This window comes from Macrotis lagotis, chromosome 3 (genome assembly GCF_037893015.1).
Source record: "Macrotis lagotis isolate mMagLag1 chromosome 3, bilby.v1.9.chrom.fasta, whole genome shotgun sequence".
Lineage (NCBI taxonomy): Eukaryota > Metazoa > Chordata > Mammalia > Peramelemorphia > Peramelidae > Macrotis > Macrotis lagotis.
In genome coordinates, this window is record NC_133660.1 from 145,951,683 (window position 1) to 146,095,861 (window position 144,179).

General features: G+C 35.6%; 1 protein-coding gene and 2 pseudogenes across 1 annotated transcript; 1 reads left to right on the forward strand and 2 right to left on the reverse strand.

The window, feature by feature from the left end:
* The first annotated feature begins 8,738 nt into the window (after positions 1–8,738).
* On the forward strand, positions 8,739–74,973 carry TMPRSS11E (transmembrane serine protease 11E). The gene is made up of 10 exons (XM_074229321.1): positions 8,739–8,826; positions 40,191–40,315; positions 50,108–50,229; positions 57,712–57,779; positions 59,537–59,700; positions 63,839–63,877; positions 65,241–65,421; positions 67,193–67,452; positions 72,137–72,279; positions 73,460–74,973. The coding sequence occupies exons 1-10, from the start codon at positions 8,819–8,821 to the stop codon at positions 73,619–73,621; spliced, it is 1,272 nt and encodes a 423-aa protein (XP_074085422.1). The 5' UTR covers positions 8,739–8,818; the 3' UTR covers positions 73,622–74,973.
* On the reverse strand, positions 14,266–15,019 carry LOC141517147 (swi5-dependent recombination DNA repair protein 1 homolog pseudogene; annotated as a pseudogene).
* Positions 74,974–84,304: 9,331 nt separating the features above from the next.
* Positions 84,305–95,666, reverse strand: LOC141519223 (deoxyuridine 5'-triphosphate nucleotidohydrolase pseudogene; annotated as a pseudogene).
* Between the last annotated feature and the right edge of the window lie 48,513 nt (positions 95,667–144,179).

Sequence of the window (144,179 nt, forward strand, 5' to 3'; positions counted from 1 at the left end):
TTTCATATTACTGTGTCTCACAACAGTAACTTTGTAGTCAGACCTGCTTATTTGGTGACATGGCAATACACAACATTCCAGTGATTACTTCTGTAACGTTGTAAAGGCTATCATCTTCTCCTAGGTACAGAATGCTTTCCTTGCTCTCTTTTTTTTCAAGGCAATGGGGTTAAGTAACTTGTCCAAGGTCACACAGCTAGGTAATTATTAATTGTCTGAGGTCACATTGGAACCCAGGTCCTCCTAACTCCAGGGTCAATGCTCTATTCACTGTGTCACCTAGCTGCCCCTCCTTGTTCACTTCTGCCTCCTAAGATGCCTGGATTCTTTCAAGGGTGTGGAGTCCTTTTCTTACTCCTCCCCCACTCCAGTCATTTTTAGTGAAAGCCCCCTCCCCACCCCAAATTTGATTGATGTTTACTTTGTATGTCTATATGTCTGTTTCTATATTTCTCTTTCTCCCACCACACACTTTCTCACTCTCTCTCACTCAACTTCTACCCATTACTCCTAGCCAAGCAGAACATGCTCCTCTATAGTATGCTCTTCACATATTTGAAGACAAGTTATCATGTCTCTTTCAAGACTTCTCTTTTCCAGATTTAATATTCTCTCTGGGCTAAATATGCATTACACAAAAACTGGGTCTTATAGTTGAAGGTGAGGTCTTACAGTGCACAAATCATAGTCCTAGGCATTGTGAAAGATTCAGAAATGAGTAAGACAGTCTTACTCTGTTTGACGTCCCTGACTCAAGGTTCCCATTCTGTTCCAATTTCACTCAGCTATCACTGATCTTCCTTAAAGCACACATCCAATCATGTCACTTCCTTATTCAATAAACTTTATTGATTACTATTTCCTCAAGGATCAAATAACAAGTCTCTGATTGCATTTAAAATCCTTCATAAACTAGCTCCTTATTACTTTCTACAAGAAATCTTTCCCAGTTCTCCTTAAAGCTATTGCACTCCTTTTATCTTCTATATCAAATTTTTGCATAAATTGGTGCATATTGCAAACTTTAAAGGCAAGTATTGCTTTTACCTTACTCTGCATCCCCAGTGTTTAAGCATGGTGTTTAGTATATGAAGTTGTTCAATGAATGCTCACTGAATTGACAAAGAATGTGACATTTGATTTTTCCCTTATACCTAACATAAATCACCTTACAGCCTAATAAAAGATTTATAGTTCTGCATAGTCATGGTAAAGAAGACAAATCTGTTTGGAAAATCTTGGTCCTGGAAGGATTTTCATGATCTGATGCTGAGCAAGAAGAACAGAACAAGAAGAACAATGTATACCTTAACATCAACATGGGGCTGATGATCAACCTTAATTGAACTTGCTCATTCCATCAGTGCAACAATCAGGCACAATTTTGAGGTATCTACGATGGAGAATACTATCTGTATCCAGAGAAAGAATTGTAGAGTTTGAACAAAGACCCAAGACTGTTACCTTTAATTTAAAAAAAAGTGTTATCTTATGTAATTTTTGCTTTGTCTTATACTTTATTTTTTTCCCCAAGGATATGATCTCTTTCTCATCACATTCAATTTAGATCAATGTATACCATGGAAACAATGTAAAGAGTAACAGTCAATCTTCTGTGGGGGATGGCGGGAGAGAAGTGAGATTAGGAGAAAAATTGTAAAATTCAAAATAAACTTTTAGAAAAAGAAAATCTTGGTCCAACTTGGTTTGGAATCTTAAAGATATGAGTTCATGTCTGACCTCAGATACTGATGATGATGATGTTTGTCCTTTGTTCTGGAAGAAGACCATGACATCTGGGAAGTGATACTATGACATGTGTGTGACTTAAATTTGAGTGAGGGATGCTGTGGTAAGTCATCAGCCTCACTCTCTCCTCTGGAACCATCTGGCCAGATATGAATCAGGACAAATGGAGATGGCCCTGGATACAAGGCAATCAAGGTTAAGTGACTTGCTAGTACATAGTGAGTGTCAAGTGCCCGAGGCCAGATTGAGGACCTCAGATACAATCAAGGTAACCATGGATAAATCATTTAAGCTTTGTCTTCAGTTTTTTCAGCTGAAAAATGGAGATCTAATAGCATATATCTCAAAGGTTTGTTGAGAAGTTAAAATGAGATGATATCTGTCAAGTGCTTAACAGAGTCTCTGAAATAAATAGGCACTTAAAATTTTGCTCCTCTTTCTTCCCCCTCCTTCAAAATTCTCATTTATTTGAAAATATATTTCTAAATTTTCTACTTTATTATTAAAGAATTTAGAAACCTTTGACACTGTGGGGGGGGACCCTTCCAACCAGTTAAATAAATATTCAGTTAAGATAACTATTATGAAGGATCATATTCATGTTTCGTTTCATGACTAGATTCTTTAGGTAGTGTTTTTATATTCAGAATGTCTCTTGGTGTTCTCCTTTCTCCTGCTCTGAACACAATGAAATGAAGATGATGAACCTTTAGCTCTTGGTGTGTTTGGAACTCCAGTCTGACAGCAATAAACAAATTTATAAATACCTTGAAGGTAGAGATGATATTTAATATTTCTCATGTGTCCCCTGTATTGACTAGTCAGAGGGAGGGCCCATAGTAGCTGTAAAAGAAATACTTTTAGATTAGTTAAATGATTTATTTAATGAGTCATAAGAATTGATGGAAACTAACAATTTCCCTCCTGGATCACTGCATTGTTGTGGTGGAGGGGCTTGTGTAACTCAACTATGAGCTATACCTTGCAGTATTACACAGGATGGACAGGTCATAGTATAGACTTCTGACAAAAGGTGATCCACTAGAGAAGGGAATGGAAAATCACTTCATTATTCTTGCTGAGAAAACCCATGGAACATAGTCATGAAGACATGGACATAACTGAACCACTGAACAATAAGCAGTGCAAAACTCAGATTATGTTCTCTAGAAATTGATACACACAAACCTCCACCCCCACCCGAATACCATGGCTACTTTTAGGCTTGATGATTCACATTTAAGCTTTCATCAATTTTTTTCTGACTGGGGGAAGGTTCATCCTTAATACTCCTGTCTCTCAACTCCTGGTGGGGTTACTATATGGGTGCTGGGTTTAGTGCAGTCAAAAGATAGATGAGTTGTACTGCAGCCCAGAGATGCCATTTTTGAGCTATCCACCAACCTCAGCTTCCTAGATCACAGTAACTATTAGTTTCCCTTCTTTCTGCCCCATTGTCCCCTCATCTGACCATGATTATATCTCAACACAAATGATAAAATGATTAGAAACATGTTGACCTCAAACTTCAAAAAAATATTTTAGGAATCAATATGCCAGTGGATACAATGAGGACTGTATTTTGGGAAAGTTTTGCTTAAAAGTATGAACCATGATGCCAAAGAAGGTAAAATTGTTCATAGTTAGAAAAAATTATTTTTCTTATTTTTTAAGGGGTGAATATGGCTACTACATTTCTGAGAATGATTTCCAGTGCTGTTAGAATGACATCTTGCATGTTTATGCAAAATAAATTTTCTAATTTTTTGATCATATAGTACTGTAGTACATTAAAGATTATGAAGCTGAGCCAAACATCAGGTGTTCCAGAATTTCAAGTAGAGGCATGTGTTGAAGGTATCACATTGGAGTCTGGACAGTCTCATAATAAATGTAGAAGAGAAATGGCAATAAGTTCTTCAATAGCCCTTTTGTATAGCAATCTCTTCTTACCAAGGAGAATGGCAACTGATGACTGGTTGTTTTCTGTTTTTTAACCTTAAAAAAATCAAGCTGACAAGGTAATTGCATGCTTTTTTGATTATGACTATAGATAAAAGTGTTTACCAATGATTTTTTATTTGCTAAATATGATGACCTCATCATCATCCTTCTTGATTTAACTGAAATATTTAATACTGTTAACCATTCTCTCCCTCTGGATACTCTACTCTGGGGTTTTTCCCCCTCTTCTCTCTCTTATTTTTCCTTCCAGTTTGAATACTCCTTTTGATGTCTTGAGAGTTCATTCTTTTTTAGGTTTTTTGCAAGGCAAATGGGGTTAAGTGGCTTGCCCAAGGTCACACAGCTAGGTAATTATTAAGTGTCTGAGATCCGATTTGAACCCAGGTACTCCTGACTCCAGGGCTGGTGTGTTATCCACTGCACCACCTAGCCACCCCAAGAGTTCATTTTCTATAGTCAACCTCCTTAACTGAGGTTTATCTTGAGCCATCCTCTTCACATTTATTTGGCAATCTAATCAGCTCCAATGGATTTATTTATCATCTCTCTGCAAAAAAGTTTTTGTATATATGCATATGTCTGTATGAGTGTGTTTATATGCACACTTATTTATCTATATCTATATCTATCTATATTTTTATCTATATGAATGTCCATCAATTAAGGAATGGCTGAATTAGAATACATAGATGCTATGGAATACTATTGTGCTGTAAGAAATCATGAAGGGGATTGATTTCAGGAAAATCTCTGTTACAAAATGAAGTAGAAACAGGAGCACAACTTATATAGTAATAGCAAAATTGTATATAAAATTAACTTTGAAAGACTTAGTAACTGTAACAAGAATCACCAACCATAATTCTAAATGATTTATGATGAAAAATGGTAACCACCTCCAGTTAGAGAATCAACAGACTCAAAATGTAGATTGAAGCATATTTTTGTCTCTTTTTCTTGCTTTTTTTTTTAAAGGGGAGAATATGGCCATTACAGAAATTTGTTTTTATGACTATGCATATTTAAGTCAGTCACTTAACATTTATTAAGATCCTACTATGTAGCAGGCAATAGACTGAGTGCTAGAGAGAAAGAGGCAAAAAACAGTACCTACCCTCAAGAAGTTCATTAACTGATAATAGTAAAGGGTTTTGTTTTTCTTGACTTCTCAATGGATGGGGGAGGGTAGGAGGGAAGGAGAGAATTTGGAACTAAGAGTGAAATAAAATTGAATTCGAAAAGAAAATATATGCATATGTGTATATATTTACATGTACAATATATATAAAACATGTGCATATACATATACATATGTTTGTATAAACACATAGTTCTAGTCTCTCTTCTATTCCATTCACATACCTCCAACTACATATTATAGATATCTCAAAACCAAGCCCATCTTTCCCCCAAATCTTATTCCTCTTCTAAACTACTCTATTTTTGTCAAGGATTCCACCATTCATCTACCCAGTTCTACAACATTAATATTTTCTTTGATTTTTCACTCTCACTCACCTCACATTTCAGTCAATCCTTGGCAAATCTTGCTCTTTCTCCTTTTATAGCATCAGTCATGTACACTCCTTTCTCTCTACCTACCACTCTGTGTTGACTCTTTATCTCTCACCTAAACCACTGCAGTAGCCTTCTAATTGGTCTCCCTCTATGAAGTCTCTTTTCGCTCCAGTCTGTCTGGCACGAAACTATTCAAATGAGTTTCCTAAAATACAGATCTGATTATGGTACTTTCCTAATTAAATTCCGACTTAAATTAACATGTTAAGGGGTGGTTGGTTCAAATATTAATTGACCAATGAATCCATCAACAATTTTGAGTATCTACTAACTGCCAGACATTGTGCTAGGGGTAAGCATGTAAGTAGGAATAAGACAAAATGAGACAGTCCTTTTACTGAAGAAGCTTATGTCCTGTTGGGGGAGTATATATGTTATTTTACTTGCTCTACCAAAGAAGCTGATGGAAGACTAAGGAATTAGTTTAGTCTTTAAGTTCATGATTCAGTTCATGTACCATCTTCTCCAGGAAGTTTTCCTGGCACTATTTTTCTCCCCAGTTGTTAGTTGACTTTTCTACCTCCAATTGTTTTATGTTTACTTATCTGGGTCTATGTTGTTCCCAGAAGAATATAAAATGTCTACTGTGTCCCCAGTAAAATGTAAAAATCTTTGAGGGTAGGATTTTTTTTTTTCATTTCCATCTTTCAATTCAAAGAGCCTAGCCATTTCCTAATAAATTTAATTCTTTTTTTTTTAGGTTTTTTTTTTGCAAGGCAAATAGGGTTAAAGTGGCTTGCCCAAGGCCACACAGCTAGGTAATTATTAAGTGTCTGAGACCGGATTTGAACCCGGGTACTCCTGACTTCAGTGCCAGTGCTTTATCCACTACACCACCTAGCTATCCCTTAAATTTAATTCTTTAAAAATACCTGTTGACTTGGGTTGGATTAAGTTAAATACTCAGTTTTACTCACCTCTTTTAAAACAAGATCTCAGACTAGATCAAGAAAAAAATTTGAACAATCCAAATCGACATGCAAACAACCTCTCTCCCCAGGATCAGGTGCACTGGTACGAGTGTATTTCCTAAGGTCATTCATGGTCATAGCAACTGAGTGTATCATTGCTCTGACCTTGTGTGGGAAGGACTTTGGGAATATGCTCAGGCTAATAAAAATATTTGTGGTCTATATGAATTTTTTCTAGTTGTTTGGATGACTGACACACCACATCCCTCAAAGCTCTAAGCCTACAGTGGATATTCATGGAGCCACCTTGATCCAATCGGTCTGAGGATTAGAGAATCAAATTTGTCATAGAAGTGAGGCAAAAGCTTCAAGGTATTTTTTTCAGATAGCAACAAGTTTTAAAGATCTTCAAAGATTATCAAAGCTTTTTCATAGCACAACCCCCCAAACAAGTGGATATATGTGCTTGCACACACACACACACACACACACACACACACACACACACACACACACACACCAAGTGACAGATTTAATACTCTAAGTCACCATCTCTACCTTTTTCTTCTCCCTTCACCTGAATTTCTTCTTTTCCCACAAAGACGTCATGAAGAAATATAAAATATTGGGTGCAAAAAACTTGGAGCTATTAAAAAAAGAAACATACAATCTCATTGTCACTATTGAGCATTTCAATATCTGGTTAACTACAATGCTTTCATCTAGATCACACATTCCCTCAGTCCTTATTCACCTTTGCTTGCTCTATAGTTTCCCTACAATCCACCTGATTTTTTTCAGGCTTTCTTTCATTCAGGAAAATCACAAAATGCCAATTTTTCCTCTGCATCTACATCTTTAGAGTTGTGTATCTCTAAAAACATTAATATTTTGTCACATAGCCCTAAGAACATGCCCAAATTTGTAGATTGAGTATTGGAAGAAAGAAAGAAGTTACAGGTCATAAGGAAACCCATCTACTAAGTCTAAACAAAGAGACCATCTGTCATCAGAATGACAGATTTATAAACCAAAATGAGTAAAAATAAGGCTTGGGTTTATCTATCTATCTATTTGTTTATTTATTTATTTGTTTGTGTGTTTATTTATTTATTTATTCATTCATTCATTCATTTATTTAGGAGCAAAACCCTTCTTGGTACAACCAGATATTAACAAATAAGAAAACCACAGTCAATACATATTTGGAGCTTGGGGGACCTATAAGAAAATCAAGAAGAAACAGTGCTGATAATTCAATATCATTTATCTCTTTGATTGAGTATATTAGGGCCACTGGACTTTTAAGAAGCACAAATGTAAGAGGAGTAAAAATCCCTAACCCTGAGACCTATACCTACATTTTTATATATGGAACTTGCTGCATACATACATGCATATATAAACAGAAGGCATTACATTCTAAGGGTAAGTACCACTAGGTAGATGGTGCTATTCATTCTGGGCATCTACAACTTCATTGGCAGGGTGTAGATCTCATGCCTTGCTACTGGAGACTAGTTCTAGTTATAGGTGGCCCCCAATCCAGTCAAATTTATCAATAGCCCTATGTCTGTACATATTTTTAATTTCTTACAGTCAATTTTACCATTAGATTGTTAATTAAGAAGCATTGAACATAATTTTAAAAAGTGGTTTTTCAGGAGTATTACACTCATGCATATATATATATATATATATATATATATATATATAATAAATATATAATATTTATACATTCCCTCCCAGAAATAGGTCATAAAGTTATATTAAAGGGGATGGATATCCTATGTTGAGGCTTAGAATTTCTTTCTTTTTTTTATAAGGCAAATGGGGTTAAGTGGCTTGCCCAAGGCCACACACAGCTAGGTAATTATTAAGTGTCTGAGACCAGATTTGAAACCAGGTACTCCTGACTCCAGGGCCGGTGCTTTATCCACTGTGCCACCTAGCTGCCCCTGAGGCTTAGAATTTTTGAAACATTTTGAGCTCTTAGGAGGAAATAGATAAAAGTACTCATATTTTTCTTGCCCTTCCTCCCAATACATTTTTAAAGGATAATATAAAATAAGAAATATCCTTGCAGGTGGGTTAGTTCTGAATCCACATCAGTTGAAGAAGCATCATTAGCCTTGTGACTTTGAACAAGTCACTTCTCTGGGCCATAGTTTCTATATTGTCAAAATGGTAATTGGGTTATGTGAAATTTTAGTAATTTTCCCCAAACTTGTAGGCTTTCCCATTAATTATTTTTTTTAAATTCAGGGAGTTTTTTACTTTAATCACTCACTTCTAGAGAGTTCTTATAAAATTATATATATATATATGTATATACATATACATATATATGTATATGTATATACATATATATATACATATATATATATATATATATATATATGTACTCTTTCATTCCTTAATCTGTCTCATTAGTCAGTCACTCAACCAATCACAACCACCTTAGCCAAGACCAGTCAGACTAGTTCCATTTAAATTGCTAGTGATTTCTTTCCTTAACTTCATTTAGTTCACAAAGCTGCTGGTATAGCCTGGGATGCCAAGGCTTGGCTGTAGTTCTTGGGCACTCCTCAGGGCCTCTGCATTGCTGATCAAAGATGTACCAGTAAGTAAGATGACTCTTAACTTCTCAAATTTAAGGTGATTTCTAGTTTAAAATAGGACAAATAATGTTATAGATATGCCTGACATACTAGTCTGTGTAAGTATTAGAGAAAATATTTTCTGAAATTTCCCTTGAAATCATCTCAAGAAAGAGATTTCTGTGGTTTGTTTTTATTTTCAGATGATCAGATTGTTTTTTCCAGAGATCATTATTATGTAAAATTTGGAAACGTATTTGAATGGTTACAAGTAATAGTTATGTCATGAAAAGAATGGCTATTGTTTATTTCACAGTAGAAAATGATTTTATTTTGTGGCTTTAAAAAAAGTGTTTTTTATTTTCTAGTGTATGTGTGAGAAATTAGATAAAATAAGCCTTATTAGTGGTTATTTTTATTCATAATGTTTATACTATTGTAGCATAATGTACCATTTTAGAAATTTTAAAAGAAAATATAGCAGATTGTAAACTCCTTGATGCCAGAGACAGTCTCACTTTTCTATTTGTATTTCTAGTGTCTAGTACAGATCCTGGTACATAGTAGATACATGTTGATTGATTGGAGATTAGGCTAATTCATCATGATGACTAGAATTATAAAAGATCCACTACTAAATCTGAGTGAATTCACTAGAAATGATTCATAGATTCAGTTTAACGAACTGTTGTGGTTTAGGCCCTTTCTGACTTCAAAAATCTTAGAAAATTGATGAATCAGTGATTTGTTTTCTTCCTTCTACATCCATCCAAATTAAAAATCATAATAAGGCTTGAGTGTGATATTTTTCACTTTGAAAGTATCTTCAGATTAAACATTTGCTTGCCCTGAGTTATATTTATTGAGAGTTGACCAGTTGCTTTTTAATAGGAAGTTCACTATTCCATAAGACTCAAAATAGTTTTAGCACTGAAAGCACTGTCAGAGGTCATTTAGTCCAACCTCTTTATTTTGCAGGTGAGAAAAACTTAAGTCCTGGGGAAGTGAAATAACATTCTTAAGGTCACACAGGTAGTGTCAGAGGTAGGATTTGAACCATGTACTCCCATTGTACTAAGCCTTTTTCTAAAGGGGAAAATAAGCGAAAAATTAAAATGAGAAAAATAAGCATATACCTTCATTCCTCCTATCACTCCTTCATCTTCCATTTCTTAATAATAAAATGTATATAAATATAATTTAGATATCTATTTAATTATTTAGAAAATTCTCATAGAATTTGGTGTTTTCCCAGTTCATAGCACAAAAATCAAAGATTTTGAGCTGGAAGGGACTTAAAAAGGCACAATCCTCTTGATGCTTCCAAGCTGATTAAAATTTCATCAGATTTTTCAAGGCTCCCTATCCATTGTTGTCCTAGCAAACTGGGTTGTTACTTTTCAACCTATGACTCTCCTGCTCCTCCCTCATTCTCCTTATCTTCGAAGATCTTAAGAGGTTCATGAAGCCTCTCTCTCAGTTTCAAAACTAATATCATATCTTGCTCACACCTGATCTGAAGAATGAAATGTTTGACTTAGAATGGAAGGCTGGCAAGGCAGAGGTGGGGTGGTGGGTGGAGGATGGTGAGTATTGGAAAAAATAGAAACCCTAATTTGCTTCTTCTCAGAAGTAGCATCCACATTCCCAGTACAATATTTTAGAATAAAATAAATGTACCTTTAGCAAAATGAAACAATAAATATGGATTTGAAATGCCATAAAGCATAGAAATTTGTATGAATTCACAAGTTAGTGTGATAGATATTAGGGAGGGAATAAGTGAGAAGGAATTGAATGCAATTTTCAAGATTCATGTAGTATTTCTGCCAAGAGGAAATTATAAGAGAAAAAACTTAAAGGTTTCAGTGGCAAGATAGAAGACAATAGGTAGATAAAGTGCTGAGGGGTTGAGGGTGGAGTTAAAGTAGGTGTTGAGACCAATTGAATTTTACCAATTTTGGCATTTCCCTTAAACTTTTATTTTAATCCATTTCCCCTCCCCCCCCCAGCATGGGGGAAAATAAATTCATTATTAAATCATAAAAGCAGAGAAAGTTTGCATGTAGATTGGTGATGAGTAGGTAAAGGAATACTTTATAGGGAGATAGCATAAAGGAGTAGAAAAGTGCTGGATATAGTCAGAGTATTTGGGTTCAAGTCCTGATTGCCATTTGTTTCCTGGGGAATCTTGAACATATCCCTTCTTGGGGTTCCTCATTTAGAACTTCTAAGTTCTCTTTTAGTTCTAAATTTATGTTCTTATGAACAGTAGCAAGGGTGGGTTTGGGAAGGGTAGAAGGCTATTCTAAGAAGGCCTAATTCATAATTCACAAGCTAAGGATGAATGAAAGAAAAGGCTAAATTAAATTTGAATAAAAAAATTAAATGTAGATAGAGTTACGTGGAAGATCTCAAGGCATTACAAAATGGACACAACTTTTTGAAAAGGAAATCAAGGTGGATGGAGGGTGGTGATTTTATAATCTATTAAATTGAAATAGGTCAGTTTTTTAAAGAGGCCATTCTTTGTCTTATTTAAATCAACATAATCAAATCTTAATAGGCACTGCCTCTGCTCTCATCCTTCTCCTCTTAATATCTGAGTGAGAGCACTGTATTCACAGAGACAACAGCATTTATAGTAATGCTAATTATAAAAGAAAGGATGCTTTTAAAAGGGATGAGAAGCTAAAGGGAGGCTACTAAGAACAATTTAGGGAGTTTGAGTGAAACAGGGAGGAGTAATCTCATGTACCTGCTGGAAGAAAGTCATTTGTTTGACAGGAAAACTTGAATGAAAGACATAAAGCTAAAGATGACATTCTCAGGAGAGTCTACTTGTCTAAAGGACACTGATCACTAGGGTCCTAGTCTTGTGCAATTAGTTATAGTTTGGAAACCAACACATTTTAGAGTTGTAGTGGGCTAAAAAAATTGGAGGTAAGACTTGAAAAATTTAACTTGTAATTGAGGAGATAGAAAAACACACACATATGTAGAAGAGGTGTAAATGTAGTCACAAAGAAATTTATAGTTAAGTACAAATTAATGAAATGTAATGATATTTAATGGAGAGAGCTACCTAGGGTCACTGACCTTAAGAGGAACTGTTAAAACCTGTCAAAGCCATAGGGAGAATATGAATATGACTATTTATAAACCAGCTCTTTTAGTGGTGGCAAAGATTTGGAAACTGAGGGGGCTATCCATCAATTGAGGAATGGTTGAACAAGTTGTGATATATGGTTGTGATGGAATACTGTTGTACTATAAGAAATGAAAAGCAGGATCCTCTCAGAAAAACCTGAAAAGATTTCCATGAACTGAAGCAAAATGCAATGAGCAGAACCAGGAGAACATTATACAGTAGTAACAGTATTGTACAATAATCAACTATGAATGACTTAATTTTTCTTGGCAATACAACAACCTAAGACAATTTAGGAGGACTAATAATAATAATAATAATAATAATAATAATAATAATAATAATGTTATCCTCCAGAGAAAGAACTGATGGGGTTTGAATGCAAATCAAAGTATACTTTTTTTAAACATTATTTTTATTTTTATGTTTGGTCTAGGTTTTCTTTCACATGACTATCATGGAAATATGTTTTGCAAGACTGAACATGCATAATTCAGCTCAAATTGCTTGCCTTCTCAATGGGGGGGGAAGAGAAGAAAGAGGAAGAGAATTTTGAACTCAAAATTTTAAAAAATGCTAAAATAGTTTTTGGACATAATTGGGGAAAATATTTGTAAAAAATAGGGAGGAGCAATAACACCTCACATTGATGCTCTGCACAATGTCCCAACAGTCCTGTATTTAGTTAGCCTTTGATGGGCAACAAATTTCATGCAACTTTAGATTCTTTTTGTTCTCATTTAATCTTGCCTTAAATTAAGACTTTTTTCTCTTCCTTTGCCCTCCTTCCTTTCCATATTTAATCAAAGAAATCAAAGGAAATCAAATCAAAATCAAGGAAAATCAAAACCTTTCTAGCAAACATACATTTATTTTGTTTCCTTATCACTTATTCTTCAATTTGTTTATAATTAATTTTTGTGTGTGTAAATGAAGATCATTTTAGTTTAATGACTGGATGAACTTTCTAGATAAAGTCACAAACAATGACTTTGGAAGTATGTAATTCAATGGTCTCATAAAATCTTCTAAAAATTTGTTCTAATATATAAATATCAACGTCTACTATTAATCATTTTCATCTACTATTTTATATCTAATTAAAACATTGATTTTTATCATTTTCTTATCTCAACATTCCTCTGACATTTGTTACAGTTGCATAATTCTAAGCATTTAGGAGACAGTGGTCAGAACATGTTAGAGTTTGAATCAGGAAAATCTGTATTCAAATCCTGCTTTAGCTCTTTCTTGATGAACTCATGAAAGTAATGACACAGCATTGCTCTTAGAATGGCAAAAAGAATCCCTAGGGTTACAAGAAACCTGGATATAATTTAGTGTAAGCAGAAATATTTATCTCATTAGTCTTTCTAGCTATTTCTCTTTTGGTCTTAGTTTTCTCATCTATAAAATAAGGATAATAACATTGCCTACCTTACCAGGTTGTTGTACCAAGCAAAAGAAATAATATATGTAAAATACTTTACAAATTTTAAAGTACTACATGAATTTAAACTACTATTATTTTTTTATTTTTATTTTTTTAGGTTTTTGCAAGGCAAATGGGGTTAAGTGGCTTGACCAAGGCCACACAGCTAGGTAATTATTAAGTGTCTGAGACCAGATTTGAACTCAGGTACCTGACTCCAGGGCTGGTGCTTTATCTACTGCGCCACCTAGCCGCCCCTAAACTACTACTATTTCTTTTTTTTTTTTTTAACAGTATTGGAATGAGTAAGATTTTAATATCACCAAAAACAGGACAAAATACAATTCACATTTAAGGGAATGAGAGAGTTGAAGTGTCAGGAATCTAGAATTCCAAATGTATTGAAGATTTTTATTCAGTGGATAAGAAGTATCAGAGAGTGACATATTCACAGCTGTACTTTAGAAATAATTTAGAAATATATACTTATAATAACAGTCCAGGTTAGAAATATGAGAGCTTAAAGTAGAATAGTTAGTGACAGTGGCATGTAAAAGGGAAGTGGTTTTCAAGAAGCAAACTCTGGAGACAGAATGGATATAGAAGCTAAGGGAATTAGAATACTCGAAAGTCCAAATGTGTTTAATGAATAAAACAGAATATTAACAAAAGGAGGTATTTGGAGATAAGTCTGACATTAAAATAATTTTTAAAACAATCTGTTATACAGAAACAAAGCAGCATACTTTCAATTTCATTTTTTCCTTTAACTCAGATTTTCCTAGAATTTACTATATATATGGTCAAAATTTTATTTTGTCATTGTCAATTAATTTAAACCATAATAATTTTAACATTCAGAAATATATTTGAATTGAGCTATCCTCCCTTCTCAAAAGTAGATTTCTGAAAATAATCTGAATTAAAAATCTGTAAAAATTCTTCTTCAATTCTGTTGTAATGGAGTAACTGATCTTCTAATCCATAGTTGTCTATCAACTGAGTAAGGCTTAGTAGCTTGTTCTCCACAGACAATGTTGATTGCAGTTCAAAAAGCAACAGTTGGCTACTACTTCACTTCTTTATCAAAGATTGTAAATGTGAAAGGTCATTCTTTGACCTATACATTTTGGTCAATTTTAGTCTTCGAAGAATTTCTTCCTTCTCTTGAGCTTGCTTCAACAATTTCATCTTTCCTTCAAGCAATTCTTGCTTGCCAACATTATATCCTTCTGAAACCATCTGGGGAAGATTATCTTGCAGAGTCCTTATGACAAGGGGTTTGCTTCTATAAACACCAACATCCTTTAAGCAGTCTTTCAAAGACAGATTTTCTTCAGATGCTTTTTCTATATTTTTACAATTTTCTGGAGACCCGGTGGAAGAAGTTGCTTCCTTTGAAGTGGTAGAGTTATTTTCAGTATCTATTTTAGGACATTTTGCCACAGTATAATAGGAATTAAATGAGTTTCTTGTTTTCTTTAAGCGTTCTCTAAGTGTTGCACTCATCAACTGTTTCCCTGAACTATTATTGTGGTGAAGCGCCAGGGTCGCACAGGCCTTGGGAGGCGCAGGTGAGGACGGACTTGTAGCAGACGGACTCTCCATCTTCAAAGTGGGGTGTGGGCTCTGAGGCGACGTCCGGCAGGGGAGCGGCACCCCCGGGAGGCCGGCGCCGGCCCCGTTCCGCCCGCGGCCCGACAACTACTACTATTTCAATAGAAAAAAGAACCAATAGAAATTGAGGAAAGAAATAATAGTCTTAAGTATACAGAGGAAGGCAAAACAACCAAACCTAAAGGAATGAATCACACATCATTATTTAAGTTCTATTGACTAAACAATCTAGAAAAAATTCTTTTATTTATCCTTATATTGTTTTACATTTTATTTCTTTAAATAGTTATAAAAGGAGACCCACCAAATTCTTTAAAAAATATTTTTCTGTACCTATGAAGTCTAGCTAACATAATGTTTTTCTCATTCCCCATATTAAAGATATCTACTTTTAGAATCTGATTTTAGATTCTAAATCTATATTTTAATATTATCTTTTGAAAGAAATTTTTAATCATTTAAGATTATTCCTTAAAGAAGATATTGGTGAACTCATAGACATAATGGCACTCAATTGCCAGCTGGAAGAGGGATCCCTAAAATGTTGGAAGAAATATGTATATAATTTAGTGTAAAATACAATCATATTAATGTATTTTAATGATGTGCCATAGATTACCATACCATTTCAATGAGCCAGGTGTGAAATTTATAATATTTAAATAACCCCTTTTGTCTAAATATTGAAGAATAACAAAAAGATTAAATCAACCAAAGCATCTACATTTAGAGAAGAGAGATTGGCACTCTAACAAGGACTCCTCATCCCCATAATCATGTTTTTATGCTTCAACAGTGGCACTAATTAAAGATGGCTCTAACCTCCTGGATCACATGAGATAATATTTGTAAAGTGCATAGTATAGTACCTGGTGTGGAATTAATAAATGCTTGCTTATTTTTCTTCTCTCCTTCCTCAGGAGGATCTGTTGCCCAGTCCAATGGTAGCAAGGAATTTGATTGAATTAAAGTTTTAGTTGTGCTACTTAGCTTTGACTTAGTTGAAGATAAAATTTTGGGGAGGTTTCTCGGGTTATGCTCCCCATATTGCTTCTTAGATTATTCTATACTGAGGAGATACATGCTCATAGAATCATAGAATTAGAGTGGTCAGGGACCTTAGAGACCATTTTTAATCCATCTTGCAAATATGGCTACTGAGACTTTTGAGTTGAGATGTTTTGTATAAGGTCTCAAAGATAACAGTCTGAGCCATGATTTGGATCTAAGTCCTCTCATTGTTTGATCTGTCTCTCTTTCCCCTCTACGATAGTATGTAAGTATTTATATACACACTTATCTGTACTTACCCTCATTCTCAACAAGTCTAATTGTTTAGAAGTATAAAACTATTTTGATAAGCTCAGGTGTGACTTTTTTCATCTTTGACATGGGCTGATTAGAAAGCAATGATACACTCACTATATGCTGAGAATGAGGAATAAAGCTGTTGTAATACTGCAGTATGTCAGACCCTATTTGTTAAAAATTCTCTGGGGATATGGCAACAAAGAAATTGTGTGTGTGTGTGTGTGTGTGTGTGTGTGTGTGTGTGTGTGTGTGTGTGTTTTCACTGAGAATAAGTGAATCCAGAAACATGCTTCTTCTTCAGAAATTGGAAATATGTTGCCCTAGAGTCCACTCCTTTGATCAGTTCCCAGGCCATCATATTACTTTGGTACCCATTTCACCAACTGCTTTCTTCTTCTTTTTATCACCCAGCTACTAGGGAGTCAAGAGTCATCTGATGTGGGGCATTTGCTTGTAATGGGTGTCTAATTGCTACATTTATAGGGTAACTGGACCAGGAGCATTTTGGTAAATATTTAACAATGTGCTCTATGAGAAAAAAAATGTGTCAAAATGGTTAATTATATGACCATTTTCTTTATTCCTTTCTTAATAAATAAAATTAATTAATAAATACATCAAGCTCTGTCTTAAAGTATTTGCCAGTTTGTGAGGAGTAAATATTCAACTGAAAAATTAAAAACCAGTTCTGGTGAGTTGGTATGAACTGACTCCATAATACCCCATATTGCACCTTACCTCCAGAATTTGTCCACAACTCGATTTGTCTAGGCTTCAGAAACCTATTACATTTCTGTATAGCATACACAGAGAATGAATACATTCTCTGTGTCAGTATAGTACCTCTGAGATTTTTAGAATCATAAATAATAATTAGTTTATACAGTATCACTCTTTGAGTAGTTCAAAGGAGTATAAGACTTCATTACACATCACATTCTGTCTCAAGCAGGCAGATATTGTTATTTCTTTTTTGGAAATGTAGAAACCAAAGTATGGCAATATTAAGTATCATCTAAAGATAAACATTTAGTAGCTGTGTTTCATGACTCCCAGGCAAGTAGTCTGACCACATGTCTCTTCTAATTGACTGATTAAGATGTCTCATTTCACTAATTACTATTTTTTCTTGATTTCGTCAGTAAATATGGCATTTATACTCCTAAAGGGTCTAATTATGATTAGAAGATAATCTTGACAATAGCCATCTGAAGAAGGCAAATAGCAGGAATTGTCTCCATTTTATAGACTAAGAGACCGATGCACTAAAGATAGTTATTTGCATTCAGGCAAGTGATTGAGTAAACAAATCAAGTGGTAGAAATCAGTGATAGAGATGAGTATATAGAACAACTTACAGTAATACAGAATATTAGAGTTGAAAGAAACTCTGAAAATTAAGTGACTAGTCTATGGCCATGCATCTACTGAGAGCCAGAGATACCACTGAAACCTAGATTTTAACTTTGAGTTCTGGTTCCTTAATTTTGCTTCTGTTTCTGAGGAATCCTGTCCTATTGGATCCCAACTTCATGAAGTCATGCTAACCTTGAGTATTTAAAAGTGAAAAATGACCCAAGTGGTTATAATCTACTGGGCTAATACAGTATAGACACAGATAATTACAATACATGTGGGCAAAGAAGAAAATCTGGACAAAATGCTGCAGGACAGGGGATTTTTAACTTGGAGTTCATATACTTAAATTGTTTTAAATTTTATTATTTATTTACATTTAGCATTCTTTTTTTTTAAAAAAAATTTCCTCTATACCACCTAGCTTCCCCCTTTTAAAAAATATTTTTGAATGTCAAATTCTCTCCCTTCTTCCTCCCTCCCTCACTTTCTGAGGAGTCAAATAATATGATATCAATTATAGGTGTGAAATCATGCAAACATTTTCTTATTCCAAAAGAGCAAGGAAAATAAAGTGAGAAAATTGTCTTTTATCATTGTATTGTCTTTTACAGATGATTATCATTATAATCTTCCTATGTAATTTTTGATGACTGTATTTCAATGTAATTAGTTTCATTTGTAGTTCTCTATATTTTATTCTATACATTTAAAACACTATTCTGAGAAGAGATCCATAGCTTTCACCAGATTGCCAATGGGGTCCATGGCACAGAAAAAACTAAGAACTCTTGCTCATAGAAAATTTGAGGAGGAAGAGAAAATTTTGAATATCAGGAAAAGTCTTAGTACAAAACCTGGAAAACAGAGAAAAAATTTAGTAGGTAGAGATAAAGTAGGAATGTAGGTCCAGACTTGAATTATTATTATGTGGTTGCATGAATGTGGGAGACAGAAGCCAAACTTTGGGACATACAATATATGAAGGGGAATAATGAGAAAGAAATTTTGGAAAAATCACTTGACAGATCATGGAGGACCCTGGCTCCTTATCCTTGTCCTTTTCTTTAACTCTTCTTTATATCTTTTAAAATGTTTCCTTCTTTTTTTAATGCTAAATTCCTTGAAAATTACACTATGCCTTATTTCCTCTTCATTTCATTTCTTCCTAATCTCTTGTCCTTGAACTTTATTTTTTCCACCCATCACACCACTAAAAGCTGTTTCCTTATGTGACTCCAATGACTAGTTGCCAAAATCAATGCTTTTTTCCCCACGGGGTTTGGTCTTTTCAGTATCTCTGACCATGATTTCGTTTCTTGACTTCTGTGATATTAAGCTATTCTGATTCTACTATTACAGATAGTGTGACAGAGTTGAAAATCTGTTAAACTTGAATGTAAAAAGCATTTGTTAAGTGCATACTATCTGTCAATCACTGAACTAAATACTGGGAATATAAACAGAAAAATCAAGACAATCTCTTTCTCAAGGTCCTCCTACTCTATTTGGTAGAGACACTCTATACAATAAAATTCAACTGTAGAATAACTAGAGAGTCCTAGAAATTCTAAGAATGTAGCAAAAGAAAAGATGGAAAGGTTTAGGTGTCCTGCCTTGGTAAGTTATATGACAGTACCAGGGATCTGTAGAGCATAGATAAATCTCAGAAAACTTTGGGATGCAATAGCGGGGGGGGATGATACAAATCATTGGGTCTCTTGAGCTCTCAAGGTTACTCACTGCTAAGCCTGAACACATCTATCTCAAGATTGATGTTTGACCACATGGTCCAATCAGATAATGAGAAGTACCTGGAGTCATGAAGATCTGTGTTCATTTTCTCCCTCTGACACCTACTACTTATATGTATTGCTTAACCTCTCCATCTCAAACCAATGAACTCATGCCAGATGAGAAAATAAAATATATTCTCATATAGAGACTATCAAATATCCCTGATCAACATTTTTTGGCAAGGCAGTGGGGTTAAGTGACTTGCCCAAGGTCTCATAGCTAGGTAATTATTAAATATCTGAGTTGGAATTGAACTCGGGTCCTCCTGACTCCAGGGCCAGTGCTCTATCTACTGTGCCACCTAGCCTACCCCCCCACCTCCCCCATCAACTTTCTACATGTAAATGTGTATAATAATACTAGTACTACCAACCTCACTGGGTTGCTGTGAGGGAGGCATTTTGCATATGCTATAGAAATATGAGTTATTATTTCTTCTTTGTCTCCACAGACTCTTCTTTATTCCATTTTCTAAGTCGCTGTCTACAACTTTCTCTTTTCTCTCTACATTGAGTAATCTTATCCAGTCCCTCAATTTCCACTGTCATATCTCAAACTTTATTTTTCCTACATAGTCCTAATTTCCTTTTCAAATTCTAGTCTACATTTCCAACAAATTGTTAAACAATTCCATTTGAGCATCCCACAAATACCACAAACCCAGCACATCCCCAAACATAGCTTATCTTCCACAGTGTCACTTATATTTGTTTTCTCCTTCACCTTCCTACAGTCATCATCTATCATTCTACCATACCATTTACTAGTTGCATGACATTATTCAAGTCATTTAACCTCTTTGAGTTTCAATTTCCTCATCTGTAAAACAGAGCAATTTTATTTATTTAGTTTTATTTTTTATTTTTTGCAAGGCAATGGGGTTAAGTGGCTTGCCTAAGGCCACATAGCTAGGTAATTAAGAAGTATCTAAGGCCGGATTTGAACTCAGGTACTCCTGACTTCAGGGCCAGTGCTCTATCCACTGCGCCACCTAGCCACCCCAAATGAAACAGTAATTTATTATTTATACTACTGCTGCTGCAACAACAACAACTCTACTACTAATTGGCAGTGAGATATAGTGCATAGAAGGTTGTCCTTGGAGGCAGAAAGAGTTGGGTTGAAGTTCTTTTTCTGATACCCATGGTTGTATGATTCTGGGCAGCACCTTTAATTCCTCAGTATCCTGAAATCATTCTCTCAAGTTCTAAAGTTGACAATTTTCCACAGTGGAGAATGTTTCATCACTGAGAACTTCCCACACTGATGAAATTACAGGTCTGGACCAATTATTATTGTTATTTGAACTACTGAAATTTCTTACTAATGTGTTTCCCTGCCTTTATTATCTCCCTTTGCAAATCTAACCTATGTATAAATAGCAAAGTAGTTTGGAGCATGTTGTTCCCCTGACTCAAAACAACTTTAATACTGACATTTGTTTACTAAATAGAGTCCAAATTCTAAATGTTAAATTCATTAGTGTAGCTTTTTAGGTTCTCTACAACATGATTCCACCTTATCTATCTGTACTCAATTTCTCCTTACTTCCTTTGTAAAGATCTTGATTTTGTGAAAAGAATTGTGGATTTGAATTCAGAAAACTCGGGTTCAAATCCTGGCTCACTTAACTATATGATTTTGGTTAGTAATTTAATTACTCTGGGTCTTAATTTCCTCATTAGTAAAATGAAGGAGCTAGACTCAATGATCTTTAAGATCTCTTCCAGTTTTAAATCTGTGATCCTCTGATCATTTAGTCTAGTCAAACTATGCCATTAATTGTTTTCTGAACATGCCCCTGTGCTTTTTCTTTCCTTTGTGTCTCTTTATTCATGCTTTTTTTTCTTTTTTTGGAATAAGCTTCTCTAACTCCACTTGTCAAAAATATTATCATCCTTCTAAATCCCAATCAAATATTACTTCCTTCAACAATTCTTTCTGTATATATTTTCCAATGTCCCTGAATTTTCTACTATTTCTCCTCACTTTTGGACCTTGGGCTGAATTTATTGTGGATTTATCTTTCTCTTTCCTTTATGTTTTTTCCCCCTCAACATAGACATATGATTGAAAGTTTCTTGAATATTGTGTCTTTTTATCTTTGCTTCTCATTTTTTGCTTAATACAGAATCTTGTACATAGTAGTATTTTATAAATATTTGTTTCAATTGACTTGTTGGTTCACTGAGCTAGTATTTATCAAGTTGTAGATTTCAATTATCCAGGACACTGACTAATAATGAATATTGTAATGATAGTAATTATAAACTTGTGTAAAAGTAGATGATCATTTTTATTAGTTGCTATTGCATACCAAAAATCCATGAGGTAGATCAGCAGAACTATTAAAAGAGCCAAAGAGGTCAAGTATACTGGAAAAAGCATATAGACCAGGGAATACTTTCTGGTTAATGTAGTAAGTTCATGTCACTTAAAGTAAGTCACAACCTCCCAGTGTCTCAGTTTTCCTACTTGTAAAATGGAAAAGATTAATTATCTATTATATAACTTACAGCGTTATAGTCAAGACTAATGGATACATGTAAGTAAAGAATTTTGAGCATGTCATAAAAATTAAAAAGTATACTCAAGCAATTATTAAGTAATTTGACCCACATTCCAAAGTGGTGGTAAAGCCAGAGTCTGAGATCTCAGATATTAATATTTTAGCTAGAATGACTGATTAGTTATCATGACTGATAACTAATCTTAGACAGAAGTATCATCAGAAATATTGGTGCAGAGTAGAGTTGATTGGGTATTACTTGCTGAGATCATCTTCATAGGCAGAAATCACAAGAAATACAGCAAATATAATTCCTCCCTTCTCAAGCCTTCTTTTCTCAGAGGAAATTATTAAATGAAAGCATTCTACGTTAATGACAGCTGATTTCCCCCAATTATTTTCCCTATTCGTTCCATCTTTTGCTCTTGGAAGCTTGGGTCTCCCAGTGAACATTGTTTTCCTGCCCACTCTTCCCAGTGTAGAGTGCTTCTGCTCTTTTATTTCCCATGAGATGGCTACTCTTCTTTTTTCATAAATTTGTTCTTAAAATATTTTAATAACTGTATTTCCATGTAATTGACTTTCTCTGTAATCTTATATATTTTATTTTATAAGTAAAAAAGTATTCTGAAAAGTCTATAGGCTCTACTAGATTATCAACGGGGTCCATGACACAAAAATTGATTAAGAACTGATCTGGGGCGGCTAGGTGGCATAGTGGATAAAGCACCAGCCCTGGAGTCAGGAGTACCTGGGTTCAAATCCGATCTCAGACACTTAATAATTACCTAGCTTGTGTGGTCTTGGGCAAGCCACTTAACCCCATTTGCCTTGCAAAAACCTAAAAAAAGAAAAAGAAAAAGAATTGATCTAATTCAATATCTGCCCTTATTCTTGGGAATACATCAAAATCTCAAAATCTGTGTTGAGGTACTCTCAAGCATCCTAGACTCATTGTTTATTAATCTTCTAAACTTTCATGACCTATATTTTTTGTTAGTACTGTCTCTTTACTTTCTGCTTACTCTTACTCTCTTCAATTTCTATTTAGATATCCATTATGACCCTTCAGGAAAATATGTTTCCTAATGGAAGAGGGTCTTTTGTTTTGTCTTTGCAACTCAAGCACCTAAACAGTGCTCAATACCTTAAAGTTTTTGCTTCAGAGTGATTGCATTAATATGGAGAACTCAAGGTGAGAAAACTCCCTTCCTCATTCAGATTTATAATTTGAACTATAACTTGTACTCTTAGTGAATAGCCTGGAGTACAAAGATTAAATAACTTGATCCTATTTGCAAGGCTAGTGTGTTCCAGAAGAAAGACTTAAATTGAGTCTTGCTGACTTCGAAGTTTGCCTACTTGGAGCTAGACCAAATTATACGGCAAGTAATCACTTCTGTGTTTTTTAAATATATCAATGGAAACAGTGAAATAATTAAGAAATTTGCACAAAATAAGCCCTCAAGAAATGATTATTAAACTGATTTTATTGCAAAATTGAATTAGTAAAAGGAAAAAACTTTACAAGTATACTCAAACATCTCCAATTTGGATTCATTGAAATTAGCTCTTTGCCTTTTTCTCAATTCTTATTCTTTTTGACCTCTCTGCAGTCTTTGACACTGTCAAACACCTTTTCTCATAGTCTGTTCTTGCTAGATTTTCAAGACCTCTGATATTCTTCTGATATTCCTCCAACCTGCTAGTCACTATTCCATCTCCTTTGCTAGATCTTCATCCATGTCATAACTACTAACTGTGATGGGACCCCAGACTTTGTCCTGTATTGTCCTTTCTGTTCCTTCCATACAATTTTATTTGGTGATCTCATCAATTCTTTGTAAACTTTGTCACTTGGTTGACTAGTGCATGTGAGAGAGAGGCAAGATTGTGGATGGTCTTGACAAATTAAATTTGGGTAACTGGTAGAATAGTGATGCCCTTAATAGAGAAAATATAAATTTTGGAGGAAAAGTGGTCATGGAAACCAGAGAATGAATTTAATTTTTGAAATGTTGAGTAATTAGGTCAGAAGCCAGATTACAAGAGATTGAAAAGTTAATGAGAAGTAAGAATATGGAGGGTAATGAGTAGAGGAGGCTTCTTTTAGGAGTTTGACTATGAAAGGGAGGAGAGCAACAGTAAATGACAATATCCTTTTTGCCATTTCTCCTTTGTAGTTCTTCATTGGTAGTGTTTTACAAGCTACTTATGTCTTTACACTCTCTGTTGACCTTTGAGTGACCTGCAATTTTAATTCTTTGGAAATTATAATTTATTATTACTCACTGCAATAAAGCATCACCAGAAGAATATTGACAGGTCTTTATTTTTAGGGAGGAGTTTAGGATCATTAAGAGTATTGCACAATTTCACAAATATAATCAAGAATAGCTTGACCTCTTATTCATTTTTGGCCCAGTTTATTGTTCATATGTAATGTCTGTATATGTGCAGTGATGTATAAACTTTATGAATCAATCTACCATAGTCTGGACAAGAGGTCATTCTTAGCTTTTGGGACTTACAAAAACAGATAATGGGCTTAATTTAGTTCATGGAATATGGTTTGTCAATCTCTGGTCTGGAGAATAGACTTGAAATAAGAAAGATCTGGGTTCAAATTCTGTCTCAGACATTTGCTAGTTGTATGAATCAGGTTAAGTCACTCAACCTCTCTGCCTCAATAAAATCACCATGGTAAAATCACTTACCTACTCCTTGCTTTTGGTAACTCTCCAGAACTAAATATTGCAAAGAAGGTGCTACCCTACATTGTAAGACAGTTTTCTTATTTGGAAATTCCCTATACCAAAAAAATCATAGGTCTGGTCCAGTGGTGGAATTCAAATAAATTAATAACCAGTTCTTTGCCCTAATGGCAATTTTAAGCATACAAAAATATTCAAATGGTAATTTGATATTTCATGCATTTAATACTCAAATAAGAATAATAAAAGAGGCACACAAAACTAGATTATGTTATATTACCCACAGTAGGCCAATATATCCTTATTTAGTGAAAGCAGCCATGTGACCACAGCAGCCAATGTTGGAACATATACAGAACCAAAACTCATTTTACCTATTCTAACTCTTTTTTCCTTCTATTCCATGACTTCTGAAATGGACAATAAGATAACCCTTGGAATCTTTATTTCTATTGGTTCATTATGTCCTAGCTTCCTATTGATTTCACTGTTCAGGGAACACTAGGGCACGACACAAAGGGAAAAACAATGACAACTTATATGTTTGTTTACTGAAGTAACAAAAATGAGGAAATTAAAATGTCATATTTCATCATTACAAGCTTGGTTCCATCAATTTTTTTCACCTATGAACGGAATGAACATTATTATGAGTGCTTAGAAAATGCTGTTGCATAGGTGAACATTAAAAAAGAAAAAGTAAGGAATGTAAATTTGTGTTTTTTTCACATTGGGCAAGTGCTATTTTTAACAACTAGTTCACTGAACTCAACATAAAATTAGGTATCAGTTCTGCCAAATCTGTGTGAACTGACTGAATCCCACCACCGGTCTGGTTCTGTCTCTTAGAAACATCACTTGGAAGGCTTTGCAGTGTTTTAGGCTTTGATGCAATTAGCACAATGTCATTTGCAAACAAGAACTTAACTGAAGGAAAGTTTAATTTTTAGAGCATAAATGAATACTATATTGCTTCATAAACTCCTTTTTTTTCCTTTCCTCCACAATCTTCTTTCTTGGAATTTTAAAGTCCTTTTTAGAAAGCAGAGGTTACTTATATCCAACACACTTCTCTGATTTATGGATAGGAACTTAATGAAGAGCTTTGGTGATCATATACTCCAGATCACAGACATTCCTTTACTACTATTGTGCTTTTAATATTTTTGCAACATATTTCTCTTTGAATTCAAAGAGGTGGTGAACTGCCATCTTCAGAATGTCTCTTTAAATATAAGTGGAATAAGAAATTAATGCCTACAGTTTTTTTAGATGACAAAATAAAGGCATGGGGAAGCTAGGCAGCACAGTGGATAGAGTACTGAGTCTGCAATTAGGAAGACTTATCTTCCTGAGTTCAATTCTTGTGTCAGAAACTTTCTAGCTGTGTGACTCTGGGCAAGTCATTTAATCTTTTTTGCTTCAGTTCAACATATATAAAAATTATCTGGCAAAGGAAATGGCAAACCATTCCATGACCCTAAATGGGGTCATGAAAAGTCAGAGACAACTGAAAAATGATTAAACAAAAACAGCAAACATACTTTTGTATGGAGGGATTATGGAGAATAATAGCTAACCAGTGGGACAACAGTCTAACATTATAATTCTGATGGAGCTATATTTCCATTGATACAGAACTTCATAAAGGGAAGTGTCAATCAGTGCTACATTAGCCCTGGATTGGCAACAGAAGAACTGGATTTGAATCCTGGTTCTGCTGTTTACTACTCCTATAATCTTAAGCAAATCATAAGATCCCTGGATCTTATTTTTCTCATCTGTTTCATAAAGAAATTGGACTAGATGATTTCTAAACCCTCCTTTCTAGGACATCATCAAAAGCAAACATAAAAAAATCCCATTGAACAGTATTAATAAAAGTTATGTAAAGTCTATTAAATCAATATTTACTCAGCAAATATTAAATATCTAGTATGTATAATGTTATGTGGTGAGGAAAAAACAATATTTCGATAACACATTTTTCCCCTCTTGGAGCTTATTCTCTGGAGATAATTAATCACAATATTAATTGGTTATCTATAATGCTACCAATTTGATATTCTTAAAGAACAGTTCTGACCATGTCACCTCCCAGTTTAAGAAACTCCAGAGTCTTCCTCTCCTTGTCTCTAGCACAATATTTAAACAACTCTGTTGTTTTTTAAAAGTCCTTCCCAATCTCACTCCCTACTTGCTTTTCCAGGCTTATTTATGCTATTCTTCTTTATGTATATTTAGCAACAGTTCTCCATGACTAAAGGAGATTCCATCTTTGCATACACAGTCTCTAAAATATCTAGAATGCACTTTCTTATTAACCTCTAAATGTTAAACTCTGTAGAGTCCTTGAAAGCATAGCTTGTACCATGTCCTATTAGAAGTTTATTCTGATGTACCCAGATGATATGCCTCTGCATTACTTTGGATATGTCTTCTTTTTGATCTTATGTATGAACTCCTCTTTGTAAAAGCATGCAGAAACATCGCTTGACTCCAAAGAAAGATAATCCTAACAAGTTTTACACACATACATCTCTTTTTCTAGGAACATATAAGCAAAAAGACAGAGAGACAGAAAGATAGATATAGAGAGACAGAGACAGTCACTCACAGGGAGGGAGGGAAGGGGAGGAAGGAGGAAGGGAGAGAGAGAGAGAGAGAGAGAGAGAGAGAGAGAGAGAGAGAGAGAGAGAGAGAATTTAATAATGGCTCAGAATTAAACCTAGACATATTGATCCAAGAATTTCCCTTTGTTCTTCCCCATATTGAGGTTCACTTGTTTACATGTGTAACTAAGTTATTTTACAAGTGTAACAAACACTCAAAATGAAATAAAATAGTTTTCTTTATCTGTAGCAAAACACATTTCAAAAATAAAGACATGGAATAGCTAGGTGACAGAGTGGACAGAGCACCAGCCCTGGAGTCAAGAGGACCTGAGTACAAATTTGACCTCAGATACTTTATAATTACCTATCTGGGTAAATTTGGGCAAGTCACTTAATCCCATTACCTTGAAAAAAACCAACAAAAATAAAAAAAATAAAGACATGATAAAATGAAGACATAACAAATAAAGACATAATAAACATGATTTAGAGAGTATGAAACTCCTGAGATACCAATTCACCAGGCAACAGTATGTGGGTGGGTGGGGGAGCAGAAAAGAGCTGACCTCACCAGGTCCTATAATGACAACAAATTTTGTACAGGTAAGAACTTCTTATTCTCTTCCTTTATATTATATATAAAATACTATGTATTTTAACCTAGACAGAGATAGTTTTGTTCCTAGAAAAATAGATATGTGTGTGTGTGTGTGTGTGTGTGTGTGTGTGTGTGTGTATGTATGTAAAACTTGTTAGGATTATCTTTCTCTGGAGTCAAACAATTATAAAGCTTTTCTTGATTGACAAGAGAAAGCAAGAAGAATATCAAGTACGATTGTACTGAACACAAATATTTTTTTAGTGGCCAAAGCTTGAAAGGCAGTTGGTGGTTCAGTGGATAGAGTCCAGTCTTCCTTACTCAACTTCCTCTATTAAAATTTTTTTTTTGGTTTTCTTTGAATTATAAAGATTTTATTTTTTTGAGTTTTACAATTTTTCCCCTAATCTTCTTTCCCTCCCCCCCACCCCCACACAGAAGGCAATTAGCCAGTCTTACATTGTTTCCATGGTATACATTGATCCAAATTGAATGTGATGAGAGAGAAATCATATCTTTAAGGAAGAAACATAAAGTATGAGAGATAGCAAGATCAGACAATAAGATATCAGTTTTTTCCCCCCTAAATTAAAGGTAATAGTCCTTGGTCTTTGTTCAAACTCCACAGTTCTTTCTCTGGATACAGATGGTATTCTCCATTGCAGACAGCCCCAAATTGTCCCTGGTTGTCACACTGATGGAATGAGTGAGTTCATCAAGGTTGATCATCACCCCCATGTTGCTGTTAGGGTGTATAATGTTTTTGTGGTTCTGCTCATCTTGCTCAGCATCAGTACATGCAAATCCCTTCAGGCTTCCCTGAATTCCTATCCCTCCTGGTTTTTAATAAAACAATAGTGTTCCATGACATACATATACCAAAGTTTACTAAGCCATTCCCCAATTGAAAGATATTACTTTATTTCCAATTCTTTGCCACCACAAACAGGGCTATTATTAAAATATGGTTTTAAACACTTAATAAGTCAATTTCCTCATTGATAAAATGAGCTGGAGAAGGAAATGGCAAACCACTAATATCTTTGCCAAGAAAATCCAGATATGATTGAAAATGACTGAACAGTAATAACAACAACAAAGCGTCATTACCCTAAAAAGTATGTACTGTCTTATTTTTTTGGTTTTCATTTCCTCTTCTTAGTTATATAAAAAACCCATTTAGGCAGAGACAGTGTCTAATGATATCAAACAAGAATTTATTAAATACAGTAGAACCTTGATTTAAAAAATTAAATTCATTCCCAGATTCTGTTCATCATGTGATTTATTCATAATGCAAAGCTAATTTTCCCATAGAAAATAATGTAAAATTGGATGATCCATACTATGTCCCCAGATATATTCATATAAAATGATTATTTATAATTTTAAGCAATTGCTTTGTCCCTAATGTACCTGAAGTACAGCAGCAGTGATTAGTACACAAAATCTCCTTCCACGAGAACATCAGGGGTTTCAATATTAGGAATTTTCTCTTTTATGCTACTTTCACTAAAAGTAACTACTGCCTTCACTTATTTTTCATTTGTAGGAATCACTTTCATATTTTGACTCACTGATTTTTTTCCCTTTTCCTTAGTTTCTGAGTGAGTTAGAAATAAGAGGTACTTGAAACAGGTAGACCAATTAGGAGGCTGTGTAAATGTCCAGGTTAGAGGTAATGAGGGCATGAGCAAATGGGATGATTGTGAATAGCCAGAAGGGGCTGTCCATGGAGAAAGTATTGAGTAGAAATGGACAATGTGTGTTGAGTGAGGTTCTTTTGTCGGACATATGAAAGTTAAAAAAAAATAACCATTGCCCTTAGTTGAATGTCATCCTTTTGCAAGCTGTTCAAGTTCAAACATGAGGTTCATATTGTGAATTATTGTTCATCCAGCAAGACAAATTTTGAGAAAAAGTTTTCCTTGTGCAGCAAAGTATACTTTAAACCAGGTTACTAGTAAACTGAAACTAGTAAAACTAGTAAAACTGTACTTACTATTTGCTAGGCATTAGGGAATCAAATATGAAAGTAAAATAACCTTGCCCTCAAGAAGTTTACATTCTCCTGGGGAAGACTAACTTGAACACAGATTCAATAAATACTGTACATACACAAAAAAATGTATGCTAGCAATTCAAGGCCCTAACAACTAAGACAATTAGTAAAGATATTTTGAAGGAAGTGGCACTTGAGCTAAGCTTTGAAGAAAATTAAGCATTATAAGAGGTAGAGAAGAAGAGAGAGAGAACTTTCCAAGTATAGGGGACAGAATGTGAAAACTGATAGAAGTCAGGTAAAGAAAAAAACAGATAGGTCTTTTTGCCTGGACCATAGAGTGAATGTAGGGGAGCAATTATACTTGACTTGGAAAGGTAGACTGGATATGAATTATAATGCTAAGTAGAAGTTTATACTTTATTCTAAAGGTTATGGGGTCTACTTAAGTTTCATAAGCAGAGGAATGTTATGCTTGGACCTGTAAGATAGGATTATCAATTTATTGCCTGTGTGGAGAATGGATTGGAGAAAGTAGAGACTAAATACAAGAAAAGCACTTAGGAGATTATTGTGGCATTCAGAAAAGAGGGCATGAGGGCCTGGACCAGGGTTGTTGTGTTATGAAGAGAGAGAAGGGGATGGATGTGAGAGATAGTGGATTGCTACAGATTTGTTTGGTTTTGGTTTTGGTTTTTGCAAGGCAATGGGGTTAAATGACTCAGCCAAGGTCACACAGCTAGGTTAAGTTACTGAGGCTGGATCTGAACTCAGGTCCTCCTGACTCTAGGGTGGGTACTCTATCCACTGTGCATCTCTTTCACTCATAATGCCTCCCCTTTGAGATTATCTTTCGTTTACACTGTATATATATATCTTATTTATATATGTAGTTGTTTGCATGTTGACTAGATTCCCAGATTTTAGCACAGTGTGGGTAAGGCTGGAAATGCAAACAATGATAATAATTTACATTTATATGGCAATATAACATTTATAAAATATTTTACCTACATTTGATCTCTATGACAACATTGTGATGGAAGAACTCCAAGTATTATTATCCCCATTTTATAAGGAGAAGGTGGTGGGGGGGAACACCTACTATGTGACAGACAGTTTACAATTATTATCTTGTTTGATCCTCACAACAACCCTGGGAGGTAAGTATTCCCATTTTACAGTTGAGGATACTGAGGATAGATGAAAATGGTTTACTCAACCAGTAAGTGTTTGGTATTAGTTTTTAACTCTTGTCTTCCTGACTCTAAGTCAATAGTACAATACACTACCCACCACCTAGCTATCCATTTTACAGATGAAGATGCTATGAGGGCTCTGTGCCAGATAATGAGTATACAAATAGAAAAATGATACAACACTTGCCCATTCCTGGGACTGCCTGTTAAGGTGAACTGAGGCAGCCTAGGAGGGCTTAAATTGGCCTAGGACATGGTGGCTTTTTGATGCTCAGTTTGAAACCATTTGAAGCTAAAGAGTGAAGAAAAATAACAATATCTGGAAGCAATTAGAGACTTGGGTGGATCAGTCCAAAAAACAATGTTAAGCAGACATGAAACAAAGCACTAAAGTTAAAAACAACAAAGAGTTCAGGGAGCAGTCATCATCACCATTATCGTTAATGATAATAAAAATAATGATGATGATAATCATAACACATGGTATTTACCCAGTAATTCAGTCCTTCCATCCCTTCTTCTATCCTCATATCAAAGTGCACATTTGTTGTTATACTTATCCTTCTCCAAAACCAGTCTGATTGGGAGGATTCTGGGCTCATCAACAAGCATTTAATGACTTAGTGCCTACTAAGTGCTAAATGCTGTGCTAAGTAAAGAAAGGCAAAGGCAGTCCCTGTCTTCAATAGTAACTTTTAGTATTTTTCTATCACTTTACACAGGTCATTTCACTGATCCTTTAATATAGGTATCATTATTATCCTTTATTTTACAGAGAGAAGTTGTCTCCTGCCTAGAAATGTAAATGGTTGAAGGAAGATTTGAATTCAGGTCTTTTTGATTCAAGTCCAATCTTTCAGGTTAAGGAGGTCATATTGTACTGGAGGAACTTCCAATGTATAATGGGGATAATAAGGAGATAGTGATTAAGTGAAAAAAGAAATGAATTAGAATAAAAGATTAGAAGAGACAGCAATCTCCTGCTTTCTCAATTATGTCAAATTTCAACTCCTCCCTACTGGCTCTTTCCCCCCTCTATAATACTCCATTCTCCTTCATCAGACACAATCAATAGTAAAATCAGCCACTGGCACTGAACCTGATCAACCTTTAGTCTTCTCAGGTACATGCTTTACATCTAACATCACCTTTCCATCAGGTTCATCTGGAAACTTAAAAAGAATGTTTATTCATTACAGTAGTCTTTTATCTTGAAATAACTATTTCATGATATTCTCAGGAAAGACTTCCACTTACTCTTAGAGAGGTTGACATCTATATATTTACAGTACTGATTAAAGAGTGGAGCCCAGGATATGAGCAATGGAATCTTATCTTCAGGGTACAAAACAATTCTGTCTCTCTTAGAGAAATAAGGATGAAATAAAATGATTCTCACAAAACTGGATAACCCTGTAAAGGGTACATTATCTTCCACTTATTTTCCCAATCTGTTCAGGGACCTAAGTGTAACTTCCAATTATTTTTTTTTTGGGGGGGAAGAGAGAACACAGAGAGAGGGAGAGCGAGAGAGAGACTGAGACAGAGACTTCAGTATAGGGGAGAGGAAGAGTCAATTTCTTTGGCTAGGGTCCAAAGGGAGAGGCATCAGGACAAGGCTGAGGTCAGGAAAACAAACAGGAGCTTAGAGCTTCCCACCCCATTCCACTGATCACAGAAGAGGCTGAACCGGGAAATGGTGAAGTCCATCCCTCAAGTACCCAATTTGATGTAGTCATTTCCTGACTCCACTTTTCCTAACTTGAGTCAGCAATCAGTCCTCCTACCTGTTCTGTCACTGCTTGAATTGTCCTCAGATGGTGCTCTTTGAACAGGAAGAATTTGCCAAGACGAAAAGCACCTTTTGCAATTCAGAAGCGTAAGAACAATAGAACTTATTCACCTCCTGTATTCCTGTATTAGGTACCGAACTGATGTCCACATTCAAACTGGTTGTATGGCCTATTCATGGAGGACTAGTATTTCCCATGTGAGGTCTTGCTCAGCCATTTTCAGGACTGCTCATCTACCTTTGGTGGCCACCTGTTGCTCAATTCTTACCTGTGGCTTTAAAAAGCAAGCACAATGGCCACACCCAGTAAACCTTGGCAGATGGGTTAAATCAGTTTGAGGGTAACCAAAGCTTTAAACTCCCTTGGGGAGTTAGGGGAATGCCTTCCCCACAAGCATATGAAGACTTCTCCCTGAGGAATGGGTGGATGAGAACAATTTGTTCCAACTGTCATGAAGGTGTCTGAAGCAAGAACTATGGAGTGCTTAGAGCTTAGTAAAATATGGAAGGCACTGCATCCCTGGCTGTGGCTAATCACTCTGATTTTTGACTTACCATTGGACTTTCAAGGAAGAGAGAGTGGTGCTGACTGATGTGTGCAAGACTACCTTACTTAAATCTAATTCACTCGTACTTTAAGATGTCACTCCCAATATTACTGGACTTTTTGAAAATGAAGATTGAACAGCAACAACTTTCCAACCAAGTAGCACTATAAATCACTTCTTCCTTTCCTCCAAGAAGTTGTTTGGAATGAGGAAAATGATAAACTAAAGAGCTGAGAACTAGAGACATCTAGTCCAATCTTCATTTTATAGTTGAGGAAACTGAAATCCAGGGAGATAAAATGATTGTATAAGGTCATATAGTCAATAAATAGTAGAAATGAGATTTGAACCTAGGACCTCTAATTCCAATTCTAGTTTTTCCTCATTTATTGTTTTGTTTGAGAGTATTAGGAGGGATGTAGCAAGCTTTATGCAAGACCCAAAGGGAAATTTGAACAGCTAGCAAATATCATTAGCAAGATTTGAAGTCAAGATGTTCCTGGCTCCAAGGACTGCAATCTATCCATTATTCTGTGAGAATAAAAACATTAACTATAAAACCTGGTCTAATTACTCCTTCTTACTGCTTCTTTGATTTGAAAAGTGATTGGAAGGGGAGTGGTCATATTAAAAAGAAGTTTTGGTTGGTTCAAGTTGTTGGTTTGTTGTTGAATAAAAATTTACTTGACAAGCATGGATGTGAAGATGTGAATAGCATCAGATTGTCTTCCCTTAAGGGACTTACAAACTAATAAGAATCATATATTAGATTATAAACTCTTGTAGAGCAGGTGTTATGGGGGAAATATTGCCTAAGTTTTTGTAGTGGGTAACTGCTGCTGAAATATATATATTTCTTAATTTTATTTAATTTTATTTTTTTAATTCTCATTTTGTACAAATTTTTTTTTTACATTAATAAAATATTCTTGTTTAAGAGTAAACAAAATAAACCTCCCCCCCCATGAATATAGACTTGCTTGGGCGATAAAGTAAAGGGGAGAGAAAAAAATTAAAATAAAAAAATAGTAATAATTGTAGGTATGGCCAGGTGGTGCAATGGATGAAGCACCAGCCCTGGAGCCATGAGCACCCGAGCCCACATCCAGCCCCATAGACCCAACAATCACCCAGCCGTGTGATATGCAAGCCATCCGATCCCCACTGCCCTGCAAAAACCAAAAAGGAGGGGAAAAAAAGAACCAAAATAAAATAAAATAGTAATCATAGTAAGGGTGGGTGGGTGACAGACAGAGCATTGGCCCCTGAGCCAGGAGCACCTGGGTCCAAATCTGGCCTCAGACACCCAAAGATCACCCTGCTATGTGGCCCCAGGCAGGCCACCCAGCCCCATTTGCCCTGCGCCCTCCCCCAAATAATAATAGTAAAAAATGTGCTTCAGTCTTTGTTCCAACACCAACAACTCTGTTATGGGTGGATCGCATTATTTATGGTAAGTCCATCGCAAAAGTTGCTTCCATATTTTTCCAACATTGCCATTGCTGATCGCAACTCCCTCCTTTCTTATTTCTCCACTACCATGTACTATATTTTCTCTCTCCTTTCATTCTGACTCTGCTGTAGGGTCCCTGAGTGGCGCAGCAGACAGATCCCTGGTCCTGGGGCCAAGAAGCCCTGAGCCCCCATACCACCCCTTAGGCCCAGAATCCACCTGGCCCTGTGGTCCTGGACAGGCCATGCAACCCCAGCCCCTTGCAAGAAGTAAAAAAGAAAATGTGTTATATCTGATCACTCTACCCCCGTGGTCCATCCTGTCCTCCTTTGTTCACAACCCCACCCCTTCCCCCTGCTCCCCCCACCTTCTTACTTCAGATGCCTATATCCCATTGAGTATATATGCTGTTTCCTCTCCTAGCCATCTCTGATGAGAGCAAAGGTTCCCTCATTCCCCCTTGCCTCCCCCCTTCCATATCATTGCAATAGCTCATTGTAATAAAAAAATCTTATTATATGAAATATCTTGGCCTATTCCTCCTCTCCTTTTTCTTTCTCCCATTACATTTCCCTTTTTTTCTATTGACTCCATTTTTACACCATATTTTATCTTTGAATTCAGTTTACTCCTGTGCTTCAACTATAAAAGCTCCCTCTACCTGCTCTATTAACTGAGAAGGTTCATATGAGTTTTATCAGTGTCATTTTTCTATGCAGGAATACATACAGTTCTTCATCATTAAGTCCCTCATATTTTCCCCCTTTCCTCCAATCTCCATGCTTCACCTGAGTCCTGTATCTGAAGATCAAATCTTCTGTTCAGCTCTGGCCATTCCAAAAGGAACCTTTGAAATTTCGCTGGTTCATTGAAAGTCCATCTTTTTCCCTGGAAGAGGACATTCAGCCTTGCTGGGTAGTTCATTCTTGGCTGCATTCTAAGCTCTTTTGCCTTCTGGTATATTGTATTCCAAGCCCTATGAGCTTCCAGTGTAGCTGCTGCTAATCCTGTGTGATCCTGACTGCAGCTCCATTATATTTGAACTGTGTCCTTCTGGCTGCTTGTAATATTTTCTCTTTGACTTGGGAGTTCTGGAACTTGGCTATAATATTCCTAGTGGTTGATTTTTTGGGATCTCTTTCTCGGGGGGAATCGGTGGATTCTCTCCATTTCTATTTTGCCCTCTGCTTCTAGAATATCAGGGCAATTTTCCTATAGTAATTCTTTGAAAATGATGTCAAGGCTCTTTTCCTGATCATGACTTTCAGGTATTCCAATAATTTTTAAATTATCTTTCCTAAGTCTGTTTTCCATATCAGCTTTTTCAATGAGATATTTCACATTTTCTTCTAATTTTTCACTTTTTTGGTTTTGAAGTATTGATTCCTGATTTCTGGTAAATTCATCAATCTCCCTGAATTCTGTTCTTTGTCTGAAGGATTTGTTCTCCTCAGAGAGTTTTCTTATCTCTTTTTCCATCTGGCCAATTTTGCTTTTTAAGGCATTCTTCTCCTCAATAACTTTTTGAACTGTTTTATTTGACCTAAGCTGGTTTTTAACATGCTATTTTCTTCAGCATTTTTTTGGATTTCCTTGACTAAGCTGCTGACTTCATTTTCATGTTTTTCCTGCATCTCTCTCCTTTCTTTTCCCAGTTTTTCTTCCAACTCTCTCATTTGATTTTCAAAGCCTTTTTTGAGCTCTGTCATAGCCTGAGCCCAATTTCTGTTTTTCTTGGAGTCTTTAGATGTAGGAGCTTGTGCTTCCTCATCTTCAGACTGAGTATTTTGATCCTTCTTGGGCTCATTTGCAAAATATTTCTCAACGGTCTTCCTCTTATTTCTTTGCTTGCTCATTTTCCCAGCCTGGGCCTGGTTTGGGGGTGCTTCCTGAGCTTTTGGGACACTCCCACAAGAGTCTCAGAGTGTAAGGCACTGTCTTCCCTCCTGGTCTGTGAATGACCATAAGCACCCCCCTCTGCCACAGGGCTGAGGTGGGGGCCCTGCTGTTCTATGTGGGGGGCCTAGACTGGGATCAGGATCTGAATGTGGTCAGAGCTCCAGAGTCCTGTTCCAGGGGCAGAGGACAGAGCTCAGCAGTCTCTCTCTCTCTTCATCTCCCTCATCTCAGTGGGCTCATGCCCTGGGGGATCCAGCTTAAAGGCTCTGCCTGCTTCTGTTCCTGGTCTGGGCTGCTGAAAGTCCATGTTGCTTTCTGTGTGCCCTGAGGGCTGGGCTCCAGGTGCTTGCTTTGGCAGAGGTTCCCCGCTGTTCCCCCACTTTGTGCCCGGTGCTCCCCGGGGTACAGCTTAGGACACTCCCCCGCTGCTGTGAGCCATGGCTCCCAGTGCCCTGGGGTTGCCTCTGGGAGGCTGAAGTTCTTTCTTTCTAGCGGGCCACCCCTCTGGCAGGCTGCCCCTCCAACCCCGGGGAGCAGAGCCTTTCTGCTCTTTTCCAGGTTACCTTGAGTGGGAGAACTGCCTCAATGAGTCCCTTTGTGGGTTCTGTCTCTTGAAAGTTTAGTTAGAGTCCTTAGTTTCAAGGTTTATCACAGAGCGCCTAAGACTGGATCACTTCTTGTCGCCATCTTGGCTCCACCCCCTATATATTTCTTATAATGCAAAAGTTATGGAGGTAAAGACCTCAGTTTCATTATTATACTCAAGCATAGATTAAGGCCTCAGAGAAAATCTGAATGATCATGAGGATTCTAAAAAAGGTTTCTTATAGGCAAATTTATATCAGAGAGATATAACAGAGAAATAATAGTTCATTTACATATTACAATCTTGGACATTCCTCTTAGGCCATAAAAATGAAAAAGAAGCTAGACCTATAATCCTATATTTCCTTCAATGTCATAAACGTTGAACAAATTTAAGACAAGGTGATAATCTCATACACTCCTTAAGTAATCAAACTTTTTTTATCAAATAAACTCTATAAGTGAGCAAAATTAGGTTAGAGTTGAAACTATACTTAGAGGATTCACAAGGCCATTACAGCTAGGTAATTATTAAGTGTCTGAGGTTGGATTTGAACTCAGGTACTCTGACTCCAGGGCCGGTGCTCTATCCACTGCACCACCTAGCCACCCCAACTTTACCCTTTTTAACCTCATTGTCCTTATCTGTAAAATGAGCTGAAGAAGAAAATGGTAAACTACTCTAGCATCTTTGCCAAGAAAACCTCAAATGGGGTTACAGAGTCAGACATGACTGAAATTCCTGAATAACAACAATAATGGCAAACTAAAAGGCTAGAAAAGGACAGATATTATAATCTTCCAAAAAAAGAAAAGGATAGAATTTATGAATTCTAAGTCACTGAATGTGATTTTGATTCTTGGCAAAATTATAGAATATACATTTCAAAGTGCAGGGAATGAACTCTAGTGGGTCTTAAAAAAGCAGTGATCACAAAGAATCAATAAGGCTTCATCAAGAATGTTTACTTAGATATTAGCAAGGCATTTGACAAACCCCACATTATTCTTGTAGAAAAAATGGAGAAATATAGACTAGATGAGAATTCAATTAGATTGATTTGGATCTGTGAGATATTTATGATTTGATGTTAACTTGGGAGGAAGTCTCTAGCGGAGTTCTGTCAAGATCTGATCTTGATCCTCTTATTTTTATCAAAGACTTGAACAAAGCAACAAATCACATGCTTTATATTCATAGTTAATTCAGGTATGAATGGTAGGTATGACTGGTTCACAAGAGTTAGAATTTTTAAAAAATCTAAAACATTAAGTTAAATTAGAAGGTGAAATTTTTTAAGGACCAATCAGTTAGACAGTCAAACAACCAGCAATCATTTAGCACTCTCCTCATGCTGAATACTGAGATAAATGTTGAGATTACAAGGTAAAGCTTAAAACGATCCCTGCTACTGAGTTTACAGTGTAATGGAGGAGTCAATATGCAGACATTTATATACAAACTAGATATATATATACAGAATAAATCAGAGGAAAGGCACAGCCTCACTGTGATTTAAAATATCAGTTTTACTAAAGCTGGGTGATAGAGGCTAGGCTACATAGAAAATCATCTGAAAAAGAGGGATTATAGTAAACTATAGCAAAATATGGCAGCCAAAAAATAAAGTTCAGTCTTAGGGTACATTAACAGAAGTGTTGTGCCTAGGACCAGAGAGGTAGTAGTTTACCATTCTTTGCTTTCAGCAAGCTATAATAAGGGTGTTATTATCAGTTATGAATGTCATATTTTTGATTTTTTAAAATTGTTTTTGTGGGGACAATGGGGTTAAGTGACTTACTCAAAGTCATACAACTAGTAAGTATCAAGTGTCTAAGGCCATATTGTACCTCAGATCCTCCTGACTTCAGGGCTGGTGCTGTATTCATTATGCCACCTGGCTGCCTTGAATGTCATATTTTTGAGATGATATTGATAAACTGGAGAGCACATAGAGGAGAGCAATCAGGATGGTGAAGAGTCTAGAATATACTGAATGAGAATCAGTGACTATGGATGACTTGTTTATAGAAGATTTAGGGGAACATGATAACTGTCTTCAAATATCTTCAAATAAGACAGTTTCTTCTGGAACTAATCTTTATCTAGAATCTAGACTTCATATAGGTTTAGTATTGATATTGCTTCATTTTCTAGAGTACTTTTTTTTATCAAAATGGAGTTACTTGGTCTATTTCTTTTAATTTAATCTATTTTAGCCATAACTTTGTTTGAGATCATAATTGCTACTCTGCCTTTTTTTTAATCCATTGAAAATAAAACTCTAACCTTCCATTTTAACTCTGTATCTGTCTTAAATGTCTTTCCAACATATTGTTGGATTCTGATTTTTAATTCATTCTGCTATTTCCTTTTCATGAATTTATCCCATTCCCATTCAAAAGTTATAATTATTATAATTCAGGTTGACCCCAAACCACTGAAGTCAGAGCAATTTATGGAAATTACAAAGAAGCAAATTTAAGCTTGATGAAAGGAAATACTTTCTAACAACTAGAGCTTTCGAGAAGTGGAATGGGATGCCTTGGGGAGTAGAAATATGTAAGGAAAGCCTGGTTGGCTTCTTATAAGGTATGCTGAAGAGGAGATTCATATTTAGGGATGGGTTAGACTATATGGCCTCTAAAATTCCTTCCAACTCTAAAATCTTGTTCTTCTGTGAATATACATCTAATGAATGAATAAATCTCCTACAGGAAAACATTTTATTCTATTGAAATATCTGATTCACTTAAGTTGAAGATTTATCACACATAGTAATGTAATACATTTCCTTCTCTTTTTCAGACCTGTTCGTGTGCCTGTTAGAAAAAGAAGCTGTTTAGAGCCATGGGTTATTGGCTTAATCACCTTTATATCCCTGATTGTTCTAGCAGTGTGTATTGGACTCATCGTTCATTATGTGAGATATAGTAAGTATCAGTTAGATTTTTTTCCCAGTTATCTAGAGAGAGTTCTCATTTTTGTTTTAGATTTACTCTTTTAGCTTCATAATTCAAGCTCTTATGAATAAGCCTTCCTTGAATTTTCATCACTTCATGTATTGTTTATAGATCAGTACTTCCTTCTGGGAAGGCTACCAAAGACCACAGTGCCTCATGCCTTCCAGTTTTTTGCCTTAGATTTAGAAAGGTCTGGCACGCACTGGTTGTATGATCCTACATGAGACACTTGTAAATTATGTGACTGCATATGACTTCATAAAACTTTCTGAACAGTTAATGATCTGCCTTGATAGAGGGAGTTCCCCAACTGAGGATCACAGGTTTGTATCCCTATTCCCCAAAAGCAAGGTTCAGATTGGAAGAATGAAACAGAATCTGAGGTCTTAATACCCTGAACCTCCTAAAGGTTTAGGAAAACCCAATATATTTAAAATTTTGATATTAAAGAATTTAATGTCACTTCAGACATTTCAGAGTTGTAGACAGAAAGGCAATGAGCATCTATGAACATAATGTTATTTAAAAATTTTTTATTATAAAATGGTTTTATAAAGATTTTTTCACCAACCTTTTTTTGCAAAGGGTTTTTTTTTTATATTTTTCTACTTCCCTCCCTTCTCTTCAGCCTTCCCCTGACATAAAGTAATCTAATTTAGACTCTACATGTATACATAGTATTATACAATGGGGATTAAAAATAAGCAAAAAGATTGTCCTTACCCTTGGGAGTTTACATTCTAATGGATAAGCCTATATACAAAAGGGAACTGAAAAGGGAGCGGGGAAGATACTTATGAGTCTTGAATGTCTTCTTAATTAGAAGCAGCAGAGTTAAGAGGGAAATGAAAGATGAACACAATTTAGGATCTTCTTCCAAATAGAGACTCTAGGAGGTACTCATCCATGTGAAAAGGGGGCAGTATTACAGGATGAGAAGTCCCCAGGAGTTGAGAAAAATTTTAGGACAGGCTCTATTCTGTAGTGAAATATTTATATTGACCCATTTCTTAATCATTTTTCCATCTCTATTTGTTATAAACTCTATCTTATCCTATACAAAATCCTAAGAGATTAATTAGGATAAATGTATTATAAAGGGTATTTCTGAAGAAACTGACTATATTGTGGGCACTTCATAGAAAAAAAGAATAAAAAATTCCCATGATGTTGGATGGCCCTGAGTGGCCCTTCAGACATGTTCTTTTAAGATGGAATAATTTCTGAAATCAATGGATATATGGAATGTTAGGACCGAACAAGACCATACATCTTATCTAATGAGTCACTTTCCCCTCCCATCTCCCTTACTTTATTTCATAGATGAGGAAGACAAGGCTCTCTTTTTTATTTCAACTAGTCAGGAGAATCTGAGTTCCAATCTGGCCTTAGGCATTTGATACTTACTAGTTGTATGACTTTGAGTAAGTCATTTAACCCCATTGTCCCCACAAAAACAATTTAAAAAAATCAAAAATATGACAACATTCATAATTGATAATAACACCCTTGTTATGGTGTGATGAAGGAAGAGAATGGTAAACTGATATTATGAAAATAAGAAATGAGATCAAAATTTCATTTTTCTTAATGTTCTCATTCTTACTACATAAATGTGATTTTTAAAAATTATGTATGTGTGGTAAACAAAGGAATACAAGTGAACTAGCTACATAATGGGTGCTTGTTTCTTTGTACACATATTTGGTTGTATTGAGTATCGAGAAGTCATTCACATTATTTGCTTATCTTTATAGTTGCATTGTACAGGAGATTTTTTTCATCCAAAATGATTGTTACTTTGTGAAGCATAGCTCACTATTAGCACATTTTTGCTGCCTTTATTCATGACAAGAATTGTCCATATGAGAAATGTATATCTCTTATGCAGCCAACTTAATAAAAAAAAGTTGAAAAAGAAAAAAAACCACAACACTTCTGTTAATGCACCCTAAGACTGAATTTTATTTTTTGGCTGCCATATTTTGCTATAGTATACTATAATCCCTCTTTTTCAGATGATTTTCTCTGTAGCCTAGCCTCTATCATCCAGCTTTAGTATAACTGATATTTTAAATCACAGTGTGATTGTGCCTTTCCTTTGATTATCTCTGATTTATTCTGTATATATATCTAGTTTGTATATAAATGTCTGCATATTGGCTCCTCCATTACACTGTAAACTCAATAACAGGGATTGTTTTAAGCTTTACCTTGTAATCCCAACACTTATCTCAGTATTCAGCATGAGGAAAGTGCTAAATGATTTCTGGTTGTTGACTGTCTAACTGATTGGTCCTTAATAAATTTCACCTTCTAATTTAACTTAATATTCTAGTTTTTTTTTTAAATTCTAACTCTTGTGAACCAGTCGTACCTACCAATTCTGAATTAACTATGAATATAAAGCATGTGATTTGTTGCTTTGTTCAAGTCTTTGATAAAATAAGAGGATCAAGACCAGATCTTGACAGAACTCCGCTAGAGACTTCCTCCCAAGTTAACATCAAATCATAAATATCTCACAGATCCAAATCAATCTAATTGAATTCTCATCTAGTCTATATTTCTCCATTTTTTCTACAAGAATAGTGTGGGGTTTATCAAATGCCTTGCTAATATCTTAGATATTGGTTAGATTGGTTAGATTTTAATGCGTTTAATGCATTTTCTTAGTTTAGATTTAATATTGGAATGAATAAGGAACTCACAAGTCATTGAAAAGTTAAACAAAAGGAGGCTTACTTTGTCCTAACAACAAAAATCTTCAAGAAAGATACTGTGATCCCTTAGTTTCTTTGTATATGGTCCTGTTTGTCTCCATCTGGAAATGAATCTGATCAGCAGGGTATAGTGACTTTTATAGCCTTCAGAAATGGATCAGTTTGAAAGAACCTTTACCCCACCTGGGTGGGACTTGGACAGCTAGATGAGGCAATGGATAGAGCACTGGCCTTGGAGACAGGAGGATGGGAGTTAGAATTTAGCCTCAGATATTTATGCAACTTACCAGCTGTGTGACCTTGGGCAAATCACTTAACCCTGATTGCCTGGCACGCAGGGCCATCTCCAGTCACTGGACCAGATGACTCTGGAGGAGAAAGTGAGGCTGGTGACTTAGCACAGCCACCCCACCCCCCCAATTCAATAATTGTGCTTGTTATGGCATTACCTCCCTCTCATTATGGTCTTCTTCAAAAATGAAGGACAATCATTATTATGCCCTTGGATGATCAAGAAGCAGGCCAAATATTTCTAAAGCGTAGCTTTGTCTCTTTTTAGAGGAAATGAATGCCCACTTCTAGGAAGTAAGGAGGAAGTATGGGACAACATGTGGGGAAAACACTGATAGATCTTAGACTTACTATGGTTGATTATGTGGAGAAGTTGTTTTCCTCTCAACGAAAGAAAAATCCTTGCAACCTGTTATTTTCTGCCAAAGCAATGACTAAGGTAGCTAAGTGGCTCAATATGGACCTGGAATCAGGAAGAACTGAGTTTAGATCCAGCCTTGGACACTTATTAGCTGTGTGACCATGGGCAAATCACTTAACCCTTCAGTTTCCTCATCTAAAAAAAAGAGTTGGAGAAGGAAATGGTAAACCACTCCCATATCTTTACTAAGAAAATGCAAAATGGGTCATGAAGAGTCTGATATAACTGAACAACAGCAAAAACAGGGGCTGAAATGTTTCTCAAGCAGTGATTTGCTTCAAGTTATACAATTCTGTCATTCTGAATGATTATGGTTTCCATTCCTACTTTCTAATGAGAGGTTTAGTGTTTAAACCATTTTCTGGGTAAATTGAGCAAGATCGTAAGTGATTTGGATCATTGTTATTATTATTATTATTTTTTTGATGACAACAAGGTGGTGCAGAGCTACTGATCTGGAATCAGCAAAAAAGGCAAGCCATTTAAAACTCTGTTTATCTTAGTTTCTTATTTATAAAATGGGAATAATGAAAACACCTAACTTTTTGGTTGGTGTGGTGATCAAATGACATCATATGTGTAAGGCACTTAAAGTTAAGTTCTACATAAATGTTAAGTATTGCTACTATTGTATCTATGATGGCCTCAAAATTTTTTGTTTTGACCTTTTGATGACTGAGACTTGGGTTGAACAGTGAACAAATTCGCTTTATTTTTTATAATACATTTTTATTGATATGTTTGGTTTTTAAATGACCTATACTTGTCAATACATTGAACTAGATGATATTTGAGATTTCTTCCAGCTCTAGATCTAGGCATGGCACCTTTGAGATTCAAGTTGAGAACATACTTTGGAACATTCGCAATTGTCTAAATACTTTAGTAGTGGAGATAGAACTATCAGTTATCTCTTCCAAAATTCAAGCTAGAGACTATTTTGCCTCCCAACTAAATTAAAATTTCTAAATCTATTTCAAAGCTATCCAAGAAATCACTAATCCATTTTTTGGTTTCCAAAATAGAGTAGTAGTATTTTACATCTCAGTTCATTTAGATACGAGAGGGAACTTCCACTGAAGTATTTCCCTGAACAAAGGTGACCAACATCCTACTGTGCACCTGAATAAACAATTGTTGTTATGATTTTGATGACTGTCATACTTTTGTGTTTCAGGAAATAAACATTGGACAGACTTGGGCTCAGCCCTTTAGCAGCTGACATTTAGTAAACCAGGATATAAACAGAGAAACAAAATATCCTATGGAAACAGAGGAGTCCCTAAACCCCCTTTGTTTGTCTGAGGAATATCCACTTTCCTCTCAAAAGAATAAGGGACAAGGCAAGCTACTGCTCTCAATTATGGCTGGAGCTTATCTATTTCTGATAGTTGGGGCATGTTTGGTGATATATCTAGTGCTAGAAGTAGAGAGAAGCACGCAGGCATGTAATGTGACATTTTTTCTTTCATACTCTGGCCTTGTCTGTGAAATTCTTGCATAATGTGTATGTCTGGTTTCTTAGTGTGGCTGTTTCTGTCATCTCTGAGTCAAATGTCTCATAGCAACATGAACATCATCAACAGAGAAATCAATACACTTCACAGTTTGGGGATGATGATGTTTGTCCTTCATTCTTTTTATTTTTTGCAAGGCAAATGGGGTTAAGTGGCTTGCCCAAGGCCACAGCTAGGTAATTATTAAGTGTCTAAGGCTGGATATGAACTCAGGTACTCCTGACTCCAAGGCCGGTGCTCTATCCACTGTGACACCTAACCACCCTTGTCCTTCATTCTTAAAGACAATCATATCATCAGGAGGTGATGCCATATCATGCATATGAATTGGATTTGAATGAGGAGGTGCTGTGCTAAGTCACCAGCCTCACTTTCTCCTCCAGAGCTATCTAGGTCTAGTTGTCAGATATGAATCAGGACAATTGGATTTGGCTCTTGATGTGGGGCAAACAGGGTTGAGTGACTTGCCCAAAGTCACATAGCTAGTAAGTATCTGAGATATGATTTTAATTCATGTCCTTCTGCCTTCAGGACTCAAGCTTTATCCATTGTGACATCTAGTAGCTAGAACAAGTGAATAGAACAAGATACCTGGAACCAGGAAGACCTGAGTTTAAATCTAGTCTCAGACACTTATTATCTGTGTAATTCTGGGCAAATCACTTAATCTCTGTTTGTTTTAATACACCAGAGAAAGTAATGGCAAACCACTCTCTAAAAGTTTGGTAGAATAGTTGTCAATGACTTTTCTCCAACTCTTTCATTTAAGCGACTGAGCCAAGAAAAGTGGGGAAAGAAGGCATAATATATATATATAGATAGATATAGATATAGATATAGATATATAGATATATATAGATATCATAAAAATTACATCTTCCTGTTTTCTCTGGAGAACAATGGATGATTAAGCATGGGATAATGAAATGTGTTATTTATATAAATGTCTAAGGAAACAATTTTTACAAATCATATGCTTCTTAGCCCTTGTGAAGAAATACTACTTACGTGATGATTTAACAGTTAGCAATCCACTTCTATTAATATTTTAAGTTACTTAATTTGAAGTACTGAAATTCAAGTCCAGATAATCCTGACTGGATCCAATTTGGTTCCATTCTTTTGTTTACTCATTTCCCTTGTCCCTTTCCAAGTCAAGTCAGAGATCAGTGGGTCTAGTTTGTAATTCTCTTTCAGAGTGTTAAAAGACTGAAATGCCAATGAATTCATTTTTCTTTCAGCTGTGAAAAGGGAAAATGCAACTTAAATAAAAAAGAGAGAGCAAAGATTATATATATATATATATGTATATATATATATATATATATATATATATATAATAGAGAACAAAGGGCAAAAATTTAACCAATGCCGAGAGGAAAACCATAAAAGTTCTTATAAGATATTTTTATCAAAAAACAATGATTGGGGCAGCTAGGTGGCACAGTGGACAGAGCACTGACCTTAGAAGCAGGAGGATCTGCATTCAAATGTGACCTCGGACACTTAATAATTGCCTAGCTGTGTGACCTTGGGCAAGTCACTTAACCCCATTTCCTTTAATAAATAAACAAATTAAAAAAACCAAGGATTACAGTTTTAAAGCTAGAATGTGATGTATAGATATTATAATTTTGATTTAGAAATAAATTTATTTTTTCCTCTAGGTTTATCTGCTCTTTTTAAAAGTAACAAATTAACATTTACAGCTAGGTCCTAATACAAATAAATCTCATAAACTGGATGAATTATTTATATTTACACTGCTTAATGCGTATTTCCACTAGATAAGAACAATTACCAATTTATATAATTGTAAATTCAAATATCAGGGTTCAGGAAGAAAACTTGAGACTTTAAAATATAATTGTATTTTACATATTATTTAAATAATTATAATTTTAAAATATAGTTATGATGTTCAATTTTTCTTAGATGGAAGATTCAGAAAGTTGCTGATATGGCTGCTGTGGAGGAGGAAGCATCTGACCCTCTAATATTCTTTCTGCTTCTCTCTTTTTTCCCCTTTTTTACAAGAGGGTAGAGAGAGGGGCTTATAACATAGATCAACTTGTAACAAGAACAACAAAAAACAGCACCCAGTCTAGATCTAGGAAGGCTCTGACCTATTCCATGTTATGCCTGGAAGGAAGGAAAGAGGCAGCATAGCATTAATAGAGTGAATGCTGGAATTGGAATCACTATGACTTAGATCGAAATTCTTCCTTAAATCCTTCAAAAATCTAGAATATTGGTTCGTTTGTTGTTGCTTTTTAGAATCAAAGTATCATTTATTTTGAGATATAGAGTTAGGAAACCAGATGACTTGGTTTTGAAATAGTCTAAAGAAACAGTCACAATTTTCCATTTTAAATTTTTTCTAGTTGAATAAATGGGGAAGACTAGCCCACATGTGTACTGGCCTTAGAATCAGGAGATCAAGGGCTTGAATCCAGCCTCTGACACTTACTAGTTGCGTGACCTTGGGCTAGTCACTTAACTCTGATTGCTCCACATCCAGAGTCATCTATCATTCTAATTTATATCTGGCCATTGGACCCAGATAGCTCTGGAGGAGAAAGTGAGACTGATAACAGCACAGCGCCCCCTCACTCAAATCCAATACATGAGTTTGTCATGGCATCAACCTCCCTGATGTTGTAGTCTTCTTAGAAAATGAAGAACAAACATTGCCTAGAATGCTCCCCCTCCTCTTCTCTGACTATTTACCTCTCTGATTCCCTTTAAATACCAAATTAATACCACCTTTTATAGGAAACATTTTTCAACCCTTTTTAATTTCAGTACCTTCTCTCTGTTAATTATTTTCTATTAAATTTTATATAGCTTGCTTCCTGTATATTTCTTTGCTTGTTGTTTTCCCCAAAATATTGTAAGATCCTTGAGGGCAGTGATTACCTTTTGACTCTTTTTGTTTCCCTAACACTTAGCACAGTGCCCAGAAGATAGTAAGCACTTAATGTCTCTTTATTTTTAATTGATTGATTTAAATGAATGCCATCATTTTGCATTTGACACTCAACAGAAACAAAACTTTCTTCTTTAAACAGCTGAGGCATTAGAAGAGGCAATATTGTTCAGTGGGGAGAGCTGGCATCTTAGACTTCAGTAAACTCCCAACTCTGCCATATGTTGACTTGGGTGATCCTGGGCAAGTAAATTAATCTTTCAGTGCCTCAGGTAGTTCTTTAAGACTGTAATTTACAGAGAATGTGCTGATATAGTATGTTAGAGGGAGTTCTGTCATCAGGATTTACCTTTACCAGTGAAATCACCAATGAAATCTGAAGTGAAATATTTCCTTAGTTCAAGATATTCAAAACAATATCACTCAGACTTTGAAGGCACTTATACAAGGGAAATTCAACAAATACTCTGGGCAATGATGGCATCTTTAGAATAATTATACCCTTAGTTTTATGAGTATCTTGAAGATGATAACAGAATAAAATCTATACCATCAGCAAACTTTGGTAGAATGATTCATTCTGAATAACTGAGTTTTCCAGGTAAAGGAAGGTTTATTTCTTTGAACAGAAAGCTATAATAATAAATAAAACAATTTTACATAGAAACATTTTAAAATATGTCATATGTTATTCTGTCTTAAAATATTTGTCAGGGCATATTCTTTGATAACTAAGATTCATTTTATCATTACTAATTGTACTATAATACCCTATTGAGATGATTATGAATACTTGGGGCTATATTAAATGTTTGAGGTGATTGTGACTTTTGAGTTCTTGGGCTTTTAAAAAAATACTTCTGTACTTTTATCTTGCTGTCATGTGCTTGCTGTATGCAACCTCTTCATTGCCCTTCTGTGTTTGGGTTTAGAAATCACCTTATTAGAATTTTGGGGGAGTAACTTGAACTCTGGAAACTCTGAAATTCTGGAAAATTCCTGGATTGTAGTGAATAGATTTTATGATGCCTATTTTGAGTGCTCAGAGTTTTCTTGTAAACTCCACTTTCTTTACTAACTTTTGCTACATCAGGTTTATGGATAATTATGACAGTTATCAAAAGATTAGTCATATGATTTGATATTTAAACCTTATATGATAGAGATACTGTTGGAATGGCTGTTGAAGAAATAATTTGCTGATATGACTGATGTGGATGAGAAAGCATTTGATCCTCTAATAATCTTCCTACTTCTCTCCTTTTTTACCTTTTTTTTTTGCAAGGAGAAAGAGAGAAGGGCTTATAACATGCATCAGCTTGTAACATGAACAACAAAAACAGCACCCAGTCTAGATCTAGGAAGGATAGTCTCTGACCTATTCCATCTCTTGCTTGAAAGGAAGGGAAGAGGAAACATAGCATAATAGATTGAATGCTGGAAGTGGAGTCACTATGGACATGGATTGAAATTCCTCTTTAAGCACTTACTATCTGTAAGTTTCTTTGGATAAGTCATTTAATCTGAGTATCAGAGGGAAATGAACTCAGTAACATCTAGGTATCTTTCAGCTCTAAATTTTGATGTAATAAGATTGGCAGGCAAGCAGGAAGGGGGAGTTAGAAATGATAAAATTGGATTATGCAAATACTTTATGGAATGAGCAAAAAATAGTTCTTCACTGGTATATTGGGGCAATCAATCCATGGAACATAGAGGTGTAGTCACCATTGGGAAGCCATTGCCTGCAGTCTCAGCATGACTCTGATGTGGCCTCTTCAGGAATGAACTGAGTAACTTGTCAACAGGTATATCACTGTGTTTATAGATTAACCAAAGGAATCCAGTGGTATTTTACAAAAATCTCTTTCCCCTTTGCAGATACGCGGAAACCCTATAATTATTATAGCACCTTGTCATTTACCAGTGATAAATACTACTATGAGTTTGATAAAGAAGCTACCACAAACTTCACAGAAATGAGTCAGAGGATAGAATCAATGGTAAGTCAGAATCTTCTTCCCTTTGTCTCACTTTGATTCACTTTGATTTACAGTAATTCAATTAATACTGATAAGCCACCTGAACTGAGCTGTCTCTGGCAAGGCTGAAATGATTGACCATTCCACTTGCCCTTTCCTTCTCATCTTTCCTTTTTACTGATTGGGGAAGATGCCCAATTAGGCTTCATAGCTAAGGGATGCTAACATATGATTATTATAGTGAAATATTTCTTTATTCCAAACATTCTCAATGTCTTCTATATTGGGGTAGAACTCTCAAGTTTCAAAATATCTAGGCAAGCAGCTGATTAAACATAAAAATTTAAGTATATATGTGAAGTCAGAAAAACTGAGTTTGAATCCTGCTCCAATGTTTACTATCTATGTAATCCTGGTCATGCCATTTAAAATCATTGGACCTGTTTCTTTATCTGTAAAATGAAGGTGTTAGACTAGATGACCTACTCTGGTTTCTTCTAGTTCTAAGTCAATGATTCTAGGATTCTTCAGAATCAACCAATTAATTAGCATTTATCAAACTTCTATGTGCTAGGTACTGCATGGTAAGCAATGGTGATATTATGACAAAATGAAATAGAAAGAAACTTTAAAGAAACTTAGATTCTATTGTGGGAAGGGGAGGAGGACACAGCACACACACACACACACACAAAACACATAAGATAAATTTTTTGAGGGTGGGGTTATTGAGACAATCTATAGGGTGAGATGGGGTGGGAAGTTTTGAAGGGAATAAGGAATTCCAAGAGGCAGTAGCAGAAAAAGAGATCTTTGAATGGTGGATCTAAATGATTAAAATCAGATGCTTACTAGCTGTGTGACCCAAAGTAAGTCACTTAACTGCTATCTGTCTCCATTCCTTCATTTGTAAAGTAGAATCATAATAGCACCTACTTCCTAGACTTAGTGTGAGGCTAAATCAGATAATATTTGGAAAACACTTTGCAAACTTTAGAACATCAGCATGACTGAATCCTTTGATGTTTCTTCATTTCCATTTTGCTTTCAGAGAGACTTATTTTCTTTTTTTTTTTGAATGGGAGGTTGCTTTTTTATTAGGAAGTTAGGATAGAATGGCTACAACTCCATCAAACATGAAAATTAGAGGGTTGTAACCCAACTCTACCAGATCCTCACTGAATTCTGGGTATAAGGAAGAGAAACAAATTCCTTTCTTCCCTCCACATGCTAGGTCTTTGAAGAATCTCCCCACATGCCTTAGATTTTAGTGATTGGAGACTGAGTCAGGTATGCAAAAAAGACAAGATCAGAGGGAATCAGAAGTTCTTTTTGGTGGAGCCAAAGTCAAAGAAGTCCATTAACAGCTGCCATCTCATCCTCCTCTCCAAATAGATCCTCCTTTGACCTTCTTCTGTTTCCCCTTCTTGTAAGCTTTAATCCTCTTTTCCTTCTCCCTGAGCTCTTTCATCCTCTCTATAAAGTCATAGTTCTTTTGTTTTTCTTCCATCTTTTTCTTGTTCACTTCAAAGTGTTTCTTCACTCAAACATCTCACATTTCCTTTGATCCAAGGTAGAATACTCCATATGCATGGATATGCCTAGATTCTGTTGTTTCTTGTCATTGATGGAGTTGATGGAGTCTTTTACTACACAGTAAAAGACATTCCACTGCAGTAATACCCTCACCTTTCAGACTGTGGGGTGGACTTGGTGATAACAGTGATCTTTCCTAGCTTGAACTTTAAGTCAACCTTATAGTCTGGATCAAAGGAGCTTCAGCTTGACAGGCTACACTAGTTTTTCATCTTTTCTTTTCTTTTCCTCCCCTCCCCTCCCTTTTTTTCTTTTCTTTTCTTTTTAAATTTTATTTATTTAAGATTGTGGGGTTAAGTGATTTGCCAAAGTTCACACAGCTAGGCAATTATTAAGCATCTGAGTCCAGATTTAAACTCAGGTCCTCTTGGCTCCAGGGCTGGCACTCTATCCACTGCACCACCTAGTGTCCCCTCCTGCACCCCTAGCTGCCCCCTCCATATTTTTCCCCTCTCTTTCTTCATTAAATTGTTTCTCTGAAAGTTTCTCATATTTGTCTTTGTCCTACTTTCAGAAGAAACCCAAGTTTTTAGTCCCACTGCTAGATACCAACTTCAACTCAGGGTGACTTTCATAGGATCAAGGATTTAGAGTTGAAAGGGGCCTTTGCAACAAGGTAATTTAACCTTCTCATTGTACTAGATGACAAGTGGGGGCTGCAAGTGCTTAAGTGACTTGCCCAAGGATGAACAGTAAGTAGGAAAGTTAAGGTTCAAATGTCATCTATTCCAAATCCTCATTCTTTCTATGATGCTCTGTCATCTTTGTTTTTTCTTTCTTTCTGACCATGGAATGGTCAGGGGCAGGTTATCATGACAGCATGGTGTAGCAAGTCTTGTGCTTGTATTGTGCAACTAGCACACTCATTGCCTATGGGCCCCAGAGCAAGTCACTCAAACTCTATGAGCTTCACCTTCTTAATCTGAAGCATGGGAGGAGAATGCTTAAATTGTCAATCTCCTAAGGTTGGGAGGAACTTACTTTGTCAGCTGCCTGAAAAATATGAACATTATTTGGTAAACTTGACAGGAAGATAGTTAGCAATGGTATGCCAGAACATGGATGCAAAGTTACTAAGGTGGATGCTTCTTGGTAATAACATTGACCTCAGAATATTCTAAAATAGCAATGATTTGACTAATCCTAATTTTATGGGAGTACCTCCAATGACTGTATAGAGGTATGAATGTAAATATATTATGAGTAATTCTAATAGTGCATGATTTATTATTCAGCATATTGTAAGATAGGGAAGCTAGAGGTTCAGTGAGCTTGAAATCAGCAAGACTTAACTTCATGAGTTCAAATCCAGCTGCAGACACTAGCTTTGTGACCCTGAATAAATTACTTAATGCTATTTGACTCAGGTTTTCATCTGCAAAATGAGCTGGAGAAGGAAATAGTAAACCACTCCAGTATCTTTCCCAAGAAAATCAAAATGGATAATGAAGAGTCAGACATGATTTAAATGATTCAGCAGCAATGGAATATTGCTAAGTTCTTAGGTTCTGGAATAGTTCCTGATGGAACTTTTTAATATATAAAAATTCCTATTAGTAGAAACACAGTGAAAGTTGACTGCCATCTGGTTCCTTCTGATGTTTAATCTGGAAGATGACATAGATGCTCATCCTTAAAAAGGGACAAAAAGGGACAAAAAAAAGAAAAAGGGACAAAAGGGACAAAACTCACTTAAACAAGTAGTAATCATAACAGTACAGAGTTGAACCTCAGAGTTTGATGACTTCTAGTCATCATACTACTAACTTTGCCCTTGACTGATAGTCTGTAAGATAACTAGATTTTTTCCTGGGGTAGGAAAGAATAAGAATTCACTTCAAAACACTTAACTTCAAGTGTTGGAAGGATTTGGTTCTGGCAGTAAAGTACTCATGATGACTTTTATGTACTCATTGTAACACCAGAGGGAGCACCAGGTAAATACCAAGCTCTTTATTGCAGATTGCTTGTAGCCTCTATCCACCAAACTGCTTCTTTTGACAGTATATGACACATAGAAGGTTTTATCAAATGCTTGTTGATTGAATTTAAGGCTGGTAGCCATCCTCATTTAGTCTGAAAGAGTGTGTGTGTGTGTGTGTGTGTGTGTGTGTGTGTGTGTGTGTGTGTTTTCAGATTTTGGAATTAACTCTCACCCACTAAGAGAAGATTTTTTTCACTGTTGCTGCTACATTACTTAACTATATACAGTTCTTTTCCCATGCCATATAGGGAAAAAAATTAAAAGAACTTCTACATAAGTTAAATATCTGTAGCTTCTGTAGACAGAAGACTGATCTTTTTAATCCATAATCAAACTCAGAAGTTCAAGCCCAGTCAGTTATTTTGAATTCTAAGATTAAAATCTCTGCTATGATGCAAAGAAAGAATATTAGTCAATCACATCTATTCTTAGTTATCTGTATATTCTAGGTTCTTGTTGGCTTCCACTTACTCAGATAATAAACATTTATTAAGTGTCTACTATAAACCACTCACTGTGTTAAGTACTGGGAATACAAACGGAGGCAAAAGATAATAGTTCCTGCCTTCAAACAACTCACAATATAATGGATGAGAGGGAGAGACTACAAGCAAACAAATATGTACAAATAAGATATACGTACATATACATGCATGATATATAGAAAATTAGTTTACCCTTTGGCCACACATATTCTTTATATGTGTCTTAGTATAGTTATGTTCTAAGTTTAAGCCCACACTATCTCTTTAAATTTGTAGGAACTTCTGGGATAGTCTACCCCAGACTTGTACCTACTATTTTTGCTATACTTTCTCAATAAATAGCTTTTCTAAGAGTCAAAAACAAAAACAAAAATAAAAATCAAGGAAACAAAGTTAAAAAAAATAGGCAGGGATGAGAATGGAAAGCATATCTTGTTCTTAGAATAGCCAGGAGGCCAGTGTTACTGGATGAAAGAATACATTTTGAATAGTAAGGTGTAATAAGACTGAAAAGAGAGGATGGGGCTAAGTTATGAAGAGTTTTGAATGCCTAACAGAAGGTTTTATATCTGATCCTGGAGGCAATAGGGAGTCACTATAGTTTATTGAGTAGGAGAGTGATGTGATCAGTCCTGGGCTTTAGAAAAATCATTTTAGTGACTGAATAGAGGATGGACTGCATTGGGGAGAAATGAGCAGACCAATAGGCTATTACAATCATCCATGATGAGAGAAGGGGACATATTTGAGAGATGTTACAAAGATGAAAGTGAGAAGCTTTAGCAACATATTGGATATGGGAGTAAGAGATTATGAGGAGTCAAGAATTAGACCTAGATTGAACCTGAAGGACCAAGCACTGGGGTTACAAAGGAAGTGAAAAAACAATTCTGTGCACTCCTGGTGCTCACAGTTTAATGGTACTAAAAATGTACATGGTAAAGAAATGAATCCTTAAGCCTTTTGCTTTCTATGTCAGTCATGTTCTTGATAGCCTGTTCTATCCACTGCGTCACCTAGCTGCCCCTCATAGGCTCTTCTTAAAGGATGTACTGTGTTTAATTGCTTTCCCCCCATAATTGTAGAACCCAAATTTCAACTACAATTAAGTTCAACAAATACGGAGTCTTGAAACCAATATGAAATGATAGAAAGTAGTAAAAGGCAAATTGTTTCCTTTATCCATTAGTAGCATGAAATTAGAATTAAAGAACAAGACAAATATAAATTCATTCATTCATTTCATTTAAAAAAACATTTACTCACTTTCTGAAAAGGACTGGATGAGGTGCTGGGGATACAAAAGTTAAAAAAAAGACACAGTTTCTACCCTCAATTAATGGGGGATATAAATAATTGAACAATTAAATATTTTATTGTGGCTTAATAGAGACATAAAAATGTATACAATCAAGAAGATATAAGGTAGAATATTATGGGTCAAAGAAGAGAAACAGATAGAGTTGATTTAAAAAATTTGGAGAGAATAAATTAATGAATAAATATTATATAGGTTAATACTAGGGATGAAATACTAAAGCAAGACAGTACCAGCCTCAAAGAAATTTAGATTTTAGTGAAGGAGATAAAAGGAAACGATGAACTAGAGAGGAGAGTTATGGCAGGGGAAGTTACAAATCTGGCAAATGGAACAGTGGAGCATTCCATTAACATACCCTTTCCAGAGGTGATTTGATTACATTTTTTTAGGTTTTTGCAAGGCAAATGGGGTTAAGTAGCTTGCCCAAGGCCACACAGCTAGGTAATTATTAAGTGTCTGAGACCCAATTTGAACCCAGGTACTCCTGATTCCAAGGCCTGTGCTTTATCCACTATGCCACCTAGCCACTCCTGATTACATTTCTTAGAGGAAAGAGATGGATGTGGTACTTTAGATGGAATGATATTACTTGTGTCAGCCTAAAAATAACCTGTATGAAGATAAGGATGCTTAGTTTCTAAGATGAGAGAGTTCACATCCATCAAGAAGAGAATCAGGAAAGCTTCATAGTGGCACTCAAGATAAACCTTGAAAAAAAGAAGAGGATTTTTGTAGGTAGAAATGTGAAAGATGTGGATTCTAGGTATGGAGGATGGCTTTAAACAGATGTACAGAGCTTAGAGAGCACAGGATATGGTCAGAACAATGCAGTTAGACCAAAATATAGAATGTATGAAGGAAAATAATTGGAAAGACACTTAAATAGCCTAAATATTTAAATAACTTAAATATCAGGGTAAGGATTTTGTACTTCATTTTGTAGGTAACCACAAAATCATAAAATCTCAGAGTTGGAAGACAACACAGAGATCTCTGATTTTGACCTATCGCTAAATGAGAATTCTTTTTTTACAATATACAACAGAAGGGGTCATTCAGCCTTTGAAGATCTCTAGTGAGGGAGAGCTCTAAATAAAAAACAAATATTCAAAGGAACTTAAATATTTTTTTTTAAATGGGGCTGTGGAAAATGATCCTGAGATAATTAATTCTCAAGGCTATGATTGTTGCTTATCAAGAGGCACCTGGAACTATAGCTGGCAATGTTTCTACCATCTGAAGCTACTAAAACTTCCATCATCTTTGAATGTGATTTTTCTTTCTCTCTAGCTATGGTGGTATGAATCCATTCCTTTCTTTTTCTTCCTTGTTTTAGAGCAGAAGTTTTTAACCTGGAGTCTGTGAACTGTCTAACTAAAATATTTTTCAATGTAATTGGTTTCATCTGTAATTCCATACCTTTTGAAACATTATTCTGAGAAGGCATTCGTTGGTTTTAACAGACTAACAAAGAGGTATATAAAACACAGATTAGTGATTCCTGCTCTAGCATTATTCCATGTCCAATTATAACCAAGACAGGCTCAGTGAAAGGTGCAAACCTTGTTTAGAGTGACCCATTGAATTCTCTTTGATGTAGTATGTATACTAGTGTCCTCTTTTTTATGCTAATCTTTAAGAAATTTATTTATTAGGTTTTTTATTAAAGATTTTATTTGAGTTCTTGAGTTTTACAATTTTCCCCCCAATCTTACTTCCCTCCACCCCACCCCCCAGGGAAAGCAATCTGTCAGTCTTTACTTTGTTTCCATGTTGTACATTGATCCAAATTGAGTGTGATGAAAGAGAAATCATATCCTTAAGGAAGAAACAAAAAGTCTTAGAGATAACAAGATCAGACAATAAGATATCTGTTTTTTTTCTAAATTAAAGGGAATAGTCCTTGAACTTTGTTCACCATGGCCCTTTCTCTGGATGCAGATGGTATTCTCCATTGGAGACCCCAAAATTGTCCCTGACTGTTGCACTGATGGAATGAGCAAGTCCATCAAGGTTGAACATCACCCCCATGTTGCTGTTATGGTGAACAGTATTTTTCTGGTTCTGCTCATCTCTAGAGTGTCCTCTCATTAACATTTTGAATGTTTCTGAAACAGGTTAAAAATGCATTTGCTCAATCCAGCTTAAGGAGACAATTCATCAAGTCTCAGGTTATTAAGTACAGGTATGTGAATATAAAGAATTTTCCTTTGTATATGTAGAGAGATGTTGACATAGACATTAATGTGTGTTTGTTTTGAAATATTTTCATAATAGAGTTATTGTGTTCTTATATGTCATTCATACTCTCTAATGCCAATACCGTGAATTGATTTTATGGGTGGCTATAGTCAGGAATACATTTTATGGTTATAGTAATTTTTTTAATGGGTGAAGCTAAGTATGAGAGTTTTTTGAGTGTGACAGAATGCTTTCCCTTTTCATCTCTACCTCCTGACTTTCTTGGCTTCATTCAATTCCTAGCTAAATCCTAACTCCTTTAGAAAGCCTTTCCTTATCCATCTTATTTCTATTTGTTGTTGTTTAGTTATTTCAGTCATGTTCAGCTCTTTGTGACTCTATTTGGGTTTTTCTACTGGAGCAGTTTGTCATTTCCTTCTCCAACTCATTTTACAGATGAGGAAACTGAGGTAAACCACCTAGCTACTCACTTAATTTTATTGAATTCCTTATTTTGATTATTTCTAATATTTCCTATGTCTACATCTTTTAATACAGAATTTGTACAGAATTGCTTGCATGTTTTCTTTTCCATTAGACTGTGAACTCCTTGAGAGCAGGAACTCTTACCATTCTTTCAATCCCCAGTATTTGGTATAGTGCCTGCTACCTAGTAGGTGCTGAATAAATTTGTTTTTATAGTGTTTTTTTTTTTGCAAGGCAATGGGGTTAAGTGGTTTTCCCAAGGCCACATAGCTAGGTAAGTATTAAGTGTCTGAGACCGGATTTGAACTCAGGTACTCTTGACTTCAAGGCCAGTGCTCTATCCACTGTGCCACCTAGCCACCCCTTGAATAAATTTTTATTGGCTAATGGATTGACTGAAAGACAACTGGGATTGGAGTCAGAGAACCTGACTTCTAATCTCAGTTCTATGACTTGTTACATTGGAAGGGGGCAGCTTGGTGACTCAGTGGATACCATGTCAAGTCCAGAGGCAGGAAGGCTAATCTTTCTGAATTAAAAATCTGACCTCATATACTTACTAGCAGTGTAACACTTGCTAGCAGTATAAGCAAGTCACTTAACCCTGTTTGCCTCTGTTTCCTCATCAATAACAACAACTCCTCCTGTTGGAGGAGCTAGGTTCAAATCCTGCTTCTTGATATTCACTATATGTGTGACTTTGGGACAAGTTATTTCACTTTGTTGGACCTAAATATCTCCTCTATAAAATAAAGGTGTTAGTTAGTTGACCTCTAAGATCTCTTTCAGCATTAAATCTTTGATTGTATAAACTGGCTTAATATAGATACAGAGAATAACCCAAAACTTATTTCATTGGTCAAATGACTATGAAAACAAAAGAAAGCAAAAAGAAAAACAAAAAAAAGAAAACAAAAGAAGGCAACAAAAACAATATCATTTTATAGTGGAAAGAGCAGTGGACTTCAAAGCATAAGATTTGGCTTTCAATTCTAACATCCAAATTTACTAGCTGTATAGCTGGTTAGATTTCTGTCTGTTCCTCCATATACTTCAGCTTCTTGTCTTAAAATTACATTGGACTAAGTTCTTAAAATTACATTGGACTAAGTATTTCATAGTATTGATGTGAGGGCTAAATGAAATAATATATGCTATAATATAATATACAATATAAACTATAATATATACTATAAAGGTTAGCTGTTAGTATTATTACAGTATTTATTTGCTTTCTGAATTTTTTGTCTTGTTTTTGTTTTATGCATCACATAGTCCCCAGGAATCTGGAGTGGTGGCCCACATGCTGATGATTTTTAGATTTCCCTCTACACAGAGTCCTGAATCTATAAAAAAAACAATTGAACATGTGCTACATGAGAAACTCCAACATGCAACTGGACCCCCTAAAGTAGACCCTTCATCAGTTGTGATCACAAGCAAGTTTTATAATTTTCTGCAATTTGCCTTTCTTGCACAAAACAGTATTAATGTTTATATTGGGTGTTTTCCTTTCCTTTTCTTTCTTCTCCTCCTCTCCTTTCCTTTCCTTTTCTCTTTTCCTTCTTTCTTTCTCCTCTTCTCTTCTCTGTTCTTCTTTCCTTCTGGTATAGTCTTGTATAGTCTTACCAGCTCCTAAAATGAGACTACACAGTGTCCAAATTTCTCAAAAAGAGTAGGGCTCAGTGCTGTTTTCAGTATCCAAAGATGAAGGCATCTGTTAGAGTATCCTTCTAATGTCATCAGGGAATGTTATCTTGCCCATCACCAAAGAAGATGACTAGAAATAGGACAGGGGAATCTTGCCATTTTATGATTATTCTCTCCTCATGTGAGTTCTTATGAGGTTATAGTATGTTAAATATACTTCATCCTATCCACTTCCCTTCTTAAATGCAGCATATAAATACACATACATATATAGAAAGGGAATAGGGAACAGTCCCATGATTTCATTGTTATAGAAAACTCCCAGTTAAGTAAGTTTCCTCTACCAAAGCAGGTCTGTATCCTTTCTAAAATTCTTTACCATAAAAGTTACCTAGATCACTGAGAACTTAAGTGACCTACCCAGGACTACCCAGCCAGTATGTGTCAGAGATAAAACTTAAATGCATGTCTTCTTGGCTTCTAAGCTAGTTCTTTTCTCCCCTCCCCTCCCCTCCCCTCCCCTCCCCTCCCCTCCCCTCCCCTCCCCTCCCCTCCCCTCCCCTCCCCTCCTCTCTCCTCCTCTTTCTTTTCTCCATCTCTGTCTCTTTTCTCTCTTTTTCTCTCTCTCTGTTTCTCCTTTCTCTCTCTACCCCGCTCCTCTTTGATTTTCTCTTCCTCTTCATCTGTGTGCATGTATATACATATGAAATGTAATTTTAATAGCCAAGTTCCCTTAATCTTAGTTCAGCAGTTACTTTATAAGCATCTATTACTATTCCAGGTACTCTGGTAATCACCAGGATTACAAATACAAACATAAAGTCTCTTCCCTGAAGGAACTACAATGTTTCAATCTATTTGAAATTCATTTAATTGTGATGGATCTTAAATTAATTTCCATTAAGGAAGGATCAAATTGAGGAAGTCACTATTTCCTTAATCACCTCGTAGAAACAGAACTTTAAGGAAGACAGAAAATATGGGTTCTAGTCCTAGATTTGACATTCATTAGCTGTGTGACTTGGGAAAGTCACTTCAACTTCTCAGGGACTCAGGTTTTTCATCTTATATGGGTAAGTTTGGACCAAATATTCTAAAACTTCTTTTAGTTCTATAATTTATGTTTAATTAGTGTGAAGTTTGGGGGAATAATTTATTTCTTTGTGTGAAACCATGAGTAATCAGATGGCTTGGGAGATGAGCACCATTAAAGAGTTCTGATAGAAAATTCTTTCTGTCATAGAGAACTCAAATTTCCTAAACAAATATGAGCTTCTTTATATTAGAGAATGTCATGGTATTTATACCTGAAAAGAACCTTATAGGTTTATAGATAATTTAATCCCTCCCCACCCTTACCCTTTTATAGGAAAGGAAACTGAGGTTGAGAGGGACATTGACTTATCCAATGTCATATAGATGAGAATTATTTTTTAGTCTGGAATTGAAATATAGGTTCTTTGGTTCTAAATGAAGAGTTTTTTCCATGGTACCATGTTATGTATGACATGTACAATAACAGTTCATACTGAGAGATTATCTTAGAGTTTACAAAGTATTTTATCCATATTATTTTATTTGACCTTCACTAGAATTCTGTGAAGTACATGTTAGTCTCCACAAGTAGGTAATTTAAATAGCAATTTGATAAGGACCAAGTAATTATTTTTACCTCTGATCAGAAGGAACCTGTATTTGTGGGTACTTTTCTTAAGAATTCTTATAAGCTATTATGTCAGACATATTTATATTGACTGCAGGTTGTAATTTTGTAGGACAGGTTCAATTTCAAGAAAATAAAATATGCTTTTTAATCAAATTTCAAAAAGGAGTATTATTTACCAGAGTCTAAATTCTTGTTCAGAAAATGGCACTATCCACATATGAGCATGAGGAAAGGACTTAAGTTTGCAGGTCCTCATATTTGTGATGTTACTGGTGACTGGGGACCCATAAAAAGCAGATTCCCTAAATCCCAGGGATCTAGAGAAATCTGGGCTAGTGCTTTCATTCTAGATCTCCAAAGTCCCAAAACAGATCAGGGGACCCCATGTTAAAGTCACAGAGACCAAGAGGTAATTGATTTCAAAAGGTTTGTAAGATTTTCTTTCACAGATTTTTTTAACCTCCATTCTCCAAATCAGTAGTTATTTCTTCCTCCCATGGAAACCCTGAGCCAACACATCTTAGGGATGTTGAAAATCCACTGGGATGAAGAATAAGGGAGCAATTAAAATGCCTATTTACTTTTCCTTCCCCTGAAATGATATCTAAGAACCTATGGTTAGGTCTTTCCAGACACAGGATAGGTAGAGTTACTTACAGGAAGAAGTTATGTTCCTGAATTGAACTGCCAAATTGTAGCCTTTGACTAGTACACATAATTCCTGCTACATCTAGCTGATGTTTCTTAAAAATATAAATTAATCCATCTGTCATATATGTCTACTGTCAATTTTATTCTTAACTTATATGATAATTCCAGGCAGACTTTGCCATTTAATTTCTGTCTGAACTTCATTAGATAATGGCTGTTAGCAATTTAGCTTAAAGTTTTTCCTTTTCTGTAGCTTCTCTGTCAAGAAACTAGCAGTTATTTAAAAAACTATGCTATGAAATAATTATGAAATCTCATTTGAAGGCATTTGGAGAAGCTCTTTTTAAAAGACCCCTGTAGAGAATGATATTATAAGATTATATTACAATATACTGTAGCTGCTGGCTACTTGAGTTTGGTTCTGCCTATGAGGAATCATTATTCAGACTTGGGAAAGCAAGGGTGGAAAGAAAATAAAAATTTATTAAAAGAAGTTACAACACATAAGAAAGTTGTAGGTAAAGAGAGAGACAGAGATAAAAGAATAGTCAAGCAGAGCTGACTGGACCAGAAAGTCAGAGGCAACTCAGGCCCAAGCAGAGGTTCCACCCAGATTTTTATAGGCTTGTCCTTATCCTGAGGACAAAAGGTGGATTCCCTTCCCCTTTACTGGACCTGGAATTAAGTAGAGGGTGAAGCCTAAGGAGATCAGGATACAAATTTTACATTAAACAATGAATCAATGATCGTCTACATCTCAAGAATGGGGATCTCCACCCAATTTGACAATATTTAGCAGTCTTTAAGATTACAAATTTTGTTTCTGTTACATTCATAATTCTCTACTTCTAGTCAATTTACATCTCAAGATTGACTCCACCCAATTTAATAAGATTCAAGTCTTCAAGATTACAAATTTTGTTACATTCATAATTCTCTACATCTTTTCCCTGCATCAATACTACCTTCATATCATTTCTTGCATCCAAACCCTTCTTTCTATTCATACAACTGACAGCTTAGTACAGGCTCTCATCATCTCTCACTGCAATAGCCTTCTGATTGGTCTCTCAGCCTCAAGGTTCTTCCCATTCCAGTTTACCCTTCACACTGTGCCAAAATAATCTTCCTTAAACCTGCATCTGATGAAATGACTCTCTTACTCAACAAATTCCTATTGCCTCCAGGATAAAATATAAACTCCCTTATTTAGTTTTTAAAACTCCATGCAACTTGACTGCAACCTAGCTTTCTTGGACATTACTCCCACTTTCATATTTGGGAAACCAACCAAACTGGCCTTTTCTGTTCCTCACAAAAGGTACCCTCCATCTCCTGGCTCATTGTCTTCACGTTGGCTATTTTAATTGTCTGGAATGAATTCCCTCCTTACCTCTGCCTCAGAATCCTCTTATTTTAAAATGTAGCTCATTCTACATAACAAATTTGAGACAGTTTTAATAACTTGATGTTATTGACTTGCAATGGGAGACCCATTAGGTAGGTATTCAATATTTCTGAGTAAAATCAGAGTGAACAAATGTGTTACAATAAAAATTTGATGTATGCTGAGGTCATCTTGCTCTGTTTTTTTTTTTTTTGTATTTCAGATATCAACAAGACAGAAACAGACAACTTTCTGAAAAACTGTGAGTTCAAGTTTTTAAAATCAGTCAATAGAGTTGTCTTAACATAAAACAAAATTTAATGTGTTTCTGTCTTTGAATAAGATGTAGTTTTGGGTTATTATCATGATTACAGAATAGGTAGTTGCTGTAGCTTGTACTTTTTTGTGAATAATCAAAAACAATTTGATTTAGGAGCATAGTCTCACTAGAAAGAACTATGTTCATGTGGGAGGGCATCAAAGCACTGTGTTGACATCACAGAGAGACTTCAACTAGGAAATGCTGTTAATGATTACAGACTATGATTACAACTGGCTGATCTGACTTCTATTTCAGTTAATTATCCTCTCCATAATTATTGTGAGTCCATAGAACTTGGGATGAATGTTGGATTTGATATCTTCCCTTAACTGGATAGATTGTTTGTTTTTGCTCCTAAAGAGTTATTTTTAAATATATCTTTGGAGAGAAATAGCATCAGTTTTCATCCTTGATTGGAATAGGGATTGGACCTATGATTTATTGGTATAGTGGAGGGAGATCCATTTTTCAGCTCTGTGGAAGATACAGGTTAATTTTTCTCTGCAATTTATAGTCCCATAGAGTTGTTAAGAGCACTGAAAAGTTAAACAACTTGATCCAAATCATGTAGGTACCAAGGTGGAACATAAACCCAGTTTTTTCTAGTTCTGAGGGTGACTTTCTAGCCACTCTGCCTTTTTTCCCAATCAGAAGTTTAGCCCCTATATCACAGACCCGAGTTCTATATTCCATAGGCCTTACTATTCCTGGGAGGGTGAGTTCTATTGTATAAATTTTCTCTAAAAATGATTTAACAATGGGGTTATGAATTAATGGACTCATTCTATTTTTGGTCCACCTTTGACTCTACAAATTCATAGTCCCCAAACTAATCCCATACTCCCTTGACTGGCCATTCAAAAAGTGTTTTCATTTGAGTACCTGAAGGACTTGAAGAAATCCTTGTATTTCTTCTAAAATTCTAGCCCCATACTTTAGTTCAGCGATTCAGAAACTGTGTCTGAAAGGTGAAGAATTATTGTCCATTAATACTGTCTGCCTAAAGCTGTCCTTCCTTTGTCATCGCAGGTATTGGAATCGGGCAGATTGGGAGTGTGGGCAAACTCTTCATATGGTAGTAGCCATCAGGCATATTCGCTGCTTTATAACATTACCAGAATATGTCCAAAGGAGTGTTTGTATTTGGGAAGCAAACAAATTCCAGCAACCTTCGCTACCCCCGCTAATACAAAACAACAAAAGAACAAAACTGAACAAATTCCTAGACAGTAGTACATGAAAGAGTAAAGTTAACCTATTCAAAAATGAAGAAAAACTAACAAGCCCTTTCTCTTTGTGACAGGCTGTGGGACAAGGATTGGTACAAGCTCTGGCACAAGTGAAAGGATAATTGGGGGACAAGCAGTAGAGCAAGAAGGTGAATGGCCCTGGCAGGCCAGTTTGCAGTGGGATGGAGCTCATCGTTGCGGGGCAACCTTGATAAATGCAACATGGCTTGTCACTGCTGCTCACTGCTTCAGAAAGTAAGTCCAGAGACCCCCCCCCCCCCCCCCCCCCCGCCCTGGAATTGAGTGAATGAGTGAGAAAGGAGTGGAATTTCACTCTGAGAAGGAGGTTGAGAATTTTGAAGCTTGGATGAAATAAAGTTTGATGCATTATTTAAAAGGACTTCTTTTTCTGAAGAGGGAATACAGAATAGAAAGAAAAATACATTTGATACAAATTCATAGAAGATGAATTGTCAGTGGCTTGGTAATTAAAACTAGGATGTTTTGGGGGTGTTCTTCACCCGCTGATGTTAATAGAAGAGGTAAACCTAAACTTTTGTATGTCAGTGCTATCAGAAGAGACTAAAAGAAGTATGGATTCAAAGCTGGTTAACTGGGATAAAGCAAACGGCTTTGGTTTAGTATTCTGGCATGGGGTGGGGGAAGGGCATGAGTCCTTCAATTCTGTGCTTCACTTTCCATACTCTGGAATTTTAGGGTTCAACAATCCTAGAAACACTCTCTGGAGAATGGTTTATCTTTGCTTAGCATGATTGACTGTGCCTACACTGTGACTGTCCTCTGTTATTTTTTTTTTAGATTTTTTTTCAAGGCAATGGGTTTAAGTGGCTTGCCCAAGGCCACACGGCTAGGTAATTATTAAGTGTCTGAGGTCGGATTTGAACCTAGGTACTCCTGACTCCAAGGCCAGTGCTCTATTCACTGTGCCACCTAGCCACCGACTGTCATCTGTTATTGAGCTCTCTTCTTTCTATCAGATTTTTCTGACTCCTAGGATGAACAAGAGTCAAGGTCTGAGTTTAAATTTAACCTTAAGGCACTTATTGGCTGTTTGACTCTGATCAAGTCCCTTTTGTCCGTCCGTCCCTCCCTCCCTCCTTCCTTCCTTCCTCCTTCCTTCCTTCCTTCCTTCCTTCCTTCCTTCCTTCCTTCCTGCTTTCTCCCTTTCTTTCCTTCTTCCCTTCCTTCTTTATATCCCTCCCTCCACACACAATTTCAGCTAGTTTATTCTGTGTTTGTCTCTGTTTTTATGACAATTCTTATGATCTTAGAGGGCATGGGGCTAGAGGTAGACTGTTGGTTAAGAGCCAATCTTACTAGCTAAGTATAGAAAAGTTCATCATCTGATGTGGCCACAACACACAGTAAGACCATTTCCTGATGAAGGAATGACAATTCAGTACAAAATTTTAGAAGCCCCAAGTTAAGTAAGTGCAGTTTGATTGTTGTGTTGTAGTGAATAAAATGGTTATCCAACTCATTTTTTAAAAAATATATAATTTTTCAGGACCAAGATTCCTGGATAATCAGATTATCTACACTTATGAAAGCATGAATGAAAAAATTATTAAATGCTCCTTAGGTGCTAGGAATGATGGAGAGACACATGGCAAGATTATCTTTGCCTGAAAAAAGCTTATATTAGAAAGAAAAAAGATCAGCATCATAGGGTTAAGGTCAGGAAGAAACTATTTCTCCCTTTTTGCAAATACAATGTGAGCTCTGCCCATATGATTTGAGACCATATAGTATTATATGGAGATAAAAGGAGCCTGGTAGTTCAGTGAATAGAGAATGAAATTCTGGGAAGTATATTGACTCTATAATCATCTCCTTTTCCTCTATTCTCTCCCTAACCAATGAAGGCTGAGGGAAGTGTTTGCTTTTGTGGGTTTAAATTTAGATCTTCAATAAAAGAACAAGTTATTTGAACACTTATGAAGGGAAGTATGCTTTTATGAAGTAGTGGTAACTCATGGAAGATGATTTTCATTCCATTTTTCAGTTATAAGGATCCATCCAGATGGACTGCTTCTTTTGGTGTGACAGTAAATCCCCCCAAAGAGAGACGACGCTTCAAGAGGATTATTGTTCATGAAAACTATGAGTATCCATCCCACGAATATGACATTGCTGTTGTGGAACTTTCTAGACCTGTAACTTACACAAATGTTGTACGTCGAGTGTGTCTTCCCGATGCCTCTTATAAAATTGCGCCAGGTTCTCAGGCATATGTCACAGGATTTGGAGCACTGAAAAATGATGGTGAGTACTTGGACAGAATCTCAATGAGTGGCAGTAGACCCTAATACTTTAAGTCATTAATAGAAGAGAATATACTGGAGCAAATAAAAGGTCTTTGTTTGACCTTTATAGCCCTTTACCAGCTGGCCCCTTCCTGCCATTGCAGGTTTTTGTTTTTACTCTTAATTCCCCTCCATGTATTTGATATCCAGTGACAATAATCTTCTTTCTATTTTTTACACACATTTCCTAATTCAGTGTTTTTCATTGATCTTTTATCTATGGTTATGTGCTCTCCATCTTCTGGTTTCTCTGACTTCCTTCCAACACACAGCTAAAATCTTACCTTCTTAAGAAGACTTTTCCTAATGTCCCTTAATGCTAGTGCCTTTCTGAGATTACTTTCCATTTATTCTATATATCTTATAATGTGTGTATATATATGTATACATAAAAATATAAAGTTGTTTCCATGTTGTCTTCCCCATTAGAATTTAAGCTCCTTGACTCAATTAGAATGTAAACTCATATATATATATTATATACATGAAGTTATTTGCATGTTGTCTCCTTGACTCTATTAGAATGTAAGCTTCTCATATATATGTATATATATATGTATCTACATTCTTACTTAAGCATAGTACTTAGGCATTTTACCATATTAAGCACTTAATAAGTGTGTGTTGAGTCCACTTGATGTCACAGTTTGCTGATCAGTCAGTTGATTAGGTTAAAATCAGACTTGGTAGTATGTCAGGTAATTAGAAATGAATATCTTTAACTTTTCCATCACTATGATACCATGTTGTTGCTGTCATAGACATTCATTCAGAGAACATTTAGTAACCCATTATCCTCTATGAGTGATTTCTATCAGCAAAATGGTAAGAGTAACGGAATGAGTGCTAGCTGTGTAATCCTGATCAAGAAATTTCACTTTTGTGTGCTTCAGAAAGTTTCTTGGGCCTTCTCTACTGTTATAGATACCCTGTAATCTTCACTGGAAGATGGAGTTCCCATAGTGGGAATTACTCATGATACTGAAATCTCCCATTCATCCTATACTTGAGTACCTGTATCTAACTGCAGAGTGTTGGAAGATAAATAGACAAATACAACCTGCAAACTCTTAAAAAGAAACTGATGTACACAATTAAGGCAGAAATAAGTGGTGGTTTAATGTATAAAGTGCCTGGCCTGGATTCAGGTAGACTGATCTTGAGTTCAAATCTATCCTCAGACATGTACTAGCTGTGTGACACTAGGTAAGTCACTTACTGTTTGCCTTGGTTTCCTCATCTGGAAAATGAGCTGGAGAAGGAAATGGCAAACCATTCCAGTATCTTTGCCAGGAAAACTCCAAATAGGGTCACAAAGAATTGGATAGGGATGAAATGACTCAACAACCACAAGAATACAAATGAACAAGAGGAATTTTAAGTCTTATGAGATCAGATAAGGGAGAAATAATTGACATTTGCAGAAGCTGGATAGTCCTTCATTTAAGAAGTAGCATCTAAGGGAGGTTTATCATCAGGGAGAACAGGATAGAGGGCATTCCATTTGAAGAAAGTCATATCAGCAAAATCACAGAGGCAGTAAATAATAGGATGTACTCAGACTCAAGCAAATGATCTTGATTATTTGAAGCAAAGAATAAATAGGAGAAAAGATTATGACACAAAGAGGAAAGATAAATGGTAGGTAGATTTTGGAGATACTTTAAAAGTCAGGAAGGAGAATTTTTCCATAGTTTTTTTTTTTGCAAGGCAAATGGAGTTAAGTAGCTTGCCCAAGGCCACACAGCTAGGTAATTATTAAGTGTCTGAGACCGGATTTGAACCCGGGTACTCCTGACTCCAGGGCTGGTGCTTTATCCACTGTGCCACCTAGCTGCCCCTCCATAGATTTTTGACCAGTAGACTGAATTGATCATACCTATGTTTCAGGATGTTCAATCTGGCCATGTTGTATGAACTGGATTGAAAGAAGAAGAAGAGATTAAGGGAAGGTTGGCTGTTGGAAATGATGTGATATTTAAGCAAAAGGCAAGGAGGGTCTGAACTAGAAATGAGATGGTGAAAATTATGAGAGGTAGGAAGAGAATAAGGAAACTGAGTTCTTTAGACTGGTGACTTTGACATGGACAAAAACTATTAGAACAGATTATTCCAGGTATGATTTGTGAGAACTTAGAGAGAAACAGTGGATATTCTTGTCTGGTTATAAGAAGTCACACAATACATATCTCATCTATTTTGACAAGGTTATTGGACTAGTAAAACAACAGAATGTGAGCAATATAGATAGGATTATAGTAAGAAATCATGGAGAGGTAGACAAAATTGGATGATGACAGGTTTAGGTAGATCAGGTACCACTTGACTAGAATGACTAAACCTAATTTATTAAAAAAATATTTTGATGTTTAATAAAATATCATGGTTACTTCCTAGTGATCCTTTCTCTTATACCCCACCTCTATAAAAAAAGAGAGGCATAATTGTACCAAATAATCAACATATTTACTAATCAGACCTAAAGAATTTTGATTAATGGATGGTTCTTAATCTGTAGGAAACTCTTATTTTTTTATTTGGATTTTTGCAAAGTAATAGAGTTGGCTTGCCCAAGGTCACACAACTAAATACATATTAAATGAGATTGGTTTTGAACTCAGGTCCTCCTGACTCCAGGGTTGGTACTGCACCACCTAGGCGCCACTGTAAGAATACATTCTGGGGCGGTAAGGTGGCGAAGTGGATAAAGCACCGGCCCTGGAGTCAGGAGTACCTGGGCTGTGTGGCCTTGGGCAAGCCACTTAACCCCATTTGCCTTGCAAAAAAAACCTTAAAGAAAAGAATACATTCTTAAATAGAGTGTATTCCTCTCTTTTTCACCCTATTTTAGTTACCAATTTTGTTAAAAACTTGAGATAAAGGCACAGATGATATCAATTAGAAAAACTGTAAGTAACAAGAAGCTGGATCATTATTTGATTAAAAAATGTTGATTCTTATTATTGTTACTCAGTCTTTTCAGTCATGTTCAACTCTTTGTGACCCCATTTGAGGTCTTTTTTGGCAAAGATACTAGAGTTTCCTTTTTCAGTTATTTTATAGATGAGGAACTGAGGCAAACAGGTGAAGTGACTTGCCCAGGGCCACAAGCTAGTATATGCCTGATATAAGATTTGAACTCAGGTTTTCCTAACACCAGGTCCAGAGCTCAATCCACTGTGCCATCTAACTGCCTATATGTTGATTTAAAAGATCCAAATAGATAGTTCTCATTGTGTCATCTCCTTACTCAGAAAGCTTCAGGGGCTCTCCATTGCCTATAAACATATAAAATATAGTCTCCTCAGTGTGATTTTTAAGCCTTGTACAATCAGACTTTAGGTAATGCTTCCAGTCTTATTTTTCTTTATATGCATTCATGTTCTACAATGCAGAGAATGTATCTTATGGACTGACCTTAATATTTTTACCTTTTGAAATTCTCTTTTTTTTCTTGGTTGAAAAACTGAGCATTTTATCCTAGAAAAGACTTAGGAACACTTGGCAACTATATTTAGGTACTCAGAGGATTGTGAAGTAAGAGAGGTTTGTATATTCTGCTAGGACTCAGAGGGCAGAGCTAGGAGATATGGGTAGATGCTATAGAAAGTGAAGTTTAGGAACAACTTCCCAACAATTAAAGCTATTGGAAGATCAGGTTTCCCCTCACTAAAAGTCTTCAGGCAAACACTGACTGACCACTTGTCAGATATGGCATCTAAGGAATTCTTGCTAAGATCAAGACTGAACTAAATGACTTCATTGAAATTTTGTGGCTAGAACACCATCTCTTCTTAAAGCCTTCCCTAATGCTCATCAATGAAAGTGATACCTCCCACCCCATATTTCTTTTTTTTTTAATTTTTTTTAGGGTTTTTTTGCAAGGCAAATGGGGTTAAGTGGCTTGCCCAAGGCCATACAGGTAGAGAATTATTAAGTGTTTGAAGCCAGATTTGAACTCAGGTATGCCTGACTCCAGGGCTGGTACTCTATCTACTACACCACCTAGCCGCTCCCACCTCATATTTCTTATGACACTTTGCCTAAATGCTTCCTTCATACCTAACCCATTTTACCAACAGCATGCTTATTTTTGTACATGTTTTATTCCTACTATTAAAGTGTAAATTTGGTTAAAAGAAGAGCAACTTCTTAATGTTAGATAGAACAAAAGTAGGAATGGATGGTGGAAGACACAGAAATACATTTTTGGAAAGAGGAAAAGGACAATATCTTATATAGAAAATTATTTATGAGATACATACAAAATAATGTCTAATCTAATGGCATAAAACCATTAAATTTTTACCAATGACTAAGTTTTGAATGGGAGAAAATAGTATTATAATTGTTTTTCATTATTATAGCTATATGCTAACATAACATGACCAACACATATCCTACTATAATTGCATTGTCCTGATGGGCTTAATTAAAATGAGAGTTTTCCAGTTTTATTTAGTTAGATTGGAAATATATGACTCTCTCTCTCTTCTATTACACACTGTCCTACTCTGGAAAATTTGTTTGGAAACTAAGAATCACCTTTCTGATCAGTGGTCATACAGGGTAAGCATCTAAATATATATATTTGAAATGTACCTCTAAATACCAACATCATTCTACTCTTCCTTTGACTTTAGGTACTAGTGTAAATCGTCTTCAGCAAGTTGAAGTGAGGATCATAGACTCTAAAACATGCAACGAGCCACAAGTTTACAACAATGCTATTTCCCCTGGAATGCTATGTGCTGGTTATTTGCAAGGAGGAAAAGATGCTTGCCAGGTAAACTGAAGTGCTTTTACAAGCTACCATTAGGAATGGAGATATTTTGTAATTAGCAGTGGTAGATATCTAGTGCATGCCTGCGTCTACATAATTATTTGAAAATCCCTCATTAATCTCTTGCATTCCAATGTCAATGCAAAAAGTAGTATAAAAAACACAGGTGTAGTGGGGGGGGGAAGAGTCTGCTTTTATATGTAAATGGAAGCAGGCTCACCTAGTCTCCTTGTATTGAATTGGAATCAGGAAAGATATATATTCCCTTAAAACTCCCTGCAAAGGAAGCTCTAAACACTCCCTAAAGTTTGTACCATAGACCATTAAACCAGAATATGCTACTTTTTGAAAATTTAAAATCCAATGTTGCCCTCCTCTGACCACAACTTTTTAAAATCCACTATCTCTCAAATTCTACCACTTTTTCTGGCACTCTTCTGACTTTACTAAACTCCATTCAGTCCTCTGACCTCAGGATCAATCCCCTCTATTATTGTAAAACTCTATCTATCTTGAGACTGATAAGCTCACAGTGCAAAGGCCCAGTGGTGGACCACTCCCATTACATTGCTATTTTCTCTCCTCCTATTCCTTGAGATTGAAAGCTATTAGAGTAGAAAATACTGTACTGACTTAACTTACAAAAAATTCATTTCTACTTGCACTGCAAAACTCTTTCCTCATGCAAGCTGTTTCCAAAATTATTTTCTGCTTTCAATCCTCTTCTCCCCATGTTAGTTTTTAGCAGATCAATTCTCCTCTGTTTTTACTGAAGAGATTTATACCATATTATAAAAGCCTTTTCATGTATACTCATCTTCACTTTGCCATCTTTCTACATTTGTATTCTCTTGCTTGTCAGAAATCTTAGAGAAAGACAACTACTTCCTTTATCATGCAATGACATTCCTTTTAAAAAATTCATTGCTATATTTAAAACAAATCACCAACATTTCCCCTTTCATTCTCCTCATTATAATAATTAACTTTATAAAAGAAGAAAAATAAATTCCCCTTCCCACTCTCCATCCAGTGTCACCCTCCATCATTGTCAATTTGGGTATCTCATGCTGAGATGAGTCACACAAAAGGCTGTTAAAATTGAAGTATGAAGGAAACATCCTGATAAAATTCCTTATTGTAAACTAAATTAGTAACTACTTTTCTTCCACTTTTTCCCTAGGGTGACTCTGGTGGACCTTTGGTCAGTTCAAATTCTAGAGACATCTGGTATCTTTTTGGTATAGTGAGCTGGGGTGATGAATGTGCAGAACCAAATAAGCCAGGGGTCTATACCCGAGTGACTGCTTTTCGTGATTGGATTGAAGCCAAAACCGGTGTCTAAGAGAGAAGTGATTTGTAAAGTGAAAAACAGAGTTATATGTGGGCCATACTCATCCCAAGCAACCCTTATGTATGATTATGCTTTCTTTAAAAAGTTTCTGTCTTTGAAATTTTGACTTAAGGCCATCGAATCTCAAGTGTATTGTCAATATTGTGAAGAAATTCTTTCCATCCTTTTGCACAGATTGTTGCATTTACTGATTTTGTAAAGGTAGTAAACAATCAAAAATGCAAAATAAACTTTTTTTTTGCTTTAAGAAATAAATTTATACACAGAGGTATATGCTATGGACTTTTTTCTCTCATCTGAAAGTCAGTGCAAAAGGTACCATATGAAATACTATTGTGTCATAATAAATGATGAAAGGGATAGTTGTAGAGAAACCCAAGAAGATTGTATGAACTGATGCAGAGAGAAATGAGCAGAATCAGGAGAACAATTTATATGATAGCAACCAAACTGTAAAAACAATTAATTTTCTAAGACTTAAGAATGTTTATCAACACAATGACCAACTATAATCTAGAAGATTGATGATGAAGAGTGGACAGAGATGTAATGAACTGAATATTCAGAATGAGACACATTTTTGGACAAGACCAATGTGGGAATTTGTTTTGCCTGACTATGTATATATATTTGTTATGAGGATTATCTTTTTCTTTTTTTCTTCTCAGCGAGGGAAGGGAAGTGGGAGGTAATGGAAATAAATGTTTGTTAATTGAAAATAAATTAATTTTTAAAAAGTTCCAGAAAAGCATGGATTTAGTGGAAAAAAATAGGAGATAATAAAAGTAATATGTAGATAAGCTTAAGTATTTATATTTCAATAGATTCGTCATTTCATCAAAGTACCCTATCTTTCCAATGGTAGAGATTACAATTCATCCTATGAGATTCTATCTTTCTACCCCCACCCTAGGCCTCCATAGCACATCAAATCATTTTCTTGGAGACCTGCTTGTAGGTCTTTTAACATTCTGTGGTACTCAATAAAGCAACCAGACTCGCTTATGTTATTTCTTGCTTTTCTCCTCCAGTCATACATATATTGGATTATAAGTTCTTGTGCAAGAGGAGCATGATATAAAGGATTCAGAATTAACCTCATAGTCAGGAAGACTAAGGTTCTAGTTCTCCCTCTAACCCACACTAATTGTGAGACTGTGAGAAACCCTTGTGACCTCTCAGTATTCCAGCCAGTTCTTTAAAACTATAGATTTCAGAAAGGTGCTAATCTGCCTTGGTAGAGGAATGACCAGGATTTGCTCATAATAATGAAATCACAGGTTTAATCATTTACTTGTGCACATATATAAAAATAAACATATATTAAACATACATATATAATATACATATGTATATATTTATAATTCAACATTTTAAATATACATTTATACATGAAAAGATGAAGTAAACTGTATATTTATACATATGTTGAAATAGAAATGTATACAATGTCCTAGTATGATTTTAAGTTTAACAACTTCAAAAACTTAAAAACTAGAAACTTACCAAAAAATTTGAAAAATTATTTGAATTTTTATTAAATTTCAATGTAACTACATCATGTGCTATATAGTACTCTAGTTAATTTCCCAACCTTGTAAAAACATTCATTAACAGCTGCTCAATGACTGAAAAGACAGAATTTGTAATCCTAGTCTTGAGAATATTCAGAGAATGTGATTGTGATGCATCCTTGACAGTTTGATGTAATTCCCTTAAGGAAAAGAATAATGTTGTAGTCTTGAGTTCAACTTACCAGAGAATATATCAGTCTTTTCTTCAGTGTTTGTCCTCATCCATCAGAGAAATTGAAGAAAAATAAAATAAAATTTTAATTATTAAAAATTCAAAAAACTAAATGTGTGAGAATTTATTTTCTTATTTTTTATTTTTTCAATTATATTTAAAGATAATTTTCAACATTCAATTTTGAAAAGTTTTCTCCCTACCCCACTCTATAATAGCAAGTAATCTGATATAGATTTTACATGTACACATATTTCCATATTTCCATGGTCACACTATGAAGAAAAACCATAGAAAGGAAAAGGAAAAAAAATTTTAAAAGGTGAAAATAGCATGCTTTGATTTGCAGTCAGATTTCATAGCTTTTTCTCTGAATGTGACTAGCATTGCAAGTCTTTTAGAATTGTCTTTGATCACTGAACTGCTGAGAGGAGCTAAGTCTATCAGTTGATCATCATACAATGTTGCTTTTAAAGTATACAGTGTTCTCCTGGTTCTGCTCACTTTGCTCAGCATCAGTTTATGTAAGTCTTCCCAGGCTTTTCTGAAATACATGGTTTCTAACAGAACAATGGTACTCCATCGATTTATATTCTACAATTTGTTCAGTCATTCCCCAATTGTTGAACATCTTCTCAGTTTCTAATTCTTTGCTACTAAAATGCTGATATAAATATTTTTGTACATATGGATCTTTTCCCCTTTTTTATTATCTATTTAGTATGCAGAACTAGTAGTGGTATTGCTAGATCAATGTGTGCAGTTTCATTGCCCTTTGAGCATAGTTCAAAATTGCTCTCCAGAATGGTTGGATCAGTTCCCAATTCCACCAACAATGCATCAGTATCCCAGTTTTCCCACATCCCCTCTAAGATTGATAATTTTTCTTTTTTTTTCATTTTAGCCTATCTGATAGGTATGAGGTAGTACCTCAGATTTATTTTAATTTGCATTTTCTAACCAATACTTATTTAGAACATTTTTAATATGACAAAAGATAGCTTTAATTTCTTCTGAAAATTGCCAGCAATTGGGGAATGACTTGCATTCTCATAAATTTGAATCAGTCCTCTATGTATTTGAAAATTAAGGCCTTTATCAGAAACACTGACTGTTAAAATTGTTTCCCAGCTTTCTGCTTTCCTTCTAATCTTAGTTGCTTTCATTTTGCTTCTGCAAAAACAATTTAATGTAATCAAAATGATCCATTTTTCATTTTATAATGTTCTTTATCTTTTGTTTGGTTCTAAATTCTTCTCTTCATAGATTTGATAGGTAAACAGTCCTTTGTTCTTCTAATTGGTTTATGGTATCACCCTTTATGTATAAGTCATGTACCCATTTTAACTTTATCTTGGTAGAGTGTGTGTGAGATGTTGGGCTATACTTAGTTTCTGCTGCACTATTTTCCAGTTTTCCCAACAATTTTTGTCAAGTAATGAGTTCTTTTTCCAGAAACTGGAGTCTTTAGGTTTATCAAAGAATAGATTATTATAACTATTTACTATTTTGGCTTGTGAAACTTTAGCTATTCTAGAGATCCACAACTCTATTTCTTAGTCAACTTCAAATTGTTTTGATAACTCACTTTATAAATATAATTTTTAGAGCTGGTATAGCGAGGCCACCCTCATTTGGATTTTTAAAATTAATTACCTTGATATTCTTTCTTTCATTCTTTGAGATAAATCTTTTCTAGTACTATAAAATATTTTTTGGTAGTTTGATTATTATGCCACTGACTAATTTAGGTAGAAGTCATTTTCATTACATTAGCTCAGTCTATCTACAAGCAATTGATATTTTTCTAATTGCTTAGATCTGGCTTTGTTTGTGTGAAAAGTGTTTTTCAATTGTATTCATCTAGTTCCTGGTTTTGTCTTGGCAGGTAGACTTCCAAATATTTTAAACTGTTTCCATTTATTGAGAATGGAATTTCTCTATCTCTTGCTGCTTGAATTTGTTGATAATAGATAAAAATGCTGATGGTTTGTGTGGGTTTATCTCATATCCTGAAACTTGCTAAAATTGATAATTGTTTCAAGTACTTTTTTAGTTGATTCTCTAAGCATACCATCATATCAATTGCAAAGAGCAATAGTTTTGTTTCCTCACTGACTTTTCTGGTTCCATTGCTAAAGTTAACATTTTAGTATGATATTGAATAATAGTGGTTATAATAGGAATATTTGTTTTGTCCCTGATCTTATTGGGATTGATTCCAACTTATTCTCATTGCATACAATGCTTGCTGATGGTTTTAGTAAGATACAGCTTATAAGTTTAAGGAAAATGCCATTTCTTATATTCTCTAGTGTTTTTTTTTAGGGTTTTTTTTTTGCAAGGCAAATGGGCTTAAGTGGCTTGCCCAAGGCCACACAGCTAGGTAATTATTAAGTGTCTGAGACCAGATTTGAACCCAGGTATTCCTGACTCCAGGGCCGGTGCTTTATCCACTGCGCCACCTAGCCGCCCTTCTCTAGTGTTTTTAAGAGAAACAGGAGCTATATTTTGACAAAAAGTTTTTCCAACATCTATTAAGATGATCATATTATTTCTATTAGTTTTGTTATTGATATGATCAATTATACCAATTGTTTTCTTAATAATGAACCATCTCTGCATTCCTGGTTTAACTCCTACCTGATCATGGTGAATTATGCGATAAATTGCTATAATCTTTCTGCTAATATTTTATTTAACAATTTTGCATCAATATTCATTAAGGGAATTGGTACATAATTTTCTTCTTAGGTTTTGACTCTTCCTGGTTTAGGTATCAGCACCATATTGATGTGATAAAAAGAATTTGGCAGAATTCATTCTTTACCCATTTTTTTCAAATAGTTTATTATATAGAATTGGAATTAATTGTTTAAATGTATGGTAGAATTCACTTGTAAATCCATCTGGTCTTAGAGATTTTTTTCTTAGGGAGCTCATTGATGGCTTGTTCAATTTCTTTTTTTCTGAAATAGGGCTATTTAGATATTTTATCTCCTCTTCTATTAATCGGAGCAGTTTATATTTTTGTAAATATTTATCCATCTCACTTAGATTGTCAGATTTATCAGCACACAGTAGGGCAAAATATCTCCAAATTATTACCTTAATTTTCTCCTCTTTGGTGGTGAATTCATCCTTTTATTTTTTGACAATGTTAATTTGGTTTTCTTCCTTTTTAAAAAGAATCTTTCCAAAGATTTCCATATTTTCTTCTTGTTTTTTGGTAGAACCAACTCAGTTTTATTTATTAGTTTGGTGGTTTACTTATTTTCAATTTTATTAATTTCTCCTTTGATTTTTCAGAATTTCTAATTTGGTATTTAATTAGGGATTTTTAATTTGCTTTTTTTTCCTAGTTTTTTTAATTGCATGTATAATTTATTAATCTCCTTTCCCCTCTCTTTTTTATTATGTAAGCATTTAGAATTATAAAATTTTCATAATAATTGCTTTGGCAGCATCCCTCAAGTTTTGATAGGATATTTCATTATTGTCATGGTCTTGGATGAAATTATTATTTATATGATTTGTTGTTTGATCCACTCTTTAAAATTAAGTTACTTAATTTCTAATTAATTTTTAGTCTATTTTATGACCCTTTATTATGCATAAAATTTATTATATCTTGATCTGAAAAGGATACATTTAATATTTCTGACTTTCTGAAGTTTTTGTGCAGGTACCATATTCTGCTGAGAAAAAGTATATTTCTTTCTCTTCCCATTCAGTTTTTTCCAGAAGTCTATCATATCTAACTTTTCTAAAATTCTATTCATCTCCTTATCTTCCTTCTTGTTTATTTTTTAATTAGAAATATTCAATTTTGTGAGAAGGTGGTTAAGGTCTAGCACTAGCATGATTGTACTGCTTATATCTTCCTGTAACTCATTTAGCTTTTCCTTTAAGAATGTGAATGCTGGGGCAGCTAAGTAGCATAGTACATAGAATACTAGCCCTGGAGTCAGGAGGACTTGAGTTCAAATCCAGCCTCAGACACTTAATATTTACATAACTGTGCGTTCTTGAATTCACTTAATTCTATTGCCTTGTAAAAACCTAAAAAACCCCCTAAGAATTTGAATGCTATACCACTTGGTGCACATATGTTTAGTATTGTTATTACTTCATTGCCTATAAGACCTTCTAGGAAGATACAGTTTCCTCCCTTATTCCTTTTAATTAGATCTGGTTTTTGCTTTTGCTTTCTCTGAGATCAGTATTACTACCCCTTTTTTAAAAATTTCAACTGAAGCATAGCATATTTTGCTCCAGCCTTTTACCTTTACTCTGTATCTCTCTGCTTCTTGTAAAAAGCATGTTACGAATTTCTGTTTTTTAATCCATTCTGCTCTTTTTGTTGATCTTATAGGAGAGCTCATTTCATTCATATGCACTATTATGATTATTCTGTATTGCCCTCCATCCTATCTTCCCCATATTTGTACTTTTCTCTCTCTTTTTGCCTTTTTGATCCTTGCCATTGTTTTTCTTCTGACTAACATCTCTCTTAATGTGCCCTCCCTTAATTCATCTCCTTCCCTTTTCTGCCCCCTTCCCCCTCCTGCTTTCACCCTCCTTTTTATCCTCTGATATGCCAACTCCATCTTCCTCCTTTTCCCCACTGTTCCCTTCTACTTTATGTAAGGTTGGACAAATTTTTAAATCCAGTTGGGAATGTATATTATTCCCTCATTGAACCAAATCTGTTGCAAGATTCACTCAGTGCTCACAACTTCCTTTCTTCTTCCCTACTATAATAAGTCCTTTTTAGCTTCTTCATATGACATTACTTACCTTCTTCTGCCTTATTTTTCTCCCAGTATATTCCTTTTTTCCTGTCTTAAGTGTTTTACTTGTCTTATACCTACATCCTCTGACTAAGCAAGCTCCTTTCAACTCTACTAATAGAAATACAATTCTCAGGAGTTATAAATAAGATTTTCCCTTGGAGGGATATAAATAGTTTAATCTTATTGATTAAATTTTTTTCCTTTCCATTTACCTTTTTATGCATCTCTTGAATCTTATATTTGAAGATCAAATTTTTGGTTTAGTTCTAGCCTTTTTATCAGATAAGTCTGAAAATTCTCTATTTTGCTGACTGTCTATATCTTCCCCTTGAAAGAATATGCTGAATTTTGCTAGGTAGTTGATATTTGGTTGTAATCCAAGCTACTTTGCCTTCCAGAATATTATATTCTAGGCCCTCTGATTTTTAATGTTGAAGTTACTAGGTCCTGTGTAGGCCTGACTGTTGCTGCTTGCTATTTGAATTGTTTCTTTTTGACTGTTTGCAGTATTTTCTCCTTTGGTTGATAATTCTGAAATGTGACTATAATATTCTTTGGGGTTTTTATTTGGGGATCTTTTTTGAAGTTGACTGGTTAATTCTTTAAAGACTAGTTTTTGTTTATGTTTGATGGGCTCTTTATATCTCATGGAGTCATTAGTTTCCACTTGGCCAATTCTAATTACTAAGATTTTATTATTTTATTATTTATTAGTTTTTGTTAGTCCTTTTCCAGCTGGTTAATTCTACTTTAAAGATATTGTTTTCTTCAGTCAATTTTTGTGTTTCCTTTTCCAGTTTTTCGTCATTCTCTTGCATGACTATCATTTGTTTTTTTCAATTTTGTCTTCTTTTATTTGGTTTATAAAATCTCTTTTGAATTCTTCCAGATAGACAGTTTTTGGATTTGAGACCAATTCATAATCCCCTTTGAGGCTTCACAAGTAGATGTTTTGTAACTTCTTTCCTTTTCTGAAATTTCATTTTGATATTCCCTATCACCATAATAGTTTTCTATGTTTAATACTATTTTTATTTCTTTTGCTCTTTTTGTTTTTGTTTTTGCTCCATTTTCTGCCTCCTTTTATGATTCTTTTTTTGCCCCATTTTTTTGCTCCATTTTTGCCCCATTTTTGCTCATTTTGAAAGTTTCTGCTCCTGGAGTACTTTGAGTACAATCCAAAGCTTTTTATTCTGGGGGACTGGGTGGGTTTGGCTTCTCATTTTCCATTCTGGGGTCTTAAGTACTTGTGACTTGTTCCCTGTTTTAGGGAAACCCAAGCCAATTCTACCTGTTGCACTAGAATTCTGGAGCTCTCAGTATACTTTCCTGATGGGACTAGGCACTGACCAACTGAACTAGGGTCCAGTTACCTTGTTTTCTGAATTGTGCTGTGACTAAGAGCCTTCTGCAAGGTCCCCAGTTCTTTCACTTATGCTGGACTGCATTCCCCTTTTATTTACATGAGTCAGACATTTCCTGAAGTCCCTCCAGGATATCTCAAGCTAAAAAGTTGCTTCATTCTGTCTTTTTGTGGGTATTGTCACTTTAGAGTCTGTTTAGGGCTTCATTTGAAGCTATTTCAGAAGGATACTGAGAAGAACTCCAGATGCTTCCTAGTTTCTCTTTACTGTCTCAAATCCACTTAAGAATCAAATATTCATTCACCATTCTCATTGTGACCTGGAAAGCACAAAGTTAGTGTCTCCAGTTAAAAAAAAAAAGATTCAGGGATGGCTAGGTGGCACAATGGATAGAGCACCTGGCCCTGGAGTCAGGAGGACCTGAGTTCAAATCCGACCTCAGACACTTAATAATTACCTAGCTGTGTGCCCTTGGGAACGTCACTTAATCCCATTGCCTTGCAAAAAAAGGGTCAGTATTTAAAAGCAATCACAGTTTCCTCTTCTAGTTATGGTATTAATGGCATCATTAATACAATAAATGAGGAAGAATCTGAGATCCATGCTATAAGCATGTCATGAGGGTATAATTGCTAATTTAAATACTTAACAGATACCAAAATATCTCTCATTCTTTAAATCTTTGAAATTTGTATTCCAAGCAGGTCCAGAATTTTAGAATTTTATAATGGAAAATGATAATTTGGTGAATGATTTTTTTTGGTAGGGCTTTACCCCTCCTTTAGCATCTAGATAATTCATTGGATAGACTGCTGAATATGGAGTCAAAAGGACTTGAGATTGAATCAGGCCTGAGATATTTGCTAGCTATGTCTCTGATCAAGTCATTTAACCTCTGTCTACTTTGGTTTCTCATTTGCCAAATCAGAATAATAACAGCAACTATTAAATAGTATTAGGGAATCAGATGGGATAATATATATATATATATATATATATATATATATATATATATATATATATATATATATATATATATAAAGCGCTTTGAAAACTTTAAAGCATTATTTAAATTCTGGCTATTTTGTTATACATATCTGTATTACTTGTTAAATTTAGGAATTGTGATGAATTCATTATTTTCAAAAAAGCAGGATGACAGAAATTAGATTCTTTCAATAATCAGTGTAAATCTCTTAGATAAGTTTCTACTTTACTTATTAAAAACATCTCAAAAAATAACTCAAGTTTGAAAAGATCTACATCAAAAAAAACCCACCATAAGTATCCTATTAAATGAATCATTCCTACATTTCATTGAAATCAAGTCCTCAGTGTTATAGTAAGTACTGTGTATGGTACATTTATTTCATTCTTAAGTCAGTAAGAATAGTGAGTCAATAAATATTTATTAAGCCCCTTAGCTCTGCTAAGCACTGGAGTAAAACTCTAAATGGTACTTTTAACCTTCTAAGGCCCTAATCCAAAGTTCACATCTATATATCTGGGTGATGGTACTCCTATTGCTGTAGTGCAATAGTTATATTGTGATCATGACAATAGTTATATTGTGATCATGACAAGTCAAAAGAAAGGAATTTCTTTTAATAAGCATGATCTTTTGACAATGAAGCATATGTTTTACTATTAATATCATCACACTCAACATCATCATTATTACTTCTATGTCTTGTTAGCATATTACTCAGGAAGGTTATATTCCAAACTGGAAGAATATTTTTGACATATGTGAACTGGAGTGACTAAATTGTAGTGACTTTTTGTAGTGACTAAAAAAGATGTATTATTGTTCAGGAGGAATTTCAGTGATAGTTTTCATCGTCTACAATTAGTATAAATATTTTCCTTCATGCAAATTATATTTTCTGCCTTTTATCATTATATTATTTGTTATGAAAAGAGCTTTAATAAAGCAGTGTATCAGGGCAGCTAGGTAGCACAGTGGATAGAGCACCGGCCCTGGAGTCAGGAGTACCTGGGTTCAAATCCAGTCTCAGACACTTAATAGTTACCTAGCTGTGTGGCCTTGGGCAAGCCACTTAACCCTGTTTGCCTTGCAAAAACCTAAAAAAAAACATGGGCAAATGTTCTGGCCTTGAGACTGCTATCTTTTTCAAATCTACATTATATTTTCAGATACTTGATTTTATGTAATCATAAAGGTTGTTTACCTACTAATGAAACTTAGAAGAGATTGATTTATAAATCTGGGTACCAATTTATATAATACATGCCCATTCCAGTATGCTTAGTGTGTTTCCTGGTGCATTGCTTCACAGAGAAAACCAAATTATAGATCACTGAAGTTACACAGTGAATTTAGAATCAGATTCATGGGAGCCAGATAATGTCAAGGGATTTTTTTTTTATCAAGTTATAGATACTTGATAAATTGTCTACTCCATAAATCCTTCTTCATTGATTCTAGCTCACTCCTTCATTCAGATTCATATAAAACTCATGATCTAGACTTATGTTAGAATTTTAATGTGGGATTTGGGGGTTGTGAATTTTTTGAGGATCTATTCCATTTTTTATGGTGTCCTAATAAAAGGCTAACAGACTCAAGTAGATGCTAAATAATATGATATCTAATCTAATCCAACATTATAATATAACATTTTAAGTAATGGTAAGTTGATGAAATCTTTTTGGTTTAGAAGGGTTGTAATTTTTTTAAAGTGAAAATTCATTTTATTAACTGTATTAAAGGGGAAAGTTGCTTCATTTACTTTTATTATATAATTTTAGTTCTGATCAGTAGAACCAAAACCTCCTGATCCACATTCAGTGTTAGCTAAGCCTTGAACTTCCTCAAATTCTGGATAAAAAAATTCCCTCACAAATCAGCTGTGCAATCAGGCCACCGTTTTTCACTTTCTTTGCCAAAGTTAAATAGGACAATATGAATATTTCATCTGTAATCTTCATCTATGATACCAGCTCCTACATCTATAAAATATGGCCAATACAGACATGGAGCAACTCCATCATAACACCCAGAAGGGAGAGAAATCTGAATATTTCCCCAAGAGTTTCCTCAATGGCTGGTATTGTATAATCATAGGCACTGTACAGGTCATAGCCCGCAGGCCACACTGATCCCTTGGAGGGGCCTGTGGCATGCTCCGAGATGCTGGTGAAGCCGAGGTTCATGGGTCTCTGCAATCTGGGCTGTGAGGGCTGAACTCACTTGTGAGGAATATGGTGATGGGGGTCACTTCTGAGCAGTTGAGAAGAAAGAACAAGGGATGAGATGCTCAGTGTGGCAAATCCATCACTCAACGGTTGTAATTTTAAAGGATATAATAGTTGACATCACTGAACAATCAAGTAAACCTTTTTAAAATAACTAAGAAAATACAATAACCATTGCTGTCCTACTCTAATTCCTTATCATAGTACAGAAATGACCTTCAATTGCCCAATGTCAAATAGTAGAAGTGAACTCTGGTAAATTTAATGAGCTTGGAAAGGCTTCAAATATGGACCCCCTAAACAAAATTTTGAGTTTTCTATCCAAGAATCAGCCTAGAACAGGGTTGGGGAAACTTTTTTCTGCCAAGGGCCATTTGGATATTTATAACATCAATCAGGGGCTATATTTGGTCAAATATTTAATTAATTCATCCCTAAAACATGCTAGATTTATTGAATTTTGAGTCCTCCTCAAGGTCACCTTGGCAATACCAGACCAATATGATCCATTCTCTGGAGATTCCCCATCCCTGGGATGATGGGAAAGGCTCACCTTGAGATGATGAGGTCTTTTGGAAACATCAACATATAAAGACTAAGTATTAAAGTACAGAGGAATTATAATCTGTGTTGGTAGAGTGAAATTGGGAACACGAGACCATATTTGAGAAGGCTCTTGATTCCTCTGTTGGGAAAACGTTGTTGGAAAACATAAAATAATTTAATTCTAATACAAGTATAGAAATGTTTTTCTTTGTTCAATTTTTTAAATTTAAATTTTTGAGGTTTTATTTTATAGCATCTTTATTTCTTAATGTATTCCTCTTTCATCTTCTTTCTTCTACCTACAAAGTTATCCATCATAACAAAGAATAATAAAAGAATAGGGTAAAAATTCTGTTTAAATTCAAATGTTATTCAGAAACCACTAGCATTTTGGGGATTTTTTAAAAAAAAACTTCCAGATATCTCCAAAATAATTTTTGGTTAAACCACCTCCTAGTTTATAATCACCCTAGTTATGCCTAAAAGAGATATTTTTACCTTTAAGAAGATTATAGGACTTCTGGCCAAGATGGTGGAGAGAAGACAGAGTTCTAAAATCTCCTGATCTTTTCCCATCTATGATATGAAACAAACCTCTTAACAGAAATCTGATCAACAAAACCCAGAAAGAAAAGCCAGGAGAAAGAACATCTACCTCAGGATTTGTCTTCTGTAGTGGTGGATGAGTCCGGGGACAGAGGATGGATTCTGCCTGGAGCACTGAACTGAGAAGAGCCTGGGAGCCTGGATCAGCTGCAGATCAACCTGATTAGTGGTGGGGCTGGAGCCTAGGAGCCTGAGGGCCAGAGAACTGGACCTCCTTGATCAGCAGTGAGGCTAGAGTCTGGTTGACCACAGGGGCTTGGGAGCAGAGGCTCCTCTGGTCTGGAGGAACTCCAAGTCCAAGCCTCCATTTCAGCTTAAGCCTCTTCTCAGAACAAACACAATTACAGACCTTCTGCCTCAGGCTAAGGCTAAGCAGCAGAACCAGCTCAGCTGACAATAGGGAGAGTGATTGATGACCTCACCCCAGGGTATAGCCCACCATTGACTGAAGACAAAAATATTTAATAGTTTCAATCATTCCTTCCAGGCCAAGGAAAAGGGCCTCAATTAAGGTCACAAAAACTCCAGAGAAAGCAACCATCACCCCCTACTGGCCAGCTGGAGAAATTGCACTCAGTGACCAAAACTTCTAACACCCCTACTAGTCAGCTGGAGATATTTCACTCGGAGAGTAATGCCTCTAGGGATCCCAACACCAAACCTCTGTGAACCAGCCCCGCCTCAACTCAAGGTCTTAGCAAAATAAAGAAAGGCCACAAGAAATGAGGAGCCATAGAAAAATTCTTGGAAAGAAAAGATACTAACTCAGAGAGACCTAGAACCTCTGAGGAGAATATGATCTGGTCTCCATCACGGAAAGACTTCCTTGAAGAAATAAGGAAGGAGGGGCAGCTAGGTGGCGCAGTGGATAAAGCACCGGCCCTGGAGTCAGGAGTACCTGGGTTCAAATCCAGTCTCAGACACTTAATAATTACCTAGCTGTGTGGCCTTGAGCAAGCCACTTAACCCCGTTTTCCTTGCAAAAAAAAAAGAAATAAGGAAGGAGTTTAAAAATTAATTGGAAAATTTCGGAAAAGAAACCCAAGAGAAGATTAACACTTTACAACAAGAAAACAAATCATTGGAAAATACAATTGGACAAATACAAAATGAGAATAATTCAGATCCTCAACTGGGCAAATGCAAAAATAAAATAATTCTTTCAAAACCTCATTTGGTCAAATGGAAAACATCTTTCTTAGATCACAATGCAATAAAAATCATATGCAATATTGGAGCAGTGAGATATAGACTCAGAACTAATTGGAACTGAATAACCTCATTTTAAAGAATGAGTGGATCAAACAACAAATTATAGAAGGGATTAATTATTTTATCCTAGATAATGACAATAATGAATCAACATACCAAAACCTATGGGATTCACTCAAAGTGACTGTCAGGGGATATATTATATCTTTAAATGCTTATATGAATAAATTAGAGAAAGAGGAAATTGATGAGCTAAATATGCAACTAAAAAATTAGAGGAAAGAACAAATTAAAACCCCCCAATTAATTTAGAAATTCAAAAATTAAAGGAGAAATTAATAAAATCAAAAACAAAAAAGCCATTGAATTAATAAATAAAACCAAGAGTTGGTTTTATGAAAAAACCAATACAATTGATAAACCTCTGGTCAATTTGATTAAAAAAAACAAAGAAGAAAACCAAATTGCAAGTATCATAAATGAAAAAGGTGAACTCACCACCAATGAGGATGAAATTAAAGTAATAATTCAGAATTATTTTATCCAACTCTATGCCAATAAATTTGACAATCTAAGTGGCAATCTAAGTGAAATGGATGAATATTTACAAAAAATATAAGTTGCCCAGGTTAAATGAAGAGGAGATTAAATATCTAAGCAACTATCTCAAAAAAAAATTCAAAAAGCCATCATTGAACTTCCTAAGAAAAAATCTCCAAGGCCTGATGGATTCACAAATGAATTCTACCAAACATTTAAGGAATAATTGGTTCCAATTCTATATAAACTCTTTGGAAAAATAGGGGAAGACAGAACTCTGCCTTACTCTTTATATGACACCAATATGGTGCTGATACCTAAACCAGGAAGAGTAAAAACAGAGAAAGAAAATTATAGACTTATCTCCCTGATCAATATAGATGCAAAAATCTTAAATAAAATCTTAGCAAAATGATTACAACAAGTTATCACCAAGATAATACATTTTGACCAAGTAGGATTTATCCCAGGAATGTAGGGTTGGTTCAATATCAGAAAAACTGTTAGTATAATTAATTATATCAACAACAAACCTATCAGAAATTATATGATTACATCAATAGATGCTGAAAAGGTTTTTGACAAAACACAGCATCCATTCCTACTAAAAACACTAGAGAGTGTAAGAATAAATGGACTGTTCCTTAGAATAATAAGCAGTACCTATGAAACCATCAACAAGCATTATGTTCAATGGGGAGAGACTAAAGGCATTCCCAATAATATCAGGGGTGAAAGAAGGATCTATCACCACTACTATTCAATATCATATTAAAAATGTTAACTTCAGCAATTAGAGAAGAAAAAGAAATTGAAGGAATTAGAATTGGGAAGGAAGAGACAAAACTCTCACGCTTTGCAGATGACATGTTGGTATACCTAAAGAATCCCAAGAAAACATCCAAAAAAAACTACTGGAAGGGGCAGCTAGGAGGCACAGTGGATAGAGCACTGACCCTGGAGTCAGAAGTACCTGAGTTCAAATCCAGCCTCAGACACTTAATAATTACCTAGCTGTGTGGCCTTGGGCAAGCCACTTAACCCCATTGCCTTGCAAAAAAAAACCTACTGGAAACAATTAGCAATTTTAGCAAAGTTGCAGGATATAAAATAAACCCTTATAAATCCTCAACTTTTCTATATATGACTAGCAAGATACAGCAGGAAGAACTAGAAAGAGAAATCCCATTCAAAGTAACTTCAGACAATGTAAAATACCTGGTAGTCTATTTGTCAAAGCAGACTCAGAAAATTTTTGAAAACAGTTACAAAGCACTCCTCACACAGATTAAATCAGATTTAAATAATTGGACAAACATCAACAGCTCATGCATAGGTAGAGCTAATATAATAAAAATGACAATTCTACCAAAACTAGACTACCTGTTTAGTGCCTACCAAACAAAATTCCAAAAAATTACTTTAATGACTTAGAAAAAGTTGTTAGTAAATTCATATGGAGAAATAAAAAGTCAATCATTTCCAAGGATTTAATGGAAAAAAGTGCAAAAGAAGGGGGCTTAGCCCTACCTGATTTAAAATTATATTATAAAGCATCAGTCATAAAAACTGTCTGGTATCGGCTAAGAAATGAGTGGTGCAATAGACTAGGTGCAATAGCAGGAAACTATTATAATAATCTGCTGTTTGATAAACCCAAAGAGTCCAGCTATTGGGATAAAAACTCTCTTTGATACAAACTGCTGGGAAAATTGAAGTTAGTATGGAAGAAACTTAGATTAGACCAACACCTCACACCCTATACCAAGATAAGACCCAAATGAATAGAGGACATAAAAAAAAATACTATAAGCAAATTAGAAGATCAAGGACTAGCTTACCTGTCAGATCTATGGAAAGTGAAGCAGTTTATGACTAAGGAAGAGATGTAGAACATCACTAAAAACAAACTAGATGATTTCGATTACATTAAATTAAAAAGCTTTTGCACAGATGAAACCACTGTAACCAAGATCAAAAGAAATGTAGTAAACTGGGAAATAATCTTTACAACTAATGTTTCTGACAAAGAACTCATTTCTAAAATATACAGAGAACTCAGTCATGTTTTTTTTTAAAAAAAGCCATTCCTCAATTGACAAATGATCAAAGGATATGTAAAGATGATTTACAGATAAGGAGATCAAAGCAATCCATAGTCATATGAAAAATTACTTTAAATCATTACTTATTAGAGAAATGCAAATTAAATCTTCTGTGAGGTACCACCTCACACCTCTCAGACTGGCCAATATGACCAGAAAGGATAATGATCATTGTTGGAAGGGTTGTGGGAAATCTGGTTCACTATTACATTGTTGGTGGAGCTGTGAACTCATTCAACCTTTCTGGAGAGCAATTTGGAACTTTACCCAAAGGGCAACAAAAATGTGCATATCCTTTGATCCAACAATACTACTACTGTATTTATACCCTGAAGAGATGATGAAAAGGGTAAAAACATCACTTGTACAAAAATATTCATGTTTGTGGTGGCAAAGAATTGGAAATAAAGTAAATGTCCTTCAATTGGGGAATGGCTTAGCAAACTGTGGCATATGTATGGAACACTCTTGTTCTATTAGAAACCAGGAGGGATGGGATTTCAGGGAAGCCTGGAGGGATTTGCATGAACTGATGCTGAGTGAGATGAGCAGAACCAGAAAAACACTGTACACCCTAACAGCAACATGGGGGCAATGATCAACCTTGATGGACTCATTCATTCCATCAGTGCAACAATCAGGGATAGTTTGGGGCTGTCTGAAATGGAGAATACCATCTGTATCCAGAGAAAGAACTGTGGAGTTTGAACAAAGACCAAGGATTATTACCTTAAATTTAGAAAAAATTGATATCTTATTGTCTGATCTTGCTATCTCTTATATATTATGTTTCTTCCTTAAGGATATGATTTCTCTCTCATCACACTCAATTTAGATCAATGTATATACCATGGAAACAATGTAAAGACTGACAAATTGCCTTCTGTGGGGTGATGGGGGGAGGGAAGTAAGATTGGGAAAAAATTGTAAAACTCAAAATAAAGAAAATCTTTTAGGAAAAAATAAATGAAATGAAAATAATAAAAAAGATAATGAGTTTAATGACATGCTTTCAGTATTTGTTAGTGTGTTAATGTGTTAATAAATCTTTTGTGTTTTAAGTATTTTCTAAGATGGAAAAATGAGAACATGGACTACTTTTCTATTCATGATATACAAATTATAAACAGTAGAGAATTCATTTACCTACTTTTGGCAGATTTATTAGATTTGCTTTGTTGTAAAGATTTTGAGAGAACTCAGCCTCTTACTTAATGTCAGGAGGAATCTGTTCTAGGAAGAACTCAATTTATGAGAGCTGAAAGCCAGAATGCTTTTTGGGAGAAGGTGCCCATTGAGATGAGTCATACATATTACTATTGACTTCCCAGTTAGGGAGCTGCTTTAATATCATCTGTAGAATATCATGTGTAAAATGTCTGTAGATGAAATTGTAGGATGAATTAATTCACAATAAATTTCCAATATACACCTAATTCCTCTTCTCTCTCTCTAGATTTATGTATATTAATATATATACACATGCATGTAAAATACATATATGTATTTATGTGTGTATATATTCATACACATATACACATATACTATATATATATAAAAAATTTTGGAGCAGTGCACTTTGCTAGGCACAGTGATTGGGTCATTTATATTTGTTAGAAAAATTCCAATTTGAAATATAACTCATTAGCTATGTGATATTAAGCAAGTTGCTTTTCCTCTCTAGGTCTTAACTATCATCATATATAAAACCAAAGGTTAAACACGGTGGTTTTTAATGTTCTTATTAGTTCTAAATCTATGATACCATTATCACTTTGAATTAATTATCTCTTGTCCTTAGCCATTGGGGTCCAACTTGCTTTTTTTTTTTTTTTTTTTAGGTTTTTGCAAGGCAAATGGGGTTAAGTGGCTTGCCGAGGGCCACACAACTAGGTAATTATTGTGTCTGAGGCTGGATTTGAGCTCAGGTTCTCCTGATTCCAGAGCCAGTGCTCTATCCACTGTACCACCTAGCCACCCCCCCAACTTGTTTTTGATTCTATAACATGGATCTATTTTACACAAACAAAAATTAAATTTACCTGAAACAATCCTTTTTTTAATGAGGAGGATATTAATTTTAGTTTTAAAAAGACTATATTCAGGTAGGCTAGTAAAAATTTTTCTAACTTATTTGCTTATAGTTAAGAAGAAATCACACACTGTGGTGGAATTGTTAAAAAACTGGGTCATAATTATGATTCATTGATCCACAATGATACATTTTAGGTGCATTTCTGTGGTAAAGAATCCAAGTTGGGGCTATTTTTTTCCTAAATAACCAAGGACATTTTTCATAGAAAAAGTGCAGTCATTAACATTTGCTAGACATGTATTTTCAGCATGTCCATAAAACCTATTACTGGAGGTAGTATATAGGCCTGCAAAATGCTCATCAGGACAAAGTCTGCAGAGAAGATCTCTTTATCTCAGTCATCACTATCATCATTGCCATCAACACATGATGTATTAGTAAATAGAAATGTGCTTGTTGATATTAGAATGATAACTTTCAAGCAGAAAATGTGATTGGGGGAGTGGTTTATTCTGAATTTATCATTTTGGTGATTAGGTATCTATATTGTAAATTTTATGAAAACCAGAAGTATTTCAGAAAAAAAATTAGAAGTAAGCATAATCTAACATACTGGGAAAGGAAGAACATTAAAATTTGACTTACTTTGAAGAGGAAAGGAGTGACATGGATGAAACTTTTTCCTTTAGAACTATGAGAAATATGGACAATTGATATCTAGTATTTAGGGTTGATCTTTATCTATAAAGTGAGGGGATTTTTCTAGATGGAGTTTGAGGTCCTTTTTAAGCCTAATCTATGATGTTACTAATGAATATTGAAATCCTTTCATTACTTTTATATGTCTTTGGAAAATATAAAAAAAGAATGAACTAGAAATAAAAATAATCTCACTTGATTATTAGAGTGCTATTTGACTACACTCTAAACTGGGTTCTACTTGACCAGTAGGATCAGCAGGATAAGTAGGACAGTATATTCTTTCTTCCTCTCAATCTTTCATTCTCTCTCTCTCTCTCTCTCTCTCTCTTCTCTCTCTTTCTCTTTCTTTCCTTCCTTCCTTCTTTCCTTTCTTCTTTCTTTTTTGTTCTTTCTTTTTAATATTTAAATATTCTCATTTTGTGCAAATGTTTTTTATACATTAATAAAATATTCTTGTTTAAGAGTAAGCAAAATACCCCCTCCCCCCAAAAAATATAGACTCACTTGAACGATAAAGTAAAGGGGAGAGAAAAATTAAAATAAAAAAAATAGTAATAATTGTAGGTATGGCCAGGTGGTGCAGTGGATGGAGCACCAGCTCTGGAGCCATGAGCACCCAAGCCCACATCTAGCCCTGTACACCCACCCGAACCCCACTGCCCTGCAAAAACCAAAAAGAAAGCAAAAAAAAAGACCCAAAATAAAATTAAAATATAATAGTAATAATAGTAGGGGTGACTGGGTGGTGGACAGAGCATTGACCCTTGAGCCAGGAACACCTGGGTCCAAATCCAGCTTCAGACACCCAATGATCACCCTGCTATGTGGCCTCAGGTGGGCCACCCAGTCCCATTTGCCCTGCACCCCCCCAAAATAATAATAATGAAAAATGTGCTTCAGTCTTTGTTTCAACACCAACAACTCTGTCATGGGTGGATCACATTCTTTATGATAAGTCCATGGCAAAAGTTACTTTCATATTTTTCCACCATTGCCATTGCTGATCCCAACTCCCTCCTTTTGTATTTCTCCACTACCATGTACTATATTTTCTCTCTCCTTTCACTCTGACTCTGCTGTAGGGTTGCTGAGTGGCGCAGAAGACAGATCCCCAGCACTGGGACCAAAAGGCCCTGAGCCCCCTTACCACCCCTTAGGCCCAGCATCCACCCGGCCCTATGGTCCTGGAAAGGCCATCCAATCCCAGCCCCTTGCAAGAAGTAAAAAAGAAAATGTGTTATATCTGACCACTTTCCCCGCCATGGTCCATCCTCTCCTCCATCACTCACATCCCCCCACTTCCTCCTGTCCCCCCATTTTCTTCTTACTCCAGATGCCTTATACCCCATTGAGTATATATGCTGTTTCCTCTCCTAGGCACCTCTGATGAGAGTGAACATTCCCTTATTCCCCCTTGCCTTCGCCCCTTCCATATCATTGCAGTAGCTCATTGTAATAAAGAAAAACCTTATTATATGAAAATATCTTGGCCTATTCCCTTTTTTCTATTGACTCCATTTTTACTCCATATTATATCTTCAAATTCAGCTTTCTCCTGTGCTTTAACTATAAAAGCTCCCTCTACCTGCTCTATTAACTGAGAAGGTTCATATGAGTATTATCAGTGTCATTTTTCTATACAGGAATACATGCAGTTCATCATCATTAAGTCCCTCATATTTTCCCCTTCTCCTCCAATCTCTATGCTTCACCCAAGTCTTGTATCTGAAGATCAAACCTTCTGTTCAGCTCTGGCCATTCCAAAAGGAACATTTGAAATTCCCCTGGTTCATTGAAAGTCCATCTCTTGCCCTTGAAGAGGTCATTCATTTTTCCTGGGTAGTTGATTCTTGGCTGCATTCTAAGCTCTTTTGCCTTCTGGTATATTATATTCCAAGCCCTATGAGCTTCTAATATAGTTGCTGCTAAGTCCTGTGTGATCCTGACTGCAGGTCTACGATATTTGAACTGTGTCCTTCTGGCTGCTTGTAATATTTTCTCTTTGACTTGGGAGCTCTGGAATTTGGCTATCATATTCCTAGGGGTTGATCTTTTGGGATCTCTTTCTTGGGGGGATCGGTGGATTCTCTCCATTTCTATTTTGCCCTCTGCTTCTAGAATCTCAGGGCAATTTTCCTGTAGTAATTCTTTGAAAATGATGTTAAGGCTCTTTTCCTGATCATGACTTCCAGGTATTCCAATAATTTTTAAATTATCTTTCCTAAGTCTGTTTTCCATATCAGTTGTTTTTTCAGTGAGATATTTCACATTTTCTTCTAATTTTTCCTTTTTTTAGGTTTTGAAGTATTGAGTCCTGATTTCTCATAAATTCATCAATCTCCCTGAGTTCTGTTCTTTGTCTGAAGGATTTATTTTCCTCAGAGAGTTTTCTTATCTCTTTTTCCATCTGCCCAATTTTGCTTTTTTAAAACATTCTTCTCCTCAATAATTTTTTGAACTGTTTTATCCATTTGACCTAAGCTGGTTTTTAGCATGCTATTTTCTTCAGCATTTTTTTGGATTTCCTTGACTAGGCTTCTGATTTCATTTTCATGTTTTCCCTGCATCTCTCTCTTTTCCCAGTTTTTCTTCTAACTCCCTCATTTGATTTTCAAAGTCTTTTTTGATCTCTGTCATAGCCTGAGCCCAATTTCTGTTTTTCTTGGAGTCTTTAGATGCAGGAGCTTGTGCTTCCTCATTTTCAGACTGAGTATTTTGATCCTCATTGGGCTCATATGCAAAATATTTCTCAATGTTGTTCCTCTTTTTTTCTCTGCTTGCTCATTTTCCTATCCTAATCCTGTTTTGGGGGTGCTTTCTGAGCTTTTGGGACACCCCCCACAAGAGTCTCAGTGTGTGAGGGTCTGTCCTCCCTCCTGGTCTGTGAATGACCATATGTGCCCCCCTCTGCCACGGAGCTGATGTGGGGGGACCCTTGCTGTTCTGTGGGGGTGCCTAGACTTCGATCAGGATCTGAATGTGTTCAGAGCCCCAGAGTCCTGTTCCAAGGGCAGAGCTCTGCAGTCTCTCTTCACTCCCCTCCCTAGGTTCAAAGGGCTCATGCCCTGGGGGCTCCTGCTTACAAGCTCCGTCAGCTTCTGTTCCTGGATCTGGACTGTGGTGTCCACACTGCAGCTTGCTGCTTGCTGTGTGCCCTGAGGGCATGCTACTCGCTCTGGCATAGGTCCCCCTGCTGTTCCCCCAATTTGTGAGGTGCTCTCCTGGGCTCCCCGGGGTGCAGCTCAGGAAATTCCCCTGCTGCTGTGAGCTGCGGCTCCCAGCACCCTGGGGCTGCCTCCAGGAGGCTGAAGTTCTTTCGCTCTGGTGGGCCTCCCCTCTGGCTGGCCGCCCCTCCAACCCCAGGGAGCAGAGCCTTTCTGCTCTTTTCCAGATTACCTTGAGTAGGAGAACTGCCTCACTAGGTCCCTATGTGGTTCCTGTCTCTCGAAAATTTAGAATCCTTACCTTATGAGTTTTATGAGAGAGGGCCTAAGACAGGATCCTTTCTTGTCGCCATCTTGGCTCCACCCCCCTCTTTCTTCTTTCTCTCCCTCTTCTCTCTCCTTTTGAAAAGAGACAGGTGATAGTTATATTGTATTCAGTATTGCTCAGAACAAATTGGTTGTCTGATGTTCTTGATCATTTAATCTTTCATTCATTCATTCATTCATTTATCTAGTTATTTCTTGGAAAGACACTTAATAAGCTAAAGATCATGCATTGAAGTGGGATCCAGGGATCATATTAAATGAGGAACACTTAAGGGACTTGAGAAATTTCAGTCTAGAGAAGTTTCGGGGTAGTACTTTGAGAACTATCTTTAGTTTTTTGAAGAGCTATAATGTAGGCATGGCCTACTTGGTCTGCCCCGCTTGACAGAGAACAATGGGATGAAATGAGTAGAAATTTTAGAGAAGCAGCTTTAGACTTGGTATAAAGAAATACTTTCCAGTAATTAGAGGATCCCAAAGTAGAATGGAAGTAGTGTTTTATTTTTCACTTAAAAACTCTAAGTGGGGTGGGGGGGGGCGGAGCCAAGATGGCAACATGAAGTCTTAGGAGCTCTCTGATAAAAACTCATAAACTATGGACCCTAACTAAACTTTTGAGAGACAGAACCCACAAAGGGACCCAGTGAGGCAGTTCTCCTACTCAAGGTAACCTGGAAAAGAGCAGAAAGGCTCTGCTTCCCGGGATCAGAGAGGCGACCTGCCAGAGGGGTGGCCCGCCAGAGCCAAAGAACTTCAGCCTCCTGGAGGCAGCCCCAGGGCACTGGGAGCCAGTGGCTCACAGCAGCGGGGGAGTCTCCTGAGCTGCACCCCAGGGAGCACTGGCACAAAGTGGGGTAACAGAGCGGGACCTCTGCCCAAGCAGCAAGTGGAGCCCAGCCCTCAAGGCACACAGCAAGCAGCTTGGTCTTTCAGCAGCCTAGACCAGGAAACAGAAGCAGGCGGAGCCGGTAAGCAGGAGCCCCCAGGGCATGAGCCCATTGAGCTGAGGGAGGGGAGTGAAGAGAGAGAGACTGCCTAGCTCTGTCCTCTGCCTCTGGAACAGGACTCTGGGGCTCTGAACACATTTAGATCCTGATTCCAGTCTAGGCCCCCCCATAGAACAACAGGGCCCCCCCACCTCGGCCCCGTGGCAGAGGGGGGGTGCTTATGGTCAGTCACAGACCAGGAGGGAGGACAGAACCTCACACACTGAGACCCTTGTGGGAGTGTCCCAAAAGCTCAGGAAGCACCCCCAAAACAGGCTTAGGCTGGGAAAATGAACAAGCAAAGAAACAAGAGGAAGACCATTGAGAAATATTTTGCAAATGAGCCCAAGAAGGATCAAAATACTCAGTCTGAAGATGAGGAAGCACAAGCTCCTGCATCTAAAGACTCCAAGAAAAACAGAAATTGGATTCAGGCTATGATAGAACTCAAAAAAGACTTTGAAAATCAAATGAGGGAGTTGGAAGAAAAACTGGGAAAAGAAAGGAGAGAGATGCAGGAAAAACATGAAAATGAAGTCAGCAGCTTAGTCAAGGAAATCCAAAAAAATGCTGAAGAAAATAGCATGCCAAAAACCAGCTTAGGTCAAATGGATAAAACAGTTCAAAAAGTTATTGAGGAGAATGCTTTAAAAAGAAAATTGGCCAGATGGAAAGAGATAAGAAAACTCTCTGAGGAGAACAAATCCTTCAGACAAAGAATAGAACTCAGGGAGATTGATGAATTTACCAGAAATCAGGAATCAATACTTCAAAACCAAAAAAATGAAAAATTAGAAGAAAATGTGATCCATATCAGTTGAGATGTTTCACATTTTCTTCTAATTTTTCATTTTTTTGGTTTTGAAGTATTGATTCCTGATTTCTGGTAAATTCATCAATCTCCCTGAGTTCTATTCTTTTTCTGAAGGATTTGTTCTCCTCAGAGAGTTTTCTTATCTCTTTTTCCATCTGGCCAATTTTCTTTTTAAAGCATTCTTCTCCTCAATAACTTTTTGAACTGTTTTATCCATTTGACCTAAGCTGGTTTTTGGCATGCTATTTTCTTCAGCATTTTTTTGGACTTCCTTGACTAAGCTGCTGACTTCATTTTCATGTTTTTCCTGCATCTCTCTCCTTTCTTTTCCCAGTTTTTCTTCCAACTCCCTCATTTGATTTTCAAAGCCTTTTTTGAGCTCTATCATAGCCTGAATCCAATTTCTGTTTTTCTTGGAGTCTTTAGATGCAGGAGCTTGTGCTTCCTCATCTTCAGACTGAGTATTTTGATCCTTCTTGGGCTCATTTGCAAACTATTTCTCAATGGTCTTCCTCTTGTTTCTTTGCTTGTTCATTTTCCCAGCCTAAGCCTGTTTTGGGGGTGCTTCCTGAGCTTTTGGGACACTCCCACAAGGGTCTCAGTGTGTGAGGCTCTGTCCTCCCTCCTGGTCTGTGAATGACTATAAGTACCCCCTCTGCCACGGGGCCAAGGTGGGGGGGCCCTGTTGTTCAATGGAGGGGCTTAGACTGGGATCAGGATCTGAATGTGGTCAGAGCCCCAGAGTCCTGTTGCAGAGGTAGAGGACAAAGTTCTGCAGTCTCTCTTCACTCCCCTCCCTCAGCTCAATGGGCTCATGCCCTGTGGTGCTCCTGCTTACCGGCTCCGCCTGCTTCTGTTTCCTGGTCTGGGCTGCAGAAAGACCAAGGTGCTTGCTGTGTCCCCTGAGGGCTGGGCTCCATGTACTTGCTCTGGCAGAGGTCCCCCTTTGTTACCCCACTTTGTGCCAGTGTTCCCCAGGGTGCAGCTCTGGAGACTCCCCCACTGCTGTGTGTCTTGGCTCCCAGCACCCTGGGGCTGCCTCCGGGAGGCTGAAGTTCTTTGGCTCTGGCGGGCCACCCCTCTGGCAGGTCGCCTCTCCGATCCCAGGGAGCAGAGCCTTTCTGCTCTTTTCCAGGTTACCTTGAGTAGGAGAACTGCCTCACTGGGTCCCTTTGTGGTTCCTGTCTCTTGAAAGTTTAGTTAGAGTCCTTAGTTTATGAGTTTTTATCAGAGAGTTCCTAAGACTCAATCCCTTCATGTCACCATCTTGGCTCAGTCCCCTAAGAGGGCGTTTTTGATCAAGTTCAGGTTGGACTAGATGTTCTTTAGGATTCCTTCTAACTTATCAGATGTTGTGATTCTGCAACATCCTATAAAACAGAGTTCATAATAAAGTAATGATAATTGACCACATTGGAGCAATGATGAAATCATCAAGGTAGACCACAGAGAATATGAATTCTTAAACTTTTTGTATCATGGACCTTTTTGACAGTCTGGTGACACTTTTGGACTTCTAAGAATAATGTTTTTTGAAGCATAAATAAAACACAAAAAATTCTAAAGAAATCAATTTTATTAGAATAGTTTTTATATTTATAATTATCTAGCTTTAACTATCATTTTCTTTCTTTTTATCCATCCATTCATCTATCTATCTATCTATCTATCTATCTATCTATCTATCTATCTATCTATTTATCTATCTGTCTGTCTGTCTATCCAACTATCTATCTATCTATCTATCTATCTATATCTATCTTAAATCTAAATTATCTTTTTATACTGTCTATACATAAAGAGTTCCTGGAACCCAGGATGTAGTGGGAGAAAAGAATCCAGAACAATCTTGTGCAATACAGAGAATATGAAATGGGATTGTGTTTTGGATGTTGATCTAACATGAGAAGAGAAAAATGTCCAGATAGGTTAGAAGAGAACCAAAAGAGAGCACCCAAAAATCTCTGGGAAGAAAATATATACAAGGAGAATGGATGGATCATAATATCACCTGCTACAGAGAGTCAAAAATCAAAAGATCTGAGAAAAAGTCATAGTCACTGATTATCTTGGGCAGAGAAATATCAATGCCTCCTGGAAATTAGCTTCATTCAAAACTCAACTCAAATGCTGCCTTCTCCAAAAAGCCTCTTTTGGTTCCCTTAGTTGTTAGGGTTACCTCACCCCCGTATTTATCTTGCATTTACTTATTTAGGTATGTCTTATGTACTAATAAATACTTGGTGATTGAATGTTAGACCTTATTGAAATGAGTTTAACTGCTGAAGTAACAAAAAGACAGCTTGATCCAAAAGAGCATTTCAGGCATGGAATCTGAGGATATCTTAGTGAGCCTCTGCATAAAGAAGCATGGAATGAAGAAAGGGGAAAAGAGGGTGGGGATAGCAGTTAGGAGATGGTAAGTGAGAATTATTATTATCAATATTCTATCATTTCTATTTTATTAAGCACACTATGACTAATGTGACAATAATAAAATCCTTATTCTTGAAATCTCTTAGATTCTGAAATATAATTAATTATAATTTACTTAAGCTCTAACTTATTTTAAATAGAAGACAATTATTAACAAGTCACTTTTAAAAAAATTACTGTTCCTATTGAAGTGATTGATTTTTGTCCATAAATCTTTGCTGAATTAAATTCAACTTAATTCTGAAATATTAATTTATATCATTTGAAATATCTGACCCCAAGTTAACCAATGAATGAAGGAATGGAATCTATTCTGGAGGTGATGCTATTGGTCTTACTGTATGAATATTACCATTATTATTCTTGGTATACCATAATTTAACAACATATTAGTACTTAAAAGGTGATTCAGAACATAGCACCAACACATTTACTCCTCTTTCAAAGGCAACATCAATCTATAGAGTCAAGGGTCTTTAGTTACTACAAAAGGATTAATTAGGGCATTTTAAAAAAGTGTGAAAACTATGTGGAGATGTTCTTTTAAAATATGCTTGATTATTATTTATAATTATTAATTAATATTATTAATTATTAAGCCATGGCAATTAACATGATGTATCTTTAGGAAGCGGAATCCTCTAGATTAGAGGTGAGAAAACTTTTCTCTGCCAAAGGCTTTTTGGATATCTATAATATCATTTAAGGGTAAAATTATCAACTTAAAAATTAGCCTGCTATATTTGATTAACCATTTAATTAATTCATCTTTAAAAACCTCATAGATTCATTGAATTTTGAGTCCTGCCTGCAGTTGCCATGGCAGCATTCCATGACCTGCTCTAGATTGTTTCTGATAGGGAGAAAGGAATGGAAATTCCACCTGGTAATTATTGGTTTGGAGTGGTTTTCAGAGGATAACTGTGGTGTAAGTTGTCAGGTTCCATGGAATGATAGTTATGGTGATCTGCCACAGAAATAATTCATTTGAACCAATAACCAATATTTGAACCATTTTTTATTCATCCATTAGCATGTGTAATCAAGATCAATCTCAATTGACTCCTGAAGGTTATCTGAGTTTCCATGAATGAAAAAGTTATGTCTTATAGGAGAGGAAGGGGAATGGTAAGAAATAAAGAAAAGGAATGACATTGTGCAGCCCCTAAATTCCTATATTAACTGCCTGGTGCTTTCTTGATGGAAGATAGTTATACTTCCACAACACACTAAAAGTAACCAGGACATACAGGAGAAGAAAAATTTCCCTAGAAAACCCCATGGACGATATGGATGTACTGTGGTCCATGGAGGCATGAAGATTTGAATACAACTAATCAATAACCAGTACATAAAGATTTCTAGGGATTAATTACTTGGAAAATAAGGAACTAATTTGAACTGTCACCCACACAGTATACTGTCTCCAAGGGACAGTACTTAAACATGTAATAGGGTCATTAATCTTTATTCCATAAATTGACTATAATTTTTAGTGAAGCCATTATCTTATCTATATGGGTATGTATTCCAATTCCCCTCCAGTGCAATTACCATGCCTTTCCCCAAATCTACCAGCTTTCAACAAAAACTTTTGCATTTCAGGAGCATCAGTGCAGTACTTAGATCATCCTGCCATATTTCTTTATTTTCACTAAGTGATTAGTCCACATCTTTTTCTGTGAATAGATGTCCTTGCTATCTTTCATGCTGCTTCTCATTTACGAAAAGATAATATGACATCTATCCTTGCAGCCACCATGCCTCTTTCCATTGCTTTTTTTAATGGGTGACATTCTGGTGTTCCATGATTCACTATTACCTTGGCAGTTAATAAATATTTGTTGAGTTGAACTGAACAGTATAGATTTCTTTGAACAGGTTTAGCACTAAGTCATTATGCAATTAAGAGGCAGTGTATAGAGGAGAGATGATTCTGAATTTAGGAAGGGCTGGGCTCAAATTTACCTCTAATCCATTGTTACAGTGCGACACTGGATAAAATAATTCATTCTCAGTTGGTGAAGGAAGTTTTCTCACCAAAAGTTCCTCATACCAATGAAATCACAGGTCCTGTCCGAGTGATGCTATTAGTTAGTCAATGAGGACTTATTAAGTGCTTAGCATAATGGTATATACAAATATACTTTGACATTACTTTTCTAGTCAGACTATTCAGTCCACCTCTCATGACAATCCTGAGCACCAAACCACTTCTAAAATGTGTCATCTACTCACATAAAAAAGAAACATGGTACCAAAATAGGTAAGAATTTCTGCTCTGCTCATGTGCTCCAAATAGAACCAGATAAATTACAATATGCAAAGCATCATCATGAATTGACTATTTCTTGAGAATCAAGAAGACTCTTAGAAAATGTTAATTGGGGGTGGCTAGGTGGCAGTGGATAAAGCAACAGCCCTGAAGTCAGGAATACCTGGGTTCAAATCTGGTCTCATACACTTAATAATTACCTAGCTGTGTGGCCTTGGGCAAGCCGCTTAACCCCATTTGCCTTGCAAAAACCTAAAAAAAAATGTTAATTAGCAAGAGGTCAGAGGAGAGAAAGTGAATGTGGTTTTAAGGACATTTACTATTTACTAAGGACATTTACTATTATTATTTTTCTCTAAGTAGTTTTGTGTTTAGTGCTTGTGATAAGAATTGCAATATGGTACAGTATAAAGTGAGTCAGATTTGAAATCACATTCCTGCATAAAGGCATAGAAGAAAAACACTTCTGGATTTTGGTAAAGACTGTGAAGAGTCAAAAGAGGTATTATCAGAGTAGAATGATTCTTGAAGTGACAGAAAGACCATTAGTGTGGTATGCCCTTTTTAATGGTAACATCAAATGGAAAACCCATCTATTATTGCATTTTTTCCCATGATAATAGAGAGCAATTAATTTGGAACTAAAAATGACAGAGTGTAGATGGAACTTTAATTAAGAATAGACCCATTTTTAGAGAAATAACTGATAAAATTTGAATCTAATTTGAAGCACGCAATTTTTTACTTTCATTCTTTTTTATTTGAATCTTCTTGTGCAAAATGTCTAATATAGAAATATTTTAAATGATTGTACATGTATAAACTATATCAGATAGTACAACATCTTGGGGGGGAAAGAAGGGATAGATTTTGAAACTCAAAAATGTATAAAAAATTTTCAAAAATTGTTTTTACATATAATTGGTAAAAAAATTAAAGATTATACTACTAAAATGAATAGTTCCATCTGTTTACACCATTTCCTCTATACAGCTCCTATCATGACATCAGGCATATTGGCATTAAGAATTGGGAATTAATCCTTGTCCTAAGTTTTGAAAACACTAGACTAAGGCTAGCTATAGTAATCTCTTAGTCTTTGTCTACATAATACCAAACAACCTACATTGTTTCCCCCTCTGAATTAATTGGTTTTGGTTATTAAATGTTTATAAAATTGAATTAAATTGACTGATGATGATTTACTATTATGATGATATAACTATTTTTTCTGAATGCTATCCCTTTTAAATACATTTTTCAGGTTTCTAATTTTTGTTCAGTTTAGCACTCTTGTGCCTACATTGCATGGTGCAGCTAGGTGGTTCAATGGATAAAGTGTGGGACCTGGAATAAATCTAAGCTCAGATACCTACTAACTGTTTGACCCTGGACAAGTCACTTAATCCTGTCTGCCTCAGTTTCCTTATCTATATAATGTACTGGAGAAGGAAGTGGTAAACCTCTCCAGTATTTTTGCCAAGAAAGCTACAAGTGGGGTCATAAAGAGTCAGAGATGACTGAAATGACTAAGCAACAAAAAGACTGTGCTGTATATTTTCTTGGATGATGTGAAGGATCTTGGATTCATAAATATAAATCTGCATTTGGAGGCTGAGTCCAATCCTCTCATTTTATAGATGAGAAAACTAAGGCACACAATGACTAAGGGACTTGCCCAGGGACACACATAACTAATGAACTCTTGAGACAAGATTTGAACTCAGTTATTTCTGTCTCTTAAGTCCAGTGCTCTAGTTATGTAGCTAGGAAAGTAAAATAGGTATAGCCTGTTTAACCTGATTTGTCTTCTTTCCCCTTCACAGTACAGGTAGAGTTTCCCAAAGGACATCCCTACCGTTATGGATGATTTATCCTTATCTTATTTGGAATTCTGGTGATCCTGGGAATAACCATTGGTTTTCTTCATTTTTTGGCAGTTGGTCAGTGTTGTCTTTGTTTTCACTTTTTTTTCAGTTTGTGACAACTACTTCCCCTTTGAAAAGTGTTATATACTCTTACAAACAATTATATTCTGAAAAAACTATTGTATTGTGTGTAATGTTTATTTCCTAATAATGTGCTCACCACTGAAAAAAACAACAGCAATGGTTGGCAATATTAATTGACTCAGTTTCCAATTTTATGATTAATATTATAAAATGCTATCATTAAGAGGTTCTGCAACTATGTGGTTGTAGATCAGAGTATAAGGATGAGTGTTTAGGAGGAATGGAGTGACCAAGATTGTAATAAGAGTATTAAATAGCCAGTAGCATGGGTGGCTAGGTGGTGTAGTGGATAGAGTACCGGCCCTGGAGTCAGGAGTACCTGAGTTCAAATCCGTCCTCAGATACTTAATAATTACCTAGCTGTGTGGCCTTGGGCAAGCCACTTAACTCCATTGCCTTGCAAAAACTAAAAAAAAATAGTCAATAGCAGTCTTGTCCAGTTGATTGTAATCAAACTGTTTTATATACCTTTTATATATCTAATATTATAGACAATATGAACAAACTATTTCCTATAACTTTATATATCAGATTTGTCATTCCTAATTGTGGAGTTGCTGATTTGAAGATCCCAATAGCAATGGATTATCCAGAAAATGATTCTTCTAACATTAGATAAGCAAAATGAGTACAGGATAATATTCTTCAGTCCCTTGCTTTTACTTTTCAACCTGTTAACCACATATACAGAGTTTGTATTACCTTATTATTATTTTTCTCTAAGTAGTTTTGTGTTTAGTGCTTGTGATAAGAAGGGCAATATGGCATGGTACAAAGTGAGTCAGATTTGAAATGAGAAATTTGGATGTTAATCTCAGCTCTACCACTTGCTTGGATTTAGATGAATCATTTAATCTCCCATGTTCTCATGGGCAAAAGGAGGAGGCTGGGCTGGATTTCCTCCAATCCTAAGTCTGTGATCTTATGATAAGAGCATAACTGCCTTCCAAACTTACCCATGGGCCTGGTCCCATGCAGCATCCTCAAAGAGATGGAGTTTGTCTTGGATATTCACATCATTTTTCATTTTAACATTTTCTCCTTCCCTTTAGTGTCATTTAGCTCTCCAGGATCAAAAGTCCAGAATTCTCTACATAATGGTATCCCACATTCCATATATTTTCTCTCTCTAATCCTTAGCACTGTGTCTGACTTGTATTTGTTGTACTTATTTTACTTATTGACTTCCTCCAATCAAAATTTACCTACTCTTTGCATTTTTTTCTTCTGCTTTTTCAACTAAAGCAAAGATGAAAAGCAAAACTTCAGGATGTTAGTGGATGTAAAAGTTAAAAGTGGATATAAAAAGAAAAGATTACTCATAGAAAATGTATTATATTATTCTATAATATTAAAGATATTCTGACATAACAGCTTAACCTAAAAAAATGACTCCAAAATGAGAATTTCAAGCATTGTTACTGTATGCAAAAAGGCAATGGGAATGAGGAAACTTTAGGGTGAGCAGACCTTTCAGTATCACCTCATTTGGCCTATCACCTACTCTGCTCATTGCACAGTTTAAGGTTAAATCAGTTGAATTGAATTAGTGATTGGGGAAAAATTGTCCCACCACTATTATTCTGTTAGTTATTTTAAGTATCTGTTTGAAAACAGCAATTTGCTTCATGTTATTTCTACCTGTGAACCAATATAGTGTTTGTAATTTCTGTTGGGCACTAAGATGCTAGGATGATCACTTGGAAGTACCTAGGAATTAGCTCACTGACTGGTTAAATGCACTCTTTTAAATTCATTTTTTTCTTTTAGGTTTTTGCTAGGCAATGGGGTTAAGTGGCTTGCCCAAGGTCACACAGCTAGGTAATTATTAAGTGTCTGAGACTGGATTTGAACCCAGGTACTCCTGACTCCAAAGCCAGTGCTCTATCTACTGTGCCACCTAGCTGCCCCTAATTCATTTCTTCATTCTTGAATTTGTCCTTCAAGTTTGACACAGATACTAATATTCTATAAGGACTAGTTCCTCATGAGTCCTAAATGGACTTTGGTTGGGTTCTTTCTTAAGAGTGATTCATAGGGGCAGCTAGGTGGCACAGTTGATAGAGCACTGGCCTTGGAGTCAGGAGTACCTGGGTTCAAATTCGACCTCAGACACTTAATAATTACCTAGCTGTGTGGCCTTGGGCAAGCCACTTAACCCCATTGTCTTGAAAAAAAAATCTAAAAAAAAAGAGTGATTCAATTATGCAGGTATAATTTTAAAAAGTGACAGTATATCACAGAATATAAAGAGCTGGTCTTGGAGACAGAAAAAACTCGGTTTAAGCCCTATTTTTAATCCATTTTGGTTGTGTGACTCTGGGCAAACCACTCAATCTCTATAAGATTTGAAATTACAGAACAGATGTGGATATGCACTTGTAGAGGAATTTTCTTATTAAGAGTTTCCTATATGAATGAAATAATAGTTCAGTTTTCCTTTCAAAATTATGTATGCATATATATGTATAATAAGCATGATATATTTATATGTATATTATATATTTATATGTATATTTGCATATGTAAAATCTTAAAGAGCTGACTGAAAAATTAAATGATGTGCCCATAGCAAAAATAATTTTTACAAATGAGGAAACTGAGGCCTAGAGAATTTGAGTGACTTATCTAATATACTATTTATTCTCTTTTATGCTATGCTGCTTCCTTTAGCCATACTATTTGATGGTGATACATTCATTTTTCCATTATTTCAATAATATTTCCCCAAAACTATCACCTTACTTCACAGAAATAATTTCCCCCTTCTTTACTACTTAATAAATGTTCCCTAATTTTGTCCTATGCCCTTATGTCTTAAGATAGTCATGCCTGGAATGCACTTTCTCCTTCTCTCTACCTATAGAAAGTCTCCTTCTCATTCAAAGGCTAGTTAAGGTACTATCATGTAGTTAAGGCTATTCCCTCTTGCCCCAAATAAAAATAATTTTGACTTCCTCAAATTTTCCTTGTGCATTTTTTGATTCTTTCTTTTGTGTCATCACACTCTTCCTTGTCTTGCATATTCTTCTTGTTTTACTTTTCATTGTATTTAGCACCTGGCACAGTATTTACTATAGAGTGGGTGCTAAATAAATGTTTTTTGACTGATTGATGTATATTCTTTACCATATTGTAAATTTCTTATGGATAGGACTGTGACATTTTAAAAACCATTAACACAACTTCTTTCTCTTTCACATTAGATATTAATCGACTCAAATGACCAGTTATATGGGACTCTCTTGATGGCTGGAGATTGTTATTCAATATTCCATGTTTTTGTAAGAAAAGGAGTTGTTCAGAACTCAAGAGATCTTATTTTCCTTCCAGTTTTCAGGCTTCCAAATTTGAGAGAGAGGATCCACCTTACACTAGAGACTGGGGAATTTACCCTTTGGTGAGATCTGAGGCACTTTCTCAATGAACTGAATTATTTTACTTCCAAAGGAGAGCATATTCATTCTATGAATTGTCTGATATATAGTCTTATATGTAAATTTACTCTGATTTTTATTTATGTTTGGATAAATGAGTTTATTTAATTATTTGGGTTTTTTTGCAAGGCAATGGGGTTAAATGACTTGCCCAAGGTCACAGAGCTAAGTAATTCTTGTCTGAGATCAGATTTGAACTCAGATCCTTTTGACTCCAGGACCCGTGCTCTATCCACTTTGCTACCTAGCTAAATGGATTTATCTATTATTTACTATGCATGTTCATTGTGGAAATGGCATCGGGTGGGAAGGAGGTCAAGTCTTGGATTATATATATATATATATATATATATATATATATATATATATATATATACACACACACACACACATATAAGAATATGATCCTCCTTTCTCATTAAGGGATAATGATGTGAAATAAGTTTGAATTAAAAAATTATCTCTCTTAGACTAGCAATAGCTAAGTGGATGGATACAACTCTAATCTGAATCTCTTCTCTCTGAAGATAATCAGAGTGAACATTTTCTGTTCCAAACCTCCTACTTTTCTACTGGCAGGAATCAGTCTCACTTGAAACCAGAGCAGGAAAAGGAGCCTAGAGATATCAGTTCTTGCCCACCAGTGAACCATATCTAGATAGACCCATAAAGACACATATAACCTACAGTGACAAGGCAACAAATAGCACTCATACCATTCCCTTTGTCCTTATATGAGTATGAATAAGATGACTGACTAGATAATGGGTATTTGAGGCCTAAGAATCAGAATAGGTAGAGTTATAGCTCTTTGCTAAAAGTAATAAGGTAAAGTATAAAGCCTCTGAACAAAAAAATGCAAGGAAAATGTTTCTATGGCATTGAAAAACATATGTTGTGGTGGTGGTGGTGGCAGTATTATAATGAAAAGGTAGGAATGCGTCACAAAGAGGAGAGGGATACAGGAAAAGAGTTTCTCAAGTATCCCTGCAGATATGATTATATAAAACCAAATGGTTTTATATAATGGTCCCTAGGCTAGGATAATTTGGATAAGTAAGTAACTCCAGTGAAGTGACTCACATAAATTAATTTCTAGATTTTTCTTTTCTCAAAAGTTACTCTTGAAGAAAATGGATAAAATCAGTCCCTTTTTCTTTGTCTTAAGAACATGACTTCTAAGTGGAGATAGTTTTATCTAGAATCAGAAGACTGAGGTTAAAATATAGGCTCTGATATTTGCTATCTGTGTGATCTAGGTCATCTACTTTTCTATGCCTCAGTTTCTTAATCTATAAATTGAGCCACTTGGACAAGATAACCCAAAGTGCCTTCTAGCTCTAGCTCTATTTTTGTTAGAAGGTAGGAATCTGAACTTGTTAATCCCTTCAGCTGTATGTTTCTCTGAAGATTTCTTCTTACAGAAAAGACCCACTATTACCAAGGCAGATTTCATTTCTCTGGTGTCTCAAACAGTTATGACTGTTCAAAAACAGCTTCACAGGAAAGCCATACTGTGATTAAAAAAAACAGAGGATCTGGTAAATCAGAACCATTCTTACTTCACTCAAGTATTCCTAGAAACATGAGAATACTAAGATAATTTGCTTATTGACTGTTTTTTTTTTTTTGCAAGGCAATGGGGTTAAGTGGCTTGCCCAAGGCCACACAGCTAGGTAATTATTAAGTGTCTGAGTTTGGATTTGAACTCAGGTACTCCTGACTCCAGGGCTAGTGCTCTATCCACTGTGCCACCTAGCCACCCAACTTTTTTCTTTTAATAGATATCTGATACATTTTATAATTCTAACATATCCAGTGAATATATAAACTCACAAGTCATCCAGCTGTTGTATTTCTTTAAAAACTATAAACAGGGGGGCAGAGCCAAGATGGTGACAAGAGCAGATCATGTCTTAGGCACTCTCTCATAAATCTTCGAAACTAAGGACTCTAACTAAATTTTCGAGAGACAGAACCCACAGATGGACCCAGTGAGGCAGTTCTCCTACTCAAGGTAACCTGGAAAAGAGCAGAAAGGCTCTGCTCCCAGGGTCTGAGGGGCAGCCCCCCAGAGGGGTGGCCGGCTAGAAAGAAAGAACTTCAGCCTCCCAGAGGCAGTCCCAGGGCTCTGGGACCCCTGGATCACAGCAGCAGGGGAGTTTCCTGACAAACACCCCGGGGAGCAGCTGGCACAAATTGAGGAAACATCAGGGGGACCTCTGCCAGAGCGAGCATGAGCACTTTAAGCTCAGCCCTCAGGGCACACAGCAAGCAGCAAGCAGCAGTATGGTCAAGGCAGTCCTCATCCAGGAAACAAAAACAGGCAGAGCTGGTAAACAGGAGCCCCCAGGGCATGAGCCCATTGAACCTAGGGAGGGGAGTGAAGAGAGACTGCAGAGCTCTGTCCTCTGTCCCTGGAACAGGACTCTGGGGCTCTGAACATATTCAGATCCTGATCTAAGTCTAAGGCTTAGGCTGGGAAAATGAGCAAGCAGAGAAACAAGAGGAAGACCATTGAGAAATATTTTGCAAATGAGCCCAAGAAGGATCAAAATACTCAGTCTGAAGATGAGGAAGCACAAGCTCCTGCATCTAAAGACTCCAAGAAAAACAGAAATTGGGCTCAGGCTATGATAGAGCTCAAAAAAACTCTGAAAATCAAATGAGGGAGTTAGAAGAAAAACTGGGAAAAGAGATGAGAGAGATGCAGGAAAAACATGAAAATGAAGTCATCAGCCTAGTCAAGGAAATCCAAAAAAATGCTGAAGAAAATAGCATGCTAAAAACCAGCTTAGGTCAAATGGATAAAACAGTTCAAAAAGTTATTGAGGAGAAGAATGTTTTAAAAAGCAAAATTGGCCAAATGGTAAAAGAGATAAGAAAACTCTCTGAGGAAAACAAATCCTTCAGACAAAGAATAGAACTCAGGGAGATTGATGAATTTATGAGAAATCAGGACTCAATATTTCAAAACCAAAAAAAAAATGAAAAATTAGAAGAAAATGTGAAACATCTCATTGAAAAAACAACTGACATGGAAAATAGATTTAGGAAAGATAATTTAAAAATTATTGGAATACCTGAAAGTCATGATCAGGAAAAGAGCCTTGACATCATTTTCAAAGAATTACTACAGGAAAATTGCCCTGATATCCTAGAAGCAGAGGGCAAAATAGAAATGGAGAGAATCCACCGATCCCCCAAGAAAGAGATCCCAAAAGATCAACCCCTAGGAATATGATAGCCAAGTTCCAGAATGCCCAAGTCAAAGAGAAAATATTACAAGCAGCCAGAAGGACACAGTTCAAATATCGTAGACCTGCAGTCAGGATCACACAGGACTTAGCAGCAACTACATTAAAAGCTCATAGGGCTTGGAATATAATATACTGGAAGGCAAAAGAGTTTAGAATGCAACTGAGTATCAACTACACAGCAAAAATGAATGTCCTCTTCCAGGGCAAGAGGTGGACTTTCAATAAACCAGGGGAATTTCAAATGTTCCTATTGGAATGGCCAGAGCTGAACAGAAAGTTTGATCTTCAGATATGGGACTTAGGTGAAGCATAGAGATTGGAGGAGAAGGGGAAAATATGAGGGACTTAATGATGATGAACTGCATGTATTTCTGCATAGAAAAATGACACTGATAATACTCATATGAACCTTCTCAGTTAATAGAGCAGGTAGAGGGAGCTTTTATAGATGAAGCACAGGAGAGAGCTGAATTCGAAGATAAAATATGGTGTAAAAATGGAGTCATAGACAAAAGGGAAATATAATGGGAGAAAGAAAAAGGAGAGGGGGAATATACCAAGATATTTCATATAATAAGATTTTTATTACAATGAGCTATTGCAATGATATGGAAGGGGGAAGACAAGGGGGAATGAGGGAATTTTCGCTCTCATCAGACTTGGCTAGGAGAGGAAACAGCATATACACTCAATGGGGTATAGGCATCTGGAGTAAGGAGAGGGGGGGACAGGAGGGAAGGGGGGGGGGTGTGAGTGATGGAGGAGAGCATGGACCATGGGGGAAGAGTGGTCAGATATAACACATTTTCTTTTTTACTTCTTGCAAGGAGCTGGGATTGGATGGCCTGTCCGGGACCATAGGGCCAGGTGGATACTGGGCCTAAAAAGTGTTAGGTGGGCTCAGGGTCTTTTGGCCCCAGGGCCAGGGATCTGTCTGCTGTGCCACTCAGCTACCCTACAGCAGAGTCAGAGTGAAAGGAGAGAGAAAATATAGTACATGGTAGTGGAGAAATACGAAAGGAGGGAGTTGGCAATCAGCAATGGCAATAGTGGAAAAATATGGAAGTAACTTTTGTGATGGGCTTATCATAAAGAATGTGATCCACCCATGACAGAGTTGTTGGTGTTGGAAAAAAGACTGAAGCACATTTATTATTATTATTATTTTGGGGGGGATGCAGGGCAAATGGGGCTGGATGGCCTGCCTGTGGCTGCATAGCAGGGTGATCGTTCGGTGTCTGAGGCCGGATTTGGACCCAGGTGCTCCTGGCTCAAGGGCCAATGCTCTGTCTGCCACCCAGCCGCCCCAGCTATTATTACTATTTTATTCTATTTTGGGTGTTTTTTTCTCTTTTTTTTCTGTTTTTTTCAGGGCAATAGGGTTGGGGTGGCTTGCATGTCACATACCTGGGTGATTGTTGGATGTATGGGGCCAGATATGGGCTTGGGTGCTCCTGGCTCCAGGGCTGGTGCTCTGTCCATTGCGCCACCTGGCCATACCTACAATTATTTTTTTAATTTTAATTTTTTTCTCTCCCCTTTACTTTATTGCTCAAGTGAGTCTATATTTTTTTGGGGGAGGAGGTATTTTGTTTACTCTTAAACAAGAATATTTTATTAATGTATAAAAAACATCATTTGTACAAAATGAGAATAAATAAATATTAAAAATAAAAAAAGCCATAGAACCTTAGAAATACTTCTAAATATAAAAGTTTTTTTTTTTTTTAGATTTTTCAAGGCAATGAATGGAGTTAAGTGGCTTGCCCAAGGCCACACAGCTAGGTAATTATTAAGTGTCTGAGACCAGATTTGAACCCAGGTACTCCTGACTCCAAGCAGTGCTCTATTCACTGTGCCACCTAGCCACCCCAATATAAAACTTATAATTTAAAAAAATGCTATAAAAATATTCTTTGATTTGGAAGAGATTATTTCCAGGAAGTAGACATGTAGCTTGAAATAGTGAAGAACCTATCAATTTAGGTTTAAATGAGAAAGCTCTATACTTTGATCCTTTGAGGAAAAAAAATCAAGCAACACTCAAGAGATATATTGTCACCATTCCCATTATGAGCAGGAAAGCATCAACTAAATAAATATTGGGAGTATATAAGCAAATTAAACCCTAAATATCCTCTTTTGAAAACATGTCAAAGCAAAGCATAGTGAATGGAGACTTGGGTTGGAATTAAGAAGGTATGATATTAATGTCTAGGTGTGTGAACTTGAGCAAGTCATTTTTACTATTATGTGCCTTAAGCAACTCCTTAGTCTCATTTGCTAAGTAATAGATAGCTAGGTAGTACAGTGGATAAAACAGTGACCTTGGAGTCAGGAGGACAGGACTTCAAATTTGGCCTCAGACACAACACTTACTAGCTGTGTGACCTTGGGCAAGTCACTGAACCCTGATTGCTTCACATCCAGGGCAATCTCCATTCGACCTGATTCATATCTGGCGACCAGACCCAGATGACTCCAGAGGAGAAAGTGAGGCTGGTGACTTAACACATTTCCCCTTCACTCAAATTCATTTCATATGTGTGTCATGGCATCACCTCCCCAATGTCACGGTCTTCTTTGAGAAATAAGGAAATCATTTATCATCTTTTGCTAAGTAATAGATTGAATCTGATCTGTGATGGCAGAGGGAGTTTCCAAGGAGAAAATTCCTCAGACAAATGAAGTTAAAAATTCTTTTGCTGTTAAAGTACATAGGAAGCAAAGATTCAGTCATGGGTTCCATTGACTCTTAATCAGTTTTCCCAGGTATCAGAAGAGAACAATTTTCCTCTCATATTTGTTCCAAGAAACTTCACCCTTGGTTTCATCATTCTTTCCTTTTGCTTTCTTAACTAAATTCATCTCTAAATTTCCCAGTTCAAAGTTTGAGGACTCCTCAAGTTTCATATCTCTTAACCTAGCATGAGTCCTTAAGATCAGAAATATGACACCTCAGCTGACTAGATAGCTAGCATTTCTTGCTCTATCAAGGGATAAATAAGATAACACTATAATAAATTAGAATATTTATCATATCAAAATCAAAATCATTCAACATTATCAGTCCCCAGAGTCACAATAAAACTTCCATCCTTTTGGCAAAGTCACTTGTATATAGAGATAGACAGAGTACCCTTTTTGTTATAAAGAGTTTATAAAAGATTTCATGATTAAAATAAAAAATATAATAAACATTCATAAAATTTTAAGAGATCATGAGGTATCAGAGTAAAGAATGAGAAAGCACTGTTCATCATATTGAAATATTCCTATTGTTTCTAGTGCTGAGACCAATGGTGTGATGTCTAAATTTTAGCTGGCATTTAAGTTTGTTCTTGCAAAGAAGGATGACATGAAGAGGAAAAATTCAATTCAAAGTATTTTATATCAGATGCTAAAGGACAACAAAAAATCCTTGACCACAGATCCCTCTTCTCTTAAGATTATGGGTATTTTCACTTTTAAAAAATTATAATAATAATAACAGCAATGATAATAATAGTAATGCTAACTAGAATTTTTGTAGTACATTTAGAATTGCAAAGCACTTTGTATAATATCTAATTTCCTAATGCTTAATTTTTGTCATTGGACAAATTTAATTATTATTTTATAATATTCATATTTTTATATACTTAAGGAATTTGTTTAGAAAAATGCATTTCCATGAATGTTTCCTGAAATCTTAAGCTTCAGCATGTTAGAAGGAATTGAAAGGAGGATTCATTTGGATACTCAAAGCAATTAATAGTATAAAGAACATGAACACTTGTGAAAGAAAGAGTAGGCAAATGTGAAAGTAGGTGGAGGCTATTTGTTGGAAAATGAATAGTTTAGCCTTTTAACTTTTCATATGTGGCATCTTCCTTTCCCTTCTGTTTTTTATTGTAGGAGGCAGATTCTGGGTGTGAGGGAGATGGTTTTTTTGGTGGGGGGGGAGAGGTGAAAAAAAAGGAATGTTTTTATTTCAATGGTAGTGAGGGATGCTGTAAATAAAAAGACTTGAAGAAGTCCCTAAAGAGTAAATTTGATTAGTTTACATAATGTAAATATTAACATTTTCCAAATCAAAGGATTATTATGAATTCCTAGTGGGAAATAAGTTGAAGGAGGGTAGCATACTGTAATTGAATACAATTTGTTCATATCCCTGGATATCAACTTGGATCTTTTGGCTGCTTGGCTAAGTTGAATGCAGAATAACTCAGAGTTATGGTCTCTTCTGACACTGAAATGGTAGACAACAGCTGACTTTCCAAAAAAGATTTTGTAATAAAATGTCTGAAGGGAGCCATAATACTCTTCTAGGGGTAACACCTAGTCAAGGGGCAGTGGACAGTTTTTACTCCCTTCACTGGTCAAAGTAGTGGAAAATGATGATATTCCTTCCTATTCCATCCTTTCTCTCCCATAGAAAGAAAAAACTAAGCTCAGTAATTCCATAAAAGGAGAGTGATATACTCTTAGCAAGGTCACAGAAAATCATTCTTCTTATTCAAAAACATAGTGATCTAGTGTGGATTAAACTGTGGCTTTATTTAATTTATTTATATATTTTTTCAATTAATGAGCATTCATTTTAGTACCCTCTCAACTTTTCTTTATTGAAAAATGAAATAAAACAAGACCTTTGTAACAAATGAAATGCTTTCCTAATATTTTGTCAACTCCCAACCACAATAAAAGGGGTTAGGAAAGAAATAAATTCTATAGGTAATCTACAACTTACTTTTCAATCATACTCATGAGATTATAAATATAGAGCTTGGAGGGATCTCTTAGATTGTTTTAATTATAGGCTCCTTGATTTTGAACATATCATTAAATCAATTCATATTATAGTAAAACTGAGTAGTTTAATTTTTTTTCCTATCCAGTTCAGTTGGTAGCATAGGACAATGACTAATCAATGGATATTTTATTTATTCCTCATTATATAATAGGATAGACTATTGTTGCTACTACACCAAATAGAAGTAAGAGATCCCAGCTAAAACACTCAACTGAATGATTAGACTGTATGTTGTCTGCTTGTAATTGGGTTTCAAAAATATGTTAAAATCCTTTTCAGAGTCATAACTAGGAAGTCTGGTATTGGGGAGAAATTCATTTGAGCAAAGGGTTCGAGAAGGTGATGGAGTGAAGAATGGGGAGTCCAGGCAGGCATAAGAGAGGAAATCCGATCATGAGTATAGAGACAGAATAATCTATACTTCTTGCTTTCTCAGTTTTGGTGTGGCCTTATGTTCTGGCCCATATTTTCTCAACTACCTAAAAAGAGATGACCAGTAGAAGACTCACAAGAGCTGGGGATCCTGGTTTTCAGCCCACTGTGGAGAGATAGTATATGTTCTCATTGTCATTACCAAATGCTAAAGTAAAAATTCTAGCTACCACTCCCTGGTTATGACTCCTTTCCTTAACAAAATTCAGTCTCTTGGAGAAATGTCCTTTTTTATACTATCTTTATGCTTTACTTTGTTCTTATTTCAGAAATCAGCAAAGATGATGCTGAAAAGCTTGTGATCAACTGTAAGTTTAGAAACATTACAATGAAAAAAGTACATTATATGTAAAAACATATACACAGAGATACATTCAGCAAATCATGTCTAACCATACCTCTAAATCTTAAAATGCCTCAAATGTTGAATAGTAGATACACTAAGGACATTAGATAAAGGATAAAAAGAGGGTTTGTTTCCTCAAAACACTCCAATAAGAGGCAAAAACATAGTCTAGAGTGAGAAGAGACTGATAATAAAAGTGGGAGTTAAGAATGAAAAATTTTGAAACATGGAATCTGTGAAAGAGAGTCATCAGGCATTGAAATGTATAACACCAAGAGTGCAAGTATGGCAAAATGGCAACCATTTCTGGTAGAACTAGTCAGTAATGTTTTATAATATTTTCTAATAATGCCCAGCATTCTGAGAGTAGGGGCAGTATGGAGGGAATAAATAATTATAGATGATAATAATCATGAAGTTAGAATTAGTTTCCAGAAATAACTTTGAAAAGTCAGATTATAGAGGCAAAATTTTTGGACAATATATCACTGGAGGTGAAAAGAAGCAGGATTGAATGTTCAGGTATCCTGGGTTTGAATTTTTAATACATTTTTAATTTAATATCATTTAATACACAATACTTTTAGAAGATTCATGACTTTTCATACTCATATACTTTTTATAACTCATATAGTTATTTTTTAGATTAAAACCCTGAGGGAAAATCAGATTAAAACTGTAGTGTTTTATATTTCTTAGTGTTTCTTTTATGAAATATTTAACAGTGCCTTCTTTGTGAATAATACCTTCTTTATCTCTGGAGAGGGTTCTGAATCAACCATTCAACCAATCAGTATTTACTGTATATCTACACTGTTCTAGGTGATATGGGAAAAGTATATTTTCTCTCCTCAAGCAAATTATAATCTGGTTGAGCACAGAAGACAAATATATATAAAATAACCGTAAACTTCATAGGACAATGTAATTGATTATGCCTTGAATTATAAACACACATTTTAGGGTAATCCTTTATCCTCTTGAGGTCACTTGGTCACACTACTCTGAATGTACTTCAGTTTCTTAATGTTCTCTATAAATTGTACACAGAACTGAACTATAATAGTCAAGATGCTACTTGACCAGGAGAAACTAAAGTGGGACTAGCAATGATTCCCTTGAAATGTTATACTTTTACTATTGTAGTCTAAGGTCATATTAGCCACAACATACTGCTGATTAAATTTTAACTCTTCTCTATGTTTTTTAAAGCATCTTTTGCTTTCTGGACTCTTTTAAAGTTTTCTGTAATTATGTAGCTAATTTTTTAGTCCACAGTTCCTTTATATCAGCTTATTTCATAATTTTGTATCCAAGTTCTGCCATTTACAAAATTAGACATCCATCAGAGATTTGTAAAAGTATAAATCTGACAAATATGATACCTATGCTTTTGTTTAAGTCACTGGTAAATATAATGACTTGAAGAGAGCACAAAAAATGTTACTTGTAGGAGTTTCCACTAAATTAGGGTTTCTTAACCCTTTTTACATCATGGACCCTTTGACAGTTTGGTAAAGTCAATGGGCCCTTTTGCATAGTGTGTTTTAATACACAATCCTTTTCAAAAATGGGATTGCAAGAGATACCAATTATATCAACATGCTGTTAATCAAAATATTTTAAAAATAAACTAATGAATTCAAAGCTAAAAAGTTCTGCTACAGAGCTCAACCAATTAGTCAGCATTTATTGACCCTCTATGTTCCAGGAATTTTATTAAAACTTTACTTTATGATGAAATTAGACATGTTTTAGATTTGCTCAATAGAGCTAGAAGTCACTTAACTATACTATCATTTTGTCCATGTTTTTCCATATAAACCACAAAGAATAAATCTAAATATATGCCAGTAGTTCATCTGATCTGTATAATAGTCATCCTTTCCCCACCTTACCATTAAGCATGACTTAAGGAAAACTGGTGGGTTCTTCACAATTCTCTCCTTTCAAAGTGCTCAGTCACTTTCTTTTATATATATATATATATATATATATATATATATATATATATATATATATATATATATATATGTATATATTATCTTTCCCCTTTGGAATCTAAGCTATTTGGAGACAAGGGCTAAAACTTTTTTTGGTTTTTATTTTCATCCAGGTCAAGGACTTCTGAAATTCACCCAGAGGAGTGTTTTCCTTACAACCTCCTCATATATTTTTGGTTTTAATCCCTTTTAGTCATTTTTGTTTTATACTTTTGTATCTAAAGATCATCTTTGGTAGAAAAAAATGAAATAAATTAACAATTAGATAGTCCCGTTTTCATTTAGCTATCCTCTTAAAGCAAAGAGTCTGGTTTTTTTTGCCTATGTCAGGAAAACGATCAGGAAAAAGCCCCAGCTTTTTAAAAAAAATATATTTTGGGGCAGCTAAGGTGATGCAGCAGATAAAGCACCAGCCCTGGAGTCAGGAGTACCTGGGTTCAAATCTGGTCTCAGACATTTAATAATTACCTAGCTGTGTGGCCCTGGGCAAGCCACTTAACCCTATTTTCTTGAATATATATATATATATATATATATATATATATATATATATTTCCAACTACATGTAAAGATAGTTTTAAATAATCATTTTTTGGTAAAGTTTTGACTTCCACATTTTTCTCCCCTCCTCTCTTCCCTCCTCCCTCCCCCTAGAAGACAGAGAGTAATCTTTTTTTTCCATTAAAAACTTTATTTATTATGAGTTTTACAATTTTTCCTTTAATCTTACTTCCCCCCCCCACAGAAGGCAATTTGTCAGTCTTTACATTGTTTCCATGTTATACATTGATCCAAATTGAGTGTGATGAGAGAGAAATCATATCCTTAAGGAAGAAACATAAAGTATAAGAGATAGCAAGATCAGACAATAAGATATCAGGTTTTTTCCCCCCTAAATTAAAGGAAATAGACCTTGGACTTTGTTCAAACTCCACAGTTCTTTCTCTGGATACAGATGGTATTCTCCATTGCAGACAGCCCAAAATTATCCCTGATTGTTGCACTGATGAAATGAGTGAGTTCATCAAGGTTGATCATCTCCCCCATGTTGCTGTTAGGGTGTACAGTGTTTTTCTGGTTCTGCTCATCTCACTCAGCATCAGTTCATGTAAATCCCTCCAGGCTTCCGTGAATTCCCGTGGTTTCTAATTAGAACAATAGTGTTCCATGACATCAATATACCGTAGTTTGCTAATCCATTCTCCAAATGAAGGACATTTACTTGATTTCCAATTCTTTGTCACCACACAGGGCTGCTATGAATATTTTTGCACATTTGATGTTTTTACCCTTTTTCATCATCTCTTCAAGGGTATAGACCTAGTAGTGGTATTGCTGGATCAAAGGGTATGCAAATTTTTGTTGCCCTTTGGGCATAGTTCCAAATTTTTCTCCAGAAAGGTTGGGTGAGCTCACAGCTCCACCAACAATGAAATAGTGTCCCAGATTTCTCGCAACCCTTCCAACAATGATCATTATTCTTTCTGGTCATATTGGCCAGTCTGAGAGTTGTGAGGTGGTACCTCAGAGAAGCTTTAATTTACATTTCTCTAACAAGTAATGATTTAGGGCAATTTTTCATATGACTATGGATTGCTTTGATCTCCTCATCTGTAAATTGCCCTTGCATATACTTTGACCATTTGTCAATTGGGGAATGGCTTTTTTTTTTTTAAATATGACTCAGTTCTGACAGAGAGTAATCTGATAAAGGTTATATATGTGTAATTATGTTAAACATTTCCATATTGATGATCATTATCCTTTATAATATTATGGGAGGTGATACCATGATAAGGACATGAATTGGATTTCAGTGAGGGGGTGCCAGGCTAAATCACCAGCCTCACTTTCACCTCCAGATCTAACTGGGTCCAGTGGTCAGATATGAATCAGGATGATAGAAGATGGCCCTGGATTTGAGGCAATTAGGGTTAAGCGACTTGCCCAAAGTCACACAGTTAATAACTGTTAAATGTCTGAGGTCAGATTCGTACCTTCTGCCCTCCTGACTCCAATGTCAGTTCTCTATCCACTGCATCACCTTGCTGCCCTTAATTATATTGTGGAAGAAGAATCAGAACAAAAAGGGAAAAAATGAGAGAAAAAAACATAAAACATAAAATAACTTTAAAAATTGAAAATAGTATAATTTGATCTGCATTCATACTCCATAATTCTTTCACTGGATATGGATGGTATTTTCCATTACAAGATTTTAGAGTTATCTTTGATTATTGTACTGCTGAGAAGAGCAAGTCCTTCATAGTTGATCATCATGTATAATGTTCTGGTTCTGCTCACTTCACTCAACATCATATTCATGTTCATGTTCATGTTAAGTCTTTTCAGTTCATGATAAGTCTTTTCAATATTTTCTGAAGTTCAGTTACCTGACATAGCTTTAAAAGTTAATTTTTATGCTCATTAATATATATCACAAGCCTCAATGGCTTTAGTTTTCCTTGTGATATTCTTTGAATGATTCTTCAGCTACCTTTCCTCTCATACATGTCCTTTGTAGGTGTGACATATTTGATGAGCTAGTTTGCTGTGCAACCACAATGGTCTTTTTATCTAATTCTATGCAAAGTATATATGATATGAAACAATGTGTCAGGTCAATCAAAAGAGCTAATGTAATCTCAGACTACATTAATAGAAATGGTGATTTAGAAAGGGATTCCATGGTTTCATCACACTCTCTTCTGGTTAAATGCATTCTGAAGTATTCAGTTCCCAGCACATCATTTAAGGGAGGTCATTAAAATAATTGGAATTCCACAGTTTATATCACCAGAATTTCATTCTTAAGAGTCTTATATATCTAACAATTCAAGTTTCATTTTAGAATCTCAAGTTATGGGAGTCTATCTACTCTTTGAAATCTCTTCTCCTCCTAAACCCTAGGTTTTAATTCAAACTATGCCTGACTTTCCTTTCCTTATGACTGTTAGATGACAGATCATTCAAGTTTCCACTATATGTAGTGTTCCCACCAATCTTTCTTTTAAATCTGATCAAACCTTAATGAGAAAGACTTCCCTGAGAGCTAATTCTGATGAAGGAAGGGGGGAATAAAAGAGAAGGTTAATGATCATCAAAAGGGAAGATGAAAAGAAGATGAAAATTCTATTAGTAAGGAAAACAAAATAGAATGGGAGTTGGGGATCCCTGAAGAAAAATGTCACTGCAGTTTTGACCACCCAATTTACATTTGCATTTGCTACTGTCTTCCAATCAATATAAACAGTGGTTTATTACCATAATCTGATACCCCTTTCTTAGTGTTCATAACTTGACAACTCTTTCTAACAAGTTGTGGAAGACAAAGCAGACTGTTTTCAGATTACTTAATCATAGAAAATAACAGAATCATAGGAGGAAAGTCTTCCAAGGAAGGATAATGGCTAAAGCAAGTCAGTCTAAGACTGAATGGTTAACATATCTGTGGAGCATCTCTGATTAGCAAGAAGTGTTTGGTAACTGCAGCTCACTGTATTAAAATTTTATCAATTTTAAGTTTATCAGTTGTTGCACTGATAAAAATTAAGTTTATCAATTGAGGTAAAGAGCAAGAAGTGAGACAGTTTGGTACAAGTTAAAGAGCACAGTACTTATTCATGAGACTTGGTTTCAAGTTTTGACTCAGCACTAGCTTTTTGAGCTAAGACAAAGCATTTACTATCTCTGAACCCCAGTTTAACTAGTGATAAAAATAGAGATATAAGGACTTGCTTCATAGCCTTACAAGGTTATTTGAAGAAAATGCATGTGTTTGCTAAATACAAGGTGAAAACAGTTAGAGGGCACAGTGGATAGAGCACTAGCTCTGCCTTTGGGAGGACCTGAGTTCAAATGTTGTCTAAGACACTTGCTAGCTATGTGACCTTGGGTATGTCACTTAACCCTGTTTGTCTCAGTTTCTCAACTATAGAATGAACTGGAGAAGGAAATGGCATATCACGCCAGTATCTTTCCTAAGAAAATCCCATATAAGGTCACTAAGAGTGAGACACAACTGAAACAACAACAAATGAAAGATGTATATGTGAACAATTTCTTTCCTTCAATCAACAAGAATTTATTAAGATCTTACTATATACTATACACTTGACTATGCTCTGGGAATGCAAAGAAAAAAGTAGAAACAGTCCATGTTTTCAAAGAGCTTATTTTTTCATAGACTTATTTGATCAAAATAAGTATAATTAAGAATATATAGAGATTACTTTTGGTACTCAAAACAGATAGTGGAAGATTTCCAGAGACAGATGAAAGTACCTTTGCTATCAGTAAGAGCTGACATCTTTGATATGCATTGATTGTGTGCTTCTGGACAAATCAATTAATACTTCGTTAATCCAGACAGCACTCTAAGACTATTTGCAGATATTTGTAGAGTGGTAGCTAAGATGTCTTGGCAGAGAAAGTTTCCTCATTGGAAATTTCCTACATCAATGAAATTTCAGGTCTAGTCCAATTTAAAAAAAAGTAAAGAAAATAAGTTTTAGAATTGGAAGATCATTATGGTTCAACCTCTTGATTTCACAAATGAAGATGTTGAGGTCCAGAGAAATGAAGTGAATTGACCAAAATTCACATGGTTAATCAGAGGCAGATAGGATTTGAACACAAGTCCCTTGAGTAACATTTGAGTGCTCTTATCACTTCTGTATTTTTTTTTTTGGTGTTTTCAAGCAATGGGGTTAAATGACTTGCCCAAGGTCACATAACTAAGTATTAAGTATTTGAGGCTGAATTTGAACTGAGGTCCTCCTGAATCCAGGGCTGGTGCTCTATCGATTGTGCCACCTTGCTACCCTTCTTACGCTGTATCTTTATTGTAGAGAAGACATTTGAATCTCCCAAGAAAGTGAAAAAAATCCCTATTCAAGTCCTAATATTGATCTTATCTATAGACAATCTAGTTAATAGTTCTAATTCTTATCTAAATATTATGTTTCCAAGTAACACTACTAGAGTGTCTACCACAACCACAAGGGGCTAGAGGTTGTTATGCTTACCAATCTCTAAAATTCTCTTTGCCCTACAATGATCCTATTTCTATACTCTTAATATGATACTCTTCTAGCTCAGATGTCCCTGTTAAATAGGGCCACTACTCCTTCATTACTTTTTATGTATACAGAATTCATTTCTGAAAATATATCATAGTTTGTCAGCTCAGTGATCAATCCACTTCCTTGACTGTTGGTGAGACATAGTTAAATCAAAGCAATGTATAAAATATGAAGAGTCCTTCTCTGGTTCAAAAAGCTCACTTCAACTCAGCTCAGTCCTAAGCTCACCTCAGCAGAGGAACAACATTCATAACCACAGTTATTTATTAATTCATTTAGGAATGATGAGATTTTAAGTGTCTTCTAAATTTCTCATAGAACTGAGGCAAATCTGGGGAACCCTGTGCTCTTATGTTTTATGTTAAGCTAAGACTACCACATTCTCTAGGGAAGTAGTGCCAAAGTTAAATAGAGATGGGGTTGGGGCCACTAATCCATAATCCGATACACACCAAAGGCTACACATTGATTTAGTTTTTCAAAAGTAGTTTTGTTGTATTTTTGTTGATATTTCCCAATTTCATCTTTTTTTTTTATTTTTGTAAGGCAAATGGGGTTAAGTGGCTTGCCCAAGGCCACACAGCTAGGTAATTATTAAGTGTCTGAGGTCGGATTTCAACTCAGGTACTCCTGACTCCAGGGCTGGTGCTTTATTCACTGCACCACCTAGCTGCCCCCATCCCAATTACATCTTAATCTGTTTGGGCCATCCTTGGTAGTACTCCTGGCTGCAGGGGTCCCATGTCTGACACTGTTAGAGTACTACAACAAAGTTTAAATCTATAGGTGAAATATAAAGAGGTGGGATTATGTGAATGATTAAGCAAGAAATATTCTAAGTATTCCTATTATGCATAAACTATTCTGCTTGGTGCTGTAGAAAATACAGAGACATACAGATACAAAGATAACATCTTAGGAAGAACATTGATAAGCTAGAACAAGTCAGAAGAAGGAAATTAGGATAAAAAAGGACTTCAAGGTCATTCCATATGAAGACTGACTGAAGGAACTGGTAATTTTTTAGCTAGTTCTGAGAAGACAGAACTTAATAAACCAAGTAATAGATGTCTTAAAGTGTTTTTCAGAGTCATTACTTATAACAGGAATCATACTTGTTCTCTTTGAACCTATGGTAAAACCAATAGTAATGGGTAAAATTTTAAGATTGATAGACTGAGCTCTATGGGGGAGAAACTTCCTAACAATAAGAATTATCATCGGATCTTAGTTTCAGAGATGGAGAAAATCTTTGAGATTTTCTAGTCTTAACATCTCATTTTATAATTAAGGAAATTGAAATTCAGGGAAGTTAAGTGACTTGCCCAATGTCATGTGGACAGTAAGTGACAATAGTCAGTATTTGAACAGAAAAATGAAATGGGTTGCCTCAGAAGGAGGTAAGTTCCCCATCACTGGTGGTTTTCAAATAAAGGCTAAATGATTTTCAGTGTTTGAATACAAGACAGCATGAAGTAGTGGTTAAAATGCTGGATACAGGCATTTAAATTCTGTCTCAGACATTAGTTATGTGATTATAGGCAAACAATAACTTATTGGAGCCTGTTTCTTCTATTTGTCTAAAGAAGGATACTTAACCAACTCAAAGGATTATTGTATAGAAAGTGTTAAATGAATGAAATTGGTTTTTCTTATTTAGCCAACTTCAAGTTCAGGTACATGGAAACACTTTGAGGTTTCTTCTGACTGGGATTTTATGATATTATATATAATACTGTCTTCTAAGAGTTTATATTCCTATTTAGAAATCTTTTATTAAAAGTAAAAGGTAATCAGATGGCAGCAATAGTATAAAAATGAATGTAAGGGAGGGGTGGAGCCAAGATGGCAGCATGAAGGCAGCATTTCCCAGAAGCTCATTCCCCAATAAACCCTAAAAGCTGTCAAATGATGACTCTAGTCAAAATTTAGAGGGGTAGAACCCACGGAAAGATTGAGTGATACATTTTTCCAGTATAAGATAACTTAAAAGTTCTGTGGGAAAGGTGTGTTTCACCAAGACCAGGGGTTGGAAAAAAGCCCTGGCCACAGCTCAGCACAGCCCAGCCCAACCTGGGAGATCACCAGGGACAGCTTGAAAGGGCAGTGAAAGGACTCTACTGCAGCAGAATGAGTGTGGAGGGAGGAGCAGAGCCACAGAATCTGCAGCAAGAATCAGGAGAAAGCAGCCTGCACCTCCAGAGCACAGCTCACAGATGGTAAGAGGTCAGGGGAGACTGCAGAAATCTCTTTGCTCTCCCTGGGGCAGGACTCTGCTGTTTGCCCACATTCAGATTCAGGTTGCAGTTTGGTCTTCCATACTAAGATAGCAGGGCTTCTCTTCACAGCTCCATCTACATATCAAAGTACAGGCAAGAGAGAATATATCCTTGGAGGAATAAAGGTCCCAATGGGGTATGCCAAAAAACCCCCAAAGCAGGTGTCCCAATAATACTCAAAAGCTCAGGAAGCACCCCCAAACCAGGCACAGAATGGAGAAATGAGTAAGCAGAGAGAAAAAAGAGGAACACCATTGAGAAATTCTTTGTCTATGATTCCAAGAAAAATCAAAATATTCATTCTGAAGGTGAGGAAGTACAAGCTCTTGCATCTAAAGACTCTAAGAAAAATGAAAGTTGGGTTCAGGCTATGACAGGCTATGGCAGGTTATGAAAATCAAGTAAGGGAGATAGAAGAAAAATTGGGAAAAGAAATGAGAGAGGTGCAGGAAAAATACAAAAAAGACATCAACAGTTTAGTCAAGGAGGTCCAAGAAAATGCTGAAGAAAATAACATGTTAAAAATCAGCATAGGTCAAATGGATAAAACAATTCAAAAAATTATTGAGGAGGAGAAGAATGTTTTAAAAGGCAGAATTGGCCAGATAGAAAAGGAGATAAGAAAGATCTCTGAGGAAAACAAATCCTTCAGATGTAGGACAGAGCTAAAGGAAGCTGATGACTTTGTGAGAAATCAAGACAATACTTCAAAACCAAAAGAATGAAAAATTAGAAGAAAATGTGAAACATCTCATTGAAAAAACAACTGATCTGGAAAACAGATTCAGGAAAGATAATTTAAAAATTATTGGGGCACCTGAAAGTCATGATCAGGAAAAGAGCCTTGACCTCATTTTTAAAGAAATCCTACAGGAAAATTGCCCTGATATCCTAGAAGCAGAGGGCAAAATAGAAATTGAGAGAATTCACTGATCTCCCCTGGGAAGAGATCCAACCCCCCCCCCCCCCAGAATATTATAGCCAAGTTCCAGAACTCCCAAGTCAAAGAGAAAACATTACAAGCAGCCAGAAAGACAAGACACAATTCAAATATCATAGAGCCGTAGTCAGGATCACACAGAACTTAGCAGCAACCATATTAAGGACTCATAGGGCTTGGAATATAATATTCTGGAAGGCAAAAGAGCTTGGAATGCAACCAAGAACCAACTACCCAGAAAAACTGAGCATCCTCTTCCAGGAGAAAAGATGGACTTTCAATGCAACAGGGGAATTTTAAATGTTCCTGTTGAAATGACCAGAGCTGAACAGAAAGTTTGACCTTCAAATACAGGACTCAGGTGAAGCATAGAGAGTGGAGGAGAATGGTTAAAATATGAGGGACTTAGTGATGATGAATTGCATGTTTTCCTGTATAGAAAAATGATACTGATAATACTCATATGAAACTTCTCATTTAATAGAGCAGGTAGAAGGAGCTTTTATAGATCAAGCACAGGAGAGAGCTGAATTTGAAGATATAATATATTGTAAAAATGGAGTCAATGACTAAAAGGGAAATGCACTGGTAGTAAGAGAAAAGAGAAGTGGAATAGGCTAAGATATTTCATATAAATATATATAGATATGTATACATATATATATTTTTTTTACAATGAGCTTTTGCAATGATATGGAAAGGGCAAAGGTGAGGGGGAATGAGGGAACCTTCACTTTCATCATAAATGGCTTAAAGAGGAAACAGCATACACCCTCAATAGGGTATAGCCATCTAGAGTAAAAAGGAGAGAAGGGGGAAAGGGGGAAGGGGGAGATGTGGGTGATAGAGGAGAGGGTAGATCATAGGAGAGAATAGTTAGATATTGCACATATTTTCTTTTTTACTTCTTGCAAGAGGCTGGGATTGTGTGGCCTGTCCGGGACCATGGGTCTGGGTGGTTGCTGGGTCTCAGGGGTGGTGTCAGCTGGAGTCAATGATCAGTCTACTGCACCACTCAGCTACCCTATAGCACATTTTTGAAGAGGGACAGAGTGAAAGGAGAGAGAAAAATATAATGTATGGTGGTGGGGAGGAATGGATGGAGGGAATTACAATCAGCAACAGCAACAGTGGAAAAAATATGGAAGTAACTTTTATGATGGACTTATTATAAAGAATGTGATCCACCCAAGACCGAGCTAATGGTATCAGAACACACACTGAAACATTTTTTTTCTCTTTCCTTTACTTTATTTCTCATAAGGGTCTGTATTTTTTGGGGGGATAGGGTATTATGTTTGCTCTTAAACAAGAGTATTTTAGTAATGTATAAAAAAATCACTTGTACAAAAATATTCATAGCAGCTCTCTTCGTGGTGGCAAAGAATTGAAATTAAGTAAATGTCCTTCAATTGGGGAATACCTTAACAAACTGTGGTATATGTATGTGATGGAACAGTATTGTTCTATTAGAAGCCAGGAGGGCTGGGAATTCAGGGAGGCTTGGAAAGATTTGCATGGACTGATGCTGAGTGTGATGAGCAGAACCAGAGGAACACCGTGCACCATAGCAACAAAATGGGGGTGATAACTAACCTTGATGGACTTGCTCATTTCATTAGTGCAACAATCAGGCACAATGTTTTATTTTTATTCCTTAAGATGATCTCTCTCTCATCACATTCAACTTAGATGCATGTATACCATGGAAACAATGTAAAGACTAACAGACTGTCTTCTGTGGGGTGGGGGTGGGGGGAGGGAAGCAAGATTAGGGGAAAAATTGTAAAAAATTCAAAATACAGGGCGGCTAGGTGGCACAAGTGGAGAGAGCACTGACCCTGCAGTCAGGAGTACCTGAGTTCAAATCTGGTCTCAAACACTTAATAATTACCTAGCTGTGTGGCCTTGGGCAAGCCACTTAACCCCATTTGCCTTGCAAAAACTAAAAAAAAAATTGAAATAATAATAAAAAAAAATTGAAGATCAAAGTGAGGCAATGGAGAGAACACCAGCCCTGGAGTCAAGAGGACCTGAGTTCTAATCCAGTCTCAGACACTTAATAATTACCTAGCTATGTGACCTTGGGCAAGTCACTTAAGTCCCCATTGCCTTGCAAAAAATAAAAAAATTGAAGATCTAAAAAAAATGAATGTAACAAACAAATATTCTAGGCATTCAGAGGGAAGAAAAGTTACTTCCATCCAGGACAGACAGATTTTTCTCACTGAAAAAGTAAGATTTGATCTAGGTTTTCATGAACCAGTAAATTTTCAAAAGGAGATGGGGAAAGTACTATAGGAATGAAGAAATTCTTCATTTTATTGCCTTTATAAGAAGGTGAGAAGGTACAAAATAATGGGGATGATGAATACACCAGCTTGGTAGGTTTTTTAGGTTGGAACTGAGTTTTTGTGTGGCATGTTTTAGAACTGTATAGGTAGATTGAGGTGCATTCATGTTAAAACTGGATATGATTACTTAAGGTTACTTAAAAAAATTTTAAATAATAAACCCTGGAAGCACCACTTTGACTTGGAGACTGAAGATATCCAAATCAAACTTTGTCTTTAGGATTAATGACACCAAAATAGTCACAGTCTTTTGGAAATATGATAAACCATCCCTTCATAAAATGAAATAATAAAACCATCATTCTTCATAAGGATTATTAACCTTTCCTTCTTCCCCATGATGACATTGCTTTGGTGCAGTTTGCTGAGAAAGTCATTTTCACAAACAACATTCATGCTATTTGTCTTCCTGAAATCCTACAGAATTTTTCAGCAGGTGAAATGGCTGTTGTTACAGGATGGGGAAAACTCTCTGATCATGGTAAGTTTTCCACTGAAAGCTCAATAGTTTCATGGAAAGTGCCCAAGTTGCAAAGAAGACTCTGTTGATATAATATAAGGGGAGTCAAAAGCATCTCCTATCTCCCAGTTTCTGGTGCTGGACAGTTCCAAGTTCTATTCAGTGAGTCAGAATCTGGAAATATGAGCAGATGTTCTGCCAGAGTGGGAAGTAACTTTGGTGTAAGAACTAACCTCCTGTTTATGCTGAATTTCCTGTCATCAGCATAGTTAAGCAAAGAAGGGAATTCCAGTTGTAGTGTTTGGAGACTGGTCCTTTTAACACTGTGAAGTCAGATAGCTCTGGGAGAAAGAACCAGTCACTCAACAAGCTTTTTTTTTTAGGTGTCTACCAATTTGCCAGGCGTTGTCTAAGTGCTGGGAATAAAAAAAAGTGTAAAAGTATAGTTTTTGTTTTCAATGAACTTAACAGTTTAATGAAAAGAAGACAATAGGTAAAACTTTTGTGCAGCAAAGAAGCACAATTAAAAGGAAAGAGGAGGTATTCAATGTTTCTAGATATCTTCCAGTTATATTTGTTTCTTTTGTCTTGTGATTCTCCCTTTCTCTTGGGTGCTGTTTTACTTAACTGCATTAGGTGTCAGCACACAGTTTACCAATGGGGAGTGATTGCAGAAAACATACCCTTGGTTCAACAAAGACCGTTTGAAGATCATTCATTTGTCCCAGATCTTATTCTTACTCTCTCCACCCCCTGAATTCCTCCCCTTTAAAAAAACCCATGCCTAAGAAAACATAAGCATGATAATTTGACAGTAGGGTACAGGATCTAGAGACAAATTGAGTATAAAACATCCCCAAGTTCTAGAACCCTTGTTGGACATTTGGAATCTAGTTAATTTCTGATCCTAAGATATGAAGATGAAGAAAAAGGCCAAGCATGAAAGTGGTAAAGATAATTCATAATTCCATTTATTAATATCTCTTCTTGAAGGAATCTTGGTGAACATTCAAGATTTAATTCATCCCAAGAGTTGATCAAGAATAGTGAAATACAGGATAAGTCTTCTATCTCCTCCTGGGTCTCCTTCAGAATGCCTTACTAATAACATCATTTATTCTTTCTAGAACTTTATTCTGTAAAACTTCAAGAAGCCACTGTTGCACATCATTGATACTGACACTTGCAATGCTCCTCAGGCATATTTCAATTTGATTACAAATTCTATACTATGTGCAGGATATATGAGTGGAAAAATTGATTCCGGTATGGTAAATTTGAAATGAAAATACAAACAAGATCATTTCTATCTGCAGGGAAATTATATTCTAATGAGAGAAAATAATACATAAAGGGCAAACAGAAACAACAGATGGAGCAAATAGAGAGGGGAAGGAAAGGTGCTCCCTAGTTATCATGGTAGTTCTCAGTGAGGAAGAAAAGTTTGAGGAATAAATTGAGATATGAGTGTTATTGTGTTGCTTGGACATCCAGGCAATTAGCTAACTCCTTGTAAATGTACTATAAAAAGAAATTTCTTGGTATTCATTCATCTGCCTATCTATCAATAAGCATTTATCAAAATAATTATAGTCTATCAATTACTGTGGATTGAAAAAGGGCAAAAGCACCAAGACAGACCCTATCCTTAATGTACTAATATTCTAATGGGAAAAATTATGTGTAAATATATGAATACATACAAGAATCAAAGTAGGACAGTAAAATAATAAATTAGTATGATATGATAAACATTTCTTTTCTTTCTTTAGGAAGACTCTGGTGGACCATTAGTTTTACTTAATTCTAGAGATATCTGGTACCTCATTGGAATAGTGAGCTGGAGAATAGCATGTGGTAAAGTGAATAAGACAGGTGTCTATACTAAAGTGAGTTTCTACCGTGACTGGATTGCTAAGAAAACCAGAATCTAAAAAAGTAGTTCATGGAGTATAACAGAAATTATTGCAAGTTTCAAATGCTGATCATGTATTAATGTTTACTATGTGTGTTTCTTCTGAATAATAACCAAAATGTTGTTTTAAAAGCATTCTTAGAACACTGTTTATTCATATATTACATTTCTCTATGAATAGAGATAATTTCCATGATTTACTTGTTTCACTCCTCAGTGAAATTGAAGCAAAGGAAAAAAATTGCAAATATCAGTAAATATTTTTGGCTAAATTTATGCTTTGTGAATTTTGCTGTTATGTATGCTGCTACAAAATGAATATTGCCCATAACTGTATTTTTTCAATTTTACACCAACAAAACCCACACACCTGGCTCAAATGAGTTATTTTAATCTCAATATAGAAAAGAAGCAAACTATTATTTGAGAATATCTGAAGCTCTCTGGTTCTCTGATTCCTAGAACAGTACTCGGCACAAAGAAGGTACTTTTAATAAGCCAACACACATACTTAAAAGACTCCCTCCTCTCAAAGATCTCACCCAAAGGGAGAGATGTCATACAAATAACTAGATACGAATAATAAATAGATAGTTGAAAATGGAGATTAGCTAGAGGGAAGAGATTGACATTAAGGGGTTTGGGGACAGATTTTTTTTGAAGAAGGTGGAATTTTAGCTGGTATTTGGAGATGAAAGTGAGGAAGGAAGGACACCAGGAATGGAGGAGAGTCAGTGAAAATGAAAGTTTGGAAAATGAAAGTAATGGGAGACACAGCATCTTGAATGAATGAATGAAATATTTATTAATCACTTATTACATCCAAAGGCTTGTGCTAAGTTCTACTCAAACAAATAGAAAATCAAGACAATTCCTACTTTCAAGAAACTCACATTCTAATGGAAGGGAAACCAAATATGAAAGTTTTTCATTTGCAAGTCAGATTTAAAAAGTGCTCCTTAGGATACAGTGGCAAAAATTTTAATGCCTTTTCTTTCATGCAATAAGGTAATATTTCTGCTACTGAGCTTTTTGTCAATGTCAAAGACTAAACTTTTTTTTCAGATCTTCAATAGATATCCTTATAGAAATTTTAGGAGTAGATGCTAAGCTATATTTTCTCAGAGACAACATCCCATAGCACTGGTATTCCAAATGTTTTAGGTTTCAGAATACTGGGCTATCTCCATGAGAATTTGAAGGCAATAATTGTCAAGGTAGTGATAGTGGTTTAACTCATCTTGTATTTACTCTTTCCATAATAGTATCCTGATGCTTCAACTGGACTGAGTTACCTGATCCATTTGTTGGTTACCAGTTGGTTGGAATGATTGACTCCTCTATAGGGATTGCTTCCCAGATGATGGTTGTGAGGGCTGTCTTCCACAGGGTTGTAACCCCAGTGTTCTCATATTCATCTGCCTGTTGGTGGCAGTTGATCGGTAGTTGGTGGTGGTGATGAGGAAGGAGAGCCCATTCTTTACAATGATTTTTATCTCCTCAATAAAGTCTATGAGGCTTATGTTGGAAGCAGGTCTGGTGTTCTGAGGGGACTTGAGCTATAGGGTCTTAAGCTAACTCCATCAGAATTTTAGGGGAAGTGCTCAAGGTTGTGGTGGTGATGGTGGTTCAGTTTGCCTGAAACATGCTCCTTTTTTATCTCTGAGATTGCCTCACTTTATCAGTTAAGTTGGCCTGTTTTGTGTGAGGCAAACCTTGTGTGATCCAGAATGACTGGATCTGGAAAGTGGAGGGAATAAGCTATAAGAAAATTAAAAAGGGAGCAGTTAGGTGTTGCAGTGGATAGAGTACCAGCCCTGGAGTCAGGAGAACCTGAGTTCAAATCCAGCCTCAGACACTTAATAATTGCTTAACTGTATGACCTTGGGCAAGTAACTTAACCCCATTGCCTTAAATAAATATAAAAAAAGAAAATTAAAAAGGTAGAAGCCAAATCATGAAATCAGATAGAGGATTTTATACTTGATCTTAGAGGACACAGAGAACAATAAAGTGTATTGAATAAGGAGCTGATATAGTCAGACCTTCCTTTTAGGAAGATCAAAGTGACAAGCTGTGTGAAGAATGGATTGGAGTGGGGAGAGATTTGAGGTAGAGAGAACAATTGACAGGTTATAGTAATAATTACCTTTCAAGGGAGAGAAAAAAAGGTGAATATGAGAGATATAGAGGTAGAACTGACAGGACTTGTTTAGTGAAAGATAATGAGGAATCAAGGATGGCACTTAGTTTAGAAGAAAGGAGAGTTTTTTGGGGAAAGATAATGATATACAATGACAACTGAGAGGTTCAGAATCACTGATACAAAGAAGATATGAAGAGGAGTGGAGGTCATATATCATCAAGAATTGAATTCAGGTATGTAGTATGGCCCCCTAGGAGATTTTCCCTGAGATGGAATCATTCCAGACTGTTATGGAAAGGTCAATGTGAAGAGAGATAAGAGGTGAAAGTGCAATGGAATAGCTTACCCAGGAAGCTATAATGTTCCCCTTATTCCTAGGCATGCAAGGAAACTGATAGGGAGATGTAGGAGATGAGAGTGTGATAGAATGGCTAACCTTATTAGATTTTTCATTAATTTCTTTTAAAATTATTTCCATTCTATTACATGTGACAACCAATTTCTGGGATCTATATTTAACTCTTTCTTCTCAATTAAGGTAAGGTCTGATACTTATGAGGCATTTGCAAGTCATTTAACAGTTAACAAAAGGTTTACTCAGACCTAACAAGGTGTGGTTATGCAGCAAGGTTACTTAATTTTGGTAGACTTGGAAACTTTGGTAGATGTGAAACTCACCTATTCAGCAAGAAACTCATATAGCTTTGGGATACCAACCAAGTTCAAAGGCCACTGACCACATCTAGGTGGGACATTTTATACTCCTTTTTGACCAGAAAGTTATATCATCGTAGTCGAAGGTCAATAAGTTCTGTGAAGACAGGAAAAGCTTGAGTCTAATGCAGAAATTCATCCATGATGATACATTTTGAAAAGAACCATTAGCATTTGTTTCTGTGACTTTAATTTTTTTAAAAAACTTTTTACTATTTGTCAGTTTGTACCTGTTTATCCCACCATGCAAAATTGTACGATCACCTAGGACAGGTGATTTTTTAAAATTGATTGTCCTTTTACCCACACCACTGTCACTAATAAATGATTGCTGCCCTAACCAACACGTTGTAACAAAGAATAGTCAAGTATATCAAACCTTTACATCAGACATATCTAATTCTATACTGATTACCTTTCTACTGAATGACAGAAGCTTGGTTTCATCAGGACAAGTTACTGTCTTCATTACACTCATAGTTTTTATATTTTTCACTGATGTTTCCCTTTATAGTATTGGGATCACTGTGTAAATTGTTCTCTTAGTTCTGCTTACTTTGCCCTCTGCATTAATTCATGTAAACCTTCACAAGTTTCTTTTTCTCTTTCTTTTAGAGTAATAAGTAAGGCTTGCTTTCCAGATGCTCCCTAAATATCTGTTGATTGCTCATATGTTAAACAGAAGGAACTTTAAATCAGTTATCCTTTGGACTGTGTGTGATACTTAAAAAGAGGACTCTGACATTGGATGAATCTGTAATCTGGTAATGAGGACCACAAATTAGCCAGGTCTTCTTAACTAGTTCTATTCTTGTCCATAGGTTCTTGTTAATCATGCTGGGGTTCTTCCATTAAGTCTCTCTACACTGCATGCATATCGGTGGAGCATGTAGTCATTGTCCTCACTCTTGCCACATAACTGACATACTTGACACTCTCTTGTGCAAAATATGACTTACTAATTAATAACTGAGCTAGTCAAGTCTGGGAAGTTATAGCAAGTTTGGCATGGATAAGTAAGTTAGACATTATGGAACTAAATGATAAGAAACTTAAAATTGAAATATTAAGAGTAATTTCCAACTGAAATCAGAAATAATTGCACCCAGATATGATGGGGGGAAAACCTTGAACTAATTTTTGGGTGCTAAACTTGTCTCTGAAATTAATTAGCTGAATGGCATTGGGCCAGTGCCAGTCTTTCATTTGTTTCATCTTCAAAATGATGGAGTTAGACAGCAGGTAGATCTGTAACAAATTCAGTTTAATAATATACTAATGGTATTACCCCTTTAGTAGAGGCTGAGAACTTAGTTCGAAGTTGTCTCTTCTCCCAACCCAACTACTTATATTGCTATATTTTATGTTATTGTGGAGCCATGTTAATACAAAAATTCTGCATAATTTTCTAATTATGTAGTCTCTTCTAATGTTCCTTCTGATTTTAAAATTCTATGATTCTGAAATTATGCTAGAAAATATAAAATGATAAGAGTCTGATGGGACTTTAGAAGTCATCAACTTCAACTTCCATACTGAGAAATTTATGTAATAAAAAAATTATTAAATTTTCCTAATGTCTTCTGGTCACTTAAAAAAGAGGTAAGACTAAAATTCATGTATTCTGACTCTCAGATGTATTCCTCTCCACCATATTAACTATTAGAATGAATTTCTTTTTCTTAAAAATAATTCTTTATATTTGTTTTCTGTTGACACATTCATGTGCCAATAATCCAACTCACAGAACCATTTTTTAGTAGTGGCAAAAGACTTTATTTTAAGAGTAGAATTCAATTATATATTTATTATGAAGCCATAGCTTGGGAGAAATTTCAGTACTAAAAACACATAAAAGTTTTGAAGAATTATTTTGAACACACACACTACAGCCACTTTTCTTATTTACCAAATTTTTAGACTTCATCATGTAACACAAACCAACAAATTTTAGGTGATTTTTAATGACTTAAATTCTTTGTAGACATCTAGTTTAAAAATTCTTGATGTTATTCAGAGACACAATTCATTCCACTTATCTGCTTCTAAACCTATTCTTAAGTCACCACTCAGCTTTCTACAAGCCAAGAATACTTCTTCAGTTTTCAGCATCTAAAAATATTTTCAAGTAACAATAGGATTTTTGTTAGAAAGTATTACTCTTCAAGGTTAATATACTTTCTCTACTTTCTTCTAGCAACCACTCTATTTTAATTATTTATATGCATTAGTATGAGTGTCTCTAAAATATAAAGTGTTACAGACACATAGCTACTCATCCAAGTTAGTTCTGTATTTTTTGATTCAGCAAGCATTTACTTAGTACCCACTACATTTTGAAAACTCTGCTAGATGCTTGGGATACAAATACAAAAATTAAGTCTCTGCTTTCAGGAACTTTCATTCTGTCAATAGATTACTCATTTAAATATTTCTTCTGAGGAACAATTTATTTGATGTTATAAAAACAATTTTGAAAGACTTGAGAACTATGATTAATGTAATGATGACTCAAAATTCCAGAGAAGTGATGAACTTGAAATGCAGAAGACAAACACTTTTTGGAAGTAGTTTGTTTGAGAATTTACTTTGCATAATTGTGCTTATTTATTATAAGGCTTCCTCCACTCCATTTTTGGGAAGTGAGAGGGTGTGAAAGGGGAGGTTGTGAAAATCTAAAAAAAAAGTTAATTGAAAAACATTTTTAAAGGAAGATATAGATCTAAATCCTGACTTGACCACTTATAAGCTATGTTATTCTAGTCAAGTCATTTAATCTAAATGTCAGTCCCTTCAACTGTGACATGGGAATAAAAATAGGTAGCAGGCCTATTGTGAGGACAAATAATCTATGGAAAGAACTTTGCAAAATATTAAAGCACTCTATAAATGTTTAAAAAGTGTTCCTCTTGACTACTACATATCTCAAATGAATAAAAGAGAAGCCCCTGATATTTTTTTAAAAAATGAAGCATTACTCTATAACCACTAGGATGAAAGATTTGTTACTCCTTATTGCCATATTCCAAGATTTCTTGTGGAAGAAGTTTACATTTTTACCTCTGGTAAAACTGGGATTTAGCTAATTTATAGATTATCATCAATTGATAAACTGAGTTTCTGTTTTCTAAATTAGCAACCTAACTCCCAGCTAACTTAAAAGAGGTTTATCATGTGTTGGCTTTTTTGGTTAATTGGTTTTAATTGAACCTGGGTGGGAGGAATATAAGCACTGAAAACTTTGAAGTATTGTGTCAAATATATTTTCAGAGTTCCATGAATTAAAATTCCTAATGTTCTTTAAAAACAAAACTGTACCTTTCTTTTAAATTTGTTGAAATTATGCTATAACAATATAAGTATGAATTAGCTTACCTTGGAAAGGATACCTACTAGATGACAACATTAAATCCAAACTATGCTAATCTTCTAACAAAGAAATATACATAAAATAATGCTTAAGCACAAGAGACAATTTTATATATAATGATGCTGTTCTTTGGATTTACTTTGCATCATTAAACTTGCCCCTTTCTATTAGCAATTGGCTCTCCTCAATATTTCTTCCAAAATTGACCAATTTCTAGTTCATTTCAATGATGAGAGAACTTGAAAGGGATAGTTTTGATTTTTATTCCTGGAATTAAAGATTGCTCCTCAAATCTTTGTTGCAGAGAGATGAAAACTGAGATAGAACCTGAACCACACCTCTCCTCTCCTCTTTTTCTGCCCACTCCAAAGGATTGAAGCCTGTTATATAACAGTTCTAAGCAAAATAACATCAGTTTAGCCAAATTAATCGATTTAGCAAATATATCTGAATATATATATATATATATATACATATATATGTATATATATATATATATATATATATATATAAGCATTATTTATCCATTTTCAGAAGTGATTTCCAAGAATTTCCATGCTTACAAAAATAAAATTTTTAGGGAACTAACCAATATGAATTTTATAAATAACTTGCATGTGGCTTCATTACAGCATATTCAGTTTCCTTCATTGTAATGCAATGTACAGTTCATTTAGAGGTCATTTTTATAGTTAGTAATGGTTGTAAGAGCCATCATTTTTACCTACTTTGTTTGCCTAGAAGAAACATCCAGCTCACCATGAAAGTAGTCTCTAGACTCCTAATCTAACTTAACTAACAATAACAACAATTTTAACAATAGCCCCAGACGTTTGTGTTGTATCTCAAATTTTCAAAACACATTCATAATTTTGTTTCAATTAAACCTCCCAACAAGCCTCTGAGGTAGCTGGGGAAAACATTGTGATCATACAAATGAGGAAACTGAGTCTCTGACAGTTTAGGTAACTTGCTCAAAGTCACAAGGTTGACAAATGCATCATGATGACTTATTTTACATTTCAAAATTAAATTTGTATATGTGGAGCAGTAGATAGCCATTCTGTGTGATATTCTTGACCTGAGTTTACATCTTCCTTTGACACATGCTAGCCATATGATCATGGTCATATTGCTTAAACTTTCAGTGCCTCCAACAACTCTCTAAGACTATAAATTATAGATGTTGCATCAATGAGAGGAGATACCATACTGGTTTGAAATTGCAGGTTGGAACAATATACAACATAATATACCACAATACATCATTAATATATGCATAATATTAAAAATCACACTAAAGATTTTAAACTTTCACATTGATTATTCAGGAGTACTCCCCAAAGAGGTATCTTTTAAAAACAAAGTTTCTGATTGCTTTTTCTGTGCCTCCCTCTCATACATTTTATATTCTACCCTTCCAGGTTCTGTGTACCTCCCATGTCATATATTTCTAGTGTTGGGAATTCAATGACATAAGAGGATTAAAAAGAAAAAATAGATCAAGAAATAATAATTTATGAGGCAGAAATAAACAAATAATTTTGAAAATTGACAAAAGGAATTTCAAAGACCGAAGTATATAATGGACACTTGATTAAGTTGTGATTTATTAAAGGAAAAAAGTTCAGAAAGGAAATATATAAAAAAGAGGAAAAATATTTTAAAATGTATTAAAATAAGGTTCTGTCAGATATTAATAAAAACAGGTAAAGGATAAGGAAAATTTCAACATCAAAGTCCTATTGCTGTAAAAACTACTATGGGTTGGTGGCACTCAAGAAATTGTTGGTACATACAACTATGAAAGTTCATAAAGAACACTGTTGTGAACATTAAGATCAAAGGAATAAAAGGCTAACTGATTTTTTTTTCCTCAAATCTCCCTCAAAACAGTACACTTTCCAGAAGTCCTTATACTTTTTTGTTGTTTGATCATTTCAGCTTTGTCTGACTATTCATGTCTCCATTTAAGGTTTTTTTTTTTTTTTTGGCAAAAATACTGGAGTAGTTTGCCATTTCCTTCTCCAGTTCATTTTACAGATGAGGAAGCTAAAGCAAATAGGTTTGAGCAACTTGCTCAGCTAGTTAGTGTTTGAGGCCAGTTTTGAATCTTGCTGACTTCAGATTCGGTCCTGCATTTGTTGTACCATTTAGCTGCCCCAGTTCTTAAACTCATAGTCTTGTTTTAATTCATTTTTTAAAAAGTTGTCTGTAAGAACAGCTAGATGGTGATGTGGATAGAGCACCTGACCTGGAGTCAGGAGTATCTGAATTCAAATCCAGTCTCAGATACTTAATAATTACCTTGGTGTGTGACCTTGGGCAAGTCACTTAACCCCATTGCCTTGTCAAAGAAAAGTTGTCTGTAGATGATACATCAGCAGATATAGACCTACTCACTTCACTAATTTATGATAGACAGGGAAGAACTTTATTTTCTTCAGTAAGATTTTAGGATACATTTGTAAGAATCTTGAATGAGGAAAAAATATTTTAAAATACCAATTTGGGTTAACATTCCTCATGTGAGCAACAATGGGGCTATCTCTTTCCATCTGAATCACTTGCCAAAGTCATACAAGTAGAAAGAGGCAGATGTGGGATGGGATAAATCTACACATTAACCTCATTAAGAAGGACTATTTTTCCTCCATGACTGAAGTAAAGGAATAGATAAAGATGAGAAAAGGTGCACTGGGTTATAGAAGTAGAGTGAAAATAAAACACTTGAAGAATGGTCTCAAATTTCTCAATAAAATGTGATCCAATTTTTTCCTATTTAGAAAAATATGAGAGGAGCCAAGATCATAGGAAGTGACTCCTGCAAACTCTCCTCCAGACCACTCCAAATGCCTTTAAATAATGATTCTAACCAAATTCTAGAGTAGCAGAAGCCCCAAAGAATGAGTGAAATACTTTTCTAGTCTAGGATGACTCAGAAGATCTATGGGAAGGATTGGGATTAGAAAGGGCCCAGAGCAAACCAGCGCCAGTCATTTAGGAACAGACTGTGGGGCACCTGGTCTATGGCTGCAGCAGTGACTTCCAGACCTCTCAGCCCAGGGATTACCAAGGACAATTTGGAAGATTAGCAGGAAAACTCTGCCAGACAAGAATGAAAGTGGAGCCCAGTCCAGTGCAGTCCTCAATGCAGCCCTGGCCTGGGAACCAGGAACAGGTCTGAGAAGTCACCTGGCAGCTGCTTCCAGAGTGCTCAGCCCATGAATATTAAAGGTGGTTGGGGGAGATTGTTATTACAAAGGCAGGTTTCTGTTGCTTCACCCATACTCAAATATAGGTTGCAGTCTGGGGCCCCAGTCTCAGGAAGAGGAGCAGAAGCTATAAGTGTTTTGACATTGTATATACAATCATGTGTTTTTTCAGGTCACATTTATGTGAAACATAAACATTTATGTGTTTCTTCCCTCATTATTCATGTAGTATCTCAAATCCATAATATCTTTCTGGATAAGTTCTGGATTCTGTGTATATTAACTAATCCAATAACTATATTACTCTTCTAAGAATACTATCTTGAATTTAATAAAACTTTGGAGTTTAATAAAAATTAGTCAGGAGATATATTTTTATGCCATTTTATAGATTGAGAAATCAGAATTAGTAATTTTTCTATGTCATACAGCTTATTAATGAAAGAACTAGACTAGTATCCAGGTCATCAAAGTTCTTGGCTGGAAGATTTTCCAAAATTTCATGTAGAAAGTACAAAGTCAGAAGTAGAGCCTGGGAGATAGTAGCCTGGGTATTTTTATTAAATGGAAAAACTATGAGGAGGTAATTTTTTGGAGAAGTAGAGTGTACTTAATAAAAAAAAAAACATTAACCACATGCCAGGGAAGAGCTAATTGCTGGGGGACACAAAGCAAAGTAAAACGGTCCTTTTCTCTAAAGGATTCATTCTAGTCAATGAAACCATGTGTACATATTTAAGTAGAGGTGTTCAAAGTAAATATAAAGTTATTTCTAGATGTGGTTACGAGATTTCAGAATCTTGGCAAACACTAAAAAACATCATGCGACATATAGCCATTGCGCAGAACTTTGAAGGAGGCTAGGGATTTTTAATAAGTGAAGGTGAGAAGGGCATTTCAGAAATAGGAGAAAGTCTATATTAAAGGCACACAGATGGGAGATGAGATGGGATAAAAAAAATGAGGAAAGGCAAATAGTCAGATTGACTGATCCATACAGTTCATGAAAGAGATTGAAAACTGAGACACTTCAAGGTATATATCTAAGAAGATTTTTTGGTAGGAGTCTTTGGAACACACAGAGGATTGTACAAAGACCCAGAGTACTTGAGACAATTGGAAAATGGAAGGGGGGAGGGGAATAAATAATTAGGAAGAAACTAAGACAGACTTTGTCTTCTTTGAATTTTTTTCTGGAGCTCTAATGGCCCTAGAAAATCCTTTCCCTTACTACTTTTGTCATATATTGTCATTGGATGCTGATGCCTGATTTAAAAGTATTTAGAACATACATAGATCTGGTATGTGCTATATCATATAGCTGATTGGATTAGTTAAGTGTGGTGGATAGAGTATGACATTAATGAGTTAAAGGCTATTACTGTGAATTCTTTGAAGTTAGATTCAAGGAAAACCAATTCATTGACTATAGATTGCATTTGTAACTTTTTGCCACTTCAAAAATTCATACTTTCACATGGGAGAATAGGTGAGAGAATGTAAATGACTCAGGAAAACCCATTACTATGACTAGAGAGGCAACATTTTTCTCAGAATGGGTCAACAATGGACATGGATGACTGTACATTTTTATATACAACATATGATACTTCCAAAGCAGTCAAACAATGACTATGTAGGCTATCTTTGAGAACTTTCAGAAATTCAAAACACACCCATGTTTCCCAAAAGTATTTTTCACTAACACTCCAACATTTAAATTATTTTAAAGACTATATAATGGTTGGTTACTGTGGAGTTCTCTCCTGAGTAGAAAGTCATTTGTCTTTATAAATTGGTACATGGATAGAGAGCTAGTTTAATCTTTTTTAGAATTCCTGGGAGAGTCTTTAAACTTCCTGAATATGGGGTAACCACCACATAAGTAATTGCATTTCTTCATCTAAGTTGACTTTAGTCTTTTTGGTCCTATAAATTCTTCAGCTACTATTTTGTTGATCCCCAAGATCCACAAAACCCTTCACTTCATACTTAAACCTAAGCTCAACCTTTATACATCTATTACTATGGCAAAACCCCATAACTCACAGGGCTGAGACTATCTTTGCCTTCTGAACACAAAGGACTAACTCCTACAGGTTGTGTACACTTTTAATTCTTCCACTAGGGAGGTTAGTACATTGCTTGAGCTCAGGAGTTCTGGATTGTGTAGGGTTAAAGCAGATAGTGTCTTTACTAAGCCTAGCACCAATATGGTAAGTCTCTATTCTCTAGGCCCAAGGCTACCAAAGTAGGGAAGTCAAAAACAAAGTAGGTCAAAACTTCCTGACTGATCAGATGTGATTAAGACTGTGAGTGGTCATTGTGCTTTCAACTTGAATTAGATAGGGAGACCCTGGATCCAAAAAAAACAAAACTAAAAAAAATGATACTCACATATGAAGGACCACATACTGTCATTCTGCCAAGACTTAGGGGTATGATGAGTGGTGGGTTTCCAATATTTGGAATTTTAAAAATAGAAGGGGAGAGAAACAATGTCTTCTCATCCATAAACTAGTAAGTAGCAAATTTCAGACTAGAAGTCAAGCTCTCCTAACTCTTAGCCCAGTGGTCTTTCCATTATTATATTGGTCTAAGGTCAACCAAACTTAAAGAATTTGAATTTTGAAGCAAGTCAGTATACCTTTAACTCCAGAAATTTGCTCACTCAATAATATTTCTGAAACTATTAGCTGTCTCTGCTTTCTTTTTGCTATTATTGAGTCATTTCAATCATGACCAACTCTTCATGATCCCATTTTGGATTTTCTTGGTAAAGATACTAGAGTGGTTTTCCATTTCCTTCTCCAAGGCAAATAGGGTTATTTGGCAAATTTGCACAGAATCACATAGCTAGCAAGTATTTGAAGTAAGACTTGAACTCAAAAAGAGGAATCTTCCTGCCTCT

Coding starts and splice junctions, on each gene's coding strand:
- TMPRSS11E (XM_074229321.1), top strand. Junction 40,316..50,107: donor CGTTCATTATGTGAGATATA/GTAAGTATCAGT, acceptor TCCCCTTTGCAG/ATACGCGGAAACCCTATAAT. Junction 63,878..65,240: donor AGACAACTTTCTGAAAAACT/GTGAGTTCAAGT, acceptor TCTTTGTGACAG/GCTGTGGGACAAGGATTGGT.